Below are 138,469 nucleotides of genomic sequence, written 5' to 3' on the forward strand. Positions count from 1 at the left end.
TGCTGTTTAATCTTTCTTGGGCCTTCCTCACTTCTCTTGTCCAGAGTTCATGCAGTTTCCAAAGCCCTCTTTGTCAGTGCTTCGATTTGTGAGGTTGTGCAATGGCAACAAGTTAACAATTAACTGTGTGTCATCAGCAATTTTGTCCCAACACCACTTAAGAGTGTGTGGAGACTTTTGTCCCAAGCATCCAACAGAACTCTCACAACCAGGCAGAGCGAGTGGAAGGAGCTGCTTTCTCCCATGAGCCATGTCAGCAGCCCTGGAGGAGTTCTGTGGCTCCGTCTTTTGGGTGAGTGGCTGCATCACCTCCATTGCCTGTCCTTGGGATAGGATACTCAAGAGAAGAATGATAGATCCCAAGGCTCACAGCTTGGTCAGCCAGTGGGATCTAACTTCCAGCAGTCAGCAGAGGTTCTAGTATTTACCCAAAACTGCCATGGTACTGCCTGGATGGAATCCATGAGACAGTGATGCAAATGACAGCTCCTTGAGCGAGACATGTCCTATTTTAGATCTGTAGCCCAGCAGGGAACACAGGATGTCCTTCATGGACCTCTCAGGGGGTAACTAGAGTCCAGCTGGTGTGGGTCCAGCAAGGAATAGTTGTAGGGGAGGCAAATAGATGTGTAGGGGCACATCATCTGGGACCTTGGATAAATGCTGAAATGTTCAGCTGGGAAGGTGAATGTTGAGGAGGGGGTGTGATGGGGTTGAGGAGGGTGGGCAGGAGCTATAGGAGGGCTGGCTGTTGTGTCATGAGAAGCTGCGAGAGACTTGACTGTCTGTCCTTGCTCCCCTCAGAATGACTCCTACCTCGCTCGTCCAGATGCTGATCTGCCTGTATGCTTCCAGCAGACCGTGCTGGTCTGGGTCCCCCTTGGCTTCCTCTGGATTTTCGCACCATGGCAGCTCCTGCGCATGTGCAAATCCAGAACCAAGAAATCATCTGTGACCAAACTATACATCATTAAACAGGTAGAGTGGGGCCTTGGGTGGGGGGCAGAAAGGGCAGGCTGGAGCAGCCTAGGATGGAGGAGAGGTGAGCAGAAAGTCTCTGGGCTGAATTCAGGTGTGGCATAGAGAGGTAAGAAGTGTAGGAGAGAAGGAGTAATGGCCTAGGGCACTATCTGGGACAGATATGTAAAGAGAGGCCCAGGAAAAAGCAGTCTGTAATCCTTCAAGCTTAAAACTATGCCAGTGCTCCTGTGGAAGTGATGCAGCTTCACAGAGACCTAGAAAGCTCTCTTGACCATGTTTGGGTTGGAAAGGGTGTAATGGAGTATGCGATACAGTGCTTTTACACACAACTATGTTGTCTCCCAGTGGTTCCCAGTGTCCACAATGGGCTGGGTCTCCCCTCATGTCTGCTCTTCTCTCCCTGCAGATGCTGACTACTTTACTCGTGCTGGCAGCGGTGGCAGAGTTGGCCCTGGCATTTGTAGAGGACACAGAGCAAGATCCCCTTCCAGCTGTCCAGTACACAAACCCCAGCCTGTACATAGCCACCTGGGTAAGGATCACCTGGTATATGTGCAGTGTGCCACAAAAGAGACAGGGTGTGAGAGAGCAGAACCAAGCAGCAGAAAACATCCCATAGCTCAGAGACCAGCTGGAAGTTGTGTCCACAAGAGAAGTGTAACCTGAAAGATGGATAGAGGCTAGCCCAAGGCAATAGGGTTGAGGGTAGGTGTCTGTCTGTATGGTGCTCCCTCTCTTTATCCTTTAAACTGGATTGTACTATGTCTGTGAGAGTAGCTGAGCTTTCTGGCAGAAGCCTTACTAGCAGCAATGTGGATTTCACAGGACTGATTGCACAGTGTGAACATCAGACCATGGCTTGCTGCTCCGGTGTCCCACAGCTTCCCATGGGTTGCTCCTTAGTGTTGTTCAAAAATGTGAGGAGGGCCACATGGTACAGAGGCAGAAAAGGAAGTTAAGGACTAAGGGGCTCTTAGCTTGGCGGAAGTTGCAAGTACCTTGTGTGAGATATGAGTTAAGCCAAGTCTTAACAAAGCCAAGAGGTGCGCTCAAACGGCCGTTGTTTGCTGCTTCTGTGTTTTGCCATGTCACTCGGTTTCACGTGCAGAGTTCATGTGAGACTGTCAGCCAAGGGGACTGCCTAGAGAGGCTGCATTGCTGGGTGTCTGATCTGACTTTAGTTCCAGGACTGCAGTCAATATGCAGGAGACAGAATGTGATAAGAACAGATAAAAAGAGAAATAGTACCCTGCTGTGATGTCAGGGTGTCCTATGAGAAGCCTGATCTGTCTTCCTGAAATAAACCTTTGCCCTGTGCAATTGAATCACTTCTGTAGGGCCAGCAGCAACTTCAGGTACTGGGAGCTTGTTATCTCCAAAACAGACGATCCCAGCAGATTACATGTGCTGGCCTCCTGGCACGCATGCTCCAAACACACATTTAGAGCTCTGACTCAGTCCTGCAGCCCTGCTTGAACCTCTGTATGTTTTCCTTCCCCTAGCTCCTGGTTCTACTGATTCATGATGTGCGACGCTTCTGCATGCGCAGGGACTCGGGAGTACTTTGCTGCTTCTGGATACTGTCCCTGCTCTGTGGGATATTGCCGTTCCAGTCTCTTGTCCGGAGAGCTCTGCAGGTGGGGTTTGGCAGGAAGCTCTGCTCTTCCCCATGGTCTTGTTCTATCCCCGAAGAAAGTCCCTTCAGACTTCATCTCTTGTCAAGCTCTCAGTAGTATTACTGAGGTCGTAGCTGCCCTAGGGACTGTGGGAAACCAGAAGAGACCTTAGAAGGAATTGCTGTTTGAATTCATCCTGTCTCTTTGAGGAGACATAAGCTCTCCAGGACCAGTTTCTCCCCTTACGGACTTACAGGATGAGGTCCTGCAAAAGCAGGGATGGGTGGCAAAGGGAAGCTGAGTGAGTTTTGCACTGCTCAATTTGGCTCATCCATGTTCACGGTGCTGGGGATGGATCTTCTCTCTGAGTGCAAGATGGCCTTGAGACAAGCTCCAGCAGTCACTCTGTGTTCTCCATTCCTTCAGGCACCAATCTCCGATGTGCCACGGTTTGCCCTTTTCTTCGTCTCCTATGGGCTCCAGCTGCTTCTCTTCGTTGTCTCAGGATTCTCAGATGTTGCCCCAGAAACAAAGGAAATCAGCAAGAAGGTGTGAGGCCCCTGTGGGAGTGGAGATGGGCCTTGGGCTACCACATCACAGCTGGCGCTGCATGGTGCAGGGTGGGCTCCATGCAGGAATTCCTCATGACGCCTGTGGGAGGGAAGACCCGAGGGCTTCTGCAAGGGGCACAGCAAGAACTGGAACCTAGAGCCTAGGGCATCAGCATGTGTGTCCAAGGGAGCTGCTTCTGGCTGTGAAATGAGATTCATGGTGCTGGAGCTGGCACAGTTTGAAGTCTCTGGGGTTTCTCTGGGGTGCGGAGTCAACTCCTGTCAACACCACTCCTCAGCACTAACAACCTTTGGGTGTCCACTTTGCTTTGTACCCTAGAACCCCGAAATGACAGCCTCCTTCCTGAGCTCCATGACTTTTGAATGGTACTCCAGGTGAGCAGGGCTCCATGACAAGTTGGGCTGGTGAAATGTGGGGATGCTTTAGGATTGGGCCAGTGCTGGTTCAGGGAACCTGCAGTGCAGGCTGCTCAGAATTAGTCATGAGAGGCACTGCATTCAGTGCAGTCTGAGCTCAGAGCCAGGCTGGATGTGAAGGATCTGCATTTGCTTCAAGGATTTTCCCTTAGGTGTAGTGTAGGAGTCTTGCTGAGAGGCTATTTCTCTACTCCACAGCATGGTCTTCAAGGGACATCGCAAGCCTCTGGAGATGGAGGATATTTGGGAATTGAAGAGTAAAGACAAGGTTCAGGCCATTTACACTACTTTTGAGAAGAACATGAAGACTGCAGTGAGGAAGGCCCAAGCAGAGCTGGAGAAAAGAAAATACAAGAAAAGACGTCGAGAAGGTGACCCAGACCATGGGAACAATCTCAGCAAGGCTCAGAGCCAAGACATCCTGGTGCTGGTAAATCCCTTCCTGCTCTTGGCCTTGTGTTGAACTGAGATACCAGTCCAACCTTGGAGAGTAGGATCACCTCACCTCTCTGCAGCTCCCTTTGTTGAGTTTCCCCTCTGACTCTGCTTGGCCAAGGGAACCCATGACAGGATTTTTCCTGTCCTCAGCACATCCCCATATTTGGAGAAACCAAGAAAGTCTCTGTCCTTCTGCCCTACAGAAGGACAGGAACCACCTTCAAGTCTGCAGTACAAGCAGCTCCCTTACATCTGTCCTTCTTAACGCAGAAATCTCCCATAATGAGGCCAAATTGAACATCATTCTGTGGTAACCCCTGGCCTCAGGTTCTTTCCAGCATGCCTGACTTTTGGCTTGAGAGGTTTGGGCTGATCTGGGGTTTGCAACAGTTGTCTTTGTTGTTCAGGAGAGGTGTTAGCACTGAAGATGTATGACTTGAGCAGAGATCAGCAAGAATTAACAGGACAGGAGTTAAAGCGAATCTTGTGTCTGTGATGCTGCCCTGAAAGCCTTCTTCCAGGAGCAGGAATCCTGCACAACCAGCTCCTTTACTTCTTTGCGTGCTTCCCTCTAGGAGGAGAAGCGGCCAAAGAAGAAGAAGGGAGACAAAGGAGACTCTGGCTCTCAAAAGGATTTCCCCAGGGGCTGGTTGACGAAAACACTGGCCAAGACCTTCTGGCAGAACCTTCTGGTATCAGTGGCTTTCAAGCTGGTGCATGATGCTATTGTGTTCATCAGCCCTCAGCTGCTGAAGTGAGTCCTTTCTATGCTCTGTCCTTGTCTATGCTCTGTCCTGGCTTTTCACCTAGCCTCATCACCTCCCTGTGTGCACTGTATCCAACCCTATCATCCCGCTTTCCCAACCACACCCCCTGGGGACTTTTTATGCTCCCATCAAAGGTGTGAGAATGTGTTAGGTCACAGATTAATAAATAATTGATCTGAGCTGGCTCCCAGCTCTTACCGGTGATCTCTTGCTCCCCACTCCCTGCATCCTTCCTGGAGCAGGACTGACTCTTCTTTGGGGCCCTTTGTAAGTCAGTCCATCTAATCTCAACAGGACCTGCCTGGTTTGTTTTGCAGAGTCTCTGTGGATGATCTGACACTAGTGACCCACTGTGAAATGCAGTGTCCCTTACAGAGCAGGGACACTCAGCAGAACAGGGGTCTCCAAGCACTACTTAGCACCAAGTCAGCTGTCTGGAGCAGGTCTCCTTGATCTCGCGAGGATGCTCTCCTTGCACTGGTTTGGAGCATCCTGCTTGGGTCTGCGGGGTGGGGTTCTCATAGGCTGCTCTGCCCTCCAGGCTGCTGATCGCCTTTGTGTCAGATGAGGAATCCTTTGACTGGCAAGGCTACTTGTATGCCACCCTGCTCTTGCTGACGGCGCTGATCCAGTCCCTCTGCCTGCAGCAGCACTTCACCTTATGCTTCCAGCTTGGCATAAATGTGCGTGCCAGTCTCATCGCTGCCATCTATAAGAAGGTTGGTATGGCCCTCGCTTATCTCCCATTGGCTTCCTCCAAGGTGGGCTGGGGATGCTGGCATCTGTTGCCTGGTCCTATAGGTGGTTGAGGCCCCATCCCTGGAGGTGTTTAAGGCCAGGCTGGATGGGACTCTGGCCAGCCCAATCTAGGGCAGGGTGTCCCTGCTCATGGCAGAGGGATTGGAACTTGGTGATCCTTGTGATCCCTTCCAACCCTGACTGATTCTATGCTCCATCAACCTGGGGCAACAGGTGTGTATGACCTTTACTTACTAGGAAGACAGAGAGAGTTTGGCTTGTCAGACACCCACCCGGTGCTAGGGACACTATGGGTGCTAGTTCTACCTGGGATTTGGGTGCTGTGATTGTGTATTTGACATATCCTGGAGAACAAGTAAGGTTTCTCTTCAGAGCAGTGCACCGCCTTGGGCAGCTGCCACTGTGATTCCTGAACGAGGAAGTGTTTCTTTGCCCACAGCATCCAGTGCTTCCCAGTGTGGAGGCAGTGACGACAGCAGCCGCAGTCAGCAGAGGGGTACCAGAAGCAAATTCAGGAGCCAGGCTGCTCCCAGACCAGCTTCCAGTGACTATGTTTATTCTCTCCAGGCACTCACTCTGTCCAGTGCCACCCGCAAGGAGTCCACAGTGGGAGAGACTGTGAATCTGATGTCAGCTGATGCCCAGAGATTCATGGACATGGCAAACTTTGTTCACTACCTGTGGTCAGCCCCCCTGCAAATTGTCGTGTCCATTTTCTTCCTCTGGCAAGAGCTGGGCCCCTCTGTCCTGGCTGGCATCGCAGTCATGGTGCTGCTCATCCCTATAAATGCATTCCTGGTCGCCAAGTCCAGAAATATCCAGGTCAGTGGTGGGCACAAGATCCTCCCTTCCTGGCCTTGTAACTTGAGACCCTTTGTTGTTCCACTCACTCATTTTAAACACTCCCCTACTTTTCCCTGTTATACTACTCATCTGTAGGTGAGAAACATGAAGAACAAGGATGAACGCATGAAAATAATGACTGAAGTCCTCAGTGGAATCAAGGTGAGCAGTGGAGCAGAGATCCCCTGAGCAGCTGCTGCACCCTTGAGTGCACTATAGTTGGAGGCAGCACACCTCTCTAACCCTACAGAACCAGCATTAGAGCTGAGTTTGGGACTTATGTGTTTGGGGGGGCCAAGCCCCAGTCCCTGCAACTCCCTTGAGTTCCTCAACTTTTGAAAGGTTGACTGGGGAAGAGCTCTGGGAACCCAGACTTTGGAAACCTTGGAGCCAAGAGAAAGTTTTGTAGGGGTTTCTCAGATGGCTGTGGTGGTGAGCAGGTTGCTGTGGTGACAAGGGGCTGGCAGTGACCAGTAGGCTGAGGATGAAGGAGTGGAAGTGCTATGGGGAAGTGCTACAATCCATAAGACAGGACAGGAATGTGGGCAGAAGAAGTGGCCAGATAGAATTCTGAGCAAATCAACTGCTGGTGATGGAGGTGTTGGCCACTAGCAAGCTGAATGTGGAGGTGGACATTCCTGTGCGGCCAGAGCCTGTTCACCCTGCTTCTCCCACAGATCCTAAAGCTGTTTGCCTGGGAGCCCTCCTTTGAGAAGCGAATCAATGAGATCCGAGGACATGAGCTCAAGGACTCAAAGAGCTTCAGTTACCTGCAGGCAATCTCTATCTTTGCTTTCACGTGTGCCCCCTTCCTGGTGAGTACCAACAGGCCTGGGGATGGCTGCTCTTTCCTCAGAGCTGGTTGGGGTGTGTCCAAGGGGATGGGAAAGATTTGGAACCTTGGCTGGAGTGCCTGTGCAGTGAGAAAGGGCCTGGCTTACAAATGCATGGGGTGCACAGTTTAGTCCTTATTGTTTGCAGGAGAGCTGTGGTGAAAAGTGGTCCCCTCAAGGTTGTGAGATGGGGCCCAGAGAAGAAGGGATGCAGGAATGGAAAATGTCCCTAACCAGCAGTTAGGTAGTGCTGAAGCCCTAGGGGATGGTGACACTTTGGGCTGTGCACAGCCACGCTGATGGTGATTTCTCCTGTGGTCTGTCCCAGGTCTCCTTGGCCAGCTTTGCCGTCTATGTGCTGGTGGATGAGAACAACATCCTGGATGCGCAGAAGGCCTTCACTGCCATCTCCCTTTTCAACATACTGCGCTTTCCCATGTCCACACTGCCCATGGTCCTCTCTTCCTTGGTGCAGGTCAGCCCTCGCACAGGGCAAGGGGTGTAGGGGGATTTTATGATGCCTCAGCTCAGACCAGCACATGGGCTTTAGGTGTGCGATGGACCTGGGCCTTGGATACGCAGGAGTCAGTGCTTTGGGCTCTGCTGGCAGCAGGGTGGGACAGGACTTACACACATGCCATAATCTTGGGACTCAGAGGTTGGGGCTGCTGCTTGGCTGGGGGTGTGCTCTTCTTATGGGGCTCCTGCCAGCCCACACAGTGGTACCCCATGCCCACATGCCATCCTCTTTCTGCCACGGCAGACCAATGTGTCAACTGCAAGGCTAGAGCGCTACCTGAGTGGAGAAGACCTGGACACCTCAGCTATCCACCATAACCCCATTGCAGGTAGGCAAACCTCCAGGTCACTCCCTGTGGGTCACAGGCTGGCCCAAACCTGGGCTGAGGGTTGGCTCTCTGTTGGCAGGCAATGCTGTGCGTTTCTCAGAGGCCACCTTTTCCTGGCACCAGGATGGCAACGCTGCAATAAGAGAGTGAGTGTCCCGCACCAGTTGGGGTCAGATGGATGGGCAGAGGGAGTCTTTCTGCGTTGCTAGTTGGGGATGGCAGTCACCTCTTGGAGTGCTGCTAGAGGCAAGTGCCCCAGGGACACTGCTCTGTGCTGGTCCCATGCAGGAGATGGCAGGTGACCTGGCAGTGCTGCTTCCTCAGCCCTCATGTCTTTGCAGTGTCACTCTGGACATTGCACCTGGAAGCCTGGTGGCAGTGGTGGGGGCTGTGGGCTCAGGCAAGTCTTCACTGGTGTCAGCCATGCTGGGGGAGATGGAGAATATCAAGGGACACATCAACATCCAGGTAAGAGGTATTGGCTGGTGCAGGGGACTGTGGGGCTGCTTGGGAGCTCAGTGGGGAGGCAGCAAGGCAGGTTTGGTCCCAGAGCAGTGGCTCAGGGTAAGGGTAGGCTGCAGGAGGTGGCAGTATTGAGGCCGATACTCTGACAAAGTAGCTGTTCTTGCATCTCTTTCCAGGGCTCCCTGGCCTACGTTCCTCAGCAGGCCTGGATCCAGAATGCCACACTGAGAGACAACATCCTTTTTGGGTCAGAACTGGATGAAAAGAGGTATCAGCAGGTCATCAAGGCCTGTGCCCTTCTTCCAGACCTGGAACTGCTGCCTGCAGGTGACCAGACAGAGATTGGAGAGAAGGTATCAGCACTGTACTCTGTGGGTTTCCTGCAGCAGAGGACAGACTTCTTGTTCTGTCCCAGCCCAGTGCTCAGAGAGGTCCCTTCCCTTCCAGGGCATTAACCTGAGTGGGGGCCAGAAACAGCGAGTCAGCCTGGCCCGGGCAGTGTACAGCAACGCAGACATCTACGTGCTGGATGACCCACTGTCTGCTGTGGATGCTCACGTTGGCAAGTTCCTCTTTGACCATGTGCTGGGGCCAAAAGGGCTGCTGAAAAATAAGGTGAGCAACCATGTCCTCCTCTCTGCCACTGAGCCCCGCAGGAATGGTGCTAGTGCAGTGCTGACCATCTAAGGAAGGCTGAGGTTGTTCGCTTGGTAGAGAGACACAGCTGTTTTGAGGACCTCTTCCTGTGTTTTTCATGTGGAGCTGCAGCAGGCAGAAAAGGCCTCTTGGGTCCCCAGAGGGGTGCCCTGTATCCCATAGCCAGGCAATGATAAGTCCCAGGGGTGGAGAACCTGCAGGTCCATGGCTGGAGGGTGAGGAGTGCTCTGATGCTTACTACCCTGCAACCACTCTGTTGCAGACACGGATCTTGGTGACGCACAATATCAGTTTCCTGCCCCAGGTTGATAACATCGTGGTGCTGGTGGAAGGAGCAGTGTCTGAGCATGGCTCCTACAGCACTCTGCTTGCAAAGAAAGGGGCCTTTGCCCAGTTCTTGAGCTTGTATGGCAAACAGGAGGAGGATGCTTCAGAGGAAAATACCACAGGTACTGAAAACACGTTGGGAATGCAGCAGTTAGAGGGGCTGTGCATGTATTTCAGGGCTATGATCTGTGTTGACTCAGCCCAGGCCACAGTGGTGGCTTCTGTGAATCCTTCCTAGCTTGTGGGAATTGCCAGCACAAGGACCTTCTGCCTAAGAACTACAGCTAGGCATTGTGTTGAACAACCATTGAAGGACCTGTCTTACTTTTTCATTCACTTTTTAGTTCCTTTATGTTTATGGGTCACATAATCTTATGTGGCAAGAAGTTCAGTACCTTAGTGATGCTGGGGTGAGAAAGAACCTTTTGTTCAATCTAAACATGTAGTCAGATAACATTTCAGCTTCATCATGCTCCTTGATGCTATGGGGAGGAGTGGCATTGACTCAAATGGATATGCGCCTGGGCTCAGCCTAGCTGTCCAGCTGGAGCCTGGCTACTCTCAGTTCACCTTCACAGGACTCATCTCCACCTGCTCACAGAAATACTCCTAAACAGAAGTGACATGACCTACTAGATTTTGCACCTACTAAAGTAGCACAAATCTTTGCTTGAGGTCCTACCACTGGTACTAGGATAAATCAGCAAGCAGGAATTGCCTCCATGCAGGCTTTTCACCCTGCATTTCCTGTCAAGTCTGCCTCCAGCACAATGAATTTCTTCCACCTCCTGTTGTGCTAGGCTTACAGCAGGACTGGGGAAGGTGTGATGTGTGGAGATAGGGCACAGCCTGAGCCTAGGATGTAGGGTGAAGCTGAATGCAGCAGAGATGTGATGCATGGGATCTGCTCTCTCCTCAGTGCCTAACCTTACCTTCCCTCATCCTTGTGCTTGTAGCTGTTGCTTTAGCTGGGGATGAAGAACAGGGTGATGAATACCTTGAACCTTTTGTGGAGGAAGGCCCTGATGATGTGGTGACCATGACCCTGAAGCGAGAGGCCAGCATCCATCAGAGAGATCTCAGTCGCAGGTGGGAACTTAAATTGAGCTCTCAGCTTTCTCCCCTGGCCCCTGCATTGCTCCCTAGGAGAATGGGGCCTGAGGGCTTCCTTTGGGGGTTCCTGCAGAAAAAGGGCTGGGAGCCTCTCTGCTTGCTCCTATTACCAGCTGGGATGGGTCAGAAGAATCTGGTCTTGCCTTTACTCACATTAGTGTGTCACGGCCTTACCCTGCGGTCTTCTTTGGAACTCTGCTGGTGGCTGGTTCCACTTTGGCCACAAGGGCTGTAAGTTCCCAGGTCTTCCACAAGGCTCGTTCAAAGCTACTCCAGTCTGAACACTATTTCCCAGAGGACTCCAGCATGGGAGTCTTAGTGCAGCATAGGGAATGGACCACCAGGAGAGTAGGACCCATCCAGTACCCCATGACAAAAAATGCCTATCTCCTCCCCACAGGCTTAGTAAACGCAGCAGCACCAGTTCCTGGAAAAAGGCCAAGCAGGAGCCCCCCAAGATGCTGAAGGGCCAAAAACTGATTGAGAAAGAAACTGTGGAAACTGGCAAGGTGAGGAGGACAGATGGATGGATGCATGTTCACTGTACTGCCCTGGCTCAGTGTTACAAGACACTGCCTGTCTCAGAGCAGCTACTGGTGGTTAGTTGTGACTCCACTGCAGCCAGAAGACACTGAAGGAGACAGAGCTGCCTGGGACTGGTGGGCAAGGTGGTATGGAGGGGAGCACTGTGCGCAGCAAGATGGGAGTTCCAAGACCGTACTGAGTGCCACTGACCGTGGCTTGCTGGGCAGTGGTGACAGGCTGAATTGTTCCACAGGTGAAACTCTCCATGTACCTGGGGTACCTGCGTGCTGTTGGGTTTTGTTACTCTCTGTGGATTGCCATGGGCTATGTTGCACAGTACGTTGCCTACGTGGGAACCAACCTGTGGCTCAGTGCCTGGACTGATGATGCACAGCACTATGTGAACCAGACCTATCCTGCGTCGCAGCGAGACCTGCGGATTGGTGTCTTTGGGGCACTGGGGATGTCACAAGGTAAGTGTGGAAGCACAGGGGATCGTGCTGACCTCAGCTATGTGGTCCAGAAGGAACAGGGCTTGCAAGAAGCGGGAGACTCAGTACTGTGTTCTTAAGCAGTCTTCTTAACCAGATAGTGCCAGAGCCTAAGTCTTTCCAAAAGGTCTACCCTTCTTTCATTGTGGTGGGACATATTTACTGGGGCCAACCAAACAGGTGTGATGCAGAACTAATGAGTGGCTCATTGCAGAGCTGCTGGTTTGGAACTGCTTGATGTGTTCCTTGAGCGAAAGGGTGTCTGTGGATGGTGACACACAGGAGCCTTAACGACCACCCTGTGCTCTCCTTTCAGCTCTCTTCTTGCTCTTTTCAACTGCCCTGTCTGCTGAGGGTGCCACCCAAGCCTCCCAAGTTATGCATCAGCGACTGCTCAGCAACATCTTGCATGTACCCATGAGCTTTTTTGACACGACCCCAACTGGCCGCATTGTTAATAGGTTTGCCAAGGTAAGAGAACACCCTGAACATGGAGAAAGAGTTTGTTTCAGCACATCTGGAGAGCACTGGGTAGTAACATAACTGTGTTGCTGCTTAGCCTGCACAGATGAGCCCAGACCAGAACCTGGAAGAGACCAGAAAGGTGTGAATGAAAGGCTGACCATGGACAAGCCGCATCATGGGCTATACTAAGAGGACAGTGGTCAGCATATCACAGGGAGTAATGATGTCCTCTGCCTGGTGCTAGGGAGGTTATAGATAGATATTTTACCCTGTTTGGGGGTGACTTGGTCAGAAGGATGTGGAGAATCTGAAGAGCATCCACAGTAGATTGCTGTAAGAGGTAGGAGGTTAGAGCTTATGTCCTGTAATGAGATGTCATTCTGGTTTTGGACTCTTAGCAAAATACTCAGTCTTCACTCATAAAGAGAAAATGAGAAAGGAGAAAGAATACAGATACGTAGTTTTAAGTGTGCTATCACTCCACTTCTTCCTTTGGTGCCATCTCTGGATTCTTGGGAATGAAAATCTCTCTTGCTGAGTGTACTCTCAGATGAGGGAGTTTGCAGTACCCATCTAGGAGATGGGTGATGACCAACCAGAGACCTGAATGCACCTGTGTGGACTTGGAGTCAGCCCTGTCCCTCTTTCTGCCTTAATTCATGCTCCTGTATTCTGGATCCAAATGAAGATGCAGTTCCCCAAAGCTGCTCTGTGCAACAAGGGAATATTACAGAAAGCTCCTCTGCCAAATCATCTGATGCCAAGATAAGACCTGGCCCCAAAATGGGGTTGTGACCCTATCACCAATTTAGTGTCAGCCAATATCCATGGAAGCGTCTGGCACCGTGTTACCACATGAATGTGTAGGACCCCTGTAGGTGTGGGGTCTTTGGGTTTCTCCCTCACTTACTGGTTCTTCACCTTCTTTATATATTCCAGGACATCTTCACAATAGACGAGACCATTCCCATGTCCTTCCGCACCTGGCTCAACTGTTTCATGGCCATCATTAGCACGTTGATCATGATCTGCCTGGCCACTCCCTTCTTTGCTCTCGTTATCATTCCCTTAAGCATCTTCTACTATTTTGTGCTGGTGAGTAACCAGGGCCTGAGAGAAGCTCCTGCTCAGCTTAGAGCAGGATCTTTGTTGCTGCTGGACTTCATGTTAGTAACTAAGCTGTGTCTCTTGATTCAGCGCTTCTATGTCTCTACATCACGCCAGCTACGGCGTCTGGACTCTGTCACCAGGTCTCCCATCTACTCCCACTTTGGTGAGACAGTGTCAGGCCTCCCTGTGATCCGGGCCTACGGACACCAAGAACGTTTTCTGAAGCAAAATGAGATCACCATGGACATAAATCAGAAAAGTGTTTACTCCTGGATCATCTCAAATAGGTGAGGTCTACTCCTTATGCCACAGCACAGCCTGCTACACCTGCTGCCCAGGGTCTTCCTGAGGGAGGTCCCTGAAATGCTGCAGTCCTCTCTCTTGATCTCAGGATTAGGAGTCTGTGTAGGAACTAGGGGAGCTTGGGATAGGGACACCATCTGTGGGAAGGAGACATTTTGGGATAATTTTGAACACCTGAGTGTGGTCCCCTACAAAGTGTGCAGAGCCCAGACAGGGTAATCTGCACTGCCAAGGGCTGAGTTGCTCTTGATGGGTTCTAGGAAGAGGCTGATGCTGCAAGGCAAGTGGGAGTGTAATGGGGGGGGGGCTGTCTGATGTTGATGTGTCACTGCTATATACTTTAGAGGTGTGAGTGCTATACAGTTGTGACTCCTCTGATATGTGGACCCACCAGCCCAGGACTCAAAGACAGGCAGATAGAATGAATCTGCTAGCAAAACTGGATGCCAGCCACGTGCTGTGTAGGGGCAGATACCGTGTGTACACCACTGGGCTCAGGGCTGGGTGTGCAGACATGTTTGTGGACTGCTGGTCTTACTGGCAGGCTCTCTATTGGACTCAGGCAGATGCCTCTCCCATCACCTCACAGCAATCCTTTACTGCTCCAGGTGGCTGGCCATCCGTCTGGAGTTTGTCGGGAGCCTGGTGATCTTCTTCTCTGCGCTTCTTGCAGTGATTTCAAAAGGCACTTTGGAAGGTGGCATCGTGGGTCTTTCAGTCTCCTCTGCCCTCAATGTGAGTCAGAATCACAGATTACTAGAGGCTGGAAGGGACCTCCAGAGATCATCGAATCCAATCTCCCTGCCGAAGCAGGATCAGAGTCAGTGAAAGCTTTTTCTTTTTCCAGGACATGGCTACTCCTGGTAGCTCTGGGCTGGCTGCAGGATGCTGCCTTGCTTTCAGCTCTGATCCATGGAGAGGGGATTAGCTGGGGTGTTTCATCACCTGGGGAACTACTATGGAGCCAGGGGAGCGCACATCCCAGTGTGAGGTGAAATACTTGCTGCCGTGGGGAGGAGGATGGTCCTGTTATGGATCAGAGATGCTGCAGCAAGCTTTTGAAGGGCTGGGGAAAGTGTGCTAAGGATGGGGAGTGTAGGGAATTGAGGACCAGGCCAGGTATTCTTGTGTCTAGGTTGAGTCCCTGAGCTAAGGTAGAAAGTGGCTGTTCCTGAGTCACATAGAGCAATGCATCTTCTGGCTCTGCCATGCAGGTGACACAGACACTGAACTGGCTGGTGCGGACGTCCTCAGAGCTGGAGACAAATATTGTGGCTGTGGAACGGGTATACGAGTACATGAGGGTGAAGACTGAGGTGAGGAGACCAGGGTCCAGGCAAACACTAGCTGCACAGATCGGTGCGAGCCAGCATCATAGAGTGCGACCAGCCTAACGCTTCTGTGCCCCTGTGCCCCCAGGCTCCGTGGGTGACAGAAAAGCGCCCGCCCCATGGCTGGCCCAGCAAAGGCACGATCCAGTTTGTTGACTACCAAGTTCGTTACAGACCTGAACTGGAGCTAGTTCTTCAGGACATCACCTGCGATATTGGGAGCACAGAGAAGGTGAGGACCTCTCTGCCTCTGCCCTCACTACATTTGTTCCAGAGTGACACTGTGTTCCTGTCCTCCGCCTTCAGTCTGCGGGCTGGAGAGGGCTGGTGGCAGGATGTGGATACTCAAGTCATGGGGCAGGGACCGAAGGAGACAGAGTGGGAGATGGTGATTGGAGATGCAGGATAGGAAACCCCACCAGAACAAGAGGGAGAGCATCTGCTTTATTCTTTTCAGCCCTGGCAGCTGATCTAAATAATTGCTTCCACAGGTTGGGGTTGTAGGTCGGACTGGGGCTGGAAAATCTTCACTCACCAACTGCCTCTTCCGGCTGCTGGAGGCTGCTGGAGGGAGAATCATCATCGATGGGGTGGATATAGCAACAATTGGCCTCCACGACTTGCGTCAGAACCTCACCATTATCCCCCAGGTGAGCTGATTCCCACCTTTCTACATCCCACTGCTGCACAGCCTCCCCAGGCTCTGTTCTCTGGGTGATGCATTGCCATCAGTGCATTTCCCCTTGGTGCTGTGGAGACTTCCAAGGGCCCGTGAGCATGCTTTCACCACTGTCCCTTCCTAGTTGCAAGCAGTAAGGTGGGCAAGATGTAGCCAACCTCAGGGGCCTGGAGCCATCACCCGTGCTGAATGGCTGTGGTGTGGCTGACCATGCTGTTCCTGACAGGACCCCGTGCTCTTTACTGGCACCCTGCGGATGAACCTGGACCCCTTTGACCAGTATACAGATGAAGAAATCTGGAAGGCTCTCGAGCTGGCCCATCTAAAGAAATATGTGCAAGACCTTCCTGAGGGCCTGGTGCATCTTGTGAGCGAGGGAGGGGAGAACCTGAGGTGAGCAGAGAAGCAGAGGCAGATGACCCAGTTGGGGGCTGGCTAGGGAGTGCTGGGTTGGCATGGCATTAGAGTCAGGGCAGCAAGTGGCAGTAGGCTTGCAAGTGCCCAACACCTCCTCTCTGCTTGGTAACTCATGTTCCCCACCTTATCTCAGTGTTGGGCAGCGACAACTTGTGTGCTTAGCCCGGGCCCTTCTCCGCAAATCCAAGATCCTCATCCTGGATGAAGCAACAGCAGCTGTAGATCTGGAAACCGATCATTTAATCCAGACAACGATCCGGAGTGAATTTGCTGACTGCACTGTTTTTACCATTGCCCACCGCCTCAGCACCATCATGGACAGCAACAGGTACCATGGGGCAGTACCATGGGGTGAGGACCTGGGAATCTGGACTCCTAGGATGGGGTGAGAGGTGGCCAGCAACAGAAGCAAGGACACAGGCAGAGGAGTAATGTGAATGCACTGCTCAGGAGAGCAATATACAGATCTAGGGGAGCAGAAGGGAGGGTGGGGAAGGATGGCCATGCAGCAGTTATGCAGTAACCATTCCACAGTTTGTGGGGGTTTCAGAAGATCTTTTTTTACTGCAACAGGACATAAAAGTGTTGTTAACACCTAATGTGCATCACTCCACTAGCACAGGGAGTTGTGCCATTACGTCTGTGCTAGAGAAGGTGAACCGCATAATGTGGCTGCAGGAGGAGTGAGGGTTGGTGGGGGCTGTACTGCTGGCACCACCAGCACTATCTGCTCGGATCCTGGGAGCTCAGGCCTTCTCATTCCATACTACCAGGGTGATGGTGCTGCAGGCTGGGAGGATTGTTGAATTCGACAGTCCTGAGGAGCTGCTCAAGAAGCAGGGTGTCTTTTCTGCGATGGCAAAGGACGCTGGCATCACGGCTACGGAATCCACCATGCTGTAGGCGGAGCGGAGCAGTATGTGGGTGTGTGTATGGGCAGCTCCCTCATGCTGGTGTTCACCGAGAAGGCACCAGCACTTCCCTGCAGCTGGGCTGCCCAGGAATTTCTCTCTGCAGCTGGGAAGTAGAGAGGGTCACTTCTCTGTCAGGGGCAGAGCATCTGGACTCGAGTGAGCTGTTGACCTTCCTACCACACCTTGCCTGCTATGCACATGCAAGCCTGGAGCTGCACAGTTTATTTCAGAACAGAGAAGAAAACTTATCTGCGGGCAGGGAGACCATGACTCACCTCGGGGGTCATAGTTTTCAAGTTTTCATACTTCATCATGATACATGAACCTAGATGTTTTTGCACTGTGGAATGAGATTTACAGCTTAATTGTAATAATTTTTTTACGTTTTTGTAACTGTTTCTGGTCTTCCAACTAGAAGTCTGACTTTTAAGGCACAATGAATAAATCTCAATTTACCTTTCAACGTAGCTAGAGTTTGGGGAAAACTGGTAACACAAGTTATGCACATACATGTGCGGGGGGGGGGGGGGGGGGGGAATCCCAAGTCCACTGCCATGGCTATACCTAGGCATGAACCAGGGAAGATGAAGGCAGGACCAGCCTGTCTTCCCTATGGCTACAGCTCCCTTTGTGGTATACACAAATGAAGCAGTCCAGGGACTACTGTAGTCACTGGTGGGGCAGATTTTGGGCTGTGACTCCAGGCAACAACCCTGATTGTCATGGAGACAAGCTGCAGAAGTGCAGACAGGGAGTGCATGCTAGACACACACTTTGGTGACTAATGTCGACAACCTCTTCGCCTTTTGGGGCATGGCCCAGCTGCTGGCACAGGAGGTGCCTTTGCCTATTATACATGCTGCATACCCATCTGCAGCAAGGCAAACCCCTTGCTCTGGCTGTAGCAAGAGGAACACAAGCCCCACTCACACCTCCACCGAATCCCAGCAGGGAGGGTGAGGGGTAAGTGCCATCACTTCACCTTAATCTGTGAGGTTTTCCTAGTGCCTGAGCTGCACTTGAAATCAACTGAAAGCAGAAGCCTGCTGAACCCCACAGAACGGTAAATGTTCTTCCTGGCCCTGCAGGGTCTGCATGAGATCTGTGGGCCTTGCCCCCCTACCCAGCACTGGCCAGGCACCTCCCAGCTCTCCCAACACTTGCACAGGCACATCCCATACACAAGAACAAATCTTTATTTACACAGCAGCAGTACAGGGCATACAAATACCCCAAGAGAAGAGAGATTCCTTCTTTTAGGGCACGGCAGCAGCAGGCAAGACATCACCCTAGGAAAGGGCACCACCTCACTCCCAGAACATCAGTGTGGTCTCCAGTGCCCTTTAGGAAAGCACAGGTGAGGCAGTTTTGGTCAGAGCCTCCAAAAACCTACGCTGAAGGATAGCCTGTGCTTTTCTTTGTGCCCTACCCCAGCTCAGAGCAGCTAGGTGGGTGTACCAGTGCAAACATGGGTCTTCAGCACTGAAGATACTGCACTGACAAGGGAAGATGGTATTCTGGACTTCCATCTCACCTAGAAGATGAAAATCTGATGGCTGGCACTAGCAGCAGAGCTGGGGGAGGCTTGAGCCTCTGCAAGACTGAGACAGAGATGAAGCACCCGTTGGAACCTCTGCTGTGGGGGGTTTCAGAAACCAGGCTCCATCACAGCCCTGGAGCTCAAACCACTCCCCGTGAACCCCAGAGCTGCTTCCCCAGCAGTGTGTAGATGGGTATAGCTCTGTGGTCCTGCAAACAGGGGAGACCAGGTTGCTGCTTCTGCTGCTGTCACCACCAAGAAAGCACAGGACTCAGGTAGCTCTTAACATTACTTGATTAGAGACAAACTCCAGCAATTTAGCACTGGCCTTTGAGAATTTAAACCTACACGAGGTTCTCAGCCTTGGTCATGCCTTACCCTCTTGGGTGACAGCCCCAGGCTTTGCTCTTCTGCTCCTGGCTGGACACAGGAGGCTCCAACAGCACAGTTCCCATGCACTCGCACAAGCTGCTTGCTCCTGCCTGCCCTGCCAGCCCACCCTTTTTCCTACCCAAAAGGGGAGGTAGCAGCCAGCATGGTGGGGCCCAGGAGCACTGCACGACTGTGTGGACCACATCCTCAGGGTGAGCAGTGGGGGCTGCAGAGCTGGCCAGCCTCCACAGGTCCCTGGCAGTCCCAGCAGGAACAAGGCATGGGGTGCAGTCTCCTGCCTGCCACCTCACGTGTACTCAGTCTTCCGGATGTAACTGGAGGGCACGTAGCCCTGTTTCCCATGTGCCTCAGCCAGCCACCACTCCCGGTTGCCTGTGATGTCCTCAAACTGCAGGATCCTGAGTCTTTGGTTAGCTGACACACTCAGCTCATTGGTGTTTCGGCCTTTGAAAGTGTAGAGAGCATAGTAGATCTGCCACACAGAAGGAGAAGACAGCTTCAGTTAGGTGCACATGGAATATAGCCTTGCAGTCACACTGCATAGTAGGTGTGGGCTTTTTTGCTCCTCTCCTCAAAAACTGAGAGCCTCAGTCCCACACGGCTCTTTCCCAGAGCTGCTCTCACCTGCTAACCCACATTTGCAGTCTAGTTCTTTACCTCTGCACTTCTGCTGCTGGAAGAAAATGTCTTATCCTCTACCACAGCCCTCTGCAACACAGTAGCTTCCACCTCCCATCCCTCCCTGGTCACTGCCCACAGGAAAACAATTCAGTCCCAGCTCAAGTGAGGGTGTCAATCCTAGACACACCCCAGCCCCACTGAGGAGGCTGAGGGCTCACCTGGTTGCCCTCAGACTCGCTGCTCTCCAGCCCAGAGTCTCTATCCTCCGCTGAGGGCACAGGCCTGAGATGTGCTTTGGTGGGGTGTCCGCAGCCAGGGCGGCTGTAGCGGTGCTGAGATATCACTGTACCAGCCTCCAGCGAGGCTTTCCTGTCACCGGAGCCAAGTTGCAGCAGAGAGGAGTCTGTCTCTGAGGGGGCCTGTGAAGACTGGTACGGGTGTTCCACAGAGGCAGAGTCCTGCGGGGTTTTCTGAGTGAAGGTGACAGCCCCTGCACTGGGGCTGAAGGTCAGTGTGGTGTTGCTCTGGGGAGAGGAACTGCTGTGCTCCGACTCGTTGGAAGAGTGGCTGCCCACGGAGACATCTGACTGGCTGCGACGTTGATTGTAGGGCTTCAGAAAGGAGCTGTACACAAAGCCCTTAGTTACTGCAGAGAGGGAGAGGAAGTGAGCTCAGGTTTGTGCAGAGCGACCAGAGAAGAGGACTCACAGGCAGGCACCAAGGGCAGGGAGCAGCCACTTACCCCCATTGTCTATGAGCCAGCGATTCTGGCTGCCCATGGGATCTTTCTTTTTTATGACGCCCACAAGGTCTCCTTCCAGCAGGGAAACATCCAGGTCTTGGGCAGCGTTAAAATTGCGGTCTGCCTGGAACAGACTGTCTGGGGGATAGCGGGCCAGGAGGGCAGCTCGGATCTCATCTGACTGCAGGAAGTAGGTAGGCTGAGGAGGAATAAGGCAGTCACGATTGTCTGTCCTGGGCTCTACAAGCCTCCACATGCCTGGGTATAGGCTTGCCACTTGATCTGGACTCCCCACCCATGTCTCTCTGTGTAACAGGGCAGAGTGAACTCACCAAGCCAAGAAGGGGCTGCCGCCGGGCAGACTGGCGCTCCACACTCTTCCTTTCAAAAGACTTCTTGAGAGCTGCCTGGGACTCTGGGAAGAAGGTGAAGGCCTGGAGCTGCTGGAGAACTCGACTGTGCTCATCCTGGAAGATGGCAATGAGGTTCCCCTCCCTGCCGGACACCTTCAGCAACTAGAATCAGAGCAGTGTTAGGTGATAGCTACTGGAAAAAGAGCTACAGAAGAGACCATGTTAGATCCCAGGCCAAACAGGACTCTAAGTTCTCCCAGAGAACATTCATCAGCTCCAGATTTGCAGTCCTCTCTGAAGCCAGCTCTGAGTAGTCTTCACACTCATGATTTGAGATTCTCTAAGGCAAATGCTCTCCTGCCCACCATGCCAGGAGCAGCCAGAGCCTTCACCATCTCTAAGCACAACTGCACCATGACCCTGCAACCCCTGCCCTAACAGCACCCTACAAGAGCCCTCTCCAAGGCACTTGGGGCCTGAAACTATAACAGTTTCCCTTGCAATAGGACAAGGGCTGGAGAGGCTCCAGGACAGGCCCTGTGCACATATTATTGCTGCACTGCGTGCTGGCTGTGCTCCAGGAACCCACCGATAAGAGAGGCCTCAGCTCCTCCAGGGCCAGGCGCACAAAGTCGCAGTGTGCCTCGGCATAGCCCCTCAAGCAGCTGGCAAACAGCTCCTTGGCAAAGCGCAGAAACTTGGGCAGCTCGTCCAGCAGCTGGGCATTGAGAGCCTCATAGTTGTTGCGGGCTGACTGCAGCTCCTCCAGCGTTCGCTTGTCCTTCAGCTTCTCCGCTCGCTCTGTGCAGTTGTGGAAGTCAAGGAGCTTGTCGAAGCGCTTCTGCACCAGCTTGTGGGGCCCTGCAAACATGCTCAGCAGCTGGTTCAGGGGCGAGCTCACCAGCCGCTCCGTCCGCTCTTTCTGGTGGGCAGAGATGCAAAGAATAGGTGAGACGAGGTGCTCACCATGCTGTGAACACCAGCAGCTCATCCTCCAGCACACAACCTCCCTAGAACAGAACAGGGTCTGTTTCCCTGATGACACCCACCAAAATTTCAGAGGTCCCTTCCAACAGGAATTTTACTATAATCTTACATAAACGCACCAGTGTGGGCAATGCTATAGGATGTATATGAATTGCTCACAGAGAGCTGTGACATTTCAGGTCACACTGAAAAAAGGCATTACCTAACAGGCATGCTCAATGTGCATCAGAAGCTCTCAGGAGAGAAGAGACAAAGAGGAGTGCCTACACCTCTCTCAGGCTATGTTATCCTCCCAGCAGCTTCCCAGGGTTGCTCCAGCACACAAGGGCACAGCCTCACTCACAAAGTTGGAGAAGAGTTGGTCGCTGATGAGTCGATTCACTTTCTGGAACTGGTCCAGGTCTCCACTGCTCTTCTCTGTGCACAGGTCCCACATGCTCCCTGCTGCCAGCGCCTTCATGCAAGCTGACTCCTGCACCAGAGACACAGCCAGCACAGCTACGTTTGCTGCCCAGGAGAGGAGGCCTCCCAGGGCAGCTCAGACTCTGAGACCAGGCCCCTGGCAGTGCAGAGGCAAGGAGCACTGGCCAGAAGCACTGTAGGTATACAGCATGCAGGCAGGAGAAGGCAGTACATGATGAGACCCACGGGCTGGGCATCACAGGCGAAGTGACTCACCCGCACATGCTGCAGGTAGAGGGAAAGGTCCCGGATGAAGGACTTTATTAGCCGCTCCTGCATCCGGAAATTTTTCTCCAACTCTTCAAAGGCTTCATCTTTCAGCTGTGAGAAAAAAAATGTCTCAAGGGAGGCAGTGCAGGATTCCAGCACCAACTACAGTGGGAGATGCAGGACCTTCTGTCCAGAAGCTGGACAGTAGAGATGGGTAGTTCAGACTGTAAACTCACTGTGCCTTGCTGGCCTGGATCAGAGCTACTTACAGGGGAAGGGGCATGGAGGGAACAGCAGATACCACCAGAGATACCACAGGGTTTAAGGACACCAAGCAGCTGATGCACACTACCTGGGGCGCAAAGCCTGTGAGATGCTTTAGATGGCTGCTCACGCGGTTGGATTTCTTGATGATAGAGTGGAAGTTGAGCTTGGAGATCTTCTCCATGAGGCTATCCTCATCCCCTTTCCGGTACTTCAACACTAAAGAGATTGCCGTAGAAATCAGAACCACAATGTCCGTGTCTTACAGTGTCTTGTCAACAATCTCATTGCTGGCTCTCCCCTTCCCTAAGCCTCTGCGGTCCCAAGCATGTCATATATCATAAGAGACATAACATGCATCATCTTGACATTCAGCACTGTGCTACCTGTAATCCCCTATTTGGTTCTCAATATGCCCTACAGTTTGCAGACCCACTATTCAAACTCTTCCATAGAGCTATGCATAGCAGTAGTGTAAGATGACATAGGTGGTGTACAACAATCACTGGACATACAGGAAGTATTTATTTTACTTCCTGTGCAAACATGAGCAATCTTTTCAGGCAGTCTATGTCATATCAGCTTCAGTGGGGCTATGTGGAGAGAGTAAAGTGTAAGAATTGCAAGAGTCAGGAGCTTCCAAGAGAAAACAGGGAGGGTGGACAGCAGGTGAAAGGGAATTTTCCGTTCTGTTTAGTGTCAAGGAAACTGCAATTGGACACTGTGAGCAGTTTTGGTGAATCTACATGAAAAGAGATGTGGGACACCCAGAGGTCCTGACCCACAGAAGGAGCTCAGGCCCCATGAGGAGAGCTGGGGAAGCCAGGTGGGCTTAGCCTGGCTGGGAGGAGGTGGAGGGGGATCTGCTCACATCTGACAGTTACTTGAAGAGCAGCTACAAAGGTGATGAAGCCAAACTCTTCTCAGCAGTTCCAGGCAATACACGGAGAGGCAGTTATCACAGCTGGCACCTTGGGAGCTTCATGATGGACCAGGGAGCACAGCTTTATTGTGAAGGTGGTACAGCCCTGGCACAGCAGACAGGCTGTGAAATCTCCATCCTTAGGGGTCATAGAGATTCCCTCCAGCTGATGGCTGATCAGAACCAATGTTTGGGACAATTCTGCTCCAAGCAGAAGGCTGTACAAAAGATCCCAGAAGAGAAGTCTTGCAGCCAGCATCTCTGTGATTCTATATACAGATACATGTTCAAACTTAGTCTCCAAATTGCAGTACAGCAGAGACTGCCCTAGCAGATTAATTCCCGGCTTGTTTAAAATTGCATTTAACTTTAGATATCTATTATTTTCCCTTATCATACTTCTGTGTGCTAGTTTGAGCCTAGCTAGAACGTTTTGGTGAGAAGAATTAGCTTACAGGCTGTGAAAGGAAAACAAGGCTGCTGTCTACCTCGCTCATAGGCTTGCTGAGATGTGTAAGAATAAGAATCAAAACATAGGTTAAGCACTGCTGCTGGGGAACTGGCTGAGCTGCATTTCTCTTTAGCCTCTCTCTGTCGTTTTTTTAATTTCCTAATCCACTTTGCCTAACCCTCTGGCTGAACCTCCATTCTCCCTTGGGACTGGGGTAAGTTTGAGAGGGGCAGGGGGAAGGTGAAGGGGCGGTTGAGAGCCCCTCCTGGGGACTCAGGTTTCTGGGAGGGGAGTTGTGTTTCTGTATTACCTTTTACCTTGTCTATTTCTGTACATAACTGTATATACTGTAAATATCTGCTTGTATGTTGTGCTAGCTGTAAATAAATAGCTTCATTCAATTTCCAGAGCTGTCTGAGTCTAGTCTGGGTGATTTACAAAGTGGGGGGGGGACACACCACCCAAACCATGACATTTTGTTTTCACTGAATAGATGTGGTCAGCAGCTGCATACATTTCACACCTCTGTATCACAAGTCAGAGATATACTGTGTCTAGTACTGTATCTCCTGCTCAGTTTTCAAACATGCATCTCTTCTACTGCCCTTCTGTGAGGGCACAGACCCTGTGAACAGATTCTCTCCACCACTGTGGTTGCCAGCTAAGGCTCAGAAGCCAACAGATGCAAACCTCGACACACCCATTCCAGTCTCCTACCCAGCCACTCACCCAGATCCTTCCGGCGCTTGTATTCGTTGATGTTGACGTTGATTTCTTTAACTGCGAGGACAGCAGCTGTGAGCGGTGCCTTGTCAGGGTGAGCCTCGGGAGTAGCACTCAGCAGCTCCATCAGCAGCAGTGGGTACCGCATCACCCTTTGCACTGGCTTGATGAGGAAGGAGCCCAGGTTAATGTAGTTTGTGCAGCCCCTACGAATTGGAACAAAGGAGATGCACCAGATTTCAGTCCATCTCTGCCACAGAAATTCTGCTCCCTTAAACTCCAGCTAGACCCAGAATATTGATGCCTCTAAACCCACAGTACTTACAAGTCACATCATCCTCATCCCTGAACTCACTGCACTACTGAACCTTCAATGATCTCAAATCAACCCCAGATTTCCAAACCTCACTTATACCAGGTGATTCCAGCCAGAATCCTACCACCAGACCAAGCACAAAATCCCACAGGCATAGCCTCAAACAGTGTCGCTTGCCTGAGACTGTCCCATCCTGTCCAGACCTGAGTCTCACTGAAGGCCAGTGTGCTCAGGACTACAACTGGCACAAGGTTCTCCTGACTTCTTGGGGCTAATGACTCCCAAAGCCTGTTTCCTGCCCAAGATGTCTCTTCACCTCATCACCTGCCTGTGTTGTTTGCCTGCACAGCCTACTGACTGACTCTGTTGCAGTTGTGCCTCAGACACCCTGCTCCTCCCAGATGTGCCCCTGCAAGGCATTGTTAGGGCTCCCCAACATGCATGCAGCTAGTGGTGGGATATTAGTTAGAAGGGAGCAGCCAGGCCAGGCCAGATGGACGAGCAGGAAGGATGCACTTACCACTCACTGTACAGGCTCCTGTCGGCCCACAGAGTGCCAAAAAGCAAAGAAAAGCAATGGGTTACTGGGTGGCAAGTGTGCAATCCCACAGCCAGTGCCCTTACGCCACCCTGCAGTAATGCTGCCAGGGCAGCTTTGTCCCTCCCACAGCCAGTGCCCTTATGCCACCCTGCAGTAATGCTGCCAGGGCAGCCTTGTTCCTCCCAGGCAGCAGCTGGCACTGCTGGATCCCAGGGCATTAAGCTCCACAAGTTGTCCTGGAAATTGCCAAGCCAAGAAAAGAAGCTCCTTTCCTTATGAGCCATGGCAAGGCAGGGCTTGAGGAAAATGATCACTCAATTCAGAACATGTTCACTTTTCTGGACCTTGGTGACTTATGCTCAGTTTAAAGTGGCCTACACGTGTCCCAGTACTTGTACATTGAGGCAGAGGTCATTTGAACCTTGGCCCTAGTCAATATGCAATGACACAGCCAGGGCCTCTCAAGTCGCCACCTGAACTGTCCAAGCTCTGCTGGCACAAGGGTGGCAATGTTGGAGACTGACACCCTCCCCCCACAGTCCCAGCCTGGTGGCTGACACAGCCAAGGGCTCCAACCTGAGACTATCCAGCAGCTCCAGGAGTAGTTTCTGTATCTTCTCATCCTTCTCATAGGCTTCCAGCAGTGCGATGGCCTCATCATGGTTCTGGCAATACAACCTGTAGACACTCTCCAGCTCTGCACGCTGTGCCAGGAACACTGGCCCTGCAGACAGCAGCAAAGCAGGACTTAAGTGTCTCCTTGTCCCCAGCTGCCTCCATCAATGCTGGCATGTCTCATTCTACAAACATAGCTCAAGCAGACAGTACTACTAGAGCACTCAGGATGCTACCTTATCACCCACTAGCACAGAGCACTCAATCAATCCAGGTCTCCCAGGGGTGAGAAGCAGGGACACTGGTCACTGGAGCCATGCAGGGAGCAAAAGTACAGTCTGCCCAAGGCCTGAGTGGCAAAAGCTGGCAGTGCAGGAGTGTGGAGTGAGCAAGAGGCCATAGATGGTCACAGGCACAGTATAACAATCCATGGGGCAACACAGATCTCCTTGGCTTTGCCTCTGTACTGATGAGGGCAACAGAGAACAGAGGGGAGGAAGGCCAACCACAAAGATCCTCTCCCACCATTTAAACTGTTCAGCCTTGGCACCAGCAAAGCCCATCCCAGCCTGCTGAGAGAAAATTACAGCAGAATTCATACCGATGGCATCTGACGTCTCCAAAGTGGACAGCAGCTGCTTGGAGAAGCTAATTACCATGTGGATGTTTCCAAAAAGAGCCTCAAAATCTATGTTCTGCATCTGGGGAATGAGAAGAAAGATATCCTGGATGGGGGAACATGTCCCAGTGAAACCAAACAGTCCCTTCTTGCCCTCCTGCAACTCATCACTCCTCAGTTGCAAAACAATGACCTAGTGTGATCTCCTCCCATGACACTGACTTCTATACTCACTCCCTCATTCCTCAATGCACAGAAACTCTCACTCCTTGTATGTTCTGTCACAGTGTCCTCCCCTTCACCAGAAATTTGTCTCTATTCCTCTGTTTTTCTCCCTCTTCTTCCACCAACTCTCTCCCCATGTCAAGATCCCATCTTTTCTTTCTCCTGACAATGAATTTAACCTACAAATCAAATGAGTATTTCCTGCCCTAGGAAATTAATCTGTGATAGCTGTTGCTAGGCCTCTTTCTCTCAGCTTAGCAGGTTCCCAAAACAGATGAGCTATTGCTATGAACACAAAGAGCAGTGAGAACCATCCTGCTTCCTTCACTGTTGCTGAATTTTCTCTGTGGGTTCCCTTGATGCTGCATGACCATCTCCAAGAACAAAGTGGACTCAGTATTCTTGCTCCATCTTACCTATGCTGCACCACAGCCTGTCCCCCTGCTCCTACCTGTGCCTGCTGCAGAGGCACCATGATCCTCTCCACGCACATCTCCAGGTCTCTGATATAGTCGCGCTCTGTCTGGAGCAGTTCCTCAACAACCTTGGACCTCTTCTCCAGCATCCTCTGCTCTGGGCTCTCAGTGGCAGCGGAGGAAGTCTCCAGGGATGGTGTCTGGGAGGACAGGAGAGTCATCTCTGCAAGGCAAACAAGCAAGATCAGCATTCTCTTGCAAAGACAGGAGACAAACGGCAGCCGAATCGTGACACATGCAACCTGTAAGTCTGGCAAACAGAACTGCCGGACAGGCCTGTCCATGCAAGGACCTATCTGGAGAGGCAATCCTCGGCACTCAATGCTCAAGGACACCAGGGAGTCCCAGTCTGCTCCCACAGCCTGCCCTTGCAGCACCAGTAACGCTGCATTGTCCCGACAATCGAGGCAGCAAACAGAAAACACCACAAACCTGCTCTAGACCGACCCCACTGACGCCGGCCGAGACCAGACCCCTCTCCTAGCCCAGGTTTCCACCTCTGCTGCTCCAGGAAGCTCGGTGAGGCAGGGCAGACGGGCGAAGAGCCGCACTCCACTCCTCAACCTTTTTCCAGCCGAGCAATGGCAACCGCTCCCTCTCCTCAGCCTGGGAACAGGGTCTCCATTCTCCAGCCCCGGGACATTTCCATCTGAATGGCAGAAAAAGCCTCGGGCACCGACAATGGGGCAGCCGGCGGCAAAGCCTGGAGCTGGACCACGGCAGCAGCGCCGGGAAGGTCGGGACGGCGGCGACTTTCCCTGGGAGGCCGGGGCAGGCAACCAGAGCTCCAGCGAGGCGGCGGCCCGGGTGTGACTGGTGCACTCCTTGGGCGGCCACGCTGCCGCGGCGGGCAGCCCCCGGGCACAGAGAACCCTAGACCGCCGGCACTGGCCGCCGCCGTCCCCTCCCGGCAGCAGCCCTGCGGCACGGTGCCGGTGCACAGGGCACAATGCAGCCTGGCTGCCCTGCCGCAGGCCCGGGGCGTGCAGGCGGCTGGACATCCCCGCCTTCCTCGTCCCAGGCCACGGCAGCTCCTTTCCCTCCTGGTTTTGTGTCCCACCTGCGGCTCCCAGGCTGGCCCAGCCCCCTACGGTTTTCATTGCGACATCTTATCCCCCAGCAGATTCCTGGGCCCCAGCCACTCTCCACCCCAGCAGCTTGCTTTTAAGCCATGTGCTCTCTGGACAAAACACAGCAACGCCAGCCTGCCCCCAGACTCAGTGCAGTCCCTCTCGCACTTCCCTGGAACACTCCTGTGGGTCAGGGTCTGGCCCGAAGCACTCAAGTCTGCCCCATTTTGTGGCAGCTGGCTCCGTAGCTGGCGGAGGCAGCACTCCAGACGTAGGTACCTGGCTTAAGCCAGTTAATGATCTGACAAATGCCTGTCTTCTCCAGCTGTCCCACGCTGATCCCCAGCTGCTCGCTCTCAGTGGGATTGTACTAAAGCTGTGGACATGCCCCAGATCAGACATTTGTGACAATATTTTTGCAGGACAGGCACTTCCACCTCCCTGACTTTGCTGGTTTCAAATTTAGGCAACAGCAGCTGAGCCCTGTTAGGGCTTGAGCATTACTAAGAGCATCAGGGCTTGGGACTTACCCTGATATCCTGGGACCCTCTGTGCACAGCCCCAAGAGTCCCTCCCGCCTGCCGCCCCCGTGCTCACAGCCACCTCTACCCAGGTGCTGGCCAGACCCTGCCCACTTGCTGCAACCCTCAGCTTTGCCTTGCTCGGTGATGGCACTAACCATCACCAACATTCAATATGGGATGGGACATTGCTGCTTCTGCCCAAGCACCCTGCCTGCTGCCCTGCCAAGTTGGGTTTTCTGAACTGAACTGACTTAAGAAAGAAATCAAACGTGGCTGAAATGAGACACTGACTTGGCCCACAACTACCTGAAAGCATGCCAGCTTGTTGCAGAGCAGCAGCGACAAACAGAAGGCAGCAGCATCAGCATCAAACTGCAATTTCTCACAGCTACCTCGGCTGAGGATGAACCACTGAGCCTCCTGCATAGGAGTAACTTCCAGAATCAGTCCCAGACATACACCCTGATGCTGCAGCTGCTACCCTGCCTTGAAATTGAGCCTGGGGAGAGCCAAAAGGGCCAGCTCCACAGAGGAGGATTTAGTGGCACAATCAACACTACATTACTAAGCAGGCTTCAGATTCTTACTTGCAAGTATCCTTAAAACTAACCCCATTACAGCCACCCTGCATAAGGGAAAAGGCTGTTTGGACTTGGCTCCTCACCAGGTAAATATCCTCAATGATGAACTTTATGGGGTCTGCAAGGAGGGCCTTTGAGCAACTGCTGTTTGTAACATTTGCTTTTGCATTTCCACAGCATCTGCAAAGCTTCAGCGACAGACCAGGCCCTTCTGTGCAAGGTCCTCTACAAACACACGAGGGGACATTCCACCCGAGACACAGTGCTTGGAGCCTGAACAGGACAGGAGACAGAAAAATGTACACGAAGGACAAAGAAACACCAAGATAATACACTCAGCAGGTCTCTGCAGCACGAAGACTTAAGATAGAAATAAAAAAGTTATTTTAAAGAAGGGGGGAGTTTAAAATTATTTTTTAGGAAATAGCATTTGTTTTGCAGGAAAGCAATCTCAAGTTGGAAGGCAACCTGGAAAAAGCAGGAAGGTGTTAACTGGAAATGCAAACAGATGTGTGAAACTGTGGCGAGGTGGGTGGGTGAGCTGATACCAGCATGGGGTGGTCAGAGAAGAATCCTGAAAATGAAGACCAGCCAGACCAACATCCAGAAATGATCCACGCAGCAGCGTTTGGGAAGACAAAAGGAGAAGATTACATACTCCTTCAAAGAAAAGGAATTTGCATGTATCCCCAGGCAAAATACTACCAGATGAAGCTTTGTGCAGGATGTCTCAGTTTACTGTACCAGCAAACAACCTTGCTGTGGGCTCAGCTTTAACCACAGCTGAACATCCACACAATGTGTTTGGCTCCAGCTTATTAAAACGGAATCAATGATGCCAGTGCCACCAGCAGCTCCCCATGCTCTACCAAGCAAACCCTGGGTAAGTAAATCTAGGTCAGGTCCTTTCAGAGTGCCCTGCGGCAAGGCTTTGCCTGACTTGTGAGACTGCCAGCTTCATGCAAGTCTCAAATCCTCACCTGTGGAAGGGAAGTTAAAACCTTCCTTGTACAGATTTTAAGCCTATAGTAGTTGTCAAATCTTAGCATGCCTGACTGGCCACAACGCTGGCCACTTGCTCTACCCACTTACCAGCATTCACATGATTTTGAAAATGTACACAGATTGATTCTCTTTTGGCCTTCTTGCTCTTTCTATTTCGAGATCTGTTTAAAAACAAGGCTATGCTGCAGCCAAGTCTCTTAGGACTCCTGCTGTTTATCCCCAGTCCTCCTTCAGCAATTAACTCAAAAATCATCCTGCCCCTTTCCAAATACTTGCACTTCAAAACATTCAAATACACACTTTGTTTTTAACATTTGGCTCTTCTGACCAATATGTATAATACTTAGGGTTTGTTTCTGCTGCACCAAAAAACTCTCGCCTCTTGTATTTCATGTTGTCTCTGCTGATTGCCATCAGTTTCTTTTTTCCTGTTTGTCACACGTTCTTGTGCATCTAATAGCAGCTTTCCCTAAAAAAGGCTCATTTAGCATTTCACTAAACCCACCCATTTCACAGCTGTGGGTTTTGGTCATCTAGTAAATGCTTTTTAAACAGATCTCCATTTTACTTCACAGACTTTCTATTTAAATATTACCTTTCCATCTGAGTCATCACACCCATTAGCTCTGGAAGCATTGAGATATACACCACAGCTGGAAGGGGGTCTGCAAGAACGTGACTGGTCTTACTAATGATGCCACCAAATTCTGATCTGGTGACAAATTCTTGTTTACCCATGACAAGGATGCCAAATGGGCATTTGGAATTACATTTCAAAAAACAATGTTCTCAGTTGTAATTTTCAGAGACTCAAAATTTATTATTACATCAGTTGCATGAGCTCTGCAATCTGCCTCTCCAAAACAAAACTGCTAACAACAGAGTTTTTTTCTATTCCCTTTAGTGCATTTGTGACACATCCATGGCTCTCTGGATTGGTTTGGTCTGCAACAGACTCCCAGGACCACCTGCTTCTGATCTTTGCTAGTTTGCCTGCCTGATGCATAGGAAATTCAACATGAACTTGTAACCTAGCCCTGGCAGCAGTGTCATCTCCTACCTTTGCCCTTCTTGTGGATGCTATGATTTAATATTGCAGTCACAATGATCATCCTGCTTGTCTCAGAAATACTACTTCCACCAGCTTTCTTCCAATTAATAAAAGCTTTTCATTACCCAATCTTCTAGCAGGAGCATGCATGCAATTAGAGGTTTTCTCACTGCCCAAGTCTGAAAGCAAAGTTGACCCATGAAGACCAGATCCAATGGAATGCATGCTCATCACACAGAGGCTGGGGGGCTCACTGAAAGGACTGCATTGCTCCCCTCCCCCCCGCCCAATTCCTCCTCATTGGGGCTCACCTGCCAGTATCCCCTGCGACATGAGACAGCCTCACAAGGCAGCCAGGCTGCTAATGCAATCCGAAGAGGGACTTGCTGCCCATCAGTGCTGAGGCCAACCCCTCGCACTGGCTTGGTAAGCAGGAATCTCGACAGGAGCTACACTCACCTACCCGTGAGGCAAGCCCAGCCCTAGCTCAGCAGTCAAACAGTGACTCAGGGTAAAACAAACCAGCTGCAAATATCTGAGGCGTGTGGATGCCAAAGGGGAGGAGCCACTGGCTACCATGACAAGAAACTAGTACAGAGAATAATGTATCTGAGTGAAAGGCTAAACTTGCTTCAGGAGGAGGAGCAGGATCTGGCTGGGGTGAAAACTCTCTCTCTTGTAACAGAATATATCCACTGCTTCAAAAGCAACAGACTGGATATATTCAGTGTCTCACTACAAACCACAAAAAAGAACTGAACAGGAGCAGACTGGGGACACTTCTCGAGGGCCACTGGAATGGGCTGACATTTCAAAGCTGTCTCATACAGAGCCTGCTTGGTGAGGATGTCTCTGTACAAGGTGAAAATGACAACCACCGTTCCAACAGAGCCTTGTGAGCGCATTCCAACATGTTCAGTGTGAACGTGGGATGGTCCCAACACGTGACACAGGAAAAAGTAAAGTAATATGAAGTCTCCAAAGAGCTACCCTGCCAAAGCTGGAGAATCAACTGAAGTGACTGTGATGACAAAAGAAACCCTTTCAATGACGTAATCCTACAACTAAGCAGAGCATGTAAAATTCTTGGTAAATTTGGCAAAAAGGCAGAATTCTGTAATAAATATTTTATTTCTTTCCATCTAAAAAGCAGAAATAAGACTTTGCTAGCTGGCACTTTAAAAACTCTTTGCCAGTGGAAAACATCCAGAGAAGAAAACGTTCCTAATCACATTCTCCAGGGACTCTGTTTTGAGCTGATCCTACATAATATTTTTAAAGCAAATGGAAAATCGCTGCTGTCATGCAGAAAACTGAACACTGATTCAACAGGAGCATAAATGACAATGAGGCAAATGAGTCACTGAGTGACCTAAGGTATCCTGAGTAAGACTGAACTATTGAAACCAAACAGGTTTAATGCAGACAAATACATCACTATATTAATGGGGACAAGAAATGCAGCCACATGCAGGGCTGTATTCTGGGGTGTAATCCTTTGTCCAGAACTCAGCAGGAGTTCCTTGCACACTGTAAAAACAAACACTGAAAGGTCTTCCTCTGAGTCTTTGCCAGGAGTATTTTAAGACTATTCACTACGAAGAAATGAAGATTGAAAAGTTGCTTAATTACAGTACCTGCCTTGAGAAGAAAATACCATTAACTAAGAAGCTTTTATTTAGTAGAAAACGGTTTGGGTTCAGGGCTGAAATGCAACAAATTAGCATGCAAAACATGTAAGACTGATGGTGACTAAGCAGCAAATCTATGACAGGCGGGGGTTCTCCTTCTGTTGACGTGGCAGGCAGACACATCTGCCAGAAGAGATTCTCTAACCAAGTAGCTGTCACTGGGCTGCACTAGAAAGAAATAACCCTGCTCATGGAAAAGATCAGGACATGCCACCTCTACCCAGCTTTCAAACCCTGAATTTTGCTACTCTGTGGACAGAAGGAGGAATCTGGGAGAGAGGTAACATCAGAAAAGATGTCTGGAACACACAGAGGAAAATAGAACCAGCTTTTTCCTACCAGCTGGGCATCAAGGTTGTCTGTTGCCAAGTGTGGTGTGAGAGGGATTTTGGGGAGGCTCCCAGATATTGGTGACATCTAATACTGAAGAGGTGCTGGTTCTGGTGAGGCCTTATATTGAGGTGGAAAACAAAGCAAGTTTTCCAAGGAGGGCTGCTGCTGGTGCAGTGCTGTGCTCCAGAAGGAGTAACATAACAGGGTACTCTGCATCCAGAAGTTGGCCACAGGATGGGCAGTGTAACAAAACACACGGAGCCTTCCTCCTCCCCTTCCCACTGTGGGGCACTGACTGATGGTGAGAGCATCCTACCCTGCACCTTCTACAACCACTCCCTTGCCACAGTGGGGACCCCCCCCAGCACAGGTGTACACAGCATTGCATTTAACATCAGAGGAGCAAAGGCTCTCACCCAGCACTGCAGTCTGCCCTCTCAGTTCTTGCAAAAGCTGTCTAGGCCAGCAACATGACAGCCTCCTAAGGCTTTGTGGGCTGTTTCCCTCCCAGCTCTACTCCTGGCTCCTCCTAGCTTCCCCACTGCCCTTTGGACGTCCTGGCACGGCTATGCCTCTCCTTTCCCTTGCCCTGGGGACACAGCTGAGCAAAGTCCCACCCTACCAGGGCAGCTGTAAAGCACAAAAATGCGGCTGGCAGAGCCTGCTTAGCCAAATTCTTACAGAGAATGGATTTCACACTGTTTAAGTTGACAGGCAGCATCAGCCTCCAGCTCTGTCACTTCTCTGGCTGTTGCACTGTGGTTTCCTTTATGGGTTCAATCTCCCTTCATGGAGAGTCCACACACAGAATCACAGAATGTCAGGGGCTGGAAGAGACCTCGAAAGATCCTCCAATCAAACCCCCCTGCCAGAGCAGGATCACCTATACCAGATCACACAGGAACACATCCAGGTGGGTTTTGAATATCTCCAGAGACAGAGACTATACACACAGTGGTGTTCAGGACATAGGCTGGCAAAAAAGGTGCAAGAGCAAACAGGTTTTCAGACACACAGCTGCACAGGAGGGAGGCCAGTCCATTTGGAAGGGCTCTCTCAGTTCCTCTACCCAGACCCTACCAGGTTGCTGTCCCTTCCTCAACACACAATAATTCTTACAACATGCCAAGCCCCACAAAGCTCTCTGCAGCCGATTCTGTCCCAACCACAGCATCAATGGGGATGATTCTGCCCATGCAAAGACAGCCTGTGCCCTCCAGCTTTGGTATCTTTCCAGCTCCAGATTGCTGGTTGATGTGACTGGAGACACAAGGACAGCTTAGGGACCCAGGGCACAGGGCATGCAGGCAAGGGACCATTGTGCTGTCAAGGGGCTGGTGATGGAGGTACCACTCCCATCTGTGGCACTGCCCCAAAGCATAGGTGCTCTGGTGTTCTGCCCATGTGTTAATCACACTACTACAAGTACTCATCCTCCATATGTGTCTTGGTGCTACAAGAAATTCCCCAGTTGCCTGCATCGTGCTTCCTGCAAACAGCTGCCATACTCAGCCTCCTTGGGGTCAGGAGTTGATTCCTACACATGGAGTCTGTCCATGATGGGTTATGAAAGTAAAACAGGCAGTGGGAACACCCCCAACCACCTCACTTTTTCCCCTAAAAGTTTTTTGGGTGTACTCAAACCACTCAGGCCACGGAGGAACGATCAAAAGGAGAGCAGTGAGTCATAGGTCTGTGCTGACTGGGCTTCCTCTCCCTAGGCCTCTATGAAATGGGGGTAAGAGCCCTTGCAAGACATGTAGGTGACTGTACAGAGAGGTAACAATGAGTGCTCACTTCAGTAAGCCCCAGGGGCTTCCCACCACAGCCTGGCTGTACTGGCCATCGGTCTGTGCAAGACCTGGTGCTGCCCTAGTACCAGAGCAGGGTGAAGGCACACCCAAGGCAAGTGTCCAGCATTTCCCCACGTACCTTGCTTCTCCTTCCTGGTCTGCACAAACTCTGAGTGCCGCAGGGCACTGGGAGCCGTCCGCCTGTAGAAGCTGTTCCGCTGCAGCACAGAGCCCACTCTGTTTGCCTCATCAGCCTCCTGCCCCCAGACCTGGCTCCAGTCTGACCGGCCAGTGCGTACCCTCGAGCACTCTGCTTGGTCGCTGCCCCTGTCTGGCATCCTGGGCCCCGGGGCTGCTCCTTCCAGCTCCCCATAGCCATTGTAATCCGTGTCCTGCATCTTGGATTTTGTGGAGCAGGTGTCTGACCCTAGGCTTGCTCTACCATCTCCTGAGGACCAGACTGCAAATTCATGATCTTCCCAACCTCTGTCCAGACTGCTGCAGTCCACAACACGGTCTCTGGGCTGCCTGTGCTGTTTAAAGTCTTCTTGGTCCTTGAGACATACATACTGTCTTCCCTGCTCTCTACATGCCCCAGAGTTTCCATTCTCTCTATTCCACTTTTCCCCTTTGCTATATACTTGTTTGCCTCCAACCTCTCTATACTGCCTTCTCCCCTCCCTATACTCCCCAGAGCCCTTCTCTTGCCTATGCCACCCTTCCTTTTCTCCACGTTTTTCCTCTTCACTGTAGTACCTAGGATCTCTGTCTTCCTGATACTGCCTTCTCCCCTCCCTATAGTCTCCAAAGTCTCTATCCTTTCCATACTGCCTTCTCCCCTCCCTATATGGTCCAGGTACTCTGTCCTCTCTGTACTGCCCTTCTCTTATCTCAGAACTGCAGTCTCTGTATTGAATGTTCTCTTCCTCACACACCCTATAGTTTCTATTCCCTGTATCCCGGTTTTTGCCTTCCCAAGCACTGTTTGCTCGCCTGCAGTCCTCATGCTGGGTATCTCCTTTCTGAACACCTCCATAGTGTCCATTTATGCTCTGTTGGTCCATGCAGTGGCTCTCTCCTCTTCCTCTGTACCTGTCCCAGTTGCAGTCTGCTCCCGAGCAGCCAGGGTACTGTCTCCTTGCCTTGGGTCTGTCACTGCAGTGAGCCTCACCATGCAGCACAGTGACCCCAGCCACGTCCTCTCTCTGCACGGCACAAAAGTCTTCATATTCCCAGCTGAGGAGCCGCAGTCCCTGCCTTGGATCCTCCACACCATGCTTTGTCCCAGGATAACTGCTCATAGTCCTGCTGGCGTTCAGTGCAAGTGCTGACTCCCTTTGCTACCTGCTCCCTGAGCCTAGGCCCAGGGCAGGGCTGATGTCGTTTCTCCACTCCAGTACTCCTGTCCCAAGTGAAACGCAGTGTTGTTTCCTGAAACCAGCCAGCAAGGGTAGGAAGAGGCCCTGGCCCAATCACTGCCAGCCCCAGACTCCTCCACCTGCTGCCCAAAGTAATCAGTAACCAGCCCGGAGGAGGGAGGCCCGAGCTGGGCAGGCTCTCACCGCCCAAACCGGCTCTGCAGCTTTGCCAAAGCCTCTCCTCAGGCATCTCAGAGACAGGCAAAAGGAGAGTACTGGAGCATGTGGAGGCCCTGCCCTAAGACCCACATCCTCAGGGAACAGAAAAAAATGGTGAGACTGTGGGAAGGCATAAACCAGAACTGGGATACCAGATCTCCTTCCACTGCGTTCACTCTCCTGCTGTCGTGGAGGCTAAACAACACAGTCTAGCGGAGGCTGGGCTCTACTCCACACCTCACTGGGGGAAGCTGAGGCCTTCAGACTGCCCCTTGCTCAAATGTGATGCTGAGCCCATCTATTTCCTAGCCCTCACGCTGGGAAGAGCTGAGATGTGCAGCATGACAGAACACTCCTGAATGGTGCCTACATAGTCTCATGCAGCCACAGCTGCCCAGTTCCCTACTCCAGGGGAAATGGCTGGTGTCCCACTGACAGGAAAAGGCTTTAAGGGTCTATGTGGGTTATGTAGTCCAGTGCCAACACGCAATATAAGTTTCCAGGAGGCTATAGAAACAGGCACTCCAGTAACACCTCTCACTGCAGGGCACAACATACTCCCAGTTTTCCATGCCAAACACAGGAGCTCCTGTGAGAAACCAAGAGATGACTACAGCATGCCCTAGAGAGTCAGTGGACGTCATCCATGTCTCACTTTCTTCTAACGCTTGTTAGGTATGTACAGCCAATGTTCCCAGCCCATAAAAGACAGAAGTAAAACCAACGAACCCTCCTACTCCAACTGCAGAGGGCAAGCATTAATCCTGCTGAGTCCTGGTGATCAACAGACCACCAGTCTGCACTCGAGACGTGCCAAAGAAGCAGTCTGTAAACTTTAAATCTGTATTTTAGAAAAACACATACTTTCTGCTCCTCCTTTGGCTCCCCAAGAGACACACCAAGGGGCTGGGTTTCTCCAAGATGATTCCAACCTTGTTTGCTGGTCAATGCTTAGGAAAAGCTTTACTTTCTTTAGTGTGCCTCCATGTGCCCCAACAGTAGTAAGGCAGAGGCCATACCTGAGGCATAGTGCAAACACATTTTGCTGTTTATGCAACTCCACATCACTAACCTGGCCCACTGTACTCAAGCTGAGCTAGCAAGCTTGAGAGATTTGTGCATTTGAGTATTGCATCCAGGTCTGGGCTCCTCACTACAGGAAGGACATTGAGGTTCTGGAGCATGTTCAGAGAAGGGCAGTGAGGCTGGTAAAGGGCCTGGACCACATGGCCTGCGAGGGAGCTGGGGCTGTTCAGTCTGGAGACCTCATGACTCTCTACAACTACCTAAAGAGAGGCTGGAGCGAAGAGGGGGCGGCCTCTTCTCCTTGGTGGCAAGTTACAGGACTAGAGGAAATGGTTTCAAGCTGCACCAGGGCAGGTTCAGGGTGGATGCTAGGAAATAATTCTTCACAGAAAAGATTATCAAACACTGGAATGGCCTTCCCAGGGCAGTGGTGGAGTCACTGTCCCTCAAAGTGTTTAAGGAGTGCATGGACCTGCTGCTTAGGGATATGGTTTAGTATTGACCCTTCAGTGCTGCGTCAAAGGTTGGACTGGATGATCTTTAAGGTCTCTTCCAACCAGATGTTTTCTGTGATTCTCTCTGGCCGCACTCAGATGTGGCAGGAGGGATGTAACAGAGCTCGGGAAAGGCACATCTTTATCAAAGGATCAGAGAGGCTACTTATAAATCCTCAGGTCTCTTGAAGTGGTGAAAAATCCCCTAGGACTACCAAGGGAATACATTCATGGGTAGGATGTCTCAGAACAGTATGTTAGCTCCTGCCTAAAACTTACAGTTCCATTAACCAACAGGGCACAGGCTCTGCAGGATTCGTCATCTGTCACAGAGCACTGTGACAGTAGGAGACGTTTCCTAGCAAGACCTGTTCCATCAGAAAATTTTCCTTGAGATCCAGTCCAGATGTTCCTGTTCCTACCTCCAAGTTATTTCATCTAGCCTCAAATACTCCAAGCCTCCTTCCTCTTGTATGCCACTGATGTGGAGGCTGTTTGTCACCCTGTTTTGCTAATGCACCTGTATCAGCCTTCATTCCCATGTGCTCGGCATCAGACACGATCCTGCAGCAAAGTGCCTAGGCTCCCCAGCACTGATTAACAAGTGGGAGGATGGAGGCAATGAAGTCAGAGTGAGTAATCCCCAAGCAGGAGCTGGCATTTCATTCCACCTCCCGCATGCAGTGCCCACATTTCCTGCATATCGTGGGTTTTGGTTAACAGAACTGCAGTGTCAGAGCTCCTGGAAGAAGCTAGGGAAGAGACTGTGGGAGATACACATGGTCTTGTCTTTCTACTTTGTCTACTGTAATACCAAGTGTAATGTAATTAACAGTACTGACCTTTTTATGGCATCTTTGGGTTTTGGAGCCCAAACATGCTGATATGAAGAAGGCAAATTTCTCCTCACTGAGTGATTTTTCTGGGCTGCAAGGACAGAAGTAATCTTTTTTTGACTACAGATGTGCTGCAATTGAAAGCTCTTTGTTGCTCTTACTGATAGTGCATCATCACTTTCCTGTTGTGAAATTCTGGACTCCATGGATGGCAGAAGCACAAGGGTGGGATTCACTTTTTTTGCCCATTAGCAGGTCAAATTCGGTGTCCTTCTGTACATCCCCTATGATTTGAGTGGCAAGTTCCCAAAGGTCTGTATCACCATCACAGCACAAACTGCAAGAAACCCAATGCCCTAACAGGCTGAGGGCAGACAATGTCAATGCAGGACCACCACAGACATCAACTCACACCTCAATGTCAATGCAGGACCACCAGCAAAGCCACTTGAAGCTGCTGCTCCCTTGTCTATACCTAAGAGGGAATGAGGTGTGGGAGTTGAACCTGCAGCAGCTGTGCAAAATGGGGTAGGGAAGGCCAGGGATATCCAAAGAATGACACTGTTGATCTCCAAGGCAAATCATGCTGATTTGTACTGCAACAACACTTACAGAGCAACCAAAATCAGGACTTAAAAGAAGGAAATAGAAGACTGGCTCCAACAGTGCCTGTACGCAGCAGGGGCCAGCTGTCAGCCCTGTAACGCACCCCCACGCCATACCACTGAAGACTCACCTCTCAGCTCCTGCAGCTCCACACTGAGGCTCTCGATGTTGGAGTCACAGAAATCAAGGTTTTCCAGGGTCTCTGCTCTCATCAGCTCATCCTGCTGCTCTTCCAGCATCAGGCTTAGCTCAGCATGGGTCTTGCTGTAAGCCTCCAGGTCTCGCTCCACCTCTCCAATCCTTGTCAGCAGGATAGAACAGGAGGAAGTTGATCCTCCCTGTGTCAAGTCCTCATGTTCCTCCTCCACCCGCTGCTCTTGGGTGCTGGGCTGAAGCTGGGCAGGGGCCACATTCTTCCGCTGGTTGCTTGATGGAGGCCGAGGTGCAGGCCGGGAGGGCTTGACTGAGAAGGACAGAGACCTGCCTTTGGGCACCTGACCACCTAGCGTGTGCAAAGGGGTTGTCACAAGGCTGCTGGGACGAGGAGGGGGTGGCCTCAGGGCCTTCCTCCTCTCAGGCTGCCTGTTGTGGGATGTACACTCAGGAGACCCACGGACAATGTCCTTCTCAGAGCTGTAGTCCAGGATAGAGAAGTGGCGGGAGATCTTGTCCTGCTCAGTACCTGTACTTGACAGACTCTTCTCAAACTGTGCCAGCTGCTCTGTCAGTTTGGAGTCAAGGTCTGAGTAGCCATCCCCCTGTGGTGTGTGTGGGCAACATTCCCCCCAGCTCCCAGACCATGCATCAGGGCCCATCTGGGCACCTCCCAGGCTGGAGGAGCAAGGTTTGAATTTCTCCTGTTGATTGTCCACCCCACTGTTAAGGTCCTGGGTGCTGTTCTGGCTCTTCTGAGGCTTGGCTGCTGCCCAACTGTTAGAAGGAGAAATTGCATGGCTCCTGCAAGGATCTGGCAGGGAGTGGGGAGCCTGGGGGGGCACAGTGGGACTGTCTCCATCATGCTCATGAGATTCTGAATTTCCTGGGGAGGCTGAAATGGTCACAGCAAGATTTAATTCACCTTGGTCAGGCCTCTTGCCCTGCTGGATAGGCAGCTGAGCTGAGAGGAAAAGATCATCAACTGTCTCTGTGTGGTCAGAGGGGAGGGAGTCCACTGTGCCTTTGGGATGTGACCCTTGTTGTCCTGTGCTGGAAAAGGTCTGAGCCAAGTCAGTGCCAAGAGGACCCTCTGAGCTCCCTGCCTTGTGAGACAGTAAGGTGTCAGGCTCAGGATCTCCAGCTGAGCCATCCTCCTTTTCCTTGCTGCCTTTCCCTGTAAAAGGAAGAGCTTCGGAACAGGTGCTTTTCAGGTCCTGATGGATGGTCTCTCCATGACTGCTTCCACCTTGGGGATCCCCAGCACCCATATTTTCCCTGCAAGCCTCAGAGGTTTCCAGTCTCACAAATCTGTGTGGAAAGATACCACGTTTCCCTTTCAGCTCCCCCTCCAACCAGCCATCCTCCAGAATGCCTACAATCCGAATTCTGTCGCCCACATCAAAATCCAGTTCCTTGGACTCCAGGGCTTGAAACCGATAAAGAGCAATACCATAAGTGCTCCCTGTCTCCTCTTCCTCCTTGGAGGGCATCTTCACTGTCCCATTGGTGTCCCAAGTCCCTGTGGGCTCTAGACCTATTGAGGTTGCTGATGGTTGCAGAGGAGTAAGCAATTCCACAAAACCTTCTGGAAAGATGCCCCTGCGGCCTCTGAGCTCACCTTCGAACCAACCAGGCTCTGGGACACCCACAATGCTGATCACATCTCCTTCCCTGAAGTCCAGCTCCTCCTCCAGCTGAGCAGATAGGTCCATCAGGGCCCGGGCTTGGCCCAGTGAGTAAGCAGGTACCTCCAGGACAGCGCTCTGGGACAGCTGACGGCTCCGAACAGAAAGGCACAGCTCCCGCACACATGATGAGGGGAAAAAGCCCTTGGAACCCCAGCTGCTTCGGCCCTGGAGCCAGCTGGAGGCCAGGGACCCCCCAAGGATCACCAGGTCTCCTGCAGCAAATGACACATCAGTTCAAATCCACCCTCATGTTTGCTTCCCATGTCTTATTCCTGTCTTCCCATGTTCTTCCTAATTGTGGATAAGGTCTGGCACTCTGCACAGAGCACAGTGCATGCTCAGGATGCAGCAGAGAAGCCTCCTGCACACACGGTTTGGCAGCAAAGCCATGACGGTGCACCAAAGCTCTGACTTCTCCCCCAGATGCAAGTCTAAGATGTGGTGACTGGAAAGCCATTGAAAGGCAGCTGTAAGTTTACTATTGTAAATTTACTATGATCAGGTGACTCATATTTTTGGAGTTTCATGAGTAATGATAGGTTATAAGAAACCATTATTGGAGTGGCAGAAGCCCAAAGGTCTAAGGTGGATGTGACATGACCCATGGGAAACTTCCTGTCTCTCATGCTAGTCTAGGCATGATGCTGTGACTGGGTTCAGACTCCTGGAATAAACAGTGAGGGCTATGGGATGCAGAGCAGAGGAAGGGAATGAAGATTACCTCTCTGTAGTGACAAGCTGCCTGGTTCTTGAGATGTGAAGTCACTGGTGCAAACAAACAATTTTTCTCCCTGCTTCAAAGGGGGAATATCCACAGATTCCACAAAGCTGCTGGGAAACTGTCCTGAAATGAGAAGCAGTTGTCAGCAATGAGTCTTTCCTGCAGCCCATCACCACTCCCTCCACTCTCCCTCCAGATTTTGGGATCTACTAGATGTATTAACCTCTTTTCAAAGGAAAATAACCAGCTACCCAGGGTGCTTCAATAGCACAGTGGAATGAATTTGGGAGTCAGAAATTCCTGAGGTTTTAAATGCTTAAAAGCTAACAGAGAACAAAAAGTTTTGTACCCTCAGCTCACTCCAGGCAACCAGCAGGCTTTGTTCATTACCTGGTTCTGTGCCACCATCATGGAGTTCCTGAGGTATTCTCTACTTTTATTGATTGCTTCCCAATTCAGAGCCATGATGAGGACTCAGATCCTGTAGTGCTGGATCATAAAACCAGTGTCTTGTGACTGGGCACATCCACCTGGTTCTCCTTACTTCGTAAGGCTTGACCACTGTGTGACCTCATTATAGAAGTCAGAGTGCCACACTTGAGATGGCCACATGCTCTTTCAGTTCTCTACAACTGTATTGTAGAAAACTGGGCAGAAAACTACAACAGCTGTTCCAAGGGAGAGGAATGCAAGTGGGGTTTGAGTTAGAGGTCATTAAAACCCATTTGGTTTGACTTAATAACTTTCAGCTATGACACACATCTGTTTATTATTCCCTAATAGCTTCATCTTTTGAGAGCAAGCACATGAGTTATGCTGGGAGACAAAACTGTGGTGAAGTAGATACTGGTGATTTCTGCAGAAGCAATCTGTGCCCAGTGACTTTAGCAGTAGCAGAAGGATGACACATGTTAATTTGATGCCATTTATAAGCTACATGAAGCATAGGAAAGAAGTCTTCTACACCTTTGCTCCTGTCCATCTTTGTTTTATCCAGGAGATAGCTTGTGGTTGCTAGCAGAGTCCAGACTCCTGCTGCACTAGCAGCCCCATCTCCACAGCCAGAGATTCAATTCCAGTTCCACCCCCATGCTAGGGACAGCATCAGGCTTATGCTTTGAAGTGGCCTGGTTTTCATCTCCCTGACAGATCATCACACGTCCTCCCAACTTCAGGGAGGTGAAAGGGCTGCTTCAACAGGGACTACGAGACTGTTTCACTAAGAGAATTTTGCTGCCTCAGAAGTTTCTCACATCCCTTCAAAAGTTTAAGCGACTTGCACACTACTTCAGGCGTACAGATATTAATGGCAGCTTGTGCAGGAAAATGCTCTAAAGCGGAAGGAAGTGGGGCTGAGTTAGAGGGCTTGCAGGAACACATGGATTCTGTTGCTGCATCTCCCACTGATTTGACCCGATGAGGTCACTTGGTTGTGGATGCATTTCCACTCTCAGTGCATCTGTTTCCTCCCTTTCCACTGCCATAGCAGGTCAGCACATAAGCTAGCCAGGAAATGGGCTGTCCCACTACAGAGGATAGAGCATCTAGTATCGTGAGGCTCACATCAAATCAAGAGCTGACACTCCACTAACCTCTCTCAATAAACAAACGAGCTGTCTGAATAGCTGACACACAGCTGGCAAGACACCAGTGGCAGAGAACCTGCACTCTCAGTTCCAAGCAAGTCCCTTGAAAGGTTAATCAAAACCTATCTGATCCTGCACAGTGCTGGCCAAGGGGAGGTGTGCTCAGAGGGTGGATGGTTAGCTGGCTTGTCTGCAGATTCAGGTGCAGGCATTTCCTGCTCGTAACAGCTCTTACCTGTGACACCTTCCTTCTTGCCAAGGAGCCAGAACTCATCCACTACAGCCAGCACTTCAATGACATCTCCCACGAAGAGGGGCAGCTCCTCAGAGACACTGGGACAGAAATCAAAGACTGCTCGTACCACTGAGCCTGTCTCCATTGTGCGGGATTTGAAGGCAGATCAATACCTGAGGCTGAGACACAGCACAAAGCTTGTTAGAAGCCAGAAACACCTGAAATTATCACATGAACTCTTCCTGAGTGCAAGAGGCAAAAACGGTACAAGAGGGTCCTGTCCTGAGCTCCCTGAACCTCCTTGCCATGGAAACCATGTCACAGGAGCCTCTATGTTCTAACCTACCTTGTCCAGCCCCCCTGGTTACCTCTGTGGGGACACGTATTTGTGCTGCTATGAGGGGAGAGGCAGCAAGAAAATTGGAAGTTAATTCCTGTCAGGAAGGAAGCAAGAGGAGGAGGGGAAGCTCAGCACTTCCCTGATGTGCAGGGCAGGGTTCTGGGCTGGCAGAGTCCCACTGCCTGTGCTCTGGTGGGATAGGCACAGGCATCCACAGCTCAATGCCACAGGAACTGTATGCTGGAGCAGCGTCACGCTTCTGTCCAGCAAGAGAAATAGCACAAAATAGTCATGAAAGGAAAAGATCTGGATGTCCACTCAACGTGGGAAGCCTCATTCCCACGGCATAAATAATTTCCAAGGCCCCCATATCATATGGTCAGTGATGCATACTAGGCTTTATAAGCAGCAAAGAATTTTAGATACTGGAGAAGAATTGTTTTATTTGTAGCCTTTTAAAAAAAGACAAGGCTGGCATTGTCTGAGTCACTGTGGAAATGAGCAGCGGTGAACTAAAGTGCCGTTCCCTTATTAGCAGTGGGAAAGACAACACAACATGATTGCATAGGCTTTAATTCCCACAAATATTCCCTTAGTCCTTATCAAAGTTAATAGCTGTCCTGACTGCTTGCTAAAGACATCAATTTTCAAAGGTTTCCTCTGTCTTAAAACTTACTTCACAATCATCATTTTAATATTATATTCTGTGACAGAAGAGCTTATAAAGGAGTATAACATAAGAGTTCATTTGGCTCTGCATTTCTGGTAATAGGCACTGTATGAAATGTGAACCTTCTTATCTGTGATATATTATCTTTTGCTTGAAATATGGCTAATTACTGTTGGAGATGAGACAGTTCAGTATCACTCCTTGTTTCATGTTGCCTTCAAGTTGCTTATGATTGCATGAAATTAGTGAGTTTCTGAATACAAATGTTATTAAGGTTCATTAGGTACCTCATAACTATCAATCCACTGCCTTCACTGAAATGTTCACCTAAGGAAAAAGGTAACTAATTAATCAATTCATTGTCACATTCACTGTATATTAAAATACCTTTAGATGTGTAGATCAGTGGTCTGCATTAGTAGTATCAGATCACATACAGAAGATAGATTCTCAGCTTGTAACCTAAATATTTAATCACTTGTGCTTTATTAAGTGTTCGTAGCCCATGCTAAAAATTCCCTTTCCAAGTTAACTCCTTCTCCAGTTAACAAAGCTGGATTACATCAGGTACTCACGAGTTTGCTCCCAAGATACAATACTCACACAAGCAAATCTGTTTGTCAGTTCTGTCATAATGCTCTTGACTATAATACTGATCCTGGTAAATTTGATTAGCATACTTAACTGCAGCTGCCTACTTCCTTTTAAGTCAGATGGACTACTTTTGGAAGGACAGTACTGCATGTGAATTTGTTTGACAACATGCATTACATGAGCAACCTGGTCTAGTGGAAGATGTCCCTGCCCATAGTAAGGGGGTTGGAACTAGATATATTTAAGGTCCCTTCCAGACCAAACCAGTCCATGATTCTGTGAAAGAGCATTCAGCCAAGTTCATTCCACCATTCTCTTCCCCATCAGCAAATTCTTCCCATCCTCAGATAGGCTGACCCAAGCCTGGCCATCCTCAGATCTGGCTGGAAATGTCCCTTCAGCCTTCTATGTATGAGGCTTGACCACTTCTCTCCCCCTCCCTGGAAGGCTTCATTATGGCTCTTGGCAGAATTCAGGCTGAAACAAGGGTGCAAACCCTGTCCAGGGCTGTGGGAGTCAAGGCTGAAATCCCCCCTGGTATGGAACTTGAAGGCAAGCAAAGACATCCTCATCAAGGGCTATGTCCTTGATTTTCCCTTCTTTTGGAAACAGCTGCTAAGCCAAAACACTTTTCTGTATCATCTTTACTTTATACTAGACAGCCTCAAGGCAACATGTCACACCAAAGCAGCAGCAGTTCTGCAGATTCATTTGCCCTTCCCCTCTTCCCTGGCCCCTCAAGAGAGGAACTGAAATGTGCATCTCCCCTCAGACTCCTCTCCTCCAGATTGAACAACTCCATCTCTTTCAGTGGTTCCTCACAGGACATGTCCTCCAGGCCCTTCACAAACCTCACTGCCCTTCTCTCGACATGCTCCAGCACTTCCATGTCCTTCTTATAGTGAGGGGCTGAGAACTTAACATAAAACTCGAGGTGTGGCCTTACCAGTGCTGAGTACAAGGGGATGATCACTTCTCTCTTCCTGCTGGCCACAGTGTTTCTAATACAAGCCAGGATATCAGCAGCTTTCTTGGCCACCTGGGCACACTCCTGACTCAAGTTCAGTTGACTATCAACCAATACCCCCAGGTCCCTCTCCAAGTTGCAGATTTCCAACCACACATGCCCGAGTCCATCATCAACATCTGTATGTCCGACACCAGTGAGTGCTTCTCTTAATCTTCCCATCCCACTGCCATTTCAGGCAGAGCACAGCATTGCCATCATCTCTCCAAGGTGCTTTCACAGCCCTGCCCTCTGCAATACTGGGACATCAGATGCTTCCCCACCAATCCTTCTGGTACAGTCTGCTTTTCTCCCTGATCAAAAGAGAAGTCCTTGCTCAGGCTAGTTGGACGTAACATCCCTGCAATGGGATGCAACCTCTGTCCCTCTCCAAGCACCTCTACATGCACAGTTAAGTCACCCTCTAAATGCTGCCCAGTCAGTGATACCGGCCCCGTACTCAGCATGGCTTATCAAACTGTCGCAGCTAGCTAAGAGTAGAGAGAGCACAGTGACAACACACACACTGCCATTCACAGTGAACACAGGGGCTCATGGATTCCCCATTCCTCCACACAGCAGCACACAGCCCACCTATGCCCTGGACAGCCAGGAAGTGGGGAAGCTATAACAGGGAGGAGAAAAACATCCCTACTGACGAGGGGCGGCCAACTTCCAGCGAGAGTGCCAGTGGGGGCTCCAGCCAGGGAAAGGCTCTCTGCTGACGGGACTGCTCTGTTTATCCAGTCCGACTCACCTCCTGAGAACAAAGCGGGCTTGTACTCGGAACAGCTTCCTCGGCACGTCCCTCCCCACCCCCAGCCGTGCCTCTGATGCGGCCAGCATGCTGCGCCCTGGCCCCCAGCCACCCTCACCTCTGCCGTGCAGCTCTTCACTGCTACTGCTCTCCACTGCTTTCCCTTTAACACGTGGGCTCCTTAGGGCACAGGCTGTCCCTTTGTCACCAGCGTTGTGCTGGCTGTTGCAACAAAGAGTCCAATATCCAGCAGCCGACAGCACTTTGCCACCAAAAAGAGATGAATGGACTGGAGTGAATCAGAAGCACAAAGAGCTGCAGTTCAGGATAGCAGGAAATCTACTGAGGCAGAAAGAGCAACAGTATTAAAAACATGACCATGTGGAGCAAGGAAAAAGATGGAAGAGTCGTTAATTAGCTTGGAAATAATAAAGAGAAGGAAGGAACTTTGCACTGTTTTGAGATGGGGTGGCAGGAACATGCTGCTGCAGGCTCTAAAAGGAACAGCGCAGCAACGGTGACAGGCAAAGCAGTTACGGCCCCTTGCTACTGAGGCTGCCCTCCACCACACAGGCTGCCAACTGAGCTCAGGATCCCAGAAGTCTTTGCCATACTGAATACACAAACTCCACTGCCACATCAGACAAAGGGGTGAAAAAATACTGTAGCAGGCTTAATTGCTGCCTCAGAGTAGTTTCTTCAGGAGCACTTGATGGTACAGTGAAACTCACTGTCTCTCTTCTGTCAAATGTGTAGTGTAAGAGCGGGCTGAAGAACAGGATTACAGCATGTGTTCTGCAGACCCAGACCCTGTTTTTGCTGTAGCATCCGTGCTGAGGACATGGCCCTCCCAGTGCCTAGAGCTCATATCCTGTCCCTGAAAACAGCAGTATCACTTGCTTAACTCACCTGCAGCTCTGGGGACCCATTCATTAAAATGTACAAGATTGTCCACTGAGACAGAAGATCCAGAGGGGCAGGAAGAACTGCAGTTGTCCTGCCATGCATTTATCAATTGCAACTGTAATAAAAACTTGGGCAACAACATATTCCAAGTGAAATGCATTCCCTGAGATTCAGCCCATGATGTAAAAAAGCATAAACTAACTTCTGAAAGAGCCAGAAAAAAAGAGAAGGGCAGGGTCACTACCTGACTCTATCCAAGTCTAGACAGTATGCCCCTACATTGAAAAGCAATGAATCAGGGTTTGATTGCTCCATAACATCAACTGAACACAAAACATGTTTTCTAGGACCACGGCTTTGTCTTACTCCATGGAGTGCTGCTTACCAACATTGTCTCCAAAGCCACATCTAGAGAAGGAAGCCTCCCAGCATACTCCAGACTGGAAACTTACTCAGTCCAACTCTCCAGGCTAAATCGTGAACCCGAGCTTCTTCTCAATCCACCCTAGATCTAGTTAAAACACATTCAGCAACAGCTTGTGCAGAGGTTCCTGCAGAAAGAGCAGACTGCAGAGATCTGGGCTCCGCCTGTGATCCTCAGTGAGTCACAGCTCCTGACTGCTGGCCAAACACCATCCCCTCTAACCTCGAGGATGGGTGATCCCTGCCCACCGGAGCGGGGAGAGGCTGGACTCCTCCACAAGTGAGCAAACATTGGAACTTCACACTGGTGGAGGCCAGGACTGCGAATTGCAGGACTCCTGCCCCCGCCCAGCAGCAGACCCGCATCCAAAGAGAGCCTCACTGTGCAAGTATGAAGCTGCAGCGCAGCAGCGAACTCGCCCTGCTGAGAACACGCTGTCTCTGTCTCGCTGCCTGACCCTGCACAAACTAGGTAACGTGTTCCTGGCGCCTGCCTGTAGCCTGTCCAGCGCCAATCTCCGGGCCTGACACAACAGCATTGTGCAGCTAGGCAGAGAGAGCATTCCCAGGATATTAATCACTCCCCCTAGCCTGCCTGCGTGCATGCTCAGCGCACATTCACATTACCTCCATGGAATCCCATGGAGGATTCCCATTTTGCTGTTAGCTGTGAAGCGTATCTAGTCCAGTGTGGATTAATGAAACGAGGGACCAGAATGGAATGACAGCTATTAACTGTTACAATACTGTTTTGAGACCTTCAGCACTGACTGGATCAAACATGGAGAAGGCAAATATTTACACACTGGCTCTGATAACTTCTAATATCTTTCTGCTCTTTTCACAGCTAAAATTAGGCAGGGTAAAAAGTCTCAAATAATGGACTCACCAGCACCACAAATGATGGTCAGGCACTTGGTCAAAGTGCCACTGCTTAGACAGAAGGAGACTTACTGAAGATGGTAATAAAAATGCCCATTTTGATGGTAAGGGTGAGCAAATGAATCTGATGAGTTCCTGTGCCTTAGAAATGGGAGTTCTGTATTCCCTGGATTTGCTGAAAGATGCTGAAGCAAGGGTTTCACACACACGCCGTGTGGGCTTCCACAGGCACACTTGGTTTACACAAGAGGAACGTGTGGATTCTTGTGCAGCAGATGTCTCAATCTCTATAAAAACCGTAGAGCCTGACTGAGCAGCAGACCAGGAAGGAGTCAGATTCCCAGAAATGTACAAAAGCCAAGCTCGTAGAATGATTAAAGAAATTAATATTGAAAAAATGAAACAAAAATTTCTCCCTTGAAAATTGATATACACAATGCATTTCACCTAGGTCTTTTCATACCTTCTTCTGCTCATTACAGCTTACTGTACATGCCAAAGCATTCCTACCCTTTTCCTCTGTACCTTCCAATGGTTTCCAAATCCACACAACCCTCCTTCTGTCCTTACTCCACTGTGTCTTCACAGCCTGCAGTCCTCATCCACATTCAAAGGTAGGATGTAGCCTTCACACCAGCATGTCAGCATTCAGAGCTGCCACTACACGCAGTCGCTGCCCCTGCTCAGAGCAGAGCACAATGCTCTGTAACCTCCTGGAGGTACTGGGTGGGATAAACAATATCCCACTGAGCCAGGCTGCCTAGACTGCCTGGCGATAGTGCCAGAGCAGTGACTGCGGCTCTGGCAAACTGCAGAGCTGACCCTATGAATCCTGATAAAACAGCCAACGCAGTAAGCAACGAATGGTGCAGAGGAGAGAAGCCTCCCACCCGGGAAATGCTGACCACTGCAGCTTCTTGTTAGAACTTGCTGCTTCTCTCAGCAGATCCCAGCCTCCCCCTGCTAATCTTCACACAGTGGGAAACATGAGATCTCCTCTTCTGCACCCCATATGCCTTCCAGGAGTAAGAGGAATCCCTTCACTTATAAAAGAAATAGCTTCTTTTGCTTTGACTGTGACCTGATATACCAAGTATTAGTGAAATGAACACACTTAGGGTGGCTCATAAAGCCTCCCAGAACCAGGGCCCCCAAGGACAACTGTGGCCTTCCACTACTCGAAGAGCTTATGCTGGGCTAGATGGCAAAGCAAATGAAAGTAATCTGGAAACTAGAGCACATCATCAATTTTTAATGCAGTGCAGAACACCTTGCCACAATATGTGAGCAAGAAGCCAGTGACGGATATTTAATCTCTGGCACTCAGGACCCAAGCATGCAAAAGCCAGAAAACCAGCTTCAGAGACAAGTCAGCAAATTCAGCTATGTGCACCTTACAGACCCTGTTACCAAATCTTGTCTTTTCACACCCTGAGGAACACAGTTGTCTCTTGTTCAGGCAGGCTAAAATGATACAACTTAGAATAAGCATCAGACAAAACCTCTACGGCAGCACTACTTCTGCTGGGTGGTACCTGTGGCTGGGCTAATATTCTGTATACAATTATAAAATCAGTTATTACACTTTCAGTACATATACAAAACAGATTGGACTGGGGAAACAAGATTGATTCTTAAGACTGGAATATTTGCCTTTGTGCCCTGAACAATATTTTCTGAGATAACCTTTGGACAGAAGCTCATTATAATGATTTGATTGCTGAGCACGGAGCACAGAAATCTGGAAGTTACTTGAGTCTGATTTGGAAGTTCTACTCTTTGTCTGCCCTCACTCTTATTCTGTGTTGCTCATTATCTACAAAGAACCTAAATCCCCAGCAGGGTCTCTGCTGACACATGAACTCCTTTCTTTCTGAGCTCCTACGGGTACTTCCCAACAGAAAGGTTCTTCAGAGTAAAAGCTTTGTTACTCAGAATTGCGGTTAGGCAATCTCTATAATATGATTAGAACAATACTTTTGCTGGACTTCAAGGGGAAGTTATCAGTTAAGGTCCTAAGGTATGCACAACTCAGGATCACAGAATCATAGAATCAACCAGGTTGGAAGAGACCTCTGAGATCATCCAGTCCAACCTAGCACCCAGCCCTACCCAGTCAACTAGACCATGGCACTAAGTGCCTCATCCAGTCTTTGCTTGAACACCTCCAGGGACGGTGCCTCCACCACCTCCCTGGGCAGCCCATTCCAATGGCAAATCACTCTCTCTGGGAAGAACTTCCTCCTAACATCCAGCCTATACTTTTCCCAACACAACTTGAGACTGTGTCCCCTTGTTCTATTGCTGGTTGCCTGGGAGAAGAGGCCACCCCCCCACCTGGCTACAATGTCCCTTCAGGTAGTTGTAGACAGCAATAAGGTCACCCCTGAGCCTCCTCTTCTCCAGGCTAAACAACCCCAGCTCCCTCAGCCTCTCCTCATAGGGTTTGTGTTCCAGGCCCCTCACCAGCTTTGTCCCCCTTCTCTGGACACGTTCCAGCACCTCAACATCTCTCTTGAATTGAGGGGCCCAGAATTGGATGTCCTGCCCAACTTCACATCACTAGTATCACAAAGTCCATCTGAACAATCACTCACTGCAGGGACATCTTAACTCCATACAGAACCCCAAAACATCACACAGCCAGGTATCATCAGCTAGCAAAGCTGGTGCTCTGCAAGGCTTCAAGTGTTACTCCTTTCCTCTCCTCTCCTGCTCAGTTCCTCTCATCCCATTTAAAAGCTGACATTTCTCTAAAATCGTTTTATGTTCATACTTGTTTCTAATGTCACTGCTAATTGTAAGCGGAGCAGCTGGAGAGAAAAGTGAAACCTTTGGCCTTGGCAGAGCAGAGGATTTCAAGAACAGAACAGCAGAAGAAGCCAGCTCAGAAATGTGAGCATTATCAGTGGAAGACCTTGCAAAAAGGCAGGACACATTTAGACACAATGATTTAGACACACTTGCAGTCAGAGGAGTGAGTCAAGATGAGGGGGACGATGGTGACATCTCACAGTACAGAGGCTGTACTTGGCAAAGCATCTGCAAAACTGCATATTCTGTATCTACAAACTCTTACATGCCTTTTGTGGAGGAAAAGACAGAATTGCAGTGGAAGCCATGGAGAGAGACTTCTCAGAGAAACTGAAAGCTGTGGAAACATGAGAAACCACAAAACAGACATTAGCACTTTTGACAACTAGAGGCTTCCTCAGCACTGTGGAAAGGAGAACATGTGAAAGGACAGAGGTGGGGGTTGTACTTCTAACACCAGGAACAGCAGCAAGGGATGTTTGAACTTGGAGGCCAAATCGTGTCAAGGACAAGATCTGCTGAGGCACTGCACAGGGTCAGCAAAAAGGTCAGCACAGGAGCAACAACCACCTCACTGAAGGTGCTGAGGGTGAGCCAAGCCTCCATCCCCTTGGCAGGGCCACTGGAGGAGACACCTCCTGTTCACCTCTGTTAGAAGTACAGGTGATAGTGTCAGGGTGACAGTGGTGTAGATGAATTTGGATTTGGTTGTGCAATAACAAGAACTCTTGTTAAGTTGCTCTTCTCAGGCTGGTGCAAGCAGAGCAGATGCTCTCAGAGGAGCACCTGGGGAAAGCACAGTGCTACACCCTGAAGCGTCTGCTTTCCGTGTACGGCCACCTGTGCTACCCTTCACAGCTGCTTCAGGATCGTGGTGACAGACCACTCCAGGCCCTGGCTGCGTGCACTGTTTCTACTAGATCAAGTACTCCCCCGTAAAAAGCTGTCCAGGCAAACCCAACTAGTGATGGCTGCAGGACTGCCTGGTGGTGCCCACGCAGATTACCACAGGCTGCACAGACACAGCCCAAGCGCTCACAATCCAAATGGACGCAACGTGGGGAGTAGATGGATGGCTCCTGCTGTGTCCCACAGCTGCTTCACGCTGCCAAGGTGCCCGAAGCGCACCCGGGATAGCGTGGGTGCTGTGGAACAGTGCTAGCGGGGCACAGTAAGCCCCCCAGGGGGATGCGCTGCGCTGGAGGGCCACTCGCTGCCACAGCCCGCCTGCTGGCACGAACGTGGCGCACCCACCCGAGCTAGCAGCACTCTCAAGCTGGCAGCATCCCAGCCAGGGGCACCCGCCAACCCCGAGCTTGGCAGCGTGGCCCACGGCAGCCGCCGGGGCAGGCGGTGCCTCAGCTAAGGCGCGGGGTAGAGGGTACCGGTATGGGGAGCGAAGGCAGGAGGAGCCGGGCAGGGTGGCAGGCGGTGGGCTGAGGTGGTAGCCGCGGCGGAAGCGGGCGGCCGGGGCCCGGTGGAGGCGCAGGCCAGGCGGCCGCGGGGGCGCGCAGCGCTGGGGAAAGCGGGGGAGCGGGCGGTCTATGGGGCAGCGGCCGGCTAGGCCGGGCGGCGGCAGGCACGGAGCGTCTGGCTCCCCCTGCCCGCTCCAGCGAGTCCCTACCTTCTCCCGGCCCGCTTCGGGCGCGGCGGCCGCTCCGGCCCTGCGGGTCCCACTCCCGCCTCCGCCCCCCACGGCCGCCCAGCCCCTCCCGGGCCTCGGCCGGCCCGGCCCCTAGCGCCCGCCCGGGCTCGCCTCGCCCCGCCCGGCCCTGCCGCGCACTCTGCCGCCCAGTTGCCTCCGCCCGGTGTGGCCTGACGGGCCTGGCATGGTGCCTGTGGGAGGCTACAGCCAGGCGCGGCAGGACGGGCCGAAGGTCACCCGCGGAGTCCGGCCCTCAGCCTGGGGCCGCCGCCCCCCGGCCCCGGGCGATATGGGGTCATCTGCTTTTGCGGCACCGCCCGGCCCTACACTGCAAGGCCGTGCTCACGGCTGTCCACGGGCACATGCCGACACGGGACGCGCTGCCCAGCGTGGTGTGCCAGGCGTGGGAACGTGGCTCTGCGCCCCTCTCTAGCCTGCAGCGCCATGCAGCCGTGCTAGAGCGCCCAGGTGCGCGACCGCAAGGCAGGCAGCTGCCCGTGCAAACCCTCTTTGATTTCTTCCTTACAAAGCATTGCTGCCTCGCAGACATGAGCAGCACTGGGGCTCCTCTTCCCCTGTGCTGCCTTCTCCCGAAAGTGTCACTGCCTCATGGACTTCAGCTTTGGCAGCAGCTGATGAGTGGGTCTACACTGTCCATCTGGTGCAGTCTCAGTTTTGCTGCTAGGAATTGGCTCGGCTGCTTAGAGACACTGTAAGATCGTGCCAGAGCATCATGATGGTGAAGAACAAATAGCTCCCCATCAGAAAACGATGACAAGGAGGGCCAGTTTGTGCATCACAGGGCACACTGAAACCAGTAGGTCCTGAACTGGTTTTCCTAGCAGTCCAAGAAAAGCCTCCATGCCCCAAGAGATGCCATTCCTCAGCAGCGTGTTTTAAGGCCCTGAGTCTCTTAGCCTGCCGAGCAGTTATCACTGTTGGCACTTGTTTGTGCATGTAGCTATACTTCTCCATAGCAACCATCCAGATCCCAGCTTGGCTAGCCACCAGCCAGGAGCGAGGTTTACAGAGCGTGTGGCATGCATCGCTGTCAGCCGTGTTAGCGTGCGCAGGCTGGATGCTGTCTTGTCATCTGCTTTTCTGAGCTGGGGAGCCCCACTGCTGACATGCCACGATGCCGTTGGCAGAGGGCCTAAGCTGCACTGAGCTGGGTGCTCTCTGCCCCATAGGTATAGGTGATTACTTATGGTTCGCTGAAGCTGAAGAATGGGCTCCAGCCCTTGCCACAGGGCTCTGGATCTTGTTCTCTGACCCAAAATTTCTGCTTTTCTTGCCTGCTGAGACAGCTTTTGAGCTTTTTTCACCGTTCCAATCTCTCCTGCACCCTTTCAAGTCACTGCCATGATGAACTACTTCTGCTGACACACCCAGCAAAGGTGCCTCACTCTTGAGTTCAGCTATTTGTATTTTCTCTTTTTCTGCCTCCTCCATGCCAGACACAAATCAGCATGCATCACATGCACAAGACTCCCATCCGCCCTCCCATCTGAGGTTCCTGCTTATCACAATTTTGTGTGGACGAGTTTTTGTTCATTGTTCTGGGCCTACCTTTACTTTATGTTTCTCCAATGTCCACATACAGTTCTGGTCCCCTCATCTTGGAAAAGGTAAAAGGAAACAGAAGAATTGGAGGCAAGCAGCAAGAATGCTCAGAGGTATGGGAACAGACCGTACCGTGAACTAACATGTAGGCTAAGACTCTTGAGCTTGGAATAAGGTCGTAAGGTGGAGGAAGAGGTCTACAAAAGAATGAGTGTTCCAGAGAATATGGGGAGGAGTGACTGTTCACTGTATCTCCTGATACAAACCTGTCATCTGCTTTTGCCTCGACTGGAGCCTCAAAACGTGAAACCACTGCGCTGTTATGTCCAAAGGGTCAGTGCCATTTTTGGCCCCTGCTTCTTGCAACACTGGGGGCTAAGTTCATGGCAAGTCTTTGAGAGGCGTGCTTAAGAGTGCTGCCTCAGAAACATTTTGTAACCACGTCCTCATGTGGAAACCCCATCTACGGCCAAGTGGAGCATTACCAAACTGTTCAACACAAAAATATTCAGAGCTGGAAGGAGAATCAGCCCAGAAAGAGAGAGTCCTCCATAAGTTTGTTTCTCATAGGATCCCTCTTGAGGGAAAAAACCTTGTGGCTAAGACTCTAGTTTTGCTGCTGTACTGCCAAACCCAGAGCAGGGTGAGTGATGTTGTGTCCTGGATGGCTCTCCCACTCCAAAGAAGAAATCCCCCTCCTCTGACTTCGCTGTGGAAAGTAAGGGGAATAGAGACGGTCCTAGATTTCCTAGGACCACAAGAGGGCAACATGAGAGCACCCTGCAGCCAGTAGGCTCAGTAAGGTGATCTGACACAGCAGGGATGCAGGTGGCATGGGTAACTCTGTGCAGGCTGAGCATCACCCTGTCCAGGGACCACCCAGCTGAACTGGCCAACTGAAGGCTGCACCCTGGAAGCCTCTTCATTGCCCTCAGTTTCATAGGCATCCCATCCTCAGAGCCAAAAAGTTAGATCAGCCAGCTAAGCTAGTGCCAGGGTCGGGGGCAGCAACATCTTCCTGCACAATGGCTTGGACACGTGGTGACAAGAGACCCTTTTGCACATTGCATGGGGTTAGACTGTGTGGCACAAGGTGGCCTTCCTCATCCTGCCTTCAAGTCCACCAGGAAATCTGGTCCTGTGGAAAAGGACTTGGGGGTGCTGATGGATGAGAAGCTGGACATGAGCAGACAGTGTGCAGTTGCAGCCCAGAAGGCAAATCACATCCTGGCCTACATCAAAAGATGTATTGCCAGCACATCCAGTGAGGTGATTCTGTCACTTTGATCTTGTGAGACATCGCCTGGAGTACTGCATCCAGCTCTGGAGCTCTCAATAAAGGAAGGATATGAACTTGATGGAGCAGGCCTCTTGTAGCAGATACAGAAGAGGAAGCGATAGTGAGGGATGAAGTGCAGAATATTGCCTATGTGGTAGGGTGGTAGGGGTTGATCACATTAGATTAAAAGATGTTTGCAAAGGAGGAGAAGCAAAGGGGTGTCTGGGGGACACTTTTTGGACAGGCTTGATGCATGGAGGGAGCCAGTGCAATGGAAGGCTGGGAGAGATTGGGATAACTAGACAAGCAGAAAGAAATCACTGGGGCACATCCCTCTGGAGTTATTTATTTTCTAGAAGAAATGCTAGAAAGTTTTTGCCTGCTTAGGGTATTTTCACCCTGAAAATAACCAGCTTTGTTTCTACTCTTGCTTCCACTTTGGACTTGCCCACATAGCCTAAGCAGCATTTTAAGGCCCAGCCAGTAGCACTCCACCTCACTGAACTATAGATTTTGTCTTTCCTGAACACAATTACAACTCACGTGGCTTGTGCTTTACCTGCACAGTACCACACCTGCACTGCTGGCACCAAGCACCCACACTTCCTAACTGTACATTGTCATGACCAAGTCTCAGGGTATTTGTCTCAAAGGAATCTCAAATCGCTTGTCTCACACTCCTACTCACTACCAGGTGTCAGACCTCACCTAGTTGCTTCTGTGCTCAGACTAATAGTTGTGCTGGCTAGAGCAGACCCATCAGTGAGCTATCTGGTTTGGGTCTGAAGACATAAGGAGATGGGGATAATCCTTGGCTTTTGTAAATGTGTATCATTTCAGCCTGACTACAAAGAATCCAAACCAGTCACCAGGAATTCCCAGCACATCAAGATAAATGTGCTATCAGGCAGGAGATGACCTCGGACCAGCACCTCCCATTGCCACATTCCTACTTGTGGTGTTGCCAACCAGATATGTGTGATACAAACTCTGTTCAGAGAGGGTCACAGCGCTCACTGCTTTAAAACTGACCTCCCCTTAACTTCAGGGTCTACAGGCAGTAAGCATCCTTACCTGAAGGAGAAGCGTGACACTGGCACCCAGAGAACTAGTGTCAGGATTCACATGCCAAATTTGTGAGTGCAACAGTCTCAGACCAGGGTCTGGATTCATTCTCCCTGATGTGCACTAGTGTCTGAGTGTCTCACATGAGATGTAGCAACACGGTCCAGAAGTAAAGGGAGCAAAGTTCTCTGAGATGGAGCAAATGCAGAAGAAAAGCTCAGCAGCAACAGACATCCTTCCCAGAGAACTGCAGCCCGGGCACATTTTGTTGTGAATGACTTCACAATTTGTTCAGGGATTAAATACTTCCTTGTTTAATAACCTAGTAATTTGGGCTAGTTTCATGCTGGACTGTTGGAAAGTTCACTGGCTGAAGTCATCAGCCGAGCCTTGTATAAACAGCTTCCCCCAGCTTTCAGCCAAACAAGCTGTCCTCATCTTTGGGTCCCCCGACGTGTTGCTCTTGGCACTACCTTCTTCTGAAGGGCTTTGTTGTTCGCACGTGTGCCTGAGGCTTTACGCTCTAGGGGCTTCTTCACCACATTTTGCTTGAGCTGGAAATGCACCTGGGTAAAGAACAAAAATAACCATGTAACACTTTCTGTGTTCTCTGCTGGCTCAGGGGTCTGCAGGACCTGCCTCTGCCACTGGCCTTTGAAGCTAACTGTTGGGCCAAGACAAGCAATAAGGGGCCTCAGCCAGTGTTATAGAATGAGGACTCAGTTCTTAAGTCAGCTGGAAACATCTTTTTTTTTTTCCTGTGGAAAATGTTGTGCTAACAATCAGCTACTCTTCTTATGTAGAGTTGCTCCTATGGCAATACAATGTCCTGGGATGGTTTGGAAGACGGGCTGTGAAAGGCAAGGGTGTAAGCTATGCTCTTTCTTCAACTTTTCTCACCAGAAAGCAGAGAAATGGCATTTCTTTGCGTCTCTGTGAATACTGAATACACAGGATGCTTTGGGACAGACAGTCCTTTTTCAGTTGCATCTTGTTAGTGGATTCCTGCTTAATCAGTCTTTCAGTAGATCCAGAAAAAAATATATCCATGAAAGAAACTTCCATCCACTACAGCCATGTAAGCAGGACAAGAGGGAGAAGGGGACAAGAAGTGTGCAGGATACCATATCAGACATCCAGGGAATAAGGAGGCTGTATGGAAAGGTGAAGCTGGAGAGGGGCTGTGTGGCTATCCTAGGGAGGGATAGGGTAAATGGTTAGTATGGGAGATGCTGCACTGGCAGAAGGAAATACAGGCAGAATGGCTGCGGTGAGAGGAGATCCACAAAAAACAGTCCATAAGGGAACAAATCAGTCTTCTATGGTAACACTGTAAAGGGAATATCTGTTTTAAAAAGGAAAGCCAAAGAGCTGGATGTTTAACCTAACAAAACAAAGGCTAGGGCTGGGCTTGACAGCTTTCTATAAATACATCAGGGAATAAATACCAGGGAAGAGGGAGCAGCTATTTAAAGCACAACATTGGCATAAGAACAAATAGGGATAAACTGACCATAAATAAATTTAGGATGAAAATTAGAAGGTTTCTAATCCTGAGAAAAGGGCAGCTCTGGATGAACTTCAGAGGCTGGGTAGGGTGGGATGAAAAGGTGGAGGGTGGGAGGAACGCTGAAGTATATTTATGGCAGAGCTTGACCAGAGTACATGCAGTGAAGCAAACGATATGCTAGGATGGTGCAGCTGGGGGGATCTTGCTGATCCTTAGAGGAGACTCCATCTGCAGTCCCACCACGTTCACAAGGCAGCAGCAGGGGCAGGAATCACTGCCACTATTGTTACAAACAATATCTATCCATCTAGTGTGCCCACAGAAACGAGCTGTAGAGGCCACACTGGAGTCAAGAACACCTTGCCTTCTAAAAGCGCATGGCTGTTCTTTGTTGGCACCTAGTTCCCATCTCTCTTGGGTGCTCTCAGCAGAAAGAAATGCAGACTTTGGCCTCTTGCTATGATTCTGATAATGTATTTGGTCCTGGGCAGAGTGCAGATGATAGCAGAGCACTGAAAGCCACAGAGCCAGGAGGATAATGGGGCCTCAGAGAACAGATGCTGTCTCCACATCATCATGTCCTGGAGAATGGGGAGGTGGGAGAGCTAAAGAGCAGCAACCCAAGCCAGCCAGGGGCTGTATAGCTAAGAGGCAGAGAAGGGTCAGAGGAGCTGGCACGGCAGCCCAGTGCAGCTGTGAGCCATCAGTAAGGAATCAAGAGACACATGGCATTGCCTTCACCCTGTTCCTCTGTGTGAGCCGCAGGGAGTCCTGTGTCTGCCAAAGCAGACAGCCTGTAGCCACTGGCAAAGCTCTACATCTCATCTTGTTCTTTGCTGCTCGCTAGACATCCTCTGCTACATTTCTTTCTGCCTAGGGTGAAGACATTTTGAGACACCCTCGTGACTGTGCAGCCTGACTCACCAATGAAGGTGCAGCTGGGCCCACTGTTGTTGTCACTGTCTGGGGCTGGTACCCTTCTGCAGAGGCCGTGACAGTGTAAGTGCCAGGCAGGAGCAGCCGGAAATAATCCCCCATATCACCTGGAACACAAGGTGGAAACAAAACAGTCAGGATGCATGGGAAGCACAGAACAGAAGATATTCCAGTATGTCTTGCTGCATGTACTTTCTTGAGGATGAGTAGCCTCTAAAACCCAGGCAATTTTGGCCTTGTTTCAAAATCTGCTGGCTACCTAAAGACTGGATCCACAATGGCACACCAGCACTGGCTGTGTCACTGCACAGAGGCTGCAGATCTGAGCGCTTGCCAGTCAGTGACAGCAGACCTAAGGGCAATCATATCTCCAATCTGCTCCTTACGGATAACACACTCTCTAATTCCTGTCATACAGAATTTTGCCATGTTTGGGTCATGAGCAGGGTTTTAATTGCTTCTCAGCTTATCTGCTCCCTCATTCTCTTCCAGGAGCATTCTGATGGATGGTGTCCTGTCATGGTTAGGGACAGGGGACAGCAAACAGGGAGGCACCACACTATGGTTTATTTTTAATAGTTTCAGAATATATGGAACTGGATGGGTATTGCAAATTTGAGTCATCATTACAGGCAGGACTAACTGGTACAAGTGAGAAACATGAGCCAGGGGCTTCCAAAAGACAACAGGAAGGGTGGGTAGCAGGTCAAAAGGAATATTTTCCCCCTCTGTTCAGTCCTGGTGAGGCTGCATTTGGATACTATGTACAGTTTTGGTGCCCTCAGGTCAAACAGGAGAACCAAAGATCCTGTCCAAAAGGGAGAACTCAGTCCCCACAAGGAGAGCTTGGGGAGCCAGGTGGGCTTAGTGTATATGGGAGAAGGTGGAGTGGGATTTGCTCACAACTGGCAGCTACTTGAAGGGCAGCTACAAAGGCAAACGGGGGCAAACTCCTCTCAGCAGTTCCAGGCAATATAGCTTGGGAGCTCTGGGGCAGATCAGGGAGCACAGCTTCAATGTGAAGGTGGTGCAGCCCTGGCATAGCAGACAGGCTGTGAAATCTCCATCCATAAGGGTCAGAAAGAATCAGATGGAGGGAACAATAGCTGATCAAAGTCAAAGTTGCAGACAATCCTGTTCCAAGCAGGAGGCTGGACAGGAGACCCCAGGTGGCCCTTTGCAGACAGCACCTCTGCAATTCTGTGATCTCTTGTACACTCTCCTTTCCTTTTCAGGTTGGAATAATAAGTGACAAATATTAGAGTGTTACTGAGTTGCAGACCTATGGCTAGTTTTGGCAAGTTCAGTCTGATTTCTGAAGAGCTGGAATATCGACTCTTTTCTGCAGCCAGTCTGTAATGCCTGATTCATTTGTTTCAGGGTACTTATGCAAAGAGGCTAAAATCAGCCAGCAAAGGAGAAATCACCAAAGCTTGGATAAACTAAAGTGGCACTTCTAAATTTGTCAGGCTTGAAGCTATCAGGCATTTCAGCTGTGTAGATACTTAAATGCTTAAGTAGATTATTCCCTCAATTTTATCTTCTGTTATATACAAATGTATTTTGTCCTCTCAGATAAAATAGGAGGTGACTTTCAGAAGTCCTTTACAATAAGTTTACAATTGCACTGCAATCATCACCTCTTTCTTTCCTAAGCTCCCTCTGCTTCAGGATGCACAAGCCTATTTCTCACAGCTAGTGTTTTTGGAAAGCAAACCATGCTGGCCACACATATTGTAGCCCTGCCTGCTAACCTCCTCTCACATACCCAGATAATGTCTGAGAGGCTGTATCCAAATTGGACAGCATGCAAGGGGACTACCAACCTACCAGAGGTGACGTCATGGCTGATTCCCTGGACAGAAATCACTGCTCCTGCAATGCCATTGTTGTTCTCATCTGATACCACCCCTTTGATGCCCTGGTGAACCTGCAGGGAAGGAGACATACTGGTGGGTCAAAGATGTTCCTTTGCTCAGAAGGGTACTGCCAAGCACTGGAGGAAAGAAGAATTCTGAGGACAGTCTCCTCGTGCCCTGCACTCTCCTGGTTCTCCCCAACAGAGCCAGTCTAGGACATAACAGCCTCCCCTAAGACCACCAACTAGAGCATCCAGCGAGCTCCATGACTACCTCCCTCTCAGCCCTAGTGCCTACTGGTCCCCTGCCACCACGGTCCATGGGGACCTGCAGGAGTGTGTAAGTCTGAGGATTGCCCCCTTACCTCTTCAATGAAAGCAACAAGGGCCTCTCGGTTGGCCATCCACTGCCGCTCCAGGTCCTCCTCAGGGGGAAACTTATTGCAGCTGAGCTCCAAGGTGATTTCAAAGCAGTTGGTGTAGAGGTAATTGAAGTCCTGCATACCTGGAAGAGAAGAAAGGCCTGTGGCTAAGGGAATGCAAGGCCCCTTCCCCTCCCCACTCCCACACATCCGGCTCCTGTCTATCTTCTACCAGAACTGTTCTGTTCTCCCTCTTCACTCTGCAGGTGCAGCTTCCTTCCTCCAAGCCAGCCCAACTAGATCCTTCTTCTTCCATGCAGACCTCTCCCCTTGTGGCTGCCCAACTCTCTCCTTCAGCTGGATCATTCACCAACCTGTCTTCAGAAGCTTATAAAGGTTGGGTACCAGCAAGGGCTATATATCTCTTCCCAGTTCATCTGCAATCTGTTTTCTAGCCTAATTTGCTAATTTTCACTTTCCTGATTGGGTCCGGATTTAAAATCAGACTTTTCAGAAGCCATCATCTACAAGAAATCAGAGAGTCACAGCTTTGGGTCTTGCTGGAGTTACACTGTAGCATTTTTAGATACACTAACAGATGACTGTGCCCTTTGTTCAGCAGCAGACAGCAGGACTCGGTCGCCTTTGGCTATTTCTGTGTCTCTCTCCCAAGCCACTTCCAGTCTTCCCAAGCCATTTGCCTGCCTACGATGGAGACACCAGAATGGTGCCTAGTAATGTGCACAGTACTGTTGCCACAGCCCTTCCCCATCCCATTCTGCTCTGAGGTTTCTCATCTGTTGCTTCACTTCCCTTTAGCTTGACACCTTGCTGCAGCTGGTACTCATCCGCTCAGCCCTTACCTTTGCTGAGTGAGTACCAGGATGCTCCATTTGTGATGCCATCGGCAAAGTAGTCCCCACAGTTCCAGCCACGGTGCATCCAGCTGTGGGCGTATGAGTAGGTCTTGGCCAGCTAGAGAGAGAGTAGATGGTGATCACCACTCTAGCACTGCATGGCTGGGGAACCTGCCCAGTCCTGGGTATTCTCCATCCCACATGAGCTTCATCAGGGACTGCTGGAGGGAAGTCAGACGGGAGACAGCTCCTGCATTTCACTGCCATGAAATGCAACATGAGGTGGCCAGAATCTTTATGAAATTAACACAGATGAAGGTGAAGGAGGAGGAGCAGATATCTGACACACTGGAGCCTTGATGATGGCTCAAGCATCTTCTGCCCTTCTCCCACTGAGAAGAAGGGCATCAGAGGGCACTGGACCTACACAGATCTGCCCCTCACACTGGATATGGCACTAACAGGGGGAGAAGATATTCAAAGAAAACTAACCAGAAACAGTCTTGTTGCTAATACCATATATATCAGGGGAATTTGGATTAGATGCAAATACCATATATAGCAGAGGAATTTGTGTTAGGAAAGAGTTTGGGTGACTTCTAGCAGCATACTGGCCTTATTAAGTTTACTGATTATTTTTAGATGTGAAGGCAGGGCTAAAATTGGGCCACTGCATCCAAGACCCGTCCTTTGCTTAAGACACAGTTGAAGAGAGGCTGGTGTTTGCACTACCTAATGCAAGCTCTATACCTTTGTATTATGCTTCAGATGCTGGTATAATCCCATCCTGTCAGCAGGAAAACAGCTCCTTTGCTCTATTTCTGATGTCTGAGGCTATGTGGGTATCATTAGCCTATGCCCCAGACTGCAGCCTCTCTATATCTGGGTCGGAGGGCAGCCCTGATCCCAACAGGTCCTGGCAAACCCCTGCACAGCCTCTGCTTCCAGAAAAGGCTGAACCCCTCCAGCTCAGCCTTATTTTTCTCATTAACTGTTCTAACGCAACTTGCTTTTTCTTGTGCTGGCTATTTCCTAATGGAAGCAGTGACTGAGGCACTATTTTCTGCAACATTTTAACAATGGAGAAAATCCGCAGGCTTCAGCTAGCACTGCTGGAATCAGCAAGACAGACTGATACATTCCCTCATGTCTGTCTATGCTCCTGGTGTGCTTTTTTTTGGTCTTTCTTATTCTTCAGCATCAGCAAGCCCATGCTGGGTATTCGCCTTCCTTAACTTGCTCTCCGCAGATCCCCAGCCAGACCTCACCAGCTCACCAGGAAAAAAACCAGCCATATACATACTATGGTGGTGCAGCAGAACTGGGGGCAGGCTCCAGCTTTGGAAGAACTGGGGTTATGTGGACCCCAAACATGGCATGGACAAGAAAGGAACTTCTGAGGGTTAAGACTGGTCTGTCCATGTGATATTGGCTCACGGTGGGGCTGATCCAACCTGGCTCATGAGCTGGCAGCAGGCAGAAATGCTGTAGTCTGCTAATGGTTTTCTCCAGCACATTCCTTAGCTCAACAGCAAAATGAGGCAGTGACTAGAGACTCCCAGCCAGTTCTTACATGGAGCACCCTGCCAGGTCTGTGGGAATGCCCTGTCCCATTAAGGCTGTGCTCACCTTCTGAAACAGCTTGTCATCGGGGGTAGGTGTGTTGATTGTGCGCCGGTGGCTCCGGAACCGCTGGTCCTGAGACTTGTCATAGGGGTAGTTTGCCACCACTGCTCCACCATGCAGATTGGCAGAGAGCACAAAGTTGTAGCTGCTGATCCACTGGATCACAGCCAGTGTCTCCGGTTCCACCTATGGAAGAGGGATGGGGACAGGAAGAAATGCTCAGCCACTTCTGGGCCAGCAGGCACTCCATAGCAGGCCATGGTGTGGTCACATCAGAACATGCCCTGCACCCTGCCTGCTTGAGCCCTTGTGGCCTCCTCTATTCTCCACTGTCTGCCCTATTATGCAGAGCAGGCCTCTTGCATGCATACCCTGCTGTGGCTCTCCCAGCACAGCCCCAAAACCCAAGACAGAGATATTAGCCAGCACATGCCAAGTCTTCTGCCCTATGCATTGCAACCTTCTCCCCAGATTTGCTATGGTACCAGCCCCTCCTTCTGGCAGGTACTGGCAGAGGTGTGATACAGGACAGGATTACATACTTTCCTGCATGCAAGAGGCAGAGAGAAGGAGAGAAACACTGTGAAAGCCAAAGGATGGTGTATTCCCTTGTGTGCTGAGCCACTCTAAGAGAACGCTGCAGGCCTCACAGCATCCCAGGCTGATACCTGGCTTTTCCAATTGTCAGGCAGTGGAATGTGGTGATTTGGTCCACTGATTTCTCCGCTGTAGTACATGAATGTGTTAAGGTCAGGGAAGTTGCGGTTCAAGTCCACTCCATTGGCATTGTTCCTTCCTGTCAAGTAACCATTGCTGTCTGGGCCCTGCAGGGCAAAAGTACATCACAGGTGAGTACAGGGTGGGCAGATCAGGCTGGGTGGCAGGGTGGCAGGGACTGGCCATGGTAATTGAGCTTCAGTGCCTTTGATTCACAACATGTGTGTTACCGCTGGCAGGAAGATGAAGAGTAATGGTACTGGCAGGGAAAATCATTAACAGTATCTTCATCTTCCACGGTGACAGAGCGAGGCACAAGCCAAATAAACAACTTGTCTGAACTGAAAGAGTCATGAATAAAATATCTCCCTGAGGTCTAGTGGTAAAAAAGGAATGGGTGAGGTTTTGGGGGAGACCAAGGTGCTTCTGTGCAACCCCATTTCTCTCTGCTTATGACAGTGGTATTCATCTGCCACCTCCCCAGCCTGGGGCAGGGGATTTGCAGTGACCCTTCTATGACAAATAACTTCTGGGGAGGAAAAGACAGGTGTAGGAAGCCTCCTCCATCACCTGCCAGGGCCACCTGTGGCAGGACACACTGCTGAAGCTGTTGCTCAGTGACACTCAGTGAGAGGGACAAATTTGGAAGGGAGGAAGGATACCCCCTCCTTGTAGCTGTGGTGAATGGGATCCCACAGGTCTTTCTTCCCCTGCCAGGCTGGAGGAAGTGATTGCTGCCTGGTACCTGCTTGGCAGCCACTTCGTACCCGTCGGGGTTCATGGAGGGCATGATGTGGATGCGTGTGCTGTGGATGAGGCCAGTGATCCGATCGTTGCCCCGGCGGTACTCCTCACAAAGGAACTCGGAGAGCTGCAGCAGCAGCTCACGGCCCAGAACCTCATTCCCATGCATGTTCCCAACATACTTGAACTCTGGCTCCACTGGAAAGAGCAAGAGAGTGACACCATTAGCCAGGAGTGAGGGAGGAGGGAAGAGCCAATTCCTAATGCAGGGAACCCAGGCAAGCCCAAGGGACCCCCAATAAATGATGTGAAATGGCCTTTTCCCTTGGAAAATGCAAACCTCAGCCAAGGAGGGTGGCACAATTCCCACACTGGTTTTCCTCCACTTTGCCGTAGCATCCCTGGGAGTAACTCAGGCTTTCCACTGAGTTGCTGCTTGCCTTTGAGAATACAAGAGCATATATCTGCAGATGGTTTATTCTTGGGCTAGAAAGAGGCAGCTTAGAAAGACCAGTGAGCCTCCTAACTCAGCAATGAGTGGCAGTGGAGGGGACAGGCCATTTCTCCCACCTCTGCCCTTTGTGGTTTACTCTCAGTACCTCTCACCAGCATGGCACACTCCTGGCTCTGCATGCTTTAAGGAGCTTTAAATTACTCTGCAGGATAAAATCAATCCCTGGCTTCAAGCAAGCCATGCTCTTTTACTGGAAGGGCACGGTTGCTTCCAGCTGCTGCTGTCAGCTCCTGACTCACCTCCTTTTTACCTGCCTCCAAGGAGGAGATTTAGGGGCTTCCTCGCCCTCAGGGGACATGGACGAAAGCCTAGAGAAACCCTCAGCAGCAGAGTTGAGTATGGATCAAACTGTCCCTCAGGCAGCTTTGGTATGAGCAAAAAGGTCTCTTGCCATTGACTTTTCTGAAATGAGGTCTCAAAATACAGAGAGAGAGACCACAGACTGACAGTGCCTGGAGCAGGACTCACTGCTTTGCTAAAGGAGAGGCAGCACAGATGAGAGTCACATTACACCCTCCCAGAGGGTCTTTTAAAGCAGCTACTTGTGGGAAAACAAGATCTCCTACTGCAGGCTGGAGTCAACACTGGTAGGATAAAAGACAACAGACTAATTAAGTTAAAAAGGGGATTCTGACTTTCACACAAAAAGGTCAGGAAAAAATAGGGTGCTGCTACAAATGTCAGCTTGTCAGAACTCGAGATTCCTACAACACCCTGAGTATTCCAGCCACCAGCAGAGATCAGACTCTCTGCAGCAGTGTGCAGCCGTGCTTAGGGTAAAAGGCATTGCAGCCCCATGCTGGGCATCTGCTATTTCCAAACCCCCCTGAGCCTGTACTGTGCTGGAAGGAGATACCACACCCAGACATGCTGAAGACAGATTCTAAAAAAAGTTCTACCTTTGGCAAAAGATTTTGTTTCCCCACATCTTTTTGTCACTGTGCCTTACCGTAGGACATCATAGGTGGGCAAAATGTTTTGACCTGGTTAGATTTCAGGGACATGAGAACTGATTTCGTTAGGTAGTCCAGCTGTAAAAATGTCCTGGACGTAAGTGCAACCTTTATTTAAAGACAGAGGTCTCAGCAGGGATTCTCCTCTGCTTTGTTTGAGACTGCAGTAGGACTTGTCAGTCTTTTTCACTACTCAGATCCCTAAACATTGTCCACGTGGACACAGAAGCCCTAATTACTGCACTCTAAGCTTGCGTTTTGGAGTTATTTACTGCGGTCCTTAAGGGAATCCAGAGTTTCCCAATGTCTTCATGATACAGGCTGAAAGTGCCAGCCCAAGTTACAAGCAGTGCCACAGGTCCATGCTGTGTGCCTGTACAGGGGAGATCTTGGACACCATCTGTGGCCCTTCCAGCTGCTCTCCCGTGGTTCTGCTAATCTAAAACTCAGTTGTGCTTTGTTAGTGCCCTTTGCTCACACCTTGCTTTGAATGAGTCTCTGATATGCTGTGGAGACGTCCAAAGTGTCCCTTGGGGTCATGCAGTTTCCCTGTACTGAAAAATAGGACTGGCATAGAGGTGGTCAGGGTAGAAAGCTTCCCATACTGCCTCCCAGCACCCCTGAAGGTGAAATTCTCGGTCTGCTGGATGGGAGCACTCCCCCAGTGCAGCACATCCTTGGGAAAGCTGCTGCCAGACACGAGATGCTGTGGGGTTTGGAGGGGCTGCTCCACTGAAGGGGTCACAGGTACAGGTCCTGATCACCCCTGCAGTGCTGCCAGTTTTCCACATGACGATTTGTCAGCCCCTGCACTTAACCACACCAGGCAGGCTTTGAAAAGGCGAAAGATCCTGAAAAAGTTGGCAGAGCCTTGCCCACATCTGTGGCCCAGGGGCACAGAGCGGGGTAGCAACGCAGCTCTCTGTGCATGTTCCCAGCCTGGAGAGCAAACTGGTTTCAGCCCCCCAGGGTTGCCTGGTTGCTTGCAAGGTCTGTCTCTGCAGTCTCTGTGCCACACAGGCAGCAGTTCAAGGGGGCCATTGCTGCCAAGGCTCCATTCAGCCACGTGGCAGCAGGTAGAGATCCCTCAGACCGGCCAGTCACAGGGGCTGAGTGGAACGCAGGGCTGCAGAAGCTCAGCATCCACTCTGCCCTCCGCTTGCTGATCCCCTGGCTTTAGGGTCTAAGAGCAGGAAGGGCCAAATTCTTCCCTCCTGACACTAAGCACCAGCGAAGGGTGCAGGTGCATGCTGCCTCTCCCTTCCAGGGTGCCAAGGGCAAGTGGGGTGCCAGGATGGACTTGCCTGGGTTCTCGCGTTAGCTTGTGCTGAAAAATCAGATCTCCGTCCAAAGTACGCGCCTGGGCTACGCCGCAGCTCACGCAAGCACCCTGCACGCATGTTGGTTTTGCATGCGTGTCCCAGGGCTGACTGCGGGGTGCCTGCCAGAGCGGCCACTGACACCCTGCCATCGCCAGGAGGCTTGTCTGGAAAGGGAGATATCCCTGCCCCGTGCTTCAGCAGCGCCGCATGGCAAGGAGCGTGGCGGCGAACCCCCGCCCCCCGTACTCACGGGGCTCATGGATGCCCGGGTAGTCGCTGAACTCCAGCACGTAGAGGTGTCGGCCCTCGACGCTGCGGCCGATGCTGTAGATGCGGGTGACGTAGGGGCACTGGCTCTGCACGCGGAACAGGGCCTGCACCATCTCCTCGTAGCGGTGGTGGAGGAAGCTGAGGGCAGCTGCCCCCTCGAGCAGGAGCAGAGCTCCCACGAGGGACCGCAGCCACCCAGCCATCCTCCCGCGGCGCTGGGCGCCCAGAACGGCTCCGAACCCCCGGCTCCCTCCCTGCCGGGAGCTTAAAGTGCAAACTCCAACCAGCGCTTTCCAGTTTCCGAGTGCCAGCCCCCTGCACCTGCGGGCGGGGGGCGGCGGGAGCGGGGTGCGCTGGGGCCCCGCGGAGCAGGAATGCTCCCCCCGCCCGCCAGCGAGCCCGCTCCCTGCCGTCGAAGAAGCTCCCGCCTGCCTGCAGCTCACTTATTAACCGCACAGTAAACAGGTTCCCGCAGCCACTGTGTCTCCCTGCAAAAGAAGCGCAGGGCTGGAAAACTGGCTGCCGAGGGCGTCGGGGCTGCCAAGCGCACGGCAAGCGGCAGGGCGGGGGAGAGGAGAGGGGGGCAGCCAGCTGCGGGCATGCCTGCCGCCCAGCTCTTCCGTAGGGATGGCGCTCGGGCGGCCCTGGTATCCGAAGGGCTCCCGCAGCTCTGTCCCGGCCCTGCCTGCCCGGCGCGGGTAGGTCCCGCTGTTCCTCTGCGGGGCCCGGCAGCCAGCTCGGAGCCACTCTCGCTCTCCTGCCCCATCTCCTGGGCAAGCAAAGGGAGACGTTCCGCAGGCTCTGCGGGTCAGCTGGCCCCCATGTCCTGGCCCCTTGCTCATTTGGCAGTCCCACTACTCCCGGGGTAAACAGACAGGGACGGCACCGCCTTCCCCACAACTGCCTACCCAGCAGTCGAGCTAGGACTTTGCAAGGGGGCAAGAAAGGGCAAGGTGAGATTTGATGGAGTAGTTGTCTCCTGAGGAGGTACCAGCAAGGACAGCTCTGCTCAGAGGTCTGCTGTGCACCTGGAGTGGACATGGTTATGAGCTGCAACAGGCATGGGGTAACTGGCAGCAGAAGAGAGCTCAGAAGCCTAAATACAGACTCCTGGCTGTCAAGCGTTGCAGACTCCTGCTTTTTAGGACTTGCAGACTGTGTTTTGATTTGGGGCAAGCAGTTTTGTCTCTGCTCTGCCATGTGCACCCTTGCTTCAGGGGGCAGAAGTCATCTCAGCGTCCCTGTGCTCTGCTTGTGGACACACACAGCTGTGGGAGGTAGCCTGGTGTTGCAGTTTTCCTCTGTGGGGCTAGAACTCCAGCATCTTAGTGGCTCCAACAGAGATCTTTATTAGGACATCTCTGACACAGAGCACAAACAGCTGAAAGATTTACTGTCACTGCTGCACATGCCAGGAGAAAGGCTCCCTGTGGTAACATGAGTGCCATGCTGCTCTGCTCAGGCCATGCCAGAAAAGAGCTTCTGCGATCAGCAGTGGGCTTCTCAGGATACTCAGTGGCATGCTAAAAATCTGCTTTCCCTTCAACCTTGAGGTGGATCCATACTGCGTTGCTCTAACCACAGTGTACATAGGTTGCCTCTTCCCCTTTTGCTGGTGCTGTTCAGTGCCACTGCTTTTCTACCCATCCTCCACATCTGCTTGGGTCACTGACTGGCTTTCTGCCTTACTTTTTCAGGAACAGCAGTGGTAAAACCAGGAAGCCCCTGTTCGTAGCCTCTAATGCAAACAGTGCAGGCTGGTGGGCAAAGCACCCAGCCTGCCTGCTCCTGGCTTAGCTTGTTTGGACTTTCCCAGTTCCAACTGTCTTCTGCTGTAGGCCCACCATAGCGATCTTTTCTCTCCTTGTCCCTGTGCCTTCTTGGTCTTCTGCCCAATATGCACAATTATGTCTCCTTAAAAAAAGAAAGAAAGAAAGAAAGAAAGAAAGAAAGAAAGAAAGAAAGAAAGAAAGAAAGAAAGAAAAAGAAAAAAGGTGTAAAAGTCCTGGTTTCAAACAAATATCTTTTGAAAACATGTCAGGAAAAAAAGGAAGTTATCTAAAGACACCAGTAATCATACTGATACCTTTTCCCAGTTAAGCTCCATCCCACCGCATCCCCGCTTGTCAGTCAGTCTCAGAACAATACACATTCAAGTGCAGGAATGACACTGCACTGATCTTCATTTCAAGTAACAAGAAACAGTACTGGAGGTGTGAACTTCTTCCAGAACTTGTAGGAAATCAAAAAATAACAGGCTGTGGCATGGGTATAGTAGGACAGCTTTTGTCTCTACAGCAAGTCATTTTGTGTTGCTGGTGGCCCCCACAGCAGTGAGAAATGCCCTCACCTCCTTTGTAGCACCACTCTCAGAGCTGGTAAGTTCTCATGAAGCTGCTTTCTCCCCAGCTTTCAGCAACTGAGGCAGTGTGAAAGAGGTGGGCAGGTATGCAGAGCCAGCCACTGCTACCTGGCAGCCAGAGTGCAGTAGGCAGGACTATAGTAAACCAGCACATGCCCCATGTCTGGTCTGTCTCTCTGCTCCCATTTCCCTTCCTAGGCTCTTTTCAGAAGCACAGAATGGCAGTGGCAGAGTTGGAGCTGCAGCTGGACACATGAGAAAAGCTCTCACTTTCCTATGGAGACAAGCAACACTGATGGCAAGGCAAGGCAAGGCAAGGCAAGGCAAGGCAAGGCAAGGCAAGGCAAGGCAAGGCAAGGCAGGAAAAAAAAAACCCCAAACCACCAAAATACCAATCCACACTTAGCTCCTAAAAAGGAGCCATAAGCAAAAAGTAGTGTGGGCAGAGAATGCACCTCAGACACTAGTAGGTCTGGAGAATTAGTCAGCATTATCTGTAGCATAGGGATGAAGGCAGCTTGTTATCAGGCAGCAGGTTTAGGACAAACAAAAGGAAATAATTGTGTACACAAAGCACTAATGAAATTACCTCATCAAAGCTAAAATTTAAATGGCTGCAAAAGAGGATAGGATGAATTAATAGAGAACTGGAGTATTCACAGCTATTAATTACGCAGATCTGGAGTCACTCACTCGATTTCCTGTGCCCTTGATTGCTAGAAAAGAAGGCTCATGCCTTTTCCCTAAATGTCCACCTAAATCCTCACCCACCATGTAGCTGGAAAGAAGCAGCAATATGCTGCCTGTCTGATCTGACTTTGCATAGCTCTTACAACATTTTAGGTAAACAACATACTGATGAAGTTCCAAGCCAGTAAGAAGTTGATACATGTTAAAAAACATTGTTGAGAGCAGAAACAAACAATATATGACATCAGCTCTTAGAAACAGTGCAGAAAGGAAAGACTTAATTTGGAAAACACAGCTAATACAATTGGGAAGAATTATGTATTCCACCTCCCCTAAATGTTCAAAGATGAAGAGACCTCCAGGCAGTGGGAGAAAGAATGCAAGCAGCACCATGCTGTGCCAAGGTGGTGGGAAAGAAGCACGAATGTGAGCCTCATGCCCCTCATCACTGCGTGTCTGAGTGTCACAGGCAGCAAGGAGACAATTCCTCTGAAGCTGGCTGTGTAAGGACTCCCACTGGTCTGTTTGTTGCAATTCTGGCTGTATTACAACCAAGGGAGGATTGGAAAATTTGTGTATGCTGAAAGAAAAATGATGGACTGTGACAAGTATGTTTGTCTTGGTGGAGCTACAGCTGTGGCTACGTAGAGAATGTGGCCTTGTGAATGAGGGGCACAAGTACCTTGGCCTTAACCTGTTTTGAGGGCATTGTAGTGCCAGTATATGCCAGTGGTGCTGTTTCGGAGAGGAAGAGGACTGCATCTGTCTGGCATGTGGTGGGGTAGAACAAGCTGCTTTGGGGAGATTAATGTGAAGATAAAGCAAAGACAGATGTGGTTTAGGCACTAGCAACTTTCCCAGGAGTGAGGCCATCCCTGCAAGGTGTCCAAAGCCTGAGAAGGACCACAGTGCTTTTCCTTGATAGGAGGGAATGCTTCCTATCCACTGGGAACTTCAGATCCAACACAGGATAACAGCAGGGAGCCGGCAAGAGAGGAAATCCTATCCATTCCACTATTGGCAAGTTCTCATAATACGGAAAACAGCACAGAAACTTTTCTGGCATCAATTTGGAAGTCTTTATTGTAATAAGGATACAGAGATTTGTGCATCAGAACAAAGATCCATTTCATTAGGGCTGAGCCACAAAAAGAAAGTGCATTGCCCTGGTGGCAAGGGACTGCTATCCTCTGCATATCTCCCCTCAGACCCTTCTCAACAGGCTGATGAGCCCTGTGGCACAGCCAGCAGCCCCACAGAGCCTGCATGTACTACATGGCACACAGAGCATGGGAAAAATTGGGACAGATGAGGAAGGGGCATATGTCTAGCTGAGAGCTGCTCATGAAGATGCTGGGGAGCCCTGGCCAGCACCAGTGCTGCAAATCAGCCTCTTAACACACAGGCAGTGATGGCCCCACTTCTGAGAGCTTTCTTTCAAGTGAAGGCTCTGTCACGCTTTGCTGTAGGGAGCCCATGCAGAGGAGAGCAGGTGGTGCTGGGGAAAAGCACAAAGAGTCCTTAGAGCCCGTGGTGGGGACTAGCTGTTTTCTGCAAAAGGTGAGTATGCTGCAGACATCGAGGCTTTGTCTCCTGACACCCGAAGATCATGGCCTCACCAATAGTTTTGTCTCAGAGCTGACCCTTGGGTGAACATGAGAGCTCATGCAAGTGAGCAGTCCCAGATTGACCAGACTGACTGCTTCCACACCCTGCAAAGCTATCAAATCCTCCTGCAATGAACCTTCCCAAACCCAAACTGCTCAACACATGAACCTAAGCCAGAGACAGTCATCCCACTTTGTTGCAGTGTGTCTCAGGGTTTCCCGTGGAAAACTAGGAGACTCTAAGGTCTGGAGTTTCAGCAGCCCAGCAGAGCCGATCAGTGAACAAATACCTGCAAGACAAGGATGTGTGGTGCTAAAAGATGCTTTAAATCAGAAGAGCAAAACTGTACAGAAGCCAGTGGCTGGAAAATAAAGCCAAAAGCTATCACATTATAAATAAGGCACAGATAATTATCCATGAGGCAGATAACTGCATTAACAAGGACACCATAGTACTACTGGTGTATATGGCAGTTCTGACCACTACTGTTAATGTTCTTCACATAAGCATTGGGTAGTTCTGAAACACACATTTAAGCAGAATATAGCTGGGTCAGATGCATCATAGTAGCAAAGAAATGAATGCTCATTAAATGTAAACTCCTTAACCAAGGATTTTGAGTAGCCTCCTGGATAAAGTCCTGCAATAGCAGGAGAAAGGAGAAGAAAAGAAAATATACTGTTCTGGGAAGGTTCAAGTACAGCCAGTGATATGCCAGGGTCTCACTCTTTTAGGATTCCTTTAATCAACCAGTTCTTAGAGCCTCAGCTAGCTCAAGTGATTTTTAAATGGCACATCTGGTATCACCTTTGAAATTCGAGTTCTGGAGAGATTTGACTCAGAAGGTCAGAAGGTTTAAAAATATCATAATGTATTTTGTACTTATCTTAGCTTGGGGATTTTAGATTGCGCTCAGGTCACATTTGCAGCTTTGAAAATAATAAAATCCAGGGGAAAAAAACAAGAGAAGGATGTCAGGAGAGAATAAGTGAAGATACCAGCTGGTCACTTGACTCTAGAATCAAGATCTAACAATATTAAGACTATGGAACTTGCAATAAGGGTACAAAACATTCTGAAGTTCTTTTCCAGGTTCTGTATTTGAGCTTTTCCTTTGGCATAAACTCTGAGCAGCAATCAGAAAAGCAGTCTGGCACATACTTTCTCTCCACACCAGCTTCCGCGTGAAGTTTCTGTGTCAATTTCTGAAACTCCCCAATGTATCTGCCAGTTCCAGCATCACAGCTACTACTGAACAGCTGCCAGATCCATGAGGGGATCTCAGGAGAGGAATTACCATTCTGCAGGTTTCCATGCTCTAAATGGGGGGAAAGGATGCACTAGGTCATGTGGGACTCTTCTCTGGGGAACCTGCTCTGCTACAAAGACTCCCTGTGCAAGGAAGGTGGCTGTGTTGAAGTGGGGCTGACTGGGGAGCTGAAGCAGCAATGATCATATGCTCCTCTCCTGCATGTCTTCCAGCCATGGCCAAAAACTCCTCTTAATCTCTCACCTACCTATCTTTGACAAAAACAATAGATGGAATACTCCACCTCCAGATGAATTTCAGTGTATTAATGTATTTGCAGATTAAAAACCCCCAAAGCCTGGTGAGTGGTCAGATAGTGTGGGGGAATGTCATTTGCAGGTTGATCTTCATCACTTGCTTGGGGGAATATTGTTTAAATACTGCATGTTTCGGTGGAGCCACATGAAAGGCAAAGCAGTTCATGTTAAGAGACAATGATGTACGGTGTGAGACAGCAGCTGTTCTAGAATGCAGGAACTGGAAAAAAGAAAAGGCCAAGTTGCAGTAGTCCAACTGGACAAAATAGTCTCAAAACGTTCTCTTAAGTGAGCAGACCTGGTCCTGAGATACATGAACAAGGAACACAGAGTATAAATAAAACCCAGAGGGTGTTACTTTTATATACACTATTAATGACTCTACTATCACCTGTTCCAGAAAACTTTGGTGTCCAAATTTCAAAGGATGTAAAAAATTTCAAGGAAGTAGAGTCAAGATCTACAAGTGAGGTCAGCATGGAGCACTTTACAGATCAAAGACCGGTCTATTTAATGTGATACAATGATGACTTGCAAGCACCAAAAAGGGAAAGAAGAATTTTGATAGTAGAGAGTTACTCAGTCTTTCTGAAACAGGCAGAACAAGATCCAACAGAAAATGAAGTCAGCTAATTCAGAGCAAAAAAAGACATAGATTTTTGGAAGAACAATGAACTGCTCAAGGATCTTGCTACAAGACAGGATAGATTTTTATCCCTTACCTTTAGGTCCTTCAATATGTTACAGATCCTACTTAAAAGCACGAAGTAGAAATAACTGGGGGACATTTTCCAGCCTGCACTGTGTGGAGAAACAGTCTGGAACAGCATGAACACCCTGAGCTCTGTGTCTGTGCTTGCCTAAAGAAGGCTTTATTGGTGTTGCACATCCTGATCCCCTCCACACTTTTTACAGCTTTGCTTGGGGAAACAGGTGAAGGTGTGTGTTTGCATGCCTTTCTCTCTACAATATCTACTTTCATTTGGCCTCCAGCAGTTACAGGTCATTAGGAGAGGAGATTTCCAAGATTTCAAGGGAGGTAAACAGGCACCAGTGGTTTCCAAGTGGTTTTTTAATAAAAATGAATTTCTGACTTAACTTTTTTTTTTTTTTTTGATCAAGGAATGGAAAATGGAAGAAAGTGATTCATTAACCTGACAAGTGGCATTGCCCTAGTTGTGTCCTAGTCCTAGAAGATGGGCTGCAGTATGTGCACTCACAAGCCTCAGTGCTCATGGTCATGGGATAAGCCTAAGCTATGAGGGAAGGCAAGGCAAATTTTCACTGATTTTGCTGGTGGAAAGAGTGCTTCAATCTGTGCATGCTGATGTTGGTAACTGCTGCCAGCTGTCTACTTGTAAAGGAACAGGACCTAATAAACATTTTCCCTAGATCAGAGGCTACTGTGTGGTCACCACAGTGACACTAGATTACTTTAGTGGGTGTATACCTGTAGGCACGCTGGTCACACCAGAGTTCTTGTAGGCATCAGCACTCTCTACTGGTCAGGAATCCTCACCCAGTATGAACTCTTCCTACAAAAATCAGCAATGCCTGGTTGGGAACTTTTGTCTAGATGTACCCTAGGGACTTGGAAATGGCTCAGTGTAACAGTGAGCCAGCTTTGGTCCAGCAACAACATCAGGAAGACATGGGAAAGAGGCTTCTTGCCACCTGCAAATGGAGCAGACAGCCACCAGAGCCCAGTTAAGGGCCGATGGCCACCAGCACATTCAGTTTCTTCATCCTCATCCCTTCTTTTTCCGGAGTGGTGCTTGGGAGCCTGGCTAGCCTTTGGAGGTCAGCCAGGTGCAGGTGACCATATCCAGCTGTAGGACTGCAAGGGCTCAGGGCACAGGGAGGCAAATGTGGGTGTGCTGTTGCGGGAGGGGCTCTCAAGAACAGCTTCAGCTAAGAAGGAGTAGGAACTCCTTGTGATTGTTCCAAAAAGCTCTGTGGGATGTGTGACCCTGAGATTACCCTTGCAGGAGCACTGGCTCCCTAAGATCGCTGCCACTTTTCATGCACATCTCTTGTGCACAAGGCAAAAAAACAATAAGCAGCAAAGTTTCACTGAATGAAAGTATGACCCACTCAAAGAGGGGACATTTGCTTCTCTGTCCTTGGTAGAGAGCGGTGGCGATCCTGATGCCCCGATGTCTGTCAGTGCAAGTACGAGTCAGAAGAAATAAATGCCCTTGTTGTATGCAGTCAGTAGGTTCAGTGAGAGTCGAGAGGGACTCTGCAGTACAGCCTGCTCTGCTGGGGTCTCCTAGCCCTAAGCAGACAGACTGACATGGCCCCTCTCCTCCCAAGGCTCTTCCTAAACAATCCCCTTCTGCAGGCACTTGGGCTTGTGGAAGAGAAGCCAGGCGAACAGGAGCACAGCCACCAGCACGAGGGAGCACAGCACCATCAGCCCCACGTAGCTGCTGTGGGAAAGAGGGGGCACGGCAGGCTCCTCTGCGGGGATCATGTTGGTCAGGTTCAGCATGTAGCCCAGAGTCCAGCCTGCATCACTGCCGCCGATCTGAAATGGGAGAGGAGCAGAATCAGTGCAGGCAGGTGCAAGGGCAGTGGCACCCAGGGGAAAATGGGCCTGGCTGTGCAGCAGAGGCTGCAGTTAGGTGCTGGTGTAGAGCACTCCCTACCATGAAACACACCTTTCCAAGGAAGTGGATGCTTTGCCAATTCTTTTCAGTGAATTTGTAGCCATTTTCCAGGAGAGAGAGGATGTAGGCTCCAGAGAAGCAGTACTCGCTCAGGTACTTTTCTTTTACATGGCGATACACTGTCTTCACCTAGAGAAAAAGTAAGTCACCAAGCTGTTAAAAACAGCTTCTCACTGCTATGCCTTGGGCCCAAGAGTCCACTTCTTCCCCCTCTTGCTTTGGAAGGATTTATCCTACAGGAAAATATCAGCAGCTTTTGCCACCCTGAAGTCCTAATCCACTGTCCCAAGCACTGCTCACCTCATTCCAAGGCCGAGCACAGAAGCTCTCAATGGTGCTGGCCACTTTGTCCAGGGCAACAGGGCTTTGTTCACTGGTCAGGTTCAAAAAGTTCATCACAAAGTAGAAAGCAGAAAAAGCCTGAAGGAGAAAGAATATTTTAACTTGCCTAGGCCTCAAAATGAGCAGGACAGCAGAAATCACACAAATGCAAATAGTTTTAATTATAGATAAAGAACTATAAGAAGCAACATCTCACACACATAAGTAGCTGTATTTTAATTACAGATAAAGAAGCAACATCTCACACACATAAGTAGCTGTATTTTAATTACAGATAAAGAAGCAACATCTCACACACATAAGTAGCTGTATTTTGAAGAGTGGTGAATTTTGACACACATTCCTCAGAGCTGATGAGAGCTAAGGACCCTGAAAGGTCCTGAAGAACTTCAGTAAACCTCTCTGCTCTGTGCAGTGGTGCCAGCAGCATACGGCAAGTGCTGCTTCTGATGCCATTTTAGCAACTGCACTGGGGTGAGTGTGCAGCCAATATCACCACAAACAGCAGAGGTGATGGTCTGGGAGGACTGCACACGGCCCCAGCACAGGATCTAAAGTCCAGAAAGCTCATCTCTGACCACAGCCAATGGATGATAGGTGGGGGAAAGTTTATGAGTAGGGCAAGAGAGTATTAACAATTTCCACAGAAAACCTCTCATTTACTGAACTCTTGTAGCTCTAGGACTAATGTTCTGTGTGCTGTTACACATGATGTGTGTTCAAGGCATGCCTTGTCTCCTCATTGCATATGGGGTTGAACAGGTGAGCTGACTGATTTGTTTCGGTGGCAGTGACATACTCCTGGGTGAATTTCGTACCTGGTGTAAACACTGACCTTAAGAGATAAGGATTGCAGGAGCTGTGTGTCATGCAAGGCCTACAGCAGACTCTCCTGCCTCTGGTGCTGGCCTCCAGGAGGGACTCCTTGAAAAATGAATCAGTAAATGGAGCACCCCAAGGAGATGTCTACAGCAGATGGGTTAGAATGGGAACAGTGCAGTACTAGTAGGCCAGTGTTTTACTGGGTGTGCTGGTTGAGGCTAACTGGGATATTTTAATGAGAGAAATCAGGTTATTGATTGTGAAAAGAAAATGATGATGAAGTCTATATCATTCGTTGGTTTGCTGAGAGGGATAAAAAGCCAAAACATCAACAAATTATCCTACTCTGGTCTGGGAAGCTGGATCTATTTGCTTCCTTTTTGTTCTGCTCTACTATTTCTCCGCTAATCTCAGCTAGCACATAACAACACAAACTTTGCTGATTGTTTTGTTTGTCTGTCTGGGAAAGTCGAGGGAGAAAGAGAGGGTAGCTTTGAGCCCCTTCTGGGCAGTTTTTCTTTGTCTGGGATGGAGTTTGGATTTCTGTAGTATTTCTGATTTGTATATAATTGTAAATACTTGTGTGCTAGTTTGAGCCTAGCAAGAATGTTTTGGTGAGAAGAACTAGATTACAGGCTGTGGAAGGAAAACAAGGCTGATGTCTACCTCACTCATTGGCTTGATGAGATGTATAAGAATAAGAGTCAAAACACAGAAAACACAGTCAGCACTTCTGCTGGGGAACTGGCTGAGCTGCATCTCTAACCTCACCCCTCTCTGCTGTTTCTTTGACTAATCCACTTTGCTTCCTAACCCTCTGGCCCAACCTCCATTCTTCCTTGGGACTGGGGTAAGCTTGAAAGGGGTAGGGAGAAGGTGGAAGGGCAATTGGGAGCTCCTCCTGGGGACTCAGGTTTCTGGGAGGGGAGTTGTGTTTCTGTATTACCTTTTACCTTGTATACTTCTGTATATAACTGTATATGCTGTAAATATCTGCTTCTATCTTGTGCTAAGCTGTAAATAATAAGCTTCATTCATATTTCCAGAGCCATCTGAGTCTAGTCGGGGTGATTTCCAAAGTGTGTGTGTGTGGGTGAGGAACACCCAAACTATCACAACTTGCAAATATATTGTGTATAAAATTTGCCTTGCTGTAAGTGGAGCTTCATCTTACTTCCAAGCCATCTGAGCTAGTCTGGTAAATTTCAATAGTGGAGGAGAAGTTTCCTGACCCACCACACTAGGGTCTCTATTACAAGTGCTGTCTTTACAGCATGTGCAGCACTGCTTTTGTAGATGCATAATCAAAATGTCAAGGATTTCCTGACCTAGTAATGGAGAATGCACTCTTAGCATTACTTAAGTTTCTACTGTTGTGATATTCTGGGTTACAGAGAGTTGGAGAATGTGAAGACTTACCCCAAAATCCCCTTGTAGTGGAGGTAGGTATATCCCATTGAAGGAGCAACTGGAGTGAGGACAACTGGTTTTATTAAAGAGTTTCTGGATGTTTGTCCGGCACTTTTGATAATCCCCCTCTCCCTGTATGAACAGTTGGCTGAAAGGGAATTGCTTTTTCTTGTCTGATGTACAAGGGTTCTTGAAGAGGTCACTTAGATTTATAGTCCTCTGATAGCCTTCGTGAAAACATGGATCAAAGAGGGTGCTGTTCTCCATGGTCTGCAAGCAAATTCAACCCAAGATGTTACACTTCACTCCACAGTAACACCCTAGGAAATAGTCATAAGGAAGGGCGGCCAAGGGGCAGTTGTCACAGTGCATCAGGCCAAGGTACATGCCTAGTGTAAAAGGCATGAGGATGGTTTAAGGCATTGGTTGTGATCTGGGAGATGTGGGTATTGCCACAGGCTCCCTGTAGGATCTCAGGCAGATTGCTTTCATCTGCACTGGGATTGTGAGGCATGGTGAGACATCACCTCCCCCCAGTACTCTAGTTCAGTACAGTACACCTGCTATCCCATGTCCAAGAATCAAAGCACCTCAAATTGGTAGTACTGTTGAAAATGCTGACTGTCATCTCTTTGGCCATCTTCCCAGTCTTTATGGAAGATAATGGAATTTCCCAAATCCAGACTAATGGATGAGACATTTATATGGGACCCATAAACTTTTCCAGTACCAGTATGTCAAAGCCAGAAGGATCTCCACTTGCCTGTAGGTCCCTGGCCAGTTTCTGTTGCAGAGCTTGGTCCTTGCCATAGCAGAGAAAGCTGTGTGTGTATACTTGGTAATCCTTGCCGTAGAGACGGAAATAGAGCAGGTTCTCTGGGGACTCATGAGAGAGTTCGTTTGGTACAAAGGTAATTTGTGTTGAGGCTCCTCCAAGGTCTAGCGCTCCTGAAGTCTCACTGACAAATTTCAGAGAAAGCAGAAATTTTGTCCAGCCAGACTTTTTGAAGGAAAAATAAAAGGAAAAGAAAGAAGTAAACCAGGTATGTCAGGTATGGAGAAGGTTTATTTGGGAAAGAAGAAGAGAAGGACCTATGGAGAGAGAAGCAGAAGCACTGAACATGGGAAAGGCAGGAATATCTGGAGAAGGGCATACTACGAGAACTGGAACAAGATACAAGAAAGATGGAAAAGCAGAAGATGGATAATGTCTGAGTATTTGCATGAAGACTAAGAATTTGGAGACTAATACAATTATTATGATAAAAAACCCAGTCAATTTGCTGTTTCAGCTCCCAGATTATTTATAAGCTCAACAGTAAAGAGTTGCTCAAACTTTGCAGGCACAGAAATATTCTAGATCAAGCAAAGTTTTATTTCAATGCTTTAAGTCTGATTATAGTGGTACATTCTGATACTTAGTGGTATCAGGATGTATTCAATGGTAATTGCTGAAGCAAGATGCTCAGCTTCCTGGTCTCCGGTAAATGGCTAACAAGGGAAGATAGTGCCTCTGACACCCTCTTGTAAGACATGACTTGCAAAGCCCTGCAAGCTGATGATTCAAATAGGGACTTGCCTTTGATACAGTACCTGCTTGAAATTGCCCAGCAGATAATTAATGGTGATCCATCCATAGGCGCCTTCTTCCTGACCACTGATGATTCTGGCACCCTGGAAGTTGAAGGGAGCTGAGCGTAGCGTCTTCTCTACTGAGGACAAGACTTTGTCAGCTGCACTTTTATTCTCCAAGCTGGATAAATGGAAGAAAGGATAAAGTTACTCTGGCTGACAGCTTTCTGCAACTGACAGGCTTTATTCTAAGTTGTCAGGCCACAAGTCCCCACCACACATTAATTCACAGATTTACAGACTGCATTGGGTAGGAAGCGAGCTCTCAAGGGTAATCTTGTCCAATGTCCCTGCAGTCAGCAGGGAGACCTCCAAGATCAGGCTGCCCAGGGTCACACTGAGTCTGATCTTAAATGTCTCCAGGGATGGGACCTCAACCACATCCCTGGGCAACCTATTCCAGTATTTTAGTACTCTCATTGTAAAGAAATTCCTCCTTAGGTCCAACCTAAACCTACCCTGCTTCAATTTAAAACCCTTCTAAACAGTCCTTCCCCTGCTTTCCTGTAGGTCCCCTTCAGATATTGAAATGCAGCCATAAGGTCTATCTGGAGCCTTCTCTTCTCCAGCCCAAATTCTTTCAGCCTGCCTTCATAGCGGAGGTGCTCTGATGACCTTTATGGCCCTCCTCTGGATCTGCTCCATTAGGTCCATGTCTCTCTTGTGTTGGGGGCCTGAGAGCTGGACCCACAACTTCAAGCGAGGTCTCACCAGAGCAGAATAGGGTGGCAGAATCACCTCTCTTGACCTGTTGGCCACGCTTCTTTTGATGCAGCCCAGGATGAGATTTGCATTTTGGGCTGCAAGTGAGCATTGTTAGCTCATGTCCAGTTTCTTGTCCACCAGTACTCCCAAGACCTTTTCTGCAGGGCTGCTCTCAATGTCATTGCCCCCCAGTCTGGACTGATATTGAGGATTTCCCTGATCTAGATGCAGGACCTTGCACTTTGCCTTATTGAACCTCTTGACATTCTTCTCAGCTCACCTCTACAGCCTGTCCAGGTCCATCTGGATGGCACCACATCCTTCAGTCTTGTCAACCACACCACTCATCTAGGTATCATATGCAAATTTGCTAGGCATGCACTCAATCTCACTCTCTATGTCACTGATGAGAATACTGAACAGCACTGGTCCCAGCACTGACACTTGAGGGACACCATCTGTCACCCATCTCCATCTGGACATCAAGCTGTTGACCACTACCCTTTGTATGCAGTCATTCAATCAATTTGTTATTCACTGGACAGTCCACCTATCAAATCCACATCTCTCCAGCTTGGAGAGAAGGATGTTGTGGGGGACTGGGTCAAAAGCTTTACGCAAGTTCACACATATGGCCACTGATACAATAACACCATCATAGAAAGCCACTAGATTGGTCAGGCAGGACTTGGTGAAGTCATACTGGCTGTCTTGAATCACCTTCCTGTCCAGTATAGCTTCCAAGAGGATCTGTTCCTTGATCTTCCCAGGCACAAAGGTGAGGCTAACACATCAGTAATTTCCAGGGCCTTCCCTTTCTTCCAGTTTCCAGGGACTTCAGCTGTGTGCCAGGACTTTTCTAGTATTATGGAGAATGGCTTTGCAACTACATCAGCCAACACCTTCAGAACTCTGGGATGCATCTCATCAGGTCCCATAGATTTATGTATGTTGAGATTCCTCAGGTGGTTCTGAATTTGATCTTCCCTTACAGTGGTCTGCACCTAGCAGTCCATCAACCTGGAACAGACTGAGCAATATTGCCAGTGAAGACTGAGGCAAAAATGTTATTGAGTACCTCAGCCTTTTCTTTGTGTCCTCCATTCTCATTTGCATTTGTGACCATCAGGTCCAGCATTGCATTCCTTTGGGTAGGACTATCTATTAATCTGTCTCAGGAAGTTATCATCGAGACACCACAGGAGTCTCCGTGGTTGCCTGCATCTTGCCATGTTATCTTGCCAGCAGGTGTCAGGGTAGCTGAAGTCCCCCAGAAGGACAAGAGCCTGCAAGCATGAAGCCTCTTCTGGCTGGAGTAGGAAGGCTTCATCAGTGCGCTCTCCTTGATCAGATGGCCCATAGTAAGCACTGACCACAAGGTTCCCTTTGTTGCCTTTGTCTTTAATTCTTATCCATAAGCTTTTGACATGTTCATGGCAGTTTTCAAAGACAGTTCTTCACACTGTATCTATTTCCCAACATAGAGGGCAGTGCCTCCACCTCCCCTTCCTTGCCTCTCTCTAGCCACCAATAACCACTTAGCATTAACTGCAACAGATGTCATATGAGTACATCCAACTCTAACTGGCCATGGTCCTCTCTGTCACACTTTAGCAGCACAGATGCCACCTGCAGCTGACCGTGGTACCTGGAGCAGAGACCAGAGAGCCTGTGTTTTCCTGAAGCACATGCCCTGGTCCCCCTCACTATTTGCCATTGCCAAGAAATCCATACCTTCTGGTATCCTCAGGGAGATTTCCCAGGCAATACATCAGCTCCCTGTCCCAGTCAGGCAAGAGGCCTGGGGCACCCCCCACAAAAATCACAAAACAGAATTAAAGCAAGTTATATTGATAAAGTTACTTCAGCTCTGATGGTCTTAGGCTGAATCTAGGTATGTGGGGAGTTACAGCATGGTTGGGCTCAAAAATGCTGGGTCAGGTCTGATACAAGACTAGGGGAACATCTGAGAATCCCTTTGATTTGGGGGATGTCTGAGAATCTTCTGAGCATCAGCTTGGGCACTACTACCCTGGTGTCTCTGTGCTGGGATGTCTGAAGTTTGCAGTGAGTAGAAATGGACCTGGTGGGCAAGCAGGGGGAAAGCCTTGAGGCTCAGAGAGGCTGGTAGCAGAAGGTGGTATCCGAACAGATTGTGAGCTGGCATTTCCAAGGACTTGACTCAAGAGGCCCCTACTGGTTGTCCATGGTGGTCTCGGGCACAGTACTGCAGGAAGAGGGGACAAGCAGTACCTGAGAAGCCGCATGCCAGCAGTTGCTCCGAGGTAGACAGGTGTCTCTTGGTGCTGCTGTGAGGGAATCACCTCTTCTGCTTGTCGTAGGCACTGTGCCAGAGAGGGACCTGCCTTCTCTGTGGCGTGGGAGTAACCTGAGATCCCAGGGCCTGCAAGAAATGAGGACACTTCATTGTTCAAACCCCAAGTGTAACCTCAGAGTACTATCATTAAACTTTATTGCTACCACAAGCAGCAACATCAGATTCAGTCACCTCATTTCTGAGGAGTTTTAGAAATTCTACAGCACCACTAAGCAGGATGTATGCAGGGGCACAGGTCCCAGCTTCTGCCATCCACTCTGTGTGATGCAGGCTGGACTACCAATGAGTGCTGCAGTGATACAGATCATTTGCTTAGTATGTCCTGGATATCTGTAGGCACATCTCTGCTTCTGCCTGGGTGTACCCTGGATCTGTGCCTGAAAATGCCTGATCCTTCACTGTGCTGGGTCCTCTGGGGGAAGATGCTGTCATTTGTTTGTGTATTGCATGCTTGCACTACAGCAATGAGTTTATTGTAGCTATGCTCTTTCATGCTAACTTAAAGGAAAAATTCACTGTCTCTCCTTGCCATACATCTCCTGGTGAATGGGCTGCCCCAGGACCAGTGCCTACACGGGCAGCAGTGAAGCCTGTGTTTGCCCCAGGTTGCAGTGTGCTCAGCGTGCAGCTTGTGGTGAGGTGTGCTGCAGCACCGAGCAGCTATCACAGCAGCACAATAATGTGGTGTGGCTCTCCCCTGTGCTGTGAACAGGCTTGAAAAGACCCCAGCTGGGCACTGACAACACCTCTCCTCCCCAGGAGCCCAGGCATCCACAATGGTTTACTCTGTTTTTTGTTATATGCATCCTTGGCTTTATCTATGCCTTCCTAAATCATGCAATATCTACATAGCAATTAAATAGAACAAAAAATGAACCTCGATATGCCTAAGATGAGCAATGGTGGCCTGCAAGCCGAGTGAGCAAACCATGCCCTTCCCCTCACTGCCTGACATTCACTGGCACTTCAGCGAGGGTGCATGCAGGTGTTTGAAGTATATTTCTGGGCATAGTTATTTTCAAAAAGCACTTGCTTCCAAGCATCCTAAAGCCAAAGGAAAAAGATGATCTAGCTGTCTTCCCAGGGAGGTCAGGCACACACAGCCCCCGTGGGAAGCAGTGGGGTATGCATTAGCTCACAGGTGGTGTAATGCTGTTTTCACTATTGGCCTCTTCCTCCACGTGGCAGTTTGAGCCTATGTTGCCTTTAAGAAGCACAAAGCTGACGACCTCCAGAAGCTAGAGAGGTCTGGGAGGCGTATTGGAAAGTGTAATCTTTGTTTTTCTTCTCACAGTCCTGCATCCCATAAATCCGACTGTGAAGTCAGTACCTTCTCTTCTCCTCCCCATTTCCCTCCCTGGTGGCACAGGCTTCCTTATCTCGGATTCTGGCATGAGGAAGGCTCTCAGCCTGGCTGGGCCTTGGCAGAGCTAATTTTTACTGTGTCATTTGGGCTTGGGTAGGGAGGCATGGAGAGATTGGGGGGGGAAGGCATTTGAGGCCTGTGGAATTGAGGCTTGGTTGGGGGAAGGCTTTGGAAGGTTCTGGCCTAGGGAGATTGTTGTAAGCCCAGGTGGCAGGACTGAGCCGAAGCTGAGTATGAATTAGTGTATTTTATATGCATTGCTATGCTCACCATTATGTAGAACTGTAACACTGCAGCTTGTGAGTTGCTTCCCCATTTAAACTGTCCAATTCTCCAGTCTCTTGCATGTGAGCATTATTCTTTTGGCCCTTTTGGAGCAGTAGCTCAATCTGTCCACTCGTTAAACCACAACACTCCAGTTTTATCCTCCCCCACCCTTGGCTTGCATTATCTCTCCTTCATCCTGTGCCCCTTGCACGGCTTCATTTTCTCCTCTTACCTTCAACTTTACACACCTCCACCTGCTGCACCACCCCAGTGTCGTTCTCCTTCTCTGCTGGCCACTCGTACACATACAGGTTGGTGTGGGATGACCCTGCATCCAGCACAATCCCATACTGTAGGCAAAACAGAGCCATCATTGCACCTGAGGCACCAAACCAGACACAGTGTGCGCTGGCCTCCATATGTGGGGGGAACCAGAAATGAACAGCCTCTCTGGAAGCCGCAGGACTATGCCATGTCATGACTTCTGTCAGTAGTGCTTCAGTGCAAAGTTTGCATCAAAGGATGCAAGAGCAGAGAAGCAGCGAAATTGGGAAGGATTACTTAGGAGATGGCTTCCTGTGAAGCCATACCTGTTTTTACCATGAAGATGTAAAATTGAGAAGTTGGGATGCAGAGAGACAGAAAGAGTGGCTAGCCAGGCCCAGCAGGGGCAGTGAGGTGTCCTTCAGCACTATGAACACCTAACCCCCCAGCTTGACTTGTTTTCCTGTAAGAGTCCCAGCTTGTAATACCTTAATGTTCTTCGGAAGGGGCTTGTTTTGGGTCACTGCTACAGCAATTAAAGCAATTACAGCCAAAGTAGAGAGGAATCCCAGGATGAGTAGGATCTTTCTTGTCCAGGACATCTTTGGTTTAGTATCTGTGAACAGAGCAGAAAAAGAATGTTAGTATCCCAGTAGCACATCTTACTTCAGATCCCAAAAGTCTTCAGGTCTGTTCCTGCAGTTCCTATGAAGCATCTATTCATCCCTGCTCCCATCTCCTTTTCCATCTTCTCATGCAGGACTTCTTAGAGGTAGAGCTCTGCCCCAGTGTCCTGCAGATGTGATCTCCTGGTCTGTGCCAGGTGCTGATGAAGGAGGACATTAAGATATACCTTATGGTTTGCCTGTCCTTAAGATACCTGCAGGTGACTGAGCAATCACATAGCAAAAGCATCTGTATGGGGCAAACACCAACCTGTGTAGTGCCACAAGGCTCAATACCATGAGTATCAGAAGAAGAGACAGGGAGAAGCAAGCTTGATGCAAACCAATCCAAATTGATTTATTGCATTCCAAACATGGGCTTATATACTTTCACAGTATCATCAAGGTTGGAAGAGACCTCACAGATCATCAAGTCCAACCCTTTACCACAGAGCGAAGGCTACATAACAGGGTTACAAATCATGTTAGAGTCTAACTGGTTACATATATTTGCATTAGGACTGCGTTAGGATTACACACTAATTGCTAGGATGCATTAGTTACCTATTTCTTATCTTCTAACAAGACACAGTAACTTTTCTTAGCAAAGCTATATTATCTTAGTCCTTCAGAGGATTTATTAACTTAATCCTAAGGAGACAGTTATGGCATTTAGGTAAGAAAACAGGCACCAAGTTGTACCAAGCTGTGAAGGCCATAAGCAATTAGATTAGACTTGAAGCCTCTTGTTTTACAAACCACATTTCTTTCAGAGGCACTTTGATCTTGTGCTTCAGTGTACCAAATTCAGACATTTCCATAGAATCACTACATTTAACATTACTATGCCCAACACTGTAGCTCTGCATTTGGTGGGTGTTGGGGGGGAAAACCAATCAGCCATTTCCTGCCACTTAATCCGCTCAATGGCCCCAAGCACCTGCCGGGACTGGGCTGGAACCAAACTATAGTCCAGCCCCTGACAGTGTCTGAGGGACAGTGAACTGGCCCCCTGTTTACAAAGTTTGAGGACCCCTGATCTACTCCAACCTCCCTGCCATAGGCAGGGATGCCTCTCAACTAGACTCCAATGCTCAAAGCCTCATCCAACCTGGCCTGCAATGAATCCTCTTTACTTGATTCTCCTGATACGAATTTTAGCCATTTCCTTCCTGCCTCATAACATTCACCACCTTGGAGTCATTTCACTTTTCTACAACATCTGGAGATCACAGAAACATAGAATTGCCTTGGTTGAAAAAAACCTCAAAGAACATCCAGTCCAACCACCAAGCCAACATCACCATGGCCACTAAGCCATGTCCCCAGGTGCCATGGCCACACATTTCTTGAACACCTCCAGGGACAGAGCTTTCACCACCTCCCTGGGCAGCCTGTTCCCATCCCTGACCACTCTTGTACTCAATAATCTTTTTCCCAGTCTCCAATCTAATGGTCCCCTGGCACAATTTCAGGCTATTTCAATTTCCTCTTGTTCTGTCACCTGATACTAGGGAGAAGGGACCAAGCCTCACCTCACTTCAACCTCATTCAGGGAGTTACAGAGGGCAATGAGGTCTACCCTCAGACTCCTGTTTTGGTGATAGGTGCTCCATAAACACAAAGCAGTTTTTAAAATGCAATACAACTTATTGTAGAAATATTTTTCTCTGCCTCATACACATCTTTTGAGTCTCAACTTCGGAGATTATTTTTGTACCCATTTATGCCTTCCTCCCCAAGCACACACATGAAAGATTCAAAATACGTGCATGAATTTGGGGGCTATGAGAGATGCCAAATCAAAAGGTAGGGCAGCATGATGCTGTCCTTTATATTTTTCCTGCTTTGGACTCTCCCATGTATATCCCATAGTGGAATTTAATTTCACAAGCCAGTTTTGGTATTGTTTAATAAAACATCATCTTACAACATGAAGCTGTGGAATGGGTATCAGCAAAAATATTTTCCAGATTTATAATCTAGGTATAAATTCCACATACAACTAATGAATAGCTTTGGCACTCTAGGGGACAAACCTGCTCCTTCTACAACCCCAAATCCACACATTTGGGTTGTACACTTTCATTATCTGAGTTCTCACAGAGCTAGTTCTCACCATAGAAAAATATTCTAGGAGAGGTTTAGAAGTACATTACAGGTCCTGCACAGTGACAATATCTCATGTATGGAACTTGATGAACTATCTTCATGCTCCAAGAAGGTAAGCTGATTCAACCTGCCCTCCATTGACATGTCAGCACTGGAATTCCATAGGTCATTCTGCAGACCTCAGGCAATACTGAGTCAATGTTCAAAATCCATCTGGTACTCCATGTCACAGAACTAAACATGAAAATAATTCAAGTTCTGAATAGAGTCATCTCCTAACCATTCTGGTTTCACATGAAAGCTGGGTCCCAAGCACCAGAACTATACAAAGTGTTAGACAACCTTAAAACTGCCCCCAAACCTATTTTCAGAAGCTAGCCTAAGTGAAAAAAAGCATCACACCTCTGAAAATCTGTAACTCTAGACAAACAATGTCTTCCCACCTACCTAGAGAAAATGGAACCCAAAAGTGCCAAGAGAACTTGTTTTGAAGGTCTGGCAGGCAGGTCCATTGGAAACCTAATGCTGACCTGGAACTCTACACTCATTGTGCTCATTTGTAAATCTGCTGAGGCTAACTGAAATTGGGAAGCTTGTTATGCTCACAATTTACGAGTGCTTGATAGAGGCATAGTATGCGTGCCAATATCTCCAAGAATGCAGCTTAAAAAAATAGTCTAGTGCACATACCAGACAGTAGGAAGCATGAATGCATTTTATACAGCTTTATTCAAAAAGACCACAGAACTCACAGCTGTTGGGAGTCTCTGCAGTAACTGTTTTTCTAAGTACATGTCCAGCCCTTGAGGGAGAGCTGCTAGATGCTCATGCAAATAGGAATAGAGTCTGTGGAGCTCCTGAGGCTAACCGTGTCAGCAAGACACAGTGCAGTGCTGAGACACCACTGAATTATGACCCACCAGAAATGGACACAGGCATCCTTGAGGACTGAGAAAACAGTAACAGTATGGATTGAAACTAGTCAGATGCCATCATATTTTTAAAGCAACTGCCAACCTAAAGAGCACAGGAGCCCATGGATGAAGAGTTCCTGAATCCTTCAGTAGTCGGGATGCATTTAGCACTTGCAACCAGCTCTGTGGTGCAGGGTGGGTAGCTTGGGCAGAAGGAGCATCTGTCGTCTTGCAGACAAACAACATCTAGGTCAGCACAGAGGCCAGTAGGCAGAGGATCTGGCAATGCAATCTGCACAAATTTACTAATTGCAAGAATTCATGTCCATAAAGTTCCACTGGCAGTGATGGCAGGAGCCATCAGTTCTTTGTGGGGACACATATCCTCCTGCCGAGGGAAAATGTACTTTTGGTAGTCACAAAATTTATCAGTCTGAACTACACACAGGTTGCTGAGCTTGCATCAGGTTTTAAGGCACATCACCTAAAAGGTATTCTTGTTTCCAGACTCACTGCAACCAGATACCCATGTCCATAAACACTAAGAAAAGCCACACTGCTTCATTTATCAACCCTTCACTGAAATTTTCTCTGTCCCCATCTGACTTCTTAGTCATTCTTCATCTGCCTTTTTCATTCAAAACATGCTCTTGTCCTAGGAAGATTTTGCTGCAAAGTAATGTGAACCATCTGTTTCAGGCCAACATACTGGAAAAGTCTTTTCTTAGGCTGGCAAGAGGCTCAGGTTTATCCTAGAATATACATACAAGCACATATACAGTAAGTGAATTGCTTTGGTTTAAGAGGTTTTATTTCAAAATATGAGGGCAAGACACTGAACAGGTCAAAACTATAGTTCAAGCTCAGGATTTTACATCACTTCTTACAGCTGTTACATGGAACACTGTGAGAGGATCTGCTCCAAGTGTTAATTATTCATATGGCCTTACTAATGGCCTGATCTCTGTCTCCTCTTGTAGTGCTATATACAACTATAAATGCAGATTTATTGGATTATGTTTTTCCAGATTAAATAGTCATAAGTGCTGAAGTACAAACGCTGAAATGTCAGTGAAACTGCTAATCCAAACAATGTAGTATGTTTGTTTTGGATGCAGTCTTTCAGAGACATTTGATACTTTGAAATCACACAGCCCTGCATGGCTCAAACCGCGGCAGACTCCTATGGATCTAGGCTATGCAGACTGGTTGAGAGTGCTTGAACCTAGCCTGAGCTGGAAGATGGAGTGAAAAGCATGCCTGTAGCTGTGATAACACCAAGTTGGGAGCACAAGCACACTGACACAGAGGGTTGGAATTAAAAATAATTCTGATAGATAGGGGAGAGCCTGGGGAAAGCATCCAACTCACTTGAGTAAGGATAAGAGAAAAGACAACATTGAGAAAATGGCCATTGCTCAAAGCCTGCATGGTGTGATCAGTTAAGTAGCACTTCCAGAGAAAATACTCTTGCAGCTACAGCAGTTTGCAGAAACCCTTTCTTCTATGTAACGCTGGTAATGACTCTTATGAAGTTCTATGTCCCCTTTTGGACACTGTCTTTCAGGAAAGATGTAGACCACCTGAAGAAACTCCAGAAGGGGACAAGAAGATCAGAGGTCTAAAAACTTGACTTTTGAGGAAAGACTGAAGGAATTGGGTTGTTTGGTTTAGAAATTAAAGGCAGGGAGGGAGACATGTTAGCTGCCTACAAACAAACAAAGTGTCTATCTGCCAGCACTGTTGTAGCTGGGCTCCCAGCTCTGCCTCCTCAGTTCAGAAGGCAGGGAGTTTGCAAAAAGAGGGCAATGCAATTACAAGGCACACTTAGCAAAGACCAATGCAATGCACGTGCTCTCTTTGTGGGATGTAGATGTGTTTGAATAAACCTGTTCCCTCCTTCCCTCAACAAGGCTCCAGTTTGCATTCAGACAGAATTCAGCCACAGGAATCATCCTGCTGTATTTTGTGGTGAGGTTGTAGCTGGGGCGGGGGGAGGGGATCTGCTGAAGAGAGTCCAGTGGAGAGCCATGAGGATGACTGGGGGGACTTGAGCATCACCCTTATGAAGGCAGACTGAGAGGAGATCTCATCAATGTTTATAAATATCTGATGAGTGAGTGTCAAGTGGATGGGGCCAGTCTTTTTCCAGTGGTGCACAGTAATGAGACAAGGAACAATGGATAGAAATGTGAGGAGAAACTTCTTCACAGCGAGGGTGATGGAGCACTGAAAGAGGCTGCCCAGAGAGGCTGTGAAGTCTCCCTCTCTGAATACTTTCAAAACCCACTTGGGTACATTCATGTGCGAACTACCCTGGGGGATCCTGCTTTAGCAGGGGGGTTGGACTCAATGATCTCTGATGGTCCCCTCCAACTTCTAACGTTCTGTGATCCTGTGTTGGCCTGTTTTACCACCTGACAAGTGACAGGACAAGAGAAAACGGCCTCAGGTTTCACCAGGGGAGGTTTAGGAAATCTTTCTTCACTGACGGGGTTGTGAGGCACTAGCACTGGCTGCCCAGGGAAGCTGTTGAATCACCATCCCTGGAGGCATTTAAAAGACATTTAAACATCGTACTTAGGGATATGGTTTAGCAGTGGACTTGGCAGTGTTAATTGTTGGGCTTGACGATCTTAAAAGTCTTTAACTTCCTAAATGATGTTATGATTCTATGATATGCCATTCACCACTGCTGGGGTGGGAGCACCTCATCCCTTTGCTGCTTTTAGACTTGTGGCCGGGACATGACCAACTGCACACAACATGTTGGAGGAGCTCTGTTTTCCTGGAAAAAGAAAAGCTCATGGCAATGCTGGAGAGCTGGTGGGTGCTAAAGGCTGCAAAAGCCGAGCAGCGGCAACAGCAAAAGCCGGACACAAAGGAGCAGGCAGCACACAGAGCCCTTCTCTTCCTTCCGCAGTCACCCACACAGGCGGCAGCGGCACAGAGGAGCTTTGTGCTCCAGGCAGTCCCACGGCCCTGCTCACTGCTGGCCCTGCAGCATGGGTTTACTGCTGCAGGGGTAATGTTTGAAGGCTTCAGGAAGGAACCCCTGTGACCTGGACCACCCTGCCAACAAATCCTCCATTCACCCTGTGCACAAAGTGAATTCCTCTGTTAGAGATCTTCCCAGAGCTCCCAGCAGTGCTGAAGGTGCTGCTCAGCTTCCTTGGCTGCTTTGTAAGGCACCTACACTGCCTTCCACCCCTGTTTCATACTCAGTCTCCCTGTTATTACACACCATCCCCACCAAAGCTTTCCTGCTGCCTGGGAGTTATATAGGGGAGATATTCTTCTGGCTTAGATCTCAGCAGTCAGTCGAAGATACTCAACATTCTCAAATACAACCAACAAGTAGCAGGATACTACGGACACAATGACCTCTAGACAGTTAATTTTCACATTTATATGATGTTTACTGGTTTCTAAGCCTGTAGGCAATTTGTACTAACTAATTTCTTTAGGATTCATACATCAAAGAGGTTTCCAGATCAGAAGAAACAACTGTTATCAGTTACATCAGTCTCCTTCCAGACCGTGTCTGGCAGTAATTTTCTCCTTGCCCTTCAAAGCTGTATTTGAATTGGAGAAGATTTATTGCTACTACCTATAAAGCTTGAAGTTTCATCAGAAGACATCCAGTGAGCTGAGGTGGCTTGCCCCCCAGCTTATCACCTAAGTTATTGCTTGAATATGCCTGGCTATCACACGGTGAGAAGACATTTGTTTTCATTTGGGGAATGAAGGAGCATCAAGCACTGATACCTTTTCAGTTTTCTTATTATTGATACTTCTAATATGTCGACTTGTAATATGCTATGGGTGCTGCTAGGCTTCCTCTTATTCTCAATATCCCTAAAGTCTCTGCTCTCCCTTAATTTTTGTGGTTTTTTTTTTTTTTGACAATTTCCTACACTTTCCAACTTTAAATCTACATTAATTGCAGTTTCCTTTTTCTCCCTAAAATATGCATCTTTTAGAGATTTTATTATTTTTCAAATTAGCATAACATTGAACTGTCAGATCAAAGCTTTTGGAGAGTAGAATAAGAAGTGAATAGACTGCTTCCGATTAGCACTCCCATTTGGCTGTTGTAAATGCTCCACTGATTCAGCTGAAGTACTTTAAAATTTGGGAAATCACTTCTTTTAAGAGCTGCTAGATGTTATTTGTTGACACAGAATAAGTGCACGTTACTTGTATAATAATTTCTAATTCTCACAGCAGTGCTCCTTTCTTTGTTGAGATTGAGGCCAATGTACATTGTCCTTGTGCTGGAAGTACTGCCTTGAAAATGATAAGATGGTCACCCTCAGTCTTGAGGAATTAACCTAACATTCACTAAAATCTACCATGCTATCAGCTTTCCTCATCCCTATATAGACAGTCATGTCCTCTCTCTCTGACGTCCTGTCTGGTAATGGGCACTAACCTTCACCTGCTTTGATTTGGTGTTCCCAGGTCAGCCCCAGGCAGCTATTTGTGTACAACTACTTAATTACTGTTGTTACTGTTAAAAGCAGCAGGGCCTCCACTTTAGTAGGAAGATTGGTGATGTGTGAGTCACACCACCAACCCAGTAGAGCCCACCCATCCCCTCTGCCCCATCAGCTACCTGCACCAGGAGGATGTAAAATCTGTCACAGCAAAAGAGAGGAAATAGTCTTGAGAACAACCATTCCCACACTTCAGGACCTGCGCTGGGTTTAGCAAGTTCAGAAATACCAAGTGCTGAGCACTGTATGGACTGCTACCCCCGGTAGGGGGTTCTGGCAGAGGGAATGACCAAAAACACATTCAAGCTCCTTGCCACCCACAGCGTGTTTTGCACCTGGCACTTACTGTCAAAATATGCCTTCCCAGTAGCCACCAGTTTCTCTGTGTGCTTTCTCCACTGAAAGCCTCTTCTGCCTTGAAGAGGCTGTGGCTGCTAAGCCTCTCACCACATCTCAAGGATGTTTTTCTCTGATTCCACCACCTCTATGGTTCTATGAGTCACAGATTCCTGAGATCCCCTTGTGTGTTGAGCAGCACTACCACTTTCAAGGGCTCATTTCTCCAGCTTCCAAAAACAATGCAGTTTCCTGAAGTACCACATGTCAGCACACAGCAGCTGCCCATGATGCTGCAGACAGCAAGAATCTGAGCTCCCTGAGTATTTCTGCACAGCAAAGCAACAAGCTTTTCTCTTGAGAACTTCCCACTCAGGACTTAAAACCATTGGAGACTGGATGCAGAAGCACAAACACTGTTCCAGGCCAGTACAGCATCAGCAGAGCCACTGGCAAAGCCCTTGGATGGTAAAGCCATGTATGTGGAGGGACACACAACACCCATTCCCCAGCAGCCTCTCATCCAAGTAGGTATGCTGGAGACCATTCCAGTGACCACCTGTGCATGGGATATTGCCCATACCTGGATTGCAGGACTCCTTGCAAGCAAGATTTCCAGCACAGGTGTTTGCTCTTTAAAAGGATCATATCTCAATCCTGCAAGACACCCAGTGAGTTTTATTTCCCTTAACATGCACAGTGCCCATTTGCAGCAGAGAAAAATAGGCACATTCTAGCAGATGAAGCTAGAGGCCTCTTGCTATCCAGGCAGGGCAAGATACCTGCTGCCTTCTTTCAGTAAGTGAAGGTTGAAGCTTGCACACACAAAAAAGATAGCTCACTAGTTACTTCCAGATTTGCCTCCATACCTCCAGCTGTCAGCACTGCTATCTCAGTTCCTCACTGCAGCACACAGGACAGAAAACAGCCAGGACAGTCTGTGTCTCCTGCTGGGGAGTGCATCCACTGCCTCAGCTTTGTGGAAAAATATACTGATTTCTCAGAGGTCAGCTTTAATAACTAGGATTCCCACAAACCATGAGGAGAATTCGGCTCATGATATTTGGCATGAGTATCACACTGCTGCTACAATTTCCATTTTGAACAGCAGGAAACAAATTACCCTGTGGTATTTTTCAGGACAATTGATGGGAATCACACAGGACCAAAGCCTGTTTCAGGACACAGGCCTCACCAGAGTGCCAGAGTGTAAGAAGAAATACTTCTTAGAGGTTGCAAAAGTAATGAAAAGTAAGGTTTTTTGTGGCCAGAGAGCATTTTGCAAGGGCTGGAGCCTAAGGTAGACATGAAACAAAACAGCAAAGAAGTTTTGCTGGATGAATGGGCTGGCACAGGATGTTATTAGTCTCCACAATTCAGATTACTTATTACTGGGACATGCCATGAATCCTGGGGAGAAATAGACTCAGGAAAGGAAATAATTTCTAATCAAAACAGGGTTTGGCCTTCAACTTGTACGTATTCATTACTCCCCAGCCCTAACTCCCCCCAGAGTCCTTGCCTCAAATATTTCAAAATACAAACACAAAATATTTGGAATAATGGGCATGGACACACAGTAGTAACATGGACCAGGCTTGGTCACAGCAGCCCATTCTTCTGACAAGTGCCTGAGGTCTGTGTGCACTATGTGCAAGGGGCTGCTGGGAGGCATTAAACCACCATGATTTCTGGGTGATCGATCAGTCCTCACACATCTGCAAAGTCTGAGCCCAGAAAGTGCGTACTATACCTCTGACTTCTCACTGCATCTCCCCTGGAGGAGTAAGAGCATGAGCCACTTTCTGTTCCCAGCAAGAAAGGGTGAGCAGGGAATTCCCAGGCTTTCCCAGAACACTTGCCTCCAGCTTTCTGCTTCATGCTCTAGTCTGTATGTTCAAAGATGCTTGCTTGGACAGAGAAGTCAGCACTCCACTGCCAAAAGCCAACAAAACAGAGGTTACCTCAGCTGAAGCAGCAACAAGCTTGTGACATAGCCACTCGAGCAAAGGAGACAGATTTACAGCACAGCAAAGACTCACCAGCTGGCCCTGGGAAGGTAAGTACAGCCCTTCAGCCCATGCAAAAACAGCTACAGGTCTGCTGCTTCCCTGACACTCCTGCATTTGCCAATCTCTTTGAGATCATTTCTCCTGCTGGTTACAGGAGGTCAGTGGTCCTAAGGTCAAACCAGAACCCACCTGCCAGCCACAGGATCCCCAGCCCAGTCGTAGCGCTTGCAGCAAGTTCCCATGGGCAAGAGCGTCCTTTCCTGTGTCTCCTGCAGGAGCAGGGGCATTGAAAGGTTATTTATTAACAGCTTTTGGACAAAGGAGCGAGAAAGAAAACAAATCAGCTAAAGAGAAAACTTGTGACTCTAATAGACTCCTTTGTAGTTGCTCAAGTGTGGCCAGGAGCTGCCCTGGCATCACTTCTTGTGATGTTAGGTCAGCAGAACAGGCCCAGTTACACAGTAAATAGCCTGATAAGGGCAGAATAGCCCTGAAGAAGGAAAAGCTAACTTATGCTGCATCCAGAGTTTTCATGGTTTCTGCTAGGGTTTGGGAAGACTGAGTGGTCTACAATCTCACCACTAAATATGAAGCAGTGACTCACATTAGCATCTCCTTCTGCAATCCAGGGCATATGCTTTCTCGTGGGACGAGGTAGAAACAGGATAAAGAGAGAAAACTTATGAGAGCTCTCTCAAACAATACCAGTCAGTGCTAACTGACCTCTCAGACAGGGCCAAACCAATCCTGAATACTTTGCCAGACTTTTTCCTTTGATAACATTTCTCAAGGGGGAAAGTAGAACAAAAAAACAAAACACTGTTCTGTTTAACAGTTACCCATAGCAGAGAAAACCTGAGCTAAAGTTTCCAACAATTATCAGCAATAAAACCCCTTAAACAGACATGCAGTGAAGTGTTGTTTTGGATTTTGGTTTGTTTTTAATTTAAAACTGGCTGGGATAGGATGTGGATTGAAAGCCATGTAAGAGCATAAGGCAACCTATTCTGTTAAAACAACATTAAAATACTCAGTATAGCACTGATCTGGATGAAGGAGCAAAGGCCTCAAGCAGAAGTGGCAAATTGCACTGTAACTCACTGAAAGGAGCTACACATCCAGGAAAGATAGTTAAATAATATCCAAGGTATCTATGGAAACCACCATCCTACACAGGAAACAATAAAACTTGGGAAAAGACAAACAGGAGATAACTCGAACTTCAGATATTCCGAAGGGCAGTAACACTAGCTGCAAGCAGAATTTGATCACAAAGAGATGGGAACTCAATGAAACAGTGGTAAAGCAGGGAAATGAGGGCTAACAGGCTGAAGGAGAAGTAGGAGCTGTACGGTAACTGTGTAAAGAGAAATGTGTGGAGCTGTCTCCTCAAAGCAGATGTGTGAGTCTTCACTTTAAAATCCATTTATAATCTGGCTGCGCTCCCACAACATTCTTTGTTCAGATGACACTCAGCAGTGGGTCTCCTCCTGGATCATGATCTACTCACCCTTTACACAGACACATGGAAAATGAACTTGCTTTGAGTGGGAACTGTGACTATGAAAGGTTGGTGAGTAGTTTCAGCTTTGCACTTTTGATTGCTGAAAGAGTTCAACAACTTTTCTTTCCCCCCATTTTGTTCTGTCCAATATTTTTGCCCAATAATTTTCATCTCCCAGAGCCCCTCATAGCTCTGTTTCTACCTTTTTTTGTACCCCTGATCATGCCAAAACATAATCTCAAGTTCTGCTGACTTTGCCAGTTATAAACAAGGGTTACACATCTTTTCCTTATTCATGAGCATAGTAGTTTTTAATGTAGCTATGATAAAGGAAATTAATATAGCAATAGTGCAAGACCTTATGGAGCAGGAAGAGGATAAGCAATTTGAAAAACTCATTCTCTCACCCACACTCTCCTCAAAATCACAGGCAATGAACTTGTCCAGGTGCTCTGTGTGTGTGATGGGACCAAAAGTGCCAAAATGCCAAGTTCTTACCACACTCCTTGGGTTCCTCTTCAGTGGCAAGGTACAAACTTCTGAGCAGGTCTTTTCCCATCTTTAGTGTATATCAACCACTACAGTATGATGCCTTAGCCTCAAAAAAACTCACCTCATCCCCCAGGAGTCCTAGGACAGATGGCTGCTCAGTGCCTCCTTTTCCTCATTTCAGGCACCTTAGCTCTCACAGTCAGCCATCCTGCTGGGAGAGGAGGAGAAGGACTTGTGCATGGAACGTGATGTGACCTTGCTGTCATCATTTTACTATTGGAGCACATTTTTTCCCCCAAGGAGTCATATATGTAGGGACTTTATCAGCACCCATGCCTTCTGCTGGCAAGCCATCCATGTGAGGCTTATCAGACTCAGAGGTGCAGACTGCTGTGCTTGTCACAAACGCCACATCTGTCAGCATTCACCCAGTTTTAGTGCAGTTGGTCACATCTTTGGTTATCAACACCAACCATTCTCTTAACCCTTCCTCTGTTCCTTCATCTAGTCCTCTCTCTCACATGCTTCCATGCTCATTTACAAAGGTCAGCTGTAGTATTTCTGCTTCTTCAGTTGCATACTTGCCTTATACACAGTGTGCTGGGACCTTCCTTTCACAAGCCATCATTGTGGCTGTGAGAATGCCTCCTGGCTTGGGTAGGTGATGTGGGACCCTAATAAAGGAAGGGGACTTTAAGACTGGTCTAGAGTCTGCTCCCATATGCTGCTCTGTTGCTTGGTTGTAGTAGGATCTCCTGCTTGGAGCAGAAGAGGCAGTGTACTAGGAATTAGAGGATGCTGAAATCCAAGAGAGGAACAATGCAGCCTGTCCCTGGGTGTCACTACCGGACTCACCACAAGGGATTTTAAACAATTTAGGCCCAAGACCTCACTAACAATGTTAGAACTGTTTTCAGTCTATTAGATCCCTGTGACAGTATGGGGCAAAACCATTGTCAGTAGTGCAGTGCAGACCTGGTGGTGTTCCTGTAACCAGGCTCACAGGGCAAGGCTGGAATTAACCTCAGCTTCTCCCATAAAGCTCCTGTGAGACAGGATAGCTACAATTATCCCACAAAAGCAGATCACACAAGGAGGCTTTTGTAAACACATGTTTTCTCATGTTCATGACATAGTTTTATGAGCCCAGCTTTCTCTCAGCACACAGACACTCAGCAAGCTCAGGACTGTCTCACTACTTTTCACTATTCCCAGGCTCCCCTTGACTCTGGGGCTTTCACAGCTGACTCCATCTCTCAGCAGGGCTGCCGGTCCACAACATATGGGGCACTAGACCAAACAGGTAATGCTTCTCTGTGGAACCTCAGCCTTTCCCTAATAAAAAGTCATAACGCTTAAAATTGGTGCAGTGGTTTCCTTCCATATATCACCAGACAGTTTACAGAGGCTCTGGACCATTAGTCCTATTTCCCCAGATGATGAAAAAGCAGAGGACAGTAGCAAATAATTCGCCTGATGCTCTGTCCCCTGGGCCACCTCATCTGCTTCTCTGGGGTTCTCTCACAAACCAGGGCTCACAGCATGCTCTCTCCAGCTGAAGGGCAGAGTTCCCAGGAAAAGAGCAGCATGCTTTGGCTACAGCTACTCTTAAATTTGTCTTCCATCATTTTGATACATTCTATTGTGTTCTGCCAGATTAAAAGCAATTTGGATATTACTGGTCTAGTAAAGTATACACATGACTCATACTACAAGATCTATGTAATTCTGCTACAACTTCAAAAATCTGGGGGGTGGGGGAAGGAAAATGTCATTTTGGTTAGAACAAACATGCTGAAAAAGAGGAACATTGGCAGCAGAGCCCTGTAGCAGGAAAGAGGGTATTCCCTGTGTTTCCTTCCTGCAGTCTGACTTCAGAGATGGAGGCAGGAGGAACCAGTAGAGTTGAAAAAATTGTTTGCTACTTTATACAGGCGTTAGGAATGACTGAATAGCAGTCTTGGTGTGTTATATATGTGCTTTATGAAATGCTAGGGGAGCTAAAGACTGACTGCTACACCACAACAAAAGTTCCTGAGATGTGGTTTGCAAAATATTACAATGTAAATTTGTGGTTACGGTCTCCTGAGAAGCAAATGGGTAGAAGAGTTTCTCCAAGATCCCTATTTACAGAAAGGCATCTATTCCCAGAGAGGCTTCTGGGACCCAGTTAGTATTCTCACAGACTCCAAGTGGCCACAACACTAGAAGGCCCTTAAATTGGCAAAGAAATTACTCATCTCTGGAGCTGAGACATGCTTTGTAACCTAAAACATAACTGTAAAATTGCTGTCTTTAACAGGAGTTCATGGCACAGGGCCAGGGTCTGTTAAAAAGCACTATTTTTAAGATGAAGTGCAAGGGTTTAGTTTCACAGTTGGCTTAACTCGTCTGTCTGCTCTGCCATGAAAAGAGGACTAACCTACCTCTGTCTTCTGCTACTGTTGTACCTTGCATTTGTACAAATGCAGGTTCCTTTTTTCAACTTTTACTTTATTTTTTTTAGCCAAATGGGTTACATTCTCTCACCAGGTTGACACAGTCATGAGCACAGTGTGGGGAAGGAGCTGTGGTCTGACAGTCCTCATCAGGCAGGGTAGATACAGCTCAGCCTTTCATGTGTTAAACCACCAACTAAAATCACCTTTAAACTTGAAACTGACTAATTTCAAAACAGATTCTTAATTCTCTCTGACTAATGACAGAAAAAATTCTAAACCACAGTGATGGAAAGTTTCTTTTTTCTTGTTTTCTTCATGGCTTTCATGCTTTTTTTTTGTCACAACAATATTTCTAAGTCTTATAAACAAGAACCTGACTACTAGATTTACTGGAACAAAGTTCTTTTCAGCTTCAGCTGGTTTTGTGTTTACTGAAGTCTCAGATAAACCTGACGAATGGTATGCTCCCTATGCTATTTCAGGAAAGCACAAGTAAATATATAGGAGCTCTAGATCAACTTATTGGACACATTCAATTCAAGGCAAAATTGCAGATTTCCACTGTGTTTTCCACAAAGCAGCAAGAGCCAGCAGCTAGAGGCTGATCTTGGCCAAGATCAGATGTTCTCCCTGGCAAAAGCTGCCCTCAGTCATTCTGGAAAAGAGTAAGGAGGAGGGAGGGACAGTTTTCAGTAGAGATACAGATCCCACTCTGTTACCTGTCCCTACCACCAAGCCCATGCTCCATACAGGAGTTCCATTTTCCCTCCCGCTGTATGCCTGCTCCTTAGGCTTTACCATGCACCGTGCATCCATTCCATCAGCTGAGCTGCAGAATCTCCAAATTCCATCCATCTCTCACTTTCTGAAGAGTCTTCATTTTTTGCTACAAGCCAGGGAGGACAGTGCGGAGGCTCCTGCCTCCCCTGCCTCCAGTTGCAGTGTCACTCTTGGTGAACGTTAGAAACCACAGCAGCTGTACCAGCAGTTCCTGCCACTGTGTCTTGGAAGCCCTCTGAGCCTTGTTCAAAAATGCAGCTAGCTAGCTGAGAGGTTTAAGTGGTTTCTACGTCCTGAGCTGCTGATTCACCTTCTCCAGGCAGCACACAGAGCTCAAAGACCAGTTGCAGCTTGAACTTGGTTGCAGATAGTTAATGAAACCACAAGCTAATTCTTACTCCTTTGTAAAAATGGGTCAGTTTGCTTTTCATTCTCTTCCCCAGGAATCGATGTGACATTCCCCATGCTACATGGTCAGGGCAAAGATTCTCAGAAAGATCAGAAACAAAGGGGAGCATAGAAACTGAACTAAGAGCCTTTAACCTTTACTAATGCAAAATAAAAGTGCTTGCTCAAAGTTGCAAGTCCCAGCATGTAAACCGTTCAGCCATTCTTTTAAGTGTTACTTTTTGGCCAGAGGAGATGTAGTGTGAATTTGGATGAAGGTCACAAGGAAGCACAGGGCAGCGAGGTTCAGACTGATAGGCATGTGCCTCCTCATACCAGAAGCTTAATCACTACCAACAAAGTATGTTGACATTACAAGGGGAACTTGCAAGGCAGTGTGAAGGAAGACAGTGAAGTGGCTCTGCAGATCCTCACGGAAAGCTCTTCCCAAGCTGGAAAAGACCAGTAAGACCCTGAACAGTTTCAGAGAAAAAATATGAGAGGCAGAATTGTAGCACTGCTGGTGGTAGCTGATCACTAACAGTGACCACTACGCTACTTGCATCACCCTTGAATGACGACATCCAGCATAACACAAGTGGCAAAGGGATGGGCAGCTCAAAGAGATGGTATTTCCAGCTGCATTTGGGGGGAACAAATGCATGAGACAACTTAAGAAGATGAATTTGTCCAGTGTACACTTAGCCAACTCTGTTTCCTTCCATCTGGTCTCTCACACTTTTTCCCTTAACTCATTTCTTAATCTGTACTGCTAATGCAGCACTGTTTCAGAGCACAAGGCCAGTTTTGTGCCTCTCTTTGTCTTACAATGAAGCCTCCTCCAACAACTTTCATCTGAGTGGCTTTCACCCTTGTTTCCTTCTATTCTCTCACTTGGGCTGCTATCGACTTTTAATCCAGACAAGTTCACAGTTATTGCAGGAAAACCTAAAAACAAACAAACAAACAAACAAAAACAACCTAAAAAAAAAAAAAAAACAATGCTAGAGACAGGGAGTTGCCTTTTCTCTTCTCTTTCAGCAGTACAGATTTATGTCAGATTACAATGGCTGTAGAAGTGCACCCTTAGGCCCTGCTGCTCCCCATGCAAGCACACTGCCAACAGCTATGCATCTAGGAAATGCTGATGGAAGTGCCTGCTGTAAAACGAGCTCTGCTCAGGGAAGGAGAGTTTCCCCTAAGCTTAGAGATCAAGCCAGAGCTCAAATCTAGCTGACAAAAACATAAGAAAACAGAACTACAGAAGTGGTCCAATTTAACTCATTGTTCAGAAAATCAACAGGAGTGCTTCTCTTGTGATGATGACCTGGAATTTTACAATTAAGTTCATCATTTTCAAGCAATACTATTTCCTTATGGGTTGGCTCTCCAGAGTCATCTCAGTATCATTCACTTCACGCCAAATTTAACTTCAAAACTCTCCTGTCCTTAATCAAACCCTAGCCACTTCAGACAAATAACTTCCAAGCTGAGAACCTGGCTCCTATCTCAACACACCTCAAAAGAGATTCAGCTCCACGGAACACTGCTATTGAACAATGGGCTAGTAAAAAGGTACAAAATACCTACCCAGAGGTTGTTAACCCCAAAGTCATATTTGCTGGTTGCTTTCAACCCCAGAAGTGCTAAAGATAGAAAGATATCCTAGGAAAAGAAAGAATGTGGCCAATCTTGATATTTTGGCACCATACTAAGCCAGGTAGAGAACTTAAGAAAGGTAGAACTGATTACAAACTATTGCAGCTTTTGTAATCCTTCCCTTTCCAGGTGTACAGCCTCTTAAATATCTTTCTCCTCAAGATATTCCTGGGGGGGGGTGTGTGTGTTATATGTGTTTCTGATAATTACAGGTCAACAGATAAATACAGGTTGTCACAGTACCAATAAGGTGACCAGAGGACAACTTTTTCCCAAATAAAAGAAAATACCAACAAAATTGCTTTATGAAGCAAATAAACTATGAGTTATGGGTCACACACATAGGAACTTCTGCATATTTTTCTGGACCATATTTTCTGGACCTCGTTCTACTCTATTCATGATTTCAATGTCCAATTTTCCTCCCAGAGTTGCATTAGCTGTGCTTTTACAAGCTTGGCTTGAAGCCTATTATTTACTCTTTATGTTTCCAACAACTCTTGGCTTCCTTAGACTTTTTCCTCTGACTTAATTGGTATTTGTACTGGTCTTCCTAGCACTGACAAACTCCATCTGTAAATCAGCAACAATTTTATGCTTTTTAGATTAGTATTGAAAATGTCTAATGCCATCAGGCCTCTTGCAGAATACCTCTGAAAGCACAGCTGTTTAGTGATGATTTCCTTTGATAACTATTTTTGAGGTCTGTTGTTATCCAGGTCTTAATCTATTAGTTCATTCTTTGCTGGAGAGTCACAAGGAGCCTTTTGTAATCAGAACCATCAGAAATGCATCTATTGCTCCAGAGAAGCAATAACGTGAGAGATATTAATATTCACTCTTTTTGACCATATCTGCCATTTCTGAAAAATAAAACAAGTGCAAATAATTAGTTGGAAAACAGATCAGATAAAGGACCAGTTGTCTTTCCAGTCTGTACACTCATAATCCACCCCATGACTATCAAATACCAACCAGGGAAATGAGTTCTTTCAATTCCCCTTTTGTGAGGTAGTTTCTCAGAAACTTTCCATCAGGAAAGTCAGGCTTTAGAAGTTCCTTAGCATACAGCCCAGATTTGCTGAATATTCACTCAATTTTTAGGATTTTTTGTTTTCCTAGAACTTTGAGGAGTCTCCAGGCTCATTTGGAGAAGTAAATCACAATGAGAATGTTAACAGTGATAACATACATGAGAAAAAATGTGGCCTGTTTTTTTTTTTTTTCCCAAATGAATTACGTCAAGCTTGTTTAATATCTATTTTGTTAAGTCAGCTGACTTACTCTGTAAACAGTAAAAGCCTTCAAGAAAGCAAGGACAAATGAAAAGGCCTATCAGTACTTGAAATACTTTTCCTACCCCTCCCTTGTAAATGCAGTCTCTAAGTCAAGTTCCAAATCCAAAAGCAACATCCCTTGAGTTTTTTTTGCAGCAGACTCTTGCAGGTGGGACAATGTCTGTTCTAAGATGCAGATTAATATATTCACTTGAGGGGACCACATGAAGTCACAGGCTTGAATCCATGTAGGATGAGTAATTTCCTTTGACGCATTCATTTCCGTTACCCATTTTGACAGTGCTGTCCATTTCTACAATGTTATTCCCAAAGCTACTTTGTAAGTCTTATCCATTACTAACAGAAAATGATCAAACTGGCTACTAAAAAAAATTATTCTGGGGAAATCTATCCAGTTATTCACGTAGAACTGATGTCAGCCTAAAGTGGCAATAGCTCTCTAGCCTCCCCACCATTGTACTGCTGGGAAATTGGGTCAATAATAGCACCCTTCCCATTGCCTAGGATATCCCTAGTGTTCTACTCCAGTTTGTTGAAAATTAACATCATCAAACACAGATCTCAGTAGCTGGCACATTGAATTTAGAATTATTACAAGACTTTGTTTCCCCCCAGAACGTTAATCAACAAAACAGGCTACTTGGTTATAACCATTCCATGAAATAGTCTTTCATATGGGAATTTATTTTTAGTCCAAAATTTGGGAAAGTATTTAACCAGTGCTTCTGTAGGTTGTTTTTTTTTTTCTGCATCATAATCAAAATCTTACCCTCTCCACCTCCATAATGATTATGCAAGTGCTAGATATACATTATTTTGTTCCTAAGACACAATGAACATTTCCTTTGAAATGTGTCTCACGCTGCTCACTTTAGATCTTTCCCTGACATCGCTACCTGCTCTAAATAATCTTCCACAATTCACATCCTGTATGTTCCATCAGATGGTCTCCATTTCCTTTCTCCACTTCCCTTGTCTTTACTGATATTAACTTCTATCTGCTGCCTTCATTGCCTGAATCAATTAGCCAGTCATCCTCATTCTTGTGTTTGCAGTGCTGTTCCATATGTATTCTTTAAATTTGCCATTTTTAGCCACATCCCTTTACCTTCCTCCTCCCCTCCCCTCCCCCCCCCCCCCCATTGTGTTTTGCTTTATTACTGTTCCATGCTGGAACAATCACTGGTCCATAGAGAGCAGTCATCTGGCAGCAGTGATTAATTCATCATGTATACAGAGCTCCAAACCAGAGTTACCACCTTTTGTTCAGTTCAGTACCTTTTATGATAAAATCTGTGTATTTTAGAATATTTACCACTTTTCACTGCTGTCTGCATGAAATGAACATTATGCTTTCCCCAAACTGAAGCCCCCCCCACATATTTTTCAAACTAGGTTACACTTTCTGCCTAAGAAGGTATTAATATATTTATCACTGTATCATCTCAAGCAGAACTTGATCCAAATTTCTAGGCAGAGCTGACAGTATCAGTATTTAAAATATGAGCTTCTAAAACTGAAGAACAGCCTTACTTTTTGCAGTCCCTATGGACAAGACTCCCAAGAAATGGATAGCTAACTGGAATACTCCCTAATAATTCCTTTCTGTTGAAAGGACCTGCCCTCGGTGCATCTCCATGCATCATTTCAAGGTGGAATCTTTCCTATAGAGTTGTTTTCAAATACTGCCACATTTCCTTCTTCCACCACAGAGCATTAAGTGTGGTTTCTTGCTATTCATTGCACTAATTATCATTAGGCTCCTGCAAGACAACTTGTGTGTTCTGCAAGTTGGCCTATCACAGTCTCTTAACTTCAGGACTGTCAGTTTTCCTCATTTTAATTCCGTCTCTTTAGAATTCCACTTTCTAAAGCAAGGCTCCTTGCTAAATCATTTCTCATCGCTAAGTTTCTTCCATGCAATTCCTCACCTCGCTAGAAAAGGCATCTCCCTTCATGCATTACATTTCATTTCTAGAATGAAAACTTTTAAAAGGCTGGTTTCAAAACTATTCTTATCTCCTTCCTCAGCAGAGGAAAACTATTTCTAAATATTTCCAGCTTCACTCATGACTGCATGACCTAATGAGCTAACCTTCTCATTCTGCCAGTCTTTGTTTTGTATTTTGATGTACATCGGGCTGAGAAAATGCTTCTTCCCCTTAAATACCTTGTGTGAAGTTAAAACCTTGGGAAACGCTTTTTGTTTTTCTTGGAGTAAAGAAAATGGTAAAGAATGCTGGACCGTATTGCAGAAGCTGCTGTAAACAGAGAGCAAGACACTCAGATAAAAGCTGATACCAAAGTAGGAGATGTTCACGCCAAACGTTCAGTGAAGGGTGCTGCTGGGCGCACCATGCCAGCTGATTATAAAAGGCAAACTCTGGTACAAGACGTATATTTCTTACAACAATTGCTGTTTCCTTGGCATCTCCAGCTAATGCCGAGTCCCTTCCCCGACCCCTGGGACCGCAGTTAAGGCGGGAGGGCTTGCCAGGGAGCCAAGTGGGGAACCTCCTCTCCGTGGCACTCTGACCCCGAGGCCACGCACCGAGAACCCTTTGTACCCTGTGCAGCAATTCCTGCAGTCTCAGAGCTAGCATTTTCCATGCCGTTTCCTTGCAGTCAACACCTTTCACTGAGTTTTGGCTCTTTGCATTTCCCCCCCTTCGTGCTCCCAGTGCGGTTCCCCGCGCCGCTGGGCCCGGGCCCGTGGGCAGTGTGGGCTGCAGCCGGCGAGCCAGCCGCAGCGAGGGAGGGAGGGAGGGAGGGAGGAAAGAAGAAGGAGGGAATCCCTCGCACTAACGCGAGCAAACTTCTGCCAGACGCCGGCGCGGAGCCTCCGCTCCCTTCAGCCCCGCTGCACCGCCCGGAAACCCACCAGCCTCCAGCTTGCCCCAGCAGCCACCCCCAGCCTCGGGCACTCCAGTCACAAGTTGGCACTGTCGTTTCAGAATCGGGCAGGGGTCCTAAGGGTTGAAGATGATGTCAGCCGGGGGAGGACTGCGGCAAGGCGGTACCCACCCAGGCAAGCCCCCGCCGCGGATACTTCGCCCACCGCCAGCACCGCCAGCAGCGCTCCGAGGACGCGGAGTGAGCAACACGATGCCGGGCTGTGGTGCTGCCGGAGCTCCCCTCATGGTTAGCATCTCCGTAGGAGCTACTCATGAATATGCACAGCCCCTCCCGAGAGCCGGCCGAGGGATGCCGCCCCCCGGGGTCACCCGGCCGACTCACTCCGCGCCCCTGCACCGGGGTAAGGGCTGCTTTTGGAGGCCAGCGATTCGCTTCAGTCCTTACCCTTTGGCTCGTCCATCAGTGCCAGTGCTCGCTCCCTCCTCTCTCGCTCTCCTCTTCTTCCTCTCTCAGGCTTCTCAGGCTCCTCCGGCTCTGAGCTGCCTTAGTGAGAGGTGTTCATGAACATGGGCTTCTCAGTGGTCCCTGAGCTTTGTGGGAGGGGTTAAGTTTTGACTCTACTGACTCAAATCCATCTAATTTGCAGGCTGACCTCCTGCATTTCTTAAAGCACAGATTCATTGAAGAGCTGGCGCCGTGGGCCACTTCGCCGGACTGAAGGGTCCCGCCGGGTCGGAGGGTCCCGCCTGGCCGGGGGAAGATGGGCGGGACCAGGGGATGCTACTCGAAGGAACAGCCGCTGTGGGCTCCGCAGGGGCCGTGGTGTGAGGCAGGACTTCATCGCTGGCTCCCGAGGGAAGAGGTCATTTTGACTGCAGAGAGAAAGCATTTTCTTAGGTCGGTTGGGGGTGAGTTTGGTTGGTTGGTTGGTGTTTTTTGGGTTTGTGGGAATTTTTGTTTGTTTGGGTTTTTTTTTGCCGTTGTTTTTGTTTAGCTGTGGTTGGTTGTTTCTTTCTTTCCCCCTGTTATTTGGAGGGCTTTTTTGGGGGGCGGTTTGTTGTTTTCTCTCTCTCCCCTCCACCTCTCCCCCTTTTAAATTATATATGACTGAGCAGATCTTCTCCACACTGATGAAGTACACGAGAGTCCTGAGAAGAGGACTCCCTTGTTTCCAGCTATGAGGTCCATCCCACGGGAAAAAGCACCTAACACAACCAACCAAATAATCATGAAAGGAGATGAATTTGAAATAACTGCTGACAAGTCACCTGCCCCATGAATAAGCTCACAACTCTGGCTGCATCTTCTGGGGACCTTCAGGAAAGACACGACTTTGACTACTTCCCAAGAAGGCCTGAAGGGATATTTCTTCCCCTGCCCCATTTATCCCTGCGAAGCCCCCTGCACACCTCCCAGGCTGACTCCATCCAAATTAGAAATCACAGAATCGCTGAATGTCAGGGACTGGAAGGGACCTTGAAAGATCATCCAGTCAAAGCCCCTTGCCAGAGCAGAATCACCTATACCAGATCACACAGGAACGTGTCCAAGCGGGTTTTTAATATCTCCAGAGAATGAGACTCCACAACCCCCCTGGGCAGCCTGTTCAAGTGTTCTGTCATTCTCACAGTGAAAAAATTGTTCATGTTTCCATGAAACTTCCTATGCCTCAGCTTCCACCCATGCCCCTTGTCCTGTCATTGGGCATCACCAAGCAGAGCCTGGCTCCATCCTCCTGGCACTCACCCTTCACATATTTAAAAACATCGGTGAGGTCACCTCTCAGTTTCCTCTTCTCCAAGCTAAAGAACCCCAGCTCCCTCAGTCTCTCCTTGTAAGAGAGGTGTTCCATTCCCTTAATCATCTAGAGGCTGGTACTGAAGGAGTGTCAGCAACTTCCTTCCACAGCCCTTTCTAGATGCTACATGTGTCCCCACACTCCTGCCTATGATCTGTCAGCATCACACTTCAAAGGATGTCACAAACCACCCTGGCTCTTTCACTTCTTTCTCAGAGCTGTGGCCCCTAGCACCTCAGGCCTTAGGGCTCTTCCCCACTGCCACGTGCTCTCCACACTGGTCACCCAGAGAATGCAGTCACTGAGGCACAGGCCACCAAGCACTTGCAGCCAGCTGCCATGCCCTGCCTGTAGCACAGCCTGCTCCCCTCTCAGTGTCACATCTACCAACTCATGCTCCTGTTTCTGGGGCTTCTCTTTGCATTAGGACAGGCAAACATGCACCCTGCAACTGAACATCATCCAGCTCTGTGCCTAGCACCAGCATCAAAAATCTTGTCCCAGGGAGAGGCAGGAAGAGCAGGGTCCTCATGCTAGGACCAGATATGGACACGGACTTTCAAATCCCTTCTGTTAATGCAGCCCCATCACTAAGACAATATTTTTTTCTCCTTCACAAACAGACTGTGTCCAAGCATGTTGTTACTGCAATCTGGTAAGATAATACTCCTGTTTATAACCTTTCTGGGAACAGGAAAACAGGGATCTACAAAATAAAACAATCTACAAGAATGCTTTGGTGAGTTAAATTCTTTCTGAATTATTGTCAGCTTTGGTTGAAAAACCCAGGGAGCAGCATTTCAGCAGACAAAGCTGAAGGTGGACTGCAAGTGTTATCTTTTCCAGAAAAATTGGCCTGAGCAATAGAAGTAAGGAAGAGCTGAGCTTACCTCCCAGTGATATACATGGGCAGTGTTTTTAAAGGGTATAGTATAGTAGAAATAATTTTATCAGTCATCTTGAACACCAAATCTTTTAACAATAATCATGTCAGTTAACAAATGAAACTTTGAAAGTCTTCAATGTAATTAATATGCACTGCATGGATTTATCAGTAAGAAATACTACTGTTTTTTTGTTTGCTTTGGGTTGTTTTTTCTTTTTTTTTTCAGTCAAGAGTAATACAATGTCACACACTGACTGCTGCAAAGAATACTTTTCTAGTAGATTGTCAGCACAGGACATAAACCATATATATATGTGTGTGTGTGTATATATAAAACACCACACAGTAAATTAATTAAACCTCACTGAATGGTATTTTTTTTAAAGTTGGAATTTGGAACTGATTTTCAGATGGCTGTGCTTAGACTCAATCTACAGTTAGAAACTCAAGGTCAGAAGAGATCTCCAAGATCATCCAGTCCAACCTATCCCCCAGCCCTACCCAGTCAATTAGACCATGGCAGTAAGTGCCTCATCCAGTCTTTTCTTGAACACCTCCAGGGGTGGTGACTCCACCACCTCCCTGGGCAGCCCATTCCAATGCCAATCACTCTCTCTGGCAAGAACTTCCTCCTAACATCCAGCCTATACTTCCCTCGGCACAACTTGAGACTGTGTCTCAAGGTGAGTCTAAGCACAGCCATCTGAAAATCAGTCACCTGGGCTATTGAAGAGCTCACCTAAGGGTTGACTAGTCCAAATTTAACATGTGGAAGATGTCTACAGGCCTCTCTCCGAGAAAGATAGACGTGTCTCCATGGCGCGTCTGACACCCTCGGTGGGTGCTCAGACTGATGTATTTCAAATGCTTTAAAACTGTTTACATACCTGACAAACTACAATAAGTTCTCAGATTGCCAGTGACAGGTTTTTGTTTGCCTTTTTTTTTTTGTTCCTAAGGAAGTTCAGCTTCAAACTGAGAGAGACGAAACTGCTGTGGGGAATGATCGTTAGACAGTGACCACAAAATATCTATCAGCATTTTCACACAAGAGGAGATTGTCACCTGGAAGGTAAGGGCCCTGTGGGGAGGCATTGCTATGAACTGTGATAGTCCTTCACAGAGCAACAGGGAATAGATTTGAGTTGAAGGTGATTAAATGTCAGGCTGATAGAAATGAATAATATTTCTGCAGCTACAGGAGTAGAGAATAATGTTGCACCCTATTTTGCAGCCATGTAGTTTAGATGTAAGAGGTAGTGATGAAACAAACTTCAGCTGTGACAGAGGAGAGGAAGGGTGGAATTCATAGCCTCATGTGACATGAAATATAGACTTCCTCTTCCAGAAAGGGACAGATCCAGATTTGCCAGAGCAGTTTGGTTCTGCCAGTTGATTCTCCTGCCTTTGGGCAAACCTCTGACCTCAATCCACAAACCAGGGAAGATTCTGTGTTGCAGTCATTTTCATAAGAAAACAAAACGAGAAGAGAAAGAGGAGAAGAAAAGGGGGGGGGGGGGGGGGGGGGGGGGCAGCCCCGGAGATAGGCATTTGTACTCAGATAAGGCTCCAGACAGTAAGAGGAGGAAGCTTGAAAACACAGAAATAAAAAAGGGGAAACTAGAGAGCTCAGGATGCAGTTTCCACATATCTTGAGCAGTGGGTAAGAATAACAAAATAGAGGAATGCCACTTTTCTACTCCTAGCACAAAGGCAAGCATCCTGTGCAGCTCTGGAGGAACAAAGTGTCTTAAAGATCCATCTTCCTCCTAGCCATTGTAAGACCTTAGTCTCGATTGTCTTGCTCCCCTAAGTTTGCAGAAGTTGTGCGTGTGTTGGAAAGTGTCTAAAAACATGAAACACCATAGATGTCTAGAGTTTGTTTTTTTGGAGATGAGGTATGCTGCCTTTGGAACTTGGAAAAGGAGCAAAAGCAAGTGAGCACTGGGACACATTATCTCCATTTCATACACACAGGAGGCAGAAGGAACTGAGGTGATAATGCTGGAATCCAGGGCCAGAACCCCTTGACTTTGGGATGAGGGAAGGAAAAAGCAGACAGGGAGCCTGGGAACAAACCTACAGACATTAGAAATGTAGCTTACATGTTTTCACAGAAAAACTGGTATGACAACATCTGAAACATTTTAAGCAGAAACAGATCCCATCACCAACTTCAAGAACAATATCGAAGTCACCCATGCCTGGTTTTGCTTAAGAGCATGGGCTGGGAGTGTGTATTTAGATGATGACATCACTCTGTGTTTAAGCAACAGAGCAGAGGGGCAGCTCCAAGAAACTTTGTGTGCAAACGTTGTAAACATTTGCCCTGGCAGAGATAGGTTGAATCTTCTTCACGCTTTCCTAGACATTTAGTCCTAGTTTGCTGGTTCATGTCACACCTACCAGCTGGCAGCCCTGGGAAGCAGGTATTCAGCCTTCCATCTCTGGCCACACAGTGAATGCTTTAAGTTGTTGGGATCAGAGGGAGATTGTGGAGTCTCTTTTTCTTGCATCTTTTAAGACTTGCCTGGATGCATTTCCATGCAGCCTGTTTCGGGTGAACTTGCTTTAGCAAGAGGATTGGACTAGGTGATCCCCAGAGGTTCTGCCCAAACTCTACCATTCTGTGATTCTTTTATAGGAAGCAAACTTTTTGGGCAACTCTTGAAGAAATGGGCAAAAAAGCAACAAGCTGTACATTTGCCTGGGTGCACTGAGCATTATTTTCAAAGATGGCATTTCTCTGCACAATGAAAAATAGCTTTTAGAACTTAGGTAAAAATGTAAGCTTTATCTTACTACAAATATTGTTCCTGAACCTTAAACTTGTGAAATGCATTATCTATACAAATCTGTTAAATTCCTTTCCTTTCCTTTTTCTCACTTCCTTGTCTTGGTTTGAGTATTTGTAGCCTTCTTAGAGGATGTCCCTATGTTGTCTCTATACCAATAGTCACATATTTTGTCACCCCAAGCCTGTGTACCTCCTCCAAGATAATGCCTTTCCTACTGTACTTCTTCTGGACCATTTTTAGTTATCAGTAGATATTACCATCTCCTTGGTTGTTCAGCTCCCTTTAATTTCTTCACTGCTTCTTCCATCAGGCTACATGTCTAATGCTGGTTCCTCTTCTGCTGTAACCTAATTTCTTCAGAGATCCTGATGTTATTTTGCTTTGAAGTACAACAGATAAAATCATTTATTTTGCCTCACTCAACCACTGCCCTGATGGATGTTCTCCATAAATGTTAGATTTTTATAGCCTTTTCTCATCTCTATTATTTTTTTGTGATACAGGAAGTAGTGCTTGGATAACACATTTTCTATCACTACCTTTATTTAACTTTATATATATATATGAATGAAATAAAGGCAAAACTAATTAGTCTTCATAAACACTACAACTTGATATAAAAAATTGTATATCTTAAAACATGCACATGTCACATTGTTCATTATCCAAGTACCTAGTTCACAAAAAACACCAATTGCTCTTTCTGCTGAGGTTGTTTCATGCACCTGATACTTTTTACTCCTGACAGCTGTAAGTATTCTAAACCAAATTCAGCAGGCTCTTCTGTTTACTTGGTAATTCGAATAAAAACATCAAACACAGGCATCATCCTGCTCTTTGAGTCTGCTTCTGTGATCACTAATTGTCATATCACATTAGTACTCTCTTGCTGGAAACAGACCTCTTGCTTTTCCTTCCAAATAACTAGGACTAGAGCTAGGCAAAGAATCATAGAATCAACCAGGTTGGAAGAGACCTCCAAGATCCTCCAGTCCAACCTATTACCCAGCACTGTCCAGTCAACTAGACCATGGCACTAAGTGCCTCATCCAGTCTTTTCTTGAACACCTCTAGGAATAGAATGGTGACTAGCAAATATACCTAGTGTTAGTGGTATTTCTGATCAATTTGATTTTCTGTTCTTAATTTTTGCATCTTTTGATATCTTCTTATTGTTTTACCTGGCAGCAGTGGCAGACAACCCCTCATAGTGGCTTACCAAAGCAAAAATTCCCAACTTTCTGATGCTCCCACAGGATGGGGAGCTTCAGCAGGCACCTTTACCTCACAGATCTCATTTTTTGTGTTATGGGGCTGCCAATGCAAGAAAAGAAAGGAGCACTGTAAGGGGAAATAGATGAGGCTTATTAAAAAGAAAAAAAAAAAGGAAAAAGAAAACAACAAAAAGCATCATACCAAAGATCTAAGAGGGTAATATAAGAGGAAAATAAAAGAAAAAAAAAGAAGAACAAGGCATCAGAAAAAAAAGCAGTAAATATACCATGAATTGATAAGAGAAGACTGGGAGTACTAACTCCTCTCTAGCAAAGAGAACTTCAAAATGTCTCCCAAACTCAGTAAATTACAGAAAGGAAATATGAAAAATAGATTAACAACATCTCCACAAAGGCTTTGAATAGTTTTGTCCTGTTAAATCTTAGTTTATCATACAACATATTGGTAGCTAAGACAAAAATAAACAGACAAATCACCTCAAAGCAGCAACTTTCAAAAAACCTGTATGTATTTAAGTTAAATTAAGTCACTCAGTATTTCTTCCAAAGGGTAAAAGTAGACAGAGTGTGGAAAATATGCATAAAACGAATAACTTTAAAATAAATACTTCTTTTTTCAATGTCTGAATTCAGCCTGACTACCCACTCACCCTCTGTTAAGTGATTTGTTCTTTAATAAGTGAGCATCTGCAGAGGAAAACCAATGGCAGCACACAGACACCTTGTCCGTCTGATGTCACTCAGTCTATAGCAAAAGAGAAGCTGACTGCATCTATCCAGAGGACCTATCTGAACACAGTGGCAAAAAAGGAGATAGCTCAAAAATCAGAAGCATATCTAATTTATGTTTGTTAACCAAAGCCATAAATATACCAGTGATAATTCAGCCCACCTGGTTTGCTATGTTCTAGACACATAACATATTCTCCTTCCAACAGGGCTATGGAAAGCAGGCTCTGCTTTGGGAAATAATTAAGCACCACTGTTGGACTATTTACTACCTTTTACTGAAAGGGAAACTCTAAAAGTCTGCTGCCCTCTTTACACTCCAACTCATTTCAGTGCATACCTGCAATGAGTCAATGCATGTCCATGAGCACTACAGAGAACTACCTATAGAGAGGTGAAGTCTCAGATATCTTCAGCCTTGCTTTCAGGTTCTGTAAAGTTTTTCTCCATGTGATTTTGTGTTTGCTTTACCTGACTTTGGATGCAAGCATTTCAGTGCCATTGTCTTTAGTCTCTGGGAGATTTTCTGTTCTCTCTTTTAATTTTGCACTTCAATAGACTGACAAATATGATGGAAAAAAAAAGTAATCCTGAATTTTAGAAAGTGTTCTATCCTCATTTACTGATGATTGACATTTGTTACTAACAGGTTATAGTATTTTTGCTTCATATAAAATCTTCTTCACTCCAATTGTCTTGGAATTATGAGGAAGAATTAAGTAACAACTGATATTTAGAGCAACCCTTCCTCTTTTCTTTTTTGTTTTCAGTGGTACATGCATTGATTTATGTTTGGGGCAAATGTTAAGTCTGATTATTTTCAGCTTCATTGAACTTTGTACTCAATCCTGAACTGGGAAACTAACCTGTGGGTTTTATGAAATACAGATTTTTTTGCATATATTAACAAAGAAGCTTGAGATCCATAAGTTCATGTCTATCAGCTGCACCACATAAATGGCTTTTCAAGCCTTTTATTTCTCAGTGGACTTCCCTTTATGAACCATCAACTCCCAGTGATTAACTTGCATTCCTTATCCAGTCTGCATCTGTAATGAACGTAAAGATCTGACCCCTTACTACAAACACCTGTGTAATTTCATACCATGGAGTCATAGAGTGGTTTAGGTTGGAAAGAACCTTAGAGATCATCTAGTTCCAGACCCAGTGCCATGGGCAGAGACAATTCCTAATAGTTTAGGTTTCTCAAGGCCCCACCCAATCTGTCTTTGAAAACTCCAGGGTTGGAGCCTCTGCAGCTTCTCTGGGCAACCTGTTCAAGTGCCTTACCACCATCAGGATGAAGAATTTTCTACTAATTTCTAATATTTTTTTTTTCCCTCCCTGGGCTGAACAGACTCAACTCCCTCAGCTTGTCCTCATAGAAGAGGTGCTCCAGTCCTCTGATCATATTCATGGCCCTTCTCTGGACTTGCTCTAACAGTTCCATGTGTTTTGTGTTTTGGGAGATCCAGAGCTGGACACAGTCCTCTAGGTAGGGTTTCATGAGAGCATAATCACCTCCCTGTACCTGCTGGCCATGCTTCTTTTGACGCAGACCAGGATTCAGTTGGCTTTTTGGACTACAAGCTCACACTGTGCTTCTCATCAAGCAGCACCTGCAAGTCCTTCTCCTCAGGACTGCTTCTATCCATTCTCTGTCCAACCTGTTTTTGCATTTGGAATTGCCCTGACCTAGGTGTAGGACCTTGCACTTGGCTTTGCTGAACTTCATGGAATCTGGCATTGGCCTATCTCTCAAGCCTGTCAGGGTCGCTTTGGATGCCATTCATCCCTACCAGCATGTTGACTGCACCACACAGCTTGGTGTCGTCAGCAAGCTTGCTGAGGATGCACTCGATCCCACTATAAGGTGGGATCCTGAGTGTGATTTTTAACTCTTGATTTCAAATATCTTAAGGACATGAAGCTTTTTTCTCTAAATTGATAGCTTGTTTTTAATGACCTGTGGATCATTAAGCCATATTTTTGGATGAACACTAGAAGCTGCAAAAGGGAACAACTGCCAACAGAAGTTGCTAATTTGATTTCTCCTGTTCATTTTCACATTTAGCAGACTTCCTCTGAACTCAGCTGCGTCTGCTGAAAGAACATTACATCACAGAAGATCTAACGTGCTAAAAATACAGTTTGTAGGTATAATCTTAATTATGCTTAAGGTTAAAAAGATTTAGTAACCTTGGAGATAGAAAACAGTATAGAAGGGATTATTTTTAGCATCAGGGAACTTCTCCAAGCAACAATACCACACAGTGTAAAAATATACCAGGTCAGTACGCTTTGGAGATTTCAGATGTTTCATCCTCTTATGGAGTAAACTACAGTACTATCAAACTGTGTTACACTGGAACAAATATTATTGGTTTGTTTTTTAGGATTTATACTCTGTACTACCAAAGAAACTACACAGACCTGTGAAGATGTACGGGGACTTCAAGCATATAATCTTTACAAACTGAGTTTGACTCAAAAAAGGAAAAGGAAGTTTTCTACTTGCATTCAGGACAACTATCCACTGATTTAAAGGTAATTTGCAATACTGAGAGCAGAAGTGACAGCCTGAACTTCAACTCAAGACAACAGTAATTTCTCTGTGGTCCCATGCTTGTTAGTATGCTTCTCATAACTTAAACTCCTCAAGCTCTAGTCACAAGCAGAAGCAGCCTCAGCAGGAGTGCTAAGGCATCAAAGACCCACATGATCTGGTCCTGTTAAATCATGTTTGCTTACTGACAGCCCCTTCCCCACCCATGCTCCTCTTTCGTTTGTACTTTTTTTGGAGGTGGTTTTTTGTTTGTTTGTTTGATTGGTTTTCTCTCCCTCTTATGAAGAAGCCAAACTAGTCTGCTGGAGCAACCACAGTAGCATGTCAGCCCCTTTCATCTCTCCACTGGATAACGAGTACAAGTCTGTGACTGCATGTGACTGTGGGAGGAAATAATTGGAAGTACTGTGTGAGTAGCTATCTGTTAATAACAGCTTGCTTATATTAATAGCAGCTCCATTTCTGCTAAATAAAGGCAAAATTCTTCTAATATTGGTAGAGAGAATCTCCCTTACTTGACACCCTACCAGGGAATTGCACCACACGGCGATACTTGCCTAACATTTGTTGGCTATGAAAAGAAAACCATGGCCACAGAAGTTTCCAAGTTCAGAGCAAATGGAATTTTAAGTTTCAACACTTAATAACAAAGCCTATATAGAAGGGCATACACTGAAAGTTCGTTATAAAGATTTACCAGAAGAACATATGTGAATATCAGTCATTAATATTTCCCAAAATGCTCAGATTTCTCAAGGACCTGATTCCCTTATCACAGAATCACAGCACTTTAGAGGTTGGAAGGGACCTGAAGGCTATGAAGTCCAATCTCCCTGCCAAAGCAGGATCCCTTAGGGTAGTTTGCACAGGAATTCATCTAGGTGGGTTTTGAAAGTCTCCAGAGGAGGAGGAGACTCCACAACCTCTCTGGGCAGCCTGTTCCAGTGCTCCGTCACTCTCACTATAAAGATGTTTCTCTTCATGTTGTATCCATTGTTCCTTGTCTTACTACTGTGCACAGCCAAAAAGAGATTGGCCCCATCCCCTTGGCACCCCCCTCAGATGTTTATAGACATTGATGAGATCTCCTCTCAGTCATCTCAAAACTAAACAGCCCCAGATTTCTGGTGAAGGGCCTGGAACACAAACCCCATGAGGAGAGGCTGAGGGAGCTGGGGTTGTTTAGCCTGCAGAAGAGGAGGCTCAGGGGCAACCTCATTGCTGTCTACAACTACCTGAAGGGACATTGTAGCCAGGTGGGGGTTGGCCTCTTCTTCCAGGCAACCAGCAATAGAACAAGGGGACACAGTCTCAAGTTGTGCCGGGGTAGGTATAGGCTGGATGTTAGGAGGAAGTTCTTCCCAGAGAGAGTGATTTCCCATTGGAATGGGCTGCCCAGGGAGGTGGTGGAGGCACCGTCCCTGGAGGTGTTCAAGCAAAGACTGGATGAGGCACTTAGTGCCATGGTCTAGTTGACTGGGTAGGGCTGGGTGCTACGTTGGCCTGGATGATCTTGGAGGTCTCTTCCAACCTGGTTGATTCTATGATTCTATGATTCTCCGTCATGCTGGGTATTATGTGCTGAACAGATAGTGAGATTTCCCAACAATGAAGGGCAGGTTGCACTCTGCTCCACCAAAATTCAATGTAAGCAGGCTGAGAAAAACTGAACTGAAAACCTGACCTCTGGAAAATGCAGAGGCTTGCTCCTCCTGGGAGCTGTGCCACTGTACACCACTGCAGTAACTGGCACATACTTCACCGCTGTAAGAAAACAGATTTTAAGACAGCTTGGTTTAAATGCAGGCAAAATTAAATACTTAATATAGGAACAATGGGCTTCTTTGTGGTAGGGGAAAAATAGTTTTCCTGCGAGTGCTGGCAGATCAGCTCCAGTCTATCTGGCTTCTCTTTCACTCTGAGTGCTTTTCATTATCACTACTTTTTATACTCTATTTCGAAGAACAGTCTGGAACTTGAGGAAGACCACTGCCTGCTACAGTGACACAGGTTTGCCTAGCAGTATGACACAGAAAAAAAATCATTTTCCTAAAGCAACCTCTCACTTGAACTTACTGAGCTCCTGAAATAACTGTCAGGAGAGGCCACATTAGCATGGACAAACACAAACGCTGCCAACCTCAAGCTGTTAGTCTTTTCTTATATTGTTCCCATTCCCATCCTTCAGCTCTAGCCTCAGCATTAATTTTTCTTTCATTTTTTAATGTTTCACTTTCCTGTGCTCCCTTCCCCCACCTATTGGAGGCTCTTTTAACTACTTCCCTTCTTTCACTTCCTAATAGTCCTTTTCTCTTAATTTTGTTTTTCATTTTTTTCCCAAATTTTTTCCTCAGGCTTTTTATCTGAGGTTTTAATCTGTTTCTTTTCTCTGGACATGACTTAGAGCACCTTCTATTTGTTGCAGTTGGTGTGAGTTTTGTCTAAAATTCTGAATGAAATGCTGTTAAACTAAGTTTAAAGCATTAAGACTTGTTTTACTTCAGAAAAAAACCCAGTAATAACATCACTTTAAATTGTTTCCAGATGTCATCTACACAAGTTAAATATGACAGCATGTACAGTATAACAGAGTATTGAATAACTTCTGTAGCAGTCTATCATAACTGCTCTTAAATGTCTGCCAACAACTGAGACCTAGCAAACATTTCACATATTTAATACACCCAGCTTTCAAAAACACAGTAATGGACAGCAATGGGTATCACATCTCCAGACTCGCCTGGTTCTGCTCTATCCCTTTTTTACCTGCTTGCTCTCATTTCAGTACCCCTTTCCAGGTAGTCTTCTGCACCTTTAGCATCCTTCTGCATCCATCAGCCAAGCAACTCTTGAATAAACCATCTTCCTTGAGTCTTTCCCCAAATTACTCTTTTAAGGATATATAAACCTACCTTACTCTCTAATGAACTTTAAACATTACTGTAAAAAGACAAAATCAAGGATAAGACAAGCAACAGAAGAAATTCTGCAAGACGAAATGCTAAAGCAGACCAGCCCAATGCTGCCCCTCTGGCACTTTTCACTGAGTCCTGGTCTTACCACCTTAACTGCAACTCAAAATGTCCCAGCTCAAGAGTAACTCAGAACTTCAGCCAAAATCCAACACAAGAGTAAAATAATGCCAGTCATTCAAGCTGGAGCTTGAAATTTGAAACAAATGGCAACCAAGTCACCTATTTGAGTGCCACCTTGTAGAACGCTGACCTAACTGTGCTGCTGCATGGTCACCGGGAATTGAGCAGCTCAACTCAGGTTACTGCTGAAACAAGAATTTAAAGGCTGTGAGATTCACTATAAGTTTATATAAAATATATGAATAAATTCCTGCTGTAATGTTCAAAAGTCTTCACAAAAATAGTGAAAGTAAATGAAACAACAACAGAAAAAAACCCCAACCCACAAACCCCCAAGATTATCCTATTCTGTGATTGCCTGTTTCTCTAGCCTCCTGAATCAGCAGGTCTTTAGGCCATTCTTATTTCCTCTGCAGAAAAGATAAATAGGACAAAAAGTACTGTCCAGATGGCACAGAGGAATATTGTGATTTCTTGGGGCATGCCCAAATGCCTCTATCAGGCCCACGATCTCTTACAGACTGAGGGTATGAGATGGCATTTGTGAAGCATGTCCGTAGCATAGTCCTTCCCAGGACTGCCTGTACATGCCCCATTTGTTCACAGATGTTTAAAGCCTTACCATGACCAAAATATTTTTTGCTTTTATCAAAGTGACATTTTTAGCAACTTCTTGGAAAGAAAAATGTGCCCCTTAAGAATTTAAATAATTTCTCAGGGAAACCCAGAGGCAGAGGCTTGTACAAGGTTGTGCACTTATATGCACTTAAGAGCTGCAAGTGCAACATATGGGTGATGCTGCTCAGCATATGCAAGTGGTGTACAGTTCATCCACTGTAGGCACTGTATCCCCCATTACCAGATGACACTAGCCAGATTCATCAGTGGTCAATGAGCATCTATGTCTTAACAAACAAGTGCAGTTCACTGTTTTTGTGCAATGTGAGTATAGTCCTTGACTTGACACAGCAGAAAGCATCCCAGGAGCAGTTTGGTCCATGTCCTTGAGCATCTCCATGCTTCAACCCCCTTCTGCACTGCCCACAGCTTGTTGAGAGAGCAGTGTACATGGTCAGAAAGCATGAGGTAAATCAAACTAGGCATTCTGTCTGTCTTAATGTGTGCCTGTGCCTGCTTCAAAGGAATTATCCCATATAAACACTCTACATATTTTGATGTGCAAGTGCTATCTGATATACTCTTGCTCCAATTCTCATGGCAAAAGAACAAGAGTTTCCTCCATGCTAGCCACCGAAGTTAGCACCAGCACAGCAGCATCAGGACTGACATAACCCTCTTGCCTCTTGAGATGCATTTTTGGTCCTGTGGAAGCTTTGAAAACACAGAGTTTGCTGCTGTTTCAGTTTACTTCATTCCAGTGACCTGCACTGAAGTAACTGCTTAAAGCTGATCTAGATGAAAGCTGGCTACGTGGAGGGGAGATGTTTAGTCTGATATCTTCTGTTTATGGAAATTTAGCAACATAATAAAGTGAAACTGAAACAGAAAATTGCTTGTGTTCCTCTGATTCGCTTATAGAAAGCAACCTGGATGGATTACATGGAGTTTACCCTGTAAAATCCTTATTTGAAATAGAAATTCCCACTATTACAATAACATTTTAGAGCTGCATTCGATGGCTCTTAAAGTTTTATTGATTTTATGTCACAGACTGGGAATTACTTATTTAATGTATTATCCTCAAGTACCTCATAAAAATAATTACCTCTTAAACTTAAAGCCTTGCTGCTTGCTTTGAAAGGAAATGAAGCTGTAGATGCTCCTCCCCTTCCTCCCACAGCAAATGGAAAGTAACAAAAATATGGCTGCAGATAGAAGCAAATTAGAAATATTTCAAGACTTTTGCTGTAAATAGGAACCTATTTTAAGGAGATTATAGAAAAAGTAAACAAAAGGTGCTGCAGGTGGAAAGGTTAGGAGTTAGGTTCAGATTTAAGTATCTGGGCTGACTTAAGACTCACTGAGGTGGTTAATGGAAACCTTTCCAAATGAGGCATTTCTAAATGGAGTGAAATCCAGTATGTTAAGATCCTTAAAAACATGTTTGTAGTTGAATGCTGTCTTACTAGGGAGGGTGCTGTGAATTTTGTTGAGTTTATATATAAAAAAATTCTTTCATATGTACTATGCCAAAATACTAATTATCCATTGGGGGAAAAAAGCAGTAAAACTGAATTATGTGTGTTTATATCACCCTGTAGAAAAAGGAACATAAGTGTTCATAGTTATATACATATTCATTTTAGAGATTAGAATGTGAGTATTGTAAATTGAACCCAACAACACAGCTCACTTAAAGTAAGTCTCCAGAGACGCTCATGTAAGAGTCTAAATTCTGAAGCAATAATTAATAGTGCTATGGCAACATTGGACACGTCAGTTAAAAAATAACTGTTCCTCATAAACTCATTTTCAGCCATAAATTTTTGGCTTAAAAAATGTTTAAAGTTTCACTATTGTATTAGTGTAAATACTCTAAGGTTTTATCAAATCACTGGCTCCAGCTTGTTCCTGATGTGCTAGCAGTCCTCCAGCTTTCAGTATGGTGAAAGTGTGCACTGCTGCCTGTACTGGGATGGGAAGGCTTTGAGCTCTTCAGTGTCTTAACTGATGTGGTATATTGATAATTGCACTACTTAAACACAGCTTGCCCAGCATCAATAGCATTGACACTTGCAACCCTTTATGTAGTGTACAAGTGCAGAAATGTTGCTAAAGACCTGGTTTAAAGTGGTTATAAACAAATACTAATTACATGCAAGTAGTTTTATTTGTTTATAACCCTAAGGTTGTTCCTAGCCTGCTGTCTTCAGACTGTGAACATTTTCCCTGTACACTTTCCTGGGTTTTTTAATGTCAATATGCTGTGTGTACCTTCACTCACAGTAGTAATGTGCTGATTGCAAGTTTGAATTCAATTAATGTTTAGAAAAATCTTTATCATGGTAACAAATCTAGACCAGTTTGACAAAAGTCTGAAAAAATGTCTATATATCTTGAAGCAAATAGATATTTCAGGTTTAACAGGAGTTGTTTAAAATTCAGTTAATCTTTAACTGACAGTATTTATGGAGAAAAAAAAATTCTTCCCTGACTTTCACTAGTAAATTTCCTTGTAGGTGTTAAGATTCCTGCTGTATTTCCAGGTTGCAGTTCTGTTAATCCGAGTTTTCATTTACATTAAATCACTGAAGAAAATAACCTACACAAGGCCCTGAATTCTCTGTGTCATGTTTTGCCTGTTCTCTCTCTCTTTTTTTTTTTTTTTAAACACTGATTTCACAATTTGTTATATTAATCATGGTCTCAACCTCCCTGCAAAATGAACAAGTGCAAATGTCCTGTTCTATTCAGTGTAAACTCACAAGATCACATTAGAAAATAACCCAATTTTATTGCATTGTAGAGATGCCATCATGGAAAGAAATTACTCTCTAACAAAATGAACTTTGTAGTGAAGCATCTGTAATTAGTAGTTTCATTTCAAGTGATATCCACTCAAATCTAAGGATTAAATTAGTTTTCCCCATAGCTTAGGCAGCCTTTCCATTAACACAGGCAGAAAGACTAACTTCAATTATTTCATTCTAAGCTAAAGAAACTTCTAACAATCTGTTAAGTGCTTGTACTGCACAATTGAGCCAGAGTTTCCTATAGTGTTTACAAAGACAGAAATTCCACTCAGACTGTCCAAACAACACCCTATCAGCATTCAAACAAGGAGAATTATTAATGTCATACAGAGAACGGGATATGTAAACACAGCTACAAGGAAATACTTAAGAGTTATATAAAGCTCCTGACTGAAACAAGCCATTGCACCTGTAACATTGGATATAAACTGAACCCATGGGCAGTCAGTGGTAAAAAAGATTCAAATTTAACGTCTCCCCACATTTTTTTCCAACACCAGTCCATAGTTATTTAACAACCCTGTGTCAGCAGCTCTGTCCTACTCTTGCAGGCATATCAACCATTTTAAACAGAGGTGTGCCAGTGTTTTATATAAACCATATACTCTGCATGAGACAGTTACATGTGTCAGCATGCTAACCTCAGACTCATTGTGGCTACAAAGTCAGCAAAACCCTTGCATCCACCAGCTCCTTGAGAAAGGTGTTTTCCTTAGGAGCTAAAACGATTACTCTACCTGGAGTAGGATTACGATCCCTGATAGTGATAATCCCCACACAATTTACCTTGGCTAACCTTTCTCATGAATAACATTTAAAAACTGCTACTTAGAGATAGTGCTGTCTGCATCTCACCTGAATCAGGCCTCCCTGTATTGGTCTGTAATCATTGTGGGTCCACGTCCTAGGCTGGCTGGCTGGCTGCAGGATGAGGACACTGCCCTGCAAAGTCAGAAGAAGCTGCTGAAACACCAGAAGGTTTCTCTGGGCTTGAGGATGGAACCACACTGCCACCCTCAGCAGGAATCGCAAATCATCGCCAGCACAACATCTTTTTCCCTTTCAAAAGGGAAAGGATCAAATGATCTCAAGTTTGTTTTCAGTAAGTAATGACCGTATCAGTATTATACACAGCATTACACCTTTAAGAAATAAAAAGATGGAGGTACTTGCACCAGCCTCCAGTGAGGCTTCTCTTGAATATGGGGAGGCAATAGGCGCTAATGAATTGATGAGTAACACAGCAATTGAAACTACTTGCCACTAATGAAAGGCTTTGAAATGTCTTTCTCTTAGGTATGCAGTGATTGAAAATAAGCCAGAACTGATAGATTCCTCTTTTTTCAGTTACTTGAATGTATGGAAACACACCCAGGAAAACCAATGTGCTGTGTGGTGATCAATGGCATGATGTCCACCTGGAGACCAGTGACAAGTGGTGTCCCTCCGGGGTCAGTGCTGGCACCAGTGCTGTTTCACATCTTTGTCAGTGACAGGGACAGAGGAATCGAGTGCACCCTCAGCAAGTTTGCAGATGGCACCAAGCTGTGTGGCACAATCGACTTGCTAGAGGGCAGGGATGCCATCCAGAGGGACCTGGACAGACTGGAGGGGTAGGCCCAGGCCAACCTCATGACATGCAACAAGGCTGAGTGTAAGGTCCTGCACCTGGGTTGATGCAATCCCAGGCACAGACACAGGCTGGGTGGCAAATAGCTGAAAGGACCTGGGGGTCTGGGTCAATGATGAAAGGGTCAGCATGAGCCAGCAGTGTGCACATGCAGCCCAGACAGCAACTGTGTTCTGGGCTGCACCAAGAGAAGTGTGGCCAGCAGGGCAAGGGAGGCGATTCTCCCCCTTTGTTCTGCTCTCGTCACACCCCACCTGCACTATTGTGTACAGTTCTGGAGCCTCCAACACAAGAGGGACATGGAACTGTTGTTGTGAGCTCAGAGGAGGGCCATGAAGATGATCAGAGGGCTGGAGCAGCTCTGCTATGAGAACAGGTTACAAGAGTTGGGGCTCTTCAGTCTGGAGAAGAGAAGAATGGAGGAGACCTTATAGTGGACTTCCAGCATCTGAAAGGGTGTGGTGGTAGGCCTGAGGTGGCAAACATGGGCTTATCCACGCCCAGACATGTTTGCCTGCCCCCCCTCCTTCTGTGCTGGGGAAGCAACCTTGGGAGGGCAGGGCGAAAGCCCTGGCTTTGCCTAATGTGGTGAGGCCTGGCAGAGTGCCATTCCAATCGGCTAATTGATGTCCAGTGCCCACTAGTCACGGGCAGGATATTGATAAGAGGGATGAGCAGGTAGCATGAGGCTGCTGCTGCCTCATTTTGCATCCTGAATTTGCCTGCAGAGCTTACCAGGACAGGCTCCAAACACCTGCACAGTCACCTTGCATAGCCTCCAGCGTGACACTGTGCTGAGACCGCGCACACCTCAAGACATCCTGCCTGCCCCTGAGAGTCTTCCTGCTAAGACTACAGTCCTGGAGATAACACAGATGGTCCAGAGGAGCTGGGGACAAGGCTGGGGATTGTCTGCCTCCTTTCCAGAAGCCTGGGAGAAATCAAGTCTCAGTGGCCAGTCAGACAGACTTCCACCTGCTTTGGGTAATAATAATTTTGTAGGTAAATACTTAAAAGCCTCTTCCAGCAGAATATTTGCGTTTGCCACTTCAAGAAATAAGTGATCTAGTTTTGCCTGTGCCCTGGGTGTATAAATTTCCAACCCGTGAGTTGTTTTGAAGCTGTGAATAAGTTCCTGGTGAGTTTTAATGTTACTAACCAGTTTGCATGGTTATTAGCAATCATCACATGGATATCAAAATTAACACAGATTATTACTTTTGCATAGTCCTTCACAAGGGGCCTAGAGGAAGGCTGGGGAGGGACTATTTACAAGGTCTTGCAATGACAGGACAAGGGGTAATGGGTTTAAACTGGAAGAGGGGAGATTTAGACGAGATGCTAGAAGGAAGTTCTTTGCAGTGAGGGTGGCGAGACACTGGTACAGGTTGCCCAGGGAGGTTGTGGATGCTTCCTCCCTGGAGGTGTTTTAGGCCAGGTTGGATGAGGCCTTCAGTGACCTGTTCTAGTGGGAGGTGTCCCTGCCTGTGGCGGGGGGTTGAAGCTGGATGACCCTTGATGTCCCTTCCAACCTAAACCGTTCTATGACTATTGCATGGTATACATTTGATATTAAACTACTACAGAATGCGTTTTACAAATGCAATGTGCGTTTTAGAAATCATTATCCTCTGTGCTTTAAATATTACATATAGTCCTACTTTAACTCTTAGAATCATAGAATCAACCAGGTTGGAAGAGACCTCCAAGATCATTCAGTCCAACCTAGCACCCAGCCCTATCCAGTCATCTAGACCATGGAACTAAGTGCCGCATCCAGTCTTTTCTTGAACACCTCTTGAATTGCTCCAGCAGAGCATGTTTTAATTAAAGCATTAATCCTGGAATCAGCTGTCGTTTTCCATTCACTTAAGTATGTGCCAACATCTGTAAAGAAGTGCAAAACTTGCAGTTTCAGAAATGTTAAGCAATAGCTTGCACTTATTTCAAGCTCAGATTCTTTTTTCCTCCCTGCAGTCTCTGTATTTATCTAATCAATTATTAAGCTTCGGGGCACAAAATAGCACCTGTACAGACTTGATTTCCTGTGTATGCTTAAGCCTGCTTTGCTCTGCAAGAATATTGCAATCTTCAGTAGGTCACAGGTAGCAGTGTCAGAGGTATAATCTATCATTAAGAGTGTGATAGTACAATTCTTTTGTTGGTTTAAACTCAAATTTCCATTTTTCTCATCAAATTCCTGTCTTACAGTGATAAGACAAATAGTCTGTAAGAAAACGGGCACAAGAGAGTAAACTAGAAGTGCAGCTTGGACCAAACCCCTCCAATTACATCTTTGTATTATACTGTCAACCTAAACTCTACAAATATACAGCAAATGGCATTTTCCTTAAAAACTCACTGGTTTACATGTTGGTAGTGGGCAAAATCTAAATCTGACTTTTATTCACAGGAAGCAGACAATATTCCACATTCACCTCTAGGAGGCAAAATTTCAAATTCACCAACACCAAAATTTTGGTTGATATATACAGTTTAATAACTAAAGTGAAAGAAATCTCTTGCAGAAGTGTACCCTTCTTTTAAATTTTAGCTCTACAAAGTAATAACTGCCTTTGTTTCCGTTTTTAATGAAAGGCCTGAAAAATTTTCAGTTACTCCAGGCCTGAGGCTTAAAAGATGTCAGCGCATCAGCTATTGACTTTATCATGCTTAATTCTGCACTGTCAAGAGACTAGACACTGTGTAATCATATTGTCCTTAGAGAGCTGACAAAACCATAACCGTTTCATTTCACTATTAAAAAATTACTAATTCTGCAGCTTTGAGTTCTTTTTCACTCTGGTTGCTTCAGGAAATAAAATATATGTACATATACATGCTGATATATTACCCTCTAAGTTCCCAACTAATTACTCTGAGTGCATTTAGTAATTTGTCTTAGGTTCTAGTAGATAATCAGTCTTGATTATAATGCATTATCCAAAGTTTCATGCAAGTAAGCATGGGGAAAAGGTTATATATTTTAATACAGATTAATCATCAACATTCACCCCAGAATAAAGATGGAACATTGAACTTTGCCTTCTCTGGCCCTTAAAGAGCCTGATTTCTAAGGGAGAGCTTGCGATACCTCAGTGACATGAAAAAGCATCATCCCAGACATAGACACCAGAGAATGCCTCCACAGGCCAAATACATGTCCAGACCCAAGAGCAGAACATTTTGCCCAACTATGCTGGTTTTCCAGACTCCTTCTTCAATGCCAGAGACTAATTGTGTTCCTATGTCCTGTGAATTTGATTGTAAAATTGAATGTATAGACTTTATTATTCTACTTTATCATAGACCAGTACAAATCAGATCAGAAGATAACAGCTGCCTAATTTGGAGCACTAAAGGATGTTTTCTAATCCAAATTCCAAGCCTTCAGTATGACACAGTAAAAGAGAAGAAGAATGTAAGAGAGACACAGTGCTATAAAAATGACAGAACTCAAAACAATAAAAACCAAGCTGAAAAACCCAAACATTTGGAGTACATTGAAACACACACACTTTTTCAAAAGGTGATGTTATTTTGAGGCCCTGAGCCTCTGTGCTGTGCATTTAGTAGGCTTAGATCAAATTCTTTGTTGAGCTCATTAAAAGAGACATTGAAGATAACTCATTCCCATTTAATCAATTACTGTGTGATTTTGAATCAACGTGGCATTTAAACCCACTGTAGATGTTGACTTGCATTAACTTTCAGTAGGTCATTTTTGTGTGTCGTATGTATCTAAAACTGTTTGAACTGCCTGTGGTGTTTTCTGTTCTTGGAATTATTTTTACTTCTAGTTTAAAAGATCAGACAGATATTATATCTTTTGAATTAAAACAACTCCCCATGCACTCCTGATGAAAATGAAAAATGATTTGAGCATAACTGCACACTCTTCACGTGGTCTTTTTGCAATTTAAAACTCTTTAGCCCCTAGAATAATGTTGATTATTTTTTTTTTCTGGGAAAATAAGGTCTGTTATTACACAGATTAAAGTTTTACTCCTGACTTAAATAGGAACACGAGAAAATCCTCTTTCATGACCCAAACTTTAGATACATTAAGCCATGATAACAATCTGTCAGCCTCTTGTGAAGCTTTTAGAGCATGGATATTTAGGCTTAGGACTGGAAACCTAGGCAGATATTCTGTATTTATTCCATTCTCTTGCCAACTAGCCCTATAATCTGCAATTTCAAAGTCACAGGCATTGAGACACATGACCTCTGCCCGTTACACAAGTGAGTCAGCCTGAGGAAGGCTAGAACATCAAGTGGCTCGTTTCTTTGTAGGGATCTGAAATTATCCATCTAAATACGTGCAGGAATGCAGGGATTTATATGTACAAACACAACAGTGGTAAAACTGAGAGAAAAAACGCTTATTAAAATGTTTTCTTTTGTTGAAGACAGGACTCATCTGAGATTTTTACACTGTTGTAGTGCAGGCAAGGGTTAGAAGAAGAGCACAGCACTCTGCTTACTGCAAACTATTGCTGTTTAACACTGAATGGATCATCTGTGTCCTGCAAAGGACTACTGAGGCAGTTGGTGAAAAATGGACATCACCATCTTGGCCCAGATACTTCAAATTTTCCCCTTGCAAAACTCCTAGAAGATGTCTCATAGCCTGTTCTGAGTGCATGGTTAGTCAAAGTAGAAAAATAAAATAAAATAAAATGAAAACTTTGGTTCTGGAAATTTTGCTTTAAATCTGACAACTCTACAAGGAGGTATTCCCATTCCTCACCTCCTTAAAATGAGGTTACAGAAAGTTTAATTTCACCAGCTATTGGTTTAAACATTCCTGATGGAGTCGTATTTCTGTGCAATTGGTGTTTGTACACAGTACATACTTAAGGCTGATAGAAGTGAATATTACAACTGGATAAATTTAAGAGACAATTCAAGTTACATTTAAGAAGCTGTTATGCCTCTTATTAATCTCCTTTCATGATTTCACAGCAAGTGAAAGCTGGACAAGTGCCTGTTAGAAATACTTTCTTCATGTTCGTGACTAGTTATAAAACTAAATATTAGTGAAACCCTTTTGTGTTCACAAGCAGCTACTAAACCTTAATAAATAACATATTGAAGTTTACATTTAATACACTTAGGAGTTACATTATGGGGTAGCGCACAGCCCTCTATAGAAACAAAATTAGTCTTAATAGTTTCCACAGTATGCTTTAAAAAACTGTTTAGAGTACATTAAGAGTAGGAACTCTGTTGTGTAAAATACACAGTGCTGAAAATAAAGGAAGGAGCAAAGTTAAGTTATTTCCTTTTCCACGAAGAAGAAATTTGTTTGTTTTACAAGCTCTCTCTAAGCTTTGTCTGTCTAATGTCATGGTCTCTGTGTATTAACATAGAGAACAAGAGAATAAATGAAACCATAAACAGATGAAGCTGTGTGGTTGGTACACATTCCCCAGCACAATCCCATTTGGGCTGACATCTTTTTTCTGCTGAAATAGAGTTTTAGTATTGAGTCATCAGTTCTTTAAATCTTGCTCAGATAACATAGCAGGCAGAGCTTAAGAAACAAAACTTTGATATATTAATTCTGAGAATTTGTAGCATATCTCATGCAGAGTTAAAGATGATCATCCATGGACATGGGTGGAATCTTTAGGCAGAGTGAGCATTGAGAGAAGAAAGTGGCCCTTTTATACCATTTTATCCTTTCATGAGGAAACACAGGAAAGGTCCAGTGGTTACTCCAATTTCTCTTTGGGAAAGGCAAGTCAACCTTCTCCCAGCAATTCAGCTTTATCTCTAGGATCACACACTGCAGTTCAATAAATTTAGCTGACTGGACAGCTAGGCTGAGCCTAGTGCCTCAGAGCTTTCCCTCCTCCTGCTTCCAAAAGGGTTTGCTAACTATGTTCCAGTGTATTTATCTTAGCCTGTGTAATAGTCAGGCCAGAGAGTTCACAATTCATACCATTTAGTGTCTGTACAGCTTCACAGGGTAATGGGGATTTTGAAAACTGCTTCTTGATGTCTTAGTAGTTGGAGACATCTTGTTATTGATAGCTTAGCAGGTACACAATGAAAAGTGAGCCAATAAAACCCCCAAAACCTATCAAACAAAGTCTTTGAAAACAGCAGGAGAGATCCCAGCCACAGGATTACACATTTCCACTGTCCTACTGATAATAAACTGAAAAACTGTATAAAATGCCAGACTAGCACAAGCTTACCTGTTCTTGACAGAATCAGTTAATCCACCTCACCTTTCAGGTATTGACAGCATCGTACAAAGAACATCAATTACCCAAGATAATCAAATCCACTGTCTTCTTCTCATTTTATTAATTCATGTAATCCAGTTCTTGAGTATTGACATTATTCTGGGCATAGTGAGAACACATGTACTTCATCAAAGTCAGCACCTGGACATACTTAATAGTGTGGCAAGAGCTAACAAAGCTATGACAAATACAGCCTTGTGATACAACCAAAAGGATGTGCTTCTCAAAACAACCTCCAAAGAAATAATGATTTGAGATGAAGGTGCCCTGCTCCTCAGAAGGCTTCATGCTGGAGTGCTTTCTTACTACGTAAAGATTAGCATAACACCCAAAAAGCTGAAGATGTTCAGGTAAAAGATGGATCCTGGCTACCTATGCTAACATCTCTCAGGATAATGCAGCCATAGTTCTCCAGCCTGAGAGATGGGGCAGGAGGCCCCAGTTTCTATTTCAGCATGTGGATAACCCTACAACAGGTTAGGTGAGCACTAAAACAACCCTTTAAGTCTCAGCAACTTCAGTGAAAAGTCAGCAAGTACTAAGATAAGAAGTCCACTTGACAAGTAAAGGATTACCAAAAGGAGAAAATTTTTAACTCAAGATGGGTCTCAAACAAAATGAAGACATCCAATACTTAATAAAAAATGGTGTTCTCTTTAAGTGTGACTCTTACCACAGGTAATTTTCTAAGAGTTTGTTGTGTGTCTAGGAAATAAGATATAAAAAAAGGAGGATATAAACTATTAAATTTGAGCCATCTTATATATTCCTGATTTTCCACTCAGATGATCTGAAATAGCTGCAGAGTATGGAGCCCTCAGGTCACTGGCTGCTATTATAATATAATTTAAAATGCAACTATTCATGCAGTCTGTGTTTTCATGGACAAGCATTCCTATTTGAGACTGGATCTTACCCAATGTTAGACAACTAAGCAAACACTCATCTTGTGCTTCCGACATAATACATAGAAATCAAAACACATGTTTTTTTCTTTCCTAAAGAGCTCTAAAGACAGAGCACATTTTATGGCACCATTTTTGTCCTTTCCATTATGTTCACTGGGACACCAAATAGTGAAATAGGATTGTTCCTAGTAATTTCAAAATGATCTTCAATTAGCAGATTCTGAAGGTTCCTAACATTGGCATTCCCTGTTACCTTCTTAAAACAGAAAGGTTTAAACAAAATCTATAAAGCAGTGATTATTTGTTCAGGTTTTGTTTTGCATTTATCTTAGATACAAAATTCTGCTATTTGGTCTCATAATCAGCTCCTCACTCCGTGCTGCATTTATTCATAACTCATTTGATTGGTATTCCAAGATTTTGGACTTGCATTAACATATCCAAACAACATCTATCAAATATCTATTTAATCAAATTAAAGATAAGAATGTTTTGGTTTATGGTACACTATATTGCCAAGTACTTTACATATCAGTAATATATTTAAGTGATAATGCTAATGTTGGCTTATTGATAAGAATTATGTTACTGCACAAGCAGAATAATCACCTAAAATTTCATAGTCAGCCTGATGAAGAGAATTTGTCCTGGAATCTCTGGGATACTAGAAGTCCACTGTGTTTTCTACCATTCTTGGCATTACAACTATTGAAAGTCATTACAGATTACAATGCTGTTTAAGGAGTGCTGTGAATGTCACAGCAACATTCTGAGGCTACAAACTGTAATAAAAATTTTACTAATAAGACAACTTACCCAGCATGGGTTCCAATAGAGATGCAGAGTGCTAAATGCACAGAGGAGTTCAAATTATTTCTTACAGCAGGCATCTAGATTTTTTTGTGCTTAAGCAGCCTTTTCTGCAAGTTGTTCTCTGGAACAATTTCGGTACTCTTTAGCCTCTGGAGAATGGAGTCAGCTGATTTTCCTAGTCAATGAATAGCTCCATTCAAAGACTTAAGCTTTGGGTTAATAATTGAGCCATCCTGTTTTGAGATCGGCTCAGGGGTGGGTTTGATGCCTCAGAGATCCTATTGCTACAAGGAGTAAGGTCTTGGCAGGAGCAGGTTTTCATGCATATAGGGCAGGTCCACTTCTGTGCATGGGCACAGACTCATATTAACCAAATACTCCTTGTCTGCTACAACCCTTGCTAAAGGTGCTGTAGTCTTAACAGAAGAATGATACCCTGAGAACCACAGACAGTTTGAAGGGACAGCATAAGCTTTAGAAAAAAACAGCATGAGCCTTAGTTTTATATTAACAGTAAAGCCTGACAGCCCTCACAATTCAGGACACAGTAATTAATTTAGTGTTGTCATGTACTTGCTTGTCTCAGACAGATGCTACCACACCCCAGATACTGCTTCCCCTAACCTGAAGCCCCAACAACCACCACTGCTTGAGGCTTTTGTATGGAGAAAAGGGTGGGGACAGCTCAAGGTTTTCAAATGCACAACAGCTGCTTTAGAGCCTTGGCATTCAAACAGGTGCTGTGTCCTCACTTTCTTATGATGTTGTTTTTCAGAGTTCTCCATATGAGCACTGTGAATGGAAACAGGCAACATTACACTGATCCTTTTAGCTTTCAGACAGATCAATTTCATTCTCTTTAAATTATGTCTTGCAATTGGTGGAAACTTTAATAGGTTTTAAGACATAGGTAGAGAAACTGAAGGTTTTGTGATATTGTCCACTAGATGTAACCTATGCTTGGGTTACTGCTGTGCATAATAAACAAATATCAGCATTGTTGCTGTGCTAGTTGGTAAGAGAATTGTTTTTAAAGCTGTTTTGTCAGTTCTAATGCTAAGAAATGCCACATGAGACCAAATTTGATGATTCTTCCACTTGCAGCTGTGTTGCTCCCCCCCTCCCCCCACACACACTGAGTTTCAAGCTTCTTCCTGCTTGACTGATGAAAGATAATACATATTCCACAGTTAGACTGTGCAGACAAGATATGGGAAGGAGATATTCCAGAGTAGGCACACTCAGCACATATCTTTGATTTATAATTGGACCAGAATTCAGCATTTGCAGGGAACATGGGGTTTTGCATTTCTCTAATTTCTCCTGCCCACAGATGCAGTAACAAATAAAAGCTTTAGGCAATAACAGTAGCAGAAAGGCACACAAAAATAGGAAAACATGCTCCACTTCTTTGCCAAGGAGAGATGTGTTTTTCCTTTCCTACTCTGGGCCTTAGATCTTCCCCTATTCTGTGGCTTGGGGGGAGCTTCCAGAACAGTCAAGGCAGGCTTGTAGGGTCAAAATAGCCTCTTATAACAGAATGTCAGTAACTAAATTAAAAATAAATAAGACAAGCAGTGATGGCTTTAAAGTAAAAGAGGATAGATTTAGACTAGCTAAAGAAAAAATGTTTTTACAATGAGCATGATGAAACACTGGCCCAGGTTGCCTGCACAGAGAGAGGTGATAGATGACCCAACCCTGGAAACATTCAATGTCAGGTTGGACAAGGCCCTAAGCAACCTGGTCTAGTAGAGTATGGCCCTACTTATTGCAGGGGAGTTGGACAAGATGACCTTTGAGGGTATCTTCCAAGTGAAGCCATTCTATGAAACAATAAACAATACATGCTTACTTCTGATAGGAGCTGAGACTAGTGTGTGCTAGGATGCAAAATCTCAAAGTCCTTACTGCTGGAAGATGCAGGGTTTGGACCTCTCAGACCTTGCCTTCATCAACAGCTGTCATCTCTGTCATCCTAGAAAAGCAGCCCTGATAGTTGAAACTGCAGTAATCAAAAATCATCTTCTTTCTCTTTCTCCACAGCTTGGACCAACTACACTAAATTCTAGTTCCGGTGAGAGTGACCCTGTCAGGAGGAATTTATTTTCCTGTCCCTCATATCCTAGCTACAGGCAATGATTTAAAAAAGCAGATCTTGAACTGTCATAGGCTGCTTCTCCTAACATAACTTAGATTGGGAATCACATTCCTAAGCGGTTTCCCTGGCTTGTTTGGAATGGTGTTTCCCCAGAGAAAAGTGTTATTCCATCTATCTGCAAGCTGCAGAAGTGAAAGGTCAGGCAGGAAAGTAACATCTGCAAAACTAAGGTTTTTCTTCCAGTCACTCCTAGAAAGCCCTGAACAGTAACACCTGAACTTAGAACATTTCCACATCTAA

The 138,469-nt window shown here is 47.3% G+C and overlaps 4 protein-coding genes and 1 long non-coding RNA gene across 13 annotated transcripts; 2 read left to right on the plus strand and 3 right to left on the minus strand.

Annotated features, from left to right (window-relative positions):
• The first annotated feature begins 250 nt into the window (after positions 1–250).
• ABCC2 (ATP binding cassette subfamily C member 2) lies at positions 251–17,338 on the plus strand. Its single transcript, XM_064145613.1, has 32 exons — positions 251–292; positions 805–978; positions 1,388–1,513; positions 2,484–2,618; positions 3,024–3,146; positions 3,489–3,544; positions 3,785–4,016; positions 4,600–4,778; positions 5,333–5,510; positions 6,118–6,372; positions 6,490–6,555; positions 7,071–7,208; positions 7,555–7,701; positions 7,990–8,074; positions 8,154–8,220; positions 8,416–8,542; positions 8,716–8,892; positions 8,987–9,154; positions 9,459–9,645; positions 10,480–10,612; positions 11,037–11,145; positions 11,415–11,634; positions 11,969–12,123; positions 13,057–13,212; positions 13,315–13,514; positions 14,139–14,265; positions 14,745–14,846; positions 14,950–15,093; positions 15,353–15,511; positions 15,767–15,933; positions 16,091–16,285; positions 16,731–17,338. The coding sequence occupies exons 1-32, from the start codon at positions 251–253 to the stop codon at positions 16,858–16,860; spliced, it is 4,659 nt and encodes a 1,552-aa protein (XP_064001683.1). The 3' UTR covers positions 16,861–17,338.
• A 711-nt stretch (positions 17,339–18,049) lies between these two features.
• On the minus strand, positions 18,050–49,099 carry DNMBP (dynamin binding protein). 4 transcript variants are annotated; one of them, XM_064144636.1, is made up of 18 exons: positions 49,030–49,099; positions 47,790–48,013; positions 44,305–44,483; positions 42,484–42,606; positions 40,049–41,974; positions 27,307–27,494; positions 26,613–26,712; positions 25,973–26,120; positions 25,376–25,393; positions 24,546–24,745; positions 22,532–22,662; positions 22,186–22,290; positions 21,851–21,979; positions 21,110–21,442; positions 20,500–20,682; positions 20,168–20,366; positions 19,644–20,071; positions 18,050–19,276 (listed from the first exon to the last, which is right to left on the minus strand). In XM_064144636.1, exons 3-18 carry the CDS (start codon positions 44,447–44,449, stop codon positions 19,091–19,093), a joined length of 4,542 nt encoding a protein of 1,513 aa, XP_064000706.1. In that variant the 5' UTR covers positions 44,450–44,483; positions 47,790–48,013; positions 49,030–49,099; the 3' UTR covers positions 18,050–19,090. The 4 variants fall into 4 exon arrangements, with proteins under 4 accessions (XP_064000706.1, XP_064000709.1, XP_064000707.1 ...); XM_064144639.1 differs by lacking the exons at positions 40,049–41,974; positions 42,484–42,606; positions 44,305–44,483; positions 47,790–48,013; positions 49,030–49,099 and adding an exon at positions 35,519–35,563; XM_064144637.1 differs by lacking the exons at positions 40,049–41,974; positions 42,484–42,606; positions 44,305–44,483; positions 47,790–48,013; positions 49,030–49,099 and adding an exon at positions 30,599–30,938.
• Positions 49,100–58,534: 9,435 nt separating this feature from the next.
• Positions 58,535–70,498, minus strand: CPN1 (carboxypeptidase N subunit 1). Its single transcript, XM_064145614.1, has 9 exons — positions 69,898–70,498; positions 66,860–67,056; positions 66,066–66,221; positions 65,401–65,583; positions 63,778–63,889; positions 62,918–63,057; positions 62,525–62,624; positions 60,683–60,801; positions 58,535–58,814 (listed from the first exon to the last, which is right to left on the minus strand). Exons 1-9 carry the CDS (start codon positions 70,118–70,120, stop codon positions 58,683–58,685), a joined length of 1,362 nt encoding a protein of 453 aa, XP_064001684.1. The 5' UTR covers positions 70,121–70,498; the 3' UTR covers positions 58,535–58,682.
• Positions 70,499–74,024: 3,526 nt separating this feature from the next.
• On the minus strand, positions 74,025–136,483 carry ENTPD1 (ectonucleoside triphosphate diphosphohydrolase 1). 5 transcript variants are annotated; one of them, XR_010302536.1, is made up of 13 exons: positions 136,072–136,483; positions 127,313–127,399; positions 110,361–110,788; positions 88,450–88,577; positions 87,930–88,047; positions 85,980–86,130; positions 82,983–83,142; positions 82,153–82,389; positions 81,399–81,659; positions 79,116–79,235; positions 78,807–78,944; positions 77,594–78,673; positions 74,025–74,866 (listed from the first exon to the last, which is right to left on the minus strand). XR_010302536.1 is itself a non-coding variant. In XM_064144643.1 (13 exons), exons 5-13 carry the CDS (start codon positions 88,561–88,563, stop codon positions 78,467–78,469), a joined length of 1,506 nt encoding a protein of 501 aa, XP_064000713.1. In that variant the 5' UTR covers positions 88,564–88,577; positions 100,617–100,706; positions 110,361–110,788; positions 127,313–127,399; positions 136,072–136,483; the 3' UTR covers positions 74,025–78,466. The 5 variants fall into 5 exon arrangements, 4 of the variants coding, with proteins under 4 accessions (XP_064000713.1, XP_064000711.1, XP_064000712.1 ...); XM_064144643.1 differs by adding an exon at positions 100,617–100,706 and having other exon boundaries at positions 74,025–78,673; XM_064144641.1 differs by having other exon boundaries at positions 74,025–78,673.
• LOC135176044 (uncharacterized) lies at positions 110,577–120,420 on the plus strand. 2 transcript variants are annotated; one of them, XR_010302538.1, is made up of 3 exons: positions 110,577–110,824; positions 113,560–113,672; positions 119,759–120,420. It is a non-coding gene; the product is annotated as an uncharacterized LOC135176044 (long non-coding RNA). The 2 variants fall into 2 exon arrangements; XR_010302537.1 differs by having other exon boundaries at positions 110,584–110,813.
• Positions 136,484–138,469: the final 1,986 nt, after the last annotated feature.

Source organism: Pogoniulus pusillus, chromosome 6 (assembly GCF_015220805.1).
Source record: "Pogoniulus pusillus isolate bPogPus1 chromosome 6, bPogPus1.pri, whole genome shotgun sequence".
Classification (NCBI taxonomy): Eukaryota; Metazoa; Chordata; class Aves; order Piciformes; family Lybiidae; genus Pogoniulus; species Pogoniulus pusillus.

Excerpts from the sequence above, each read along its gene's own strand:
- ABCC2 (XM_064145613.1), top strand. The coding sequence starts at position 251 with ATGTCAGCAGCCCTGGAGGAGTTCTGTGGCTCCGTCTTTTGG. Across the intron at positions 6,556-7,070 it reads AAGTCCTCAGTGGAATCAAG|ATCCTAAAGCTGTTTGCCTG; the intron begins GTGAGCAGTGGA and ends CTTCTCCCACAG. Across the intron at positions 11,635-11,968 it reads GGCACTGGGGATGTCACAAG|CTCTCTTCTTGCTCTTTTCA; the intron begins GTAAGTGTGGAA and ends CTCTCCTTTCAG.
- DNMBP (XM_064144636.1), bottom strand. The coding sequence starts at position 44,449 with ATGGAGACAGGCTCAGTGGTACGAGCAGTCTTTGATTTCTGTCCCAGT. Across the intron at positions 20,683-21,109 it reads AGCTGAGGCCTCTCTTATCG|TTGCTGAAGGTGTCCGGCAG; the intron begins GTGGGTTCCTGG and ends CTCTGATTCTAG. Across the intron at positions 19,277-19,643 it reads GCGAGTCTGAGGGCAACCAG|ATCTACTATGCTCTCTACAC; the intron begins GTGAGCCCTCAG and ends TCTGTGTGGCAG.
- ENTPD1 (XM_064144642.1), bottom strand. Across the intron at positions 81,660-82,152 it reads AACTGGCCAGGGACCTACAG|ACCATGGAGAACAGCACCCT; the intron begins GCAAGTGGAGAT and ends ATTTGCTTGCAG. Across the intron at positions 79,236-81,398 it reads CACTACAAGGGGATTTTGGG|GCTTTTTCTGCTTTCTACTT; the intron begins GTAAGTCTTCAC and ends TTTCTCCTTCAG.
- CPN1 (XM_064145614.1), bottom strand. The coding sequence starts at position 70,120 with ATGGCTGGGTGGCTGCGGTCCCTCGTGGGAGCTCTGCTCCTGCTCGAG. Across the intron at positions 67,057-69,897 it reads CCCGGGCATCCATGAGCCCC|TGGAGCCAGAGTTCAAGTAT; the intron begins GTGAGTACGGGG and ends TGCTCTTTCCAG. Across the intron at positions 63,058-63,777 it reads CTGGTACTCACTCAGCAAAG|GTATGCAGGACTTCAATTAC; the intron begins GTAAGGGCTGAG and ends CTTCTCTTCCAG.